The sequence below is a fragment of the Echeneis naucrates genome, chromosome 16, assembly GCF_900963305.1.
Source record: "Echeneis naucrates chromosome 16, fEcheNa1.1, whole genome shotgun sequence".
Lineage (NCBI taxonomy): Eukaryota > Metazoa > Chordata > Actinopteri > Carangiformes > Echeneidae > Echeneis > Echeneis naucrates.
Genome location: NC_042526.1, coordinates 20,950,865 through 21,056,351, shown reverse-complemented (window position 1 = coordinate 21,056,351; position 105,487 = coordinate 20,950,865). Strand labels below are relative to the sequence as shown.

The following is a 105,487-nucleotide window of genomic DNA, read 5'->3' as shown; positions in this document are numbered from 1 at the left end:
CCTGGTAATGCATCCTGCACAGTTCATTTTATGTAAATAATTTTGCCAAGACTTTTTTGGACAGTGCTGAATATTCCACGAGGTAAGAGAATAATTTCAAATAATCTTTGTCTGACATGAAAAAAATAAACAAACTATTGGAATTAACGACTGGGCAAGATAGCAGATATTTATTTAAAAATGTAACTTATTTTTTATTATAAGTTTTTTTACTGCACCAGTGCAGCCTGTTGATGAGCATCAATTACTTCAATACAGTGTGGGCTATTGCAATTGTATTAGTAAGAGGATTTCCACTGTTAATTTTTTGCACCATAATGGATTAATAAAATAGAAATTTTGACACCTGTGATACAGATCAACAGTTCACTCTCTGCTTATTTTAGGCACACTTTCTCATTCAAATGAATGAGAACGCGTGTCTGAACTTTTGTTTGCTAGTGTATATCAAAGAACTTATCATGTGTTTTATAAAAACAAAGAAACAGCAGAAAAATATAGATAGGGTTAGAATTCAGAAACAAACTTTTCATCACTTAATAATTTCTCAGTGCAATATGGTGATAGTACAAGAATATAATTAGTGACTGTGTAACTTTTGCTGTTAGTGAGATTTTAATTCATTTTGAGCATGATTATTAATTTTGTTCCCTGAATATAAAGACAAAAAAATTGTTGCAGTTTTTGCTGCTATGCCAAAGCATTTAACACATTTTAAACAATACTTTGACTCAGTAAAAGTAGAATATCTCTGAATAAAAGACTAAAATAAAAGAATAAAATCCAGAGTGTTCACTCTTGGAGTGTGCTATATTATACTTATGATTTATTTCCTGTTCTTTGATTATATTTAGCACTAATGAATTTCGTGTGTAAGAAGTACAGATGTAATTCATTGAGAGGAATTGTTTTTTTAATATTTTATGTTGCACATATTGCATAACTTCAGCTGCAACTATGTATTATATGTAACATGATGATTGTAATTGTCAATAATAAGGTGCGAAGCAGCTGATGGTATAGTCAAGGGAAGTACAAGTAGCCTTTTTGAAGATTAGGCATTTCTGGATTAAATGTATTTTCCATCACTGGAAAACTTCTGTTCTTACACTCACTGCCGCCATCCTTGTCAGTTCCAGGATGGATAACAAATCTTATTTGGTTCAGATGAATGGGAATGGAGTCCACAGCAAAACCCCACTCAATGCCAAAACCCTGAGTGGGACTGGAGTCAATGGGAAGGGAGTAAATGGGAATGGCATCCACCATGTAAGTGTGAACGGCAGTTTGTATCCAGCCAAAGCCAAGAGCCGCAGGCAGAGGTGGGAGGTGAAGCCCTCAGAGCTAGCCAAGAACACACTGAATCCCATCAGGGCCATTGTGGATGGCATGAAGCTTACCCCAAATCCGAATAAACCCATGATCGCACTTTCCATAGGTGAGAGGGTTTCTCTAGAACGTGAAGATTTCACTTACACGCAATGCACATGTTTGATAAGACAATGAGCAGATGAATGCTCTTGAGATAAACACAATACTTTTTAGAATGTATTAAATAATTGTTTATTGTTTTACAGTGCCCTACTACTAATATTTTTATCTTATTTTTTTTTTATCTTATAGACACATACAGTTCCTTACCATTTTTATAGCTTTTGTTCTTCTCCTGTTTTTTTTTTTTTTTTAATTACTTATTGTCATTTCGGATTTCTTACTAACACAGGGGATCCCACCGTGTTTGGAAACTTGCCTACAGATGATGCAGTGCTTCAGGCCATGAAGGATGCTATAGACTCACAAAAATACAATGGCTATGCTCCTTCTGTTGGTGAGTCACACCAACTTAGTAACACACAATGCAAAAGGTTATTTCATGTTAGTCCTAAGTGTTGAAGTACAGATTTGTAAAGGTGAGATATGAGTTAATTAATAATAGTAGTTTGTTGAAGTACAAGTTGCTGCTTTTTTGGGGTAACAACCTCAACAGTTAATGATATTCTGCTCCTTAGTAAATAATAAATATTGTGGTAAATATTTCCTGTAGTTTTTCACTCTCTGTGCATCCCATTATTGTAGTCCTAATTCCTCAACTGTAAAAATTTCTCTGTGTTGTCTGGCAGGTTACCTGAAAAGTCGACAGACAGTGGCAAACTTTTACAGCTGCCCAGAGGCTCCACTAGAGGCAGAGGTACTCACTCTTTGTAAATATCATATCTTTGCTGGTACACTTTTTTCCCCATGTTCTCTTCTTCCAACTGCTCTGCGGTCCTACCTCAAAATCTGATCCACAGCATCTATTTTAAATACACTGCAGCCATATCATGAGTGGAGAAACAACTTGACCTGACTGACCTGACCTGAAAACAATACCATTGCTCAATGCCCATGTCTTGAGAGTTAATTAACTGTTCAGGGGACTTTATTCAAGGCAGAGACTCAAGTTGGGAACTGTATGATGCTATCATTAGCACAAATGAAATATGTTTGGATGGTTAGATGATTTTGCTCTGAAAATTAAATACCCTTTCCAGGATGTGATCTTGACCAGTGGCTGCAGCCAAGCCATTGACCTGGCTATCAGTGTTCTATGTAACCCGGGGGACAACATCCTTGTCCCATGCCCAGGCTTCTCCTTATACAAGACTTTGGCTGTCCCCATGGGTATTAAGGTGAAACTCTACAACCTGCTGGTGAGTAAATTGGGTACGAGCCCTGCTCCCGCTCCAGCCTTATGATTCAATTTAACTTGGTCAAAACAGTTACTGACATGTTAACATGTTTCACTTTAATAAACATCCTGGAACAGTGTGTAACACACAGCAAAAACTTTACAGACACTGTTGGTGGCTTTCTCTTGTCAAGTGTATTGCCCACACTACATAAAGCCTATTTCCTTGGCCACAGACTTTATTTGAAGAGCCCTCCTTGGCCCTGGGAAGATTTAGAAATTAATGTAAGAAACATGATTTAATTTTTTTTTTTTTTTTCATTATTTGATTCCGGAAAATATAATCTACCACACAATATGCCCTGGGTATTGTTTATTTATTTTTTGTTGTAAATGCAATTGGCCACTGAAAAAAACTGTGAATTTACTAGTTAATATTTAGCTATGATGCTTTAAATGAAGACATTTGATTCAAAATTTGCTCGATCAGTGGTGAATGGGCTGTTTTACAGTTAACAGCAGTATTTTATTTTACCATCACTCCAACAGGTTTTTGTCCCATTTTGCAACTGTTGCTATCTCTGAACATCATCAGGGTGTAATACCATACAGAACAAAATGTCTGTAACAATCCTGATGTAAAGCTTTGATTTGCAGCCAGAGAAGTCATGGGAGATTGACCTGCAGCATGTGGAGAGCCTGATTGATGAGAGGACATCCTGTCTGATTATTACCAATCCATCTAACCCCTGTGGCTCTGTTTTCAGCAAGGAACACCTACAGAAGATCCTCAAAGGTTAGCAGTCGATTTAATTGCTGACTATGGTAGTCATTGCTTGAGTTGAATGCAGATCTTTTAGATGTACAAGACATTTCACTCTCCTTCAGAGGCTTCTGCAATTCATTTTTCAGTTCATTTTAATAGCTATCATACTCAAAGTCATAACTGAACACTGAAGCAAACACATGCCCCATTTTAGCAAAGCACTCAAATCTGTTGGTACTTGTTTTCTCAGTGGCTTCCAGACACTGTGTTCCAATTCTGGCTGATGAAATCTACAGTGATATGGTGAGTCCAGCTACCCACCACCACAAGTCACTATTCAGTACAGGTTCTCAGCAAGAGGTTGTTATTTGCCCTGACTGTGGATGGCAAAAGGGACAACCTGACATGAACAGTGGGGAGATAAGCAGCTTTGTGCTGTGAACGTGGCCTAGGGGGGGCAATAAATAAAGATATCTAGTTCTAATATAATGATGATTCAATTATAAGTGAAATGATTACGCAAGTCAATTTCAAATGCAAATTCAAAGGTGCTGCTTTGCCCACAGTATTTTTATTGTAAATTCTTATTATAGGGCTTCACATCCCCACATTTTGAGATATTTCTATGATATTTCATGAAATGATACGTTTGCATTAAATATAGTTTCTTGGTCGTCGTTCAATGCAGCAAATTATATATTTTAATTTTAGAGAAAGAAATTGTGAGGTACCACAATCTCAGTCACTTTATCCTTCCCTACTTGACTCCTTCCCTACCTGCTCTTACTAAAAAACCTTGACCCTTAACCCTTTTTCTTTTATGTGCATTTGCCAAATGGATTTTGTTCTCCAATATTGCAATTGCCATTTTTTAAAATGATTATTTTATCCTCTTATCAGAGTGCTGCTTTGAACACATTTAATAAAATAACTTTCATCTTATCTAAGCCTGACCAAAGTAAAGATGGCAAAATAGTCCAAAGTTATGGATCGATGTCAGCCTTGAAATGTTTGTGCTGGTCAAACTTTACTTTAAGGTTGTGCAAACATACACAGATATACATCACTGTTGTATACAGAGACAGACAGGATAAATGTTTACCTGCCTATTAAAAAAGAGGAAATAAGAGGTGTCTTGTCCATTAGTTTTCTACTAATTAGGCTCTGCTCTGAGATGGTGCTTCATGGTGGTGTAGCATCTATGTTGCAGTATCAGTGTATCAGTTTAAGTGCCTTAAACATTCTTTCTAATAATAATCAGGTCCACTAGTTGTAAAAAGAACTCAGACTGCATTGAAGTCTATATTGTATGGTCTCCATCTCAGGTTGGATGTTCAATTTTTCAGTTTTGAGGAAAGTAGTCTACAAAGCAAGGGATGGATTAGGGCTAACCAACTATGTGATACTGTGTGTGCGACTGACTGTGTAATTGACAGTCTGTATCTAACATGGCGATCTACTTGACAGTCATGATAGAGGACAAAGCAGGTCACATCCACCTTCTCTCCTGCTCAACTCTGCCTTCTCCTCAAAATGATGGCTTCAAAACTGTAATTCACAAATCAAGTGCAAAAACTGTTATATGTACATTGTAAGCAATTGAAGTAGCAACATCTCACTGTCTTAGTGTCCAAGTGTCCAAGGTGCCATGACTTGGGAGCCACCAAGAGTAATTAATTGCTGAGTGAGAGGGAGAATCAAGTACAGTCACACATTTGTCTCCAAGGCACAAAAAGCAGCTTTCCATTAGTTACACAAAAGCAAATTAAACTTGAATATTTGCTACTACTGTTCAGACACTAACAGCTGCTGCTGCAACCAGATACTCACAGCGTAACCATGTTGACCACCTCCCACTGAAACCTTGCATACCAGAATGACTCTGCACTTTTTGACTGCATGTGTTTACAATCAAAGCAGATGTGAGGTTTTGGAACGGCAGCAAGAAACGAAGAGGGATGGAATGAGGGCCCACTGTAGGCTGGAGAGCTGGGGTAGTGGGGACCTTTCTTTTAAGAAAATCAAATCAAAAATTAAATAAAATCAGATTTATTTGTACAGCGCCAAATCATGATAAAGTTACATCAAGGCACTTTATGTATAGAGCAAGTCTAGACTAAACTCTTAATAAAATGATCTAAAGAAACCCAATTGATCCCCCCATGAGCAAGCACTTGGCGACAGTGGCAAGGAAAAACTTCCTTTAAGAGGCAGAAACCTCGGGCAGAACCAGGCTCTGGGAGCGGGGACTGGGAGAGACAGAGAGACAGCCAAAACATCTGGATCATGATTTTTTTTTTTTTTTTTTTTAATTGGGGTTTGATGACTGTGATCTTAAGAGTCTGAGCTACATAACCCAAAGATAATGTCAAATTAATCAGATCTAGAATGAAGAATGAATTAATCTATAAAAATGTCTATGAAATGTCATCACTGCTGAGAGGTGAGGGGATCACTGGTTCAACTGAGCTATGACTTTCTGTCAGCCTGGCTACAGTGCCGAAGAGAAACCTGGGGTTGTTCTTGTTTTCGTCTTTTAGTGCTGAGTAATATGAGCTTCTAGCACTGCAGAGAGCTCTTTTATACGTTTTTAAGCTTTCTTTCCAGACTCAGTGAGACTCTTCCTAGTTGCTGGAACACCAGTTTCTTTCTAATTTCTTTTACGTCTGCTTTAAAGCATGAATGTGAGAATTATACCAGGGAGCCGGCGGCATCATCAAGATTTGAATGAAGTGTGACCATAATGCTAATCACAAGGTCATCAACCTGTGTATGGGAGAAATTCTCATTTGAATTTAGATATGGCATTGCTGCAAATGATGGCTGAATGTTCTGAATTTAGCCACAGCATCTTCAGACAAAAATCTTCTATAGCCAAATTTATTCCTCGATGCTGTGCAGTCAATTAAAGCTAACTCAAATGTAATGAGGTAATGGTCAGTCAAAACAGAAACAGAACTGGTGTTTCACCTTTCCAGTTTGAGTGGGAAAGACTAAAAGTGAGGCTTTCGAAAGACCTGCAGGCAGATTTTGGTCTGGGGTTGATTAGTAAGTTTGACTGAAATATAGCAGCCACCCCCACCCTTGACCTACTCAGCTCATATTTGATTTCAGAGAAGGGGGGATGACGGACTGTATGTTGGATGAGCTCACGCAGTCAGTTCTTTTAAATTTAAGAACTATTTCAAAAATTCTGTTACGGTCACTTGCGGTAGCCTTAACAATTGGATGTGAAGCAGCTCCCTGCTCACTGTGAATAATATTGTATAGCCAGCATACTGCTGGCGGAGTATAGATAACTGTAGTTACTGCCCCATCAAAATATCCACACTCATTCTCTTATCTCTCTTTCTATGTGCTCTGAAAAATTAGTTTTATTTGTTGTGTTCTCAGTATAACCAGAACCAGCCAATTTGTGTGCCTAACTTTCCATCTTGAAAATATGCCTCACTGGTAGATGAGTTTTTAAATCCCCATATCACTCAAAATGATGGTGACCTATAGCCATGAGTTTACCATTTGACTGTATTTTCCTTTGTTCCTGCTTGTGTATTCAGGTTTTCCCAGGTTGCAGTAGTCCTTCCATGGCATCTCTCAGCAAAAACGTTCCCATCCTTTCCTGTGGTGGCTTGGCGAAACGCTGGCTGGTCCCTGGTTGGAGAATGGGATGGATCCTCATTCATGATAGGAATGACATATTTGGATCTGAGGTACATGTTTTTGGGTTTCTGCAAAAATACAGCTGTGCAATACTCTCATATTTAGCAAACTGACACACTTAGAATGTCTTGGTCTGGTCTGCAGATTCGGCAGGGGCTGGTGAAACTGAGCCAACGCATTCTTGGAGCATGCACCATTGTCCAGGGAGCACTGGAGGGCATCCTCAACAACACAAATCAAAGCTTTTATAAAAGCACCATTAGCTTCCTAAAGGTGAATGAGGCAAGAATTAGATTGAGCCATAACTTTCTTAATACTATGCTTGCAATCTCTAAGTTTCTCTGGAACTGTGATCTAATTACAAAGGCTGCCTTCGAGACAAGAGTCAGGAAACTGGCTTTCTCCTGTGTAGTGTTATTTGTGTTCAACAGCATCTACACCATTCTGCTGTGAATGCTTAAATGCTTATTTAAATTTAAATACATTTGAAGCTACAAATGCTTGAAGTCTGCTTGAACAAAGGGACCAATGATTATTTTTTCACAATTTCTGACAAAAAATGGCATACCTCAAAGATTCCAACAGCAGCGACAACAAAGACATTACTTTCTCAGTTCTCTTTAGACCCTGCTCAACCCAGTAATGTGTATTATGTTTATTTTTTTCTTTCTCAGTCCAACTCAGAGATATGTTTCAATGAGCTGTCAACCATCCCTGGCCTGCGTCCCATCATGCCCTCAGGAGCCATGTACCTCATGGTCAGTGTTTAAAGTAAATTACATTATGTAGGACACAAAACAATGAAAACCCCAAAAAACTGGGTAAGAAAACCAACCCACTGCATTGGCTTATAGTTGACCCCTTAGCAAAACAATGATTTATAAGATTAGGTAAAAAATGAGTGTGTAGGAGAAATATTCACTAATTATAGTAAAAATCATACCTATTATTAAATTCTTTTACAGTCCTTACTGCACACAGCACATGACATAGATCTGGAAAGATGTGGATGTAAATTGAAACTTGACTGATTGATGGTGGCAAACAGCCAAATTGAATTTAGGTGTTGCAATATAAATCTATGAGAGCATAGCAACTTGTAAATATTCTTTTACAAACTTTTGATATGAATAAATTCCGTCTGTGTGCATATTTTTTCCAGGTGGGGATTGACATGGATCACTTTCCAGATTTTAAGAATGATGTGGACTTCACTGAACATTTGGTAACTGAGCAGTCAGTCTTCTGTCTGCCTGCATCCGTAAGATACCATCCCTTTTTTGTTATCATGCATCCTTTTGTCCCTTTTCTACACTTTGAAAATGTAAGCCATCACGTTTACTGCTAAAAGAAAATTGTTTTCTTCCAGGCATTTGAGTATCCTAACTATTTCCGTATTGTGGTGACGGTGCCAGAGGAGATGATGATGGAGGCTTGTGTTCGGATCAGGGAGTTTTGCCAGTTCCACTATCAACCTTGCAGCCATGATGGCAACGATCTGGACCAGTGATGGTTGGATGTACTCATATAAAGTCACCAATAAGCCAAAACGTAATGAGCACCTCTGTTGAATACACTTTTGGTCCTTCATATGCAATTAAACCAGCTCTGCCCTGCCAAAGCATGGACTCTGCAAGAGGTGTCATCCAATCCTGATGTTAGTGTATATTGTAACCATGAACTTCCACAGACCTGACTATGAAGCCCAATCCTGCCTAAATGATGTAATATTTTGTTGCAACTAAAGTCAAACAAGGTCCAAGTACCCTTACATTGTTGGAGGACATATGGTCATCTCCTCATCAATGTGTGGTCATACTGTTTTGGCTTGTTGGTGTATAATGAGCTGGACTATGTTTTCAAATTTGATTCTGCCATTTCATGGAGTCATAGATACACAATCTTTATTAATATGGTCATCACTGTGGCAACAAAAAACATGTGAGCATCATCTGATGATCCATCCATGATGTAATTTTTGATACAAACCATATGAAATAAATCAATATTTATATTTTATACAGAAAATTCCATTAACCTCTTCTTGTTTTTGTATATTTATATAATTAGTATAAGACTGTACGCCAATGTAGTGTTTCCTCTTTGAGATCTACTTCGGGATCACTCATTCACTCACGTATACCTGTTCACTCAGCTGTACACACTAGATTGTTTGTGTTATAACTTTCACTTTACTTTCTTATTAATACGAGGCTGTATCTCTCTCTCTCTCTCTCTCTCTCTCTCTCTCTATATATATATATATATATATATATATATAGTATTGTATGTATTGACAAAATTCTGTGTATTTTCTATATGATTAAAAAATATTCTCAGAGCAAAATGTTAGACTGCATGGGCAGTCTAATATTTTATCAGCTATGCATTTATGATATATTTCTATGTTCATTGTCTTATTATGTCACATTGAACTGAAAGACATATGTATGTCACATTTTATTCAGTGGTTTTATTGATAGCTCCCTAATAAAAACAATATGTTGATTGACTTTTGTTGATTGATAAGGTGCACCACCACATATATTTGGATCTTGCACAAATCCACAGGAATTCTTTAACTGTAAAATGTTAAAGAAACAAAACATATACAGCCATATATATATCAGTTGGCTGTGGTCTAGAATGAAACCTATTGCTTTGAAATTAGTCATTAGTCATTAATAGATAATGAATCCTTATGGCTTCTAAAAACTTAATACTTAAAATATTTGAAGAAAACAGTGCCTTGAAAAATATCAGTAATGTGTCAAGAAAATTTGAGTGAATTTAACATAAATGCTTGAAGGCTAGAATTGCTGAAATTCCAGGATTACCAGGTCTGATTGCACTTTGACTGAATTATTTGTAATAATAATAATAAGAATAATAATAATAAAAATAAATGCTTTGCCCAATTACTGTACTTAATATCTTAAGTTAAAGTAAGCAATTTTTTCTTTTTTCTTTATTAAATAAAGTTTAAATTAAGACAAAACCAGAAATAAAAATATATTCTTTGAGTCATGTAAGTTTCTCAGAATATTTATTCACATCTGTCAGCAGTCAATACCAACCATATTTGTGGTTTCCTTCAACCGTCCAAAGACATGTATGTTTGGGTTAATTGGTGACTCTAAATTGTCCGTTGGTCTGGTCCCATGGAAGAGCCTACCTACCTCCTGCAAGTGAAACACCTCTAGTGTGAGATCCTCCAGATATTCCTGTTCCACTTTCACGTTTGAAGCGTGAACAAGATTCACCTGTTTGCTTTACCTACTCTGACTTTAAACTTTGGGTCCTATCACACCCCTTGATAGTTCGATTATATTCTCATGGAAGATTACAAATGTGTTGCATATTTTTCGTCTGTAAAATATAACCAGCAAAAAACAGAATTTTTCCAAAGCCTTTCAATTTCTATTTAAAGTGGTCTGTAAAATCAATATGAATACAACAAGAAATTCAGTACTTCAAACCTAGATTCCAAATAAAATGTCTAAAAAGCACCACCAACTAATGAATTCTGAAACATAAAATTGAGCAGCTGATTTATATACACTTACACAATTCAACAATTTGTTAGATTTATGTTTTTATTATGCTGTCTTTCTTTCACCTGCAAATCTTTTACTCTGGCTGCCTTGTACAGTGATGTAATAACACCATCTAATGTTGAAGTTGGGAGTATTACAGGTTTCTTTCTTACAATGTGACCCTGCCTGAATATGTGTCACTGGTTCTGCACTGTTACTGCTATGCAATGAGAAGTGACCTTTGCAACACACACATATATATCATGTTTGTGAGGTACTGTCTAGTTTGTACAATTATTAACAACAGGACTGATAAAAATGGAAGAGAGTCGTATTGAGTGGTGAAGGAAAAAAAGAAAAAAACATGGAGAGAGAGAGAGAGAGAGAGAGAGAGAGAGGCTAATCAGCAAAGAAGAAAGGACATTGACTCAACAGCTACAGTTTGAGAAGAACACGGGAAGGGGAAGCTTTGACAGTGCATTACCTGGTGCTGAGGTTCTCGTTTTGTTGTATTTCTGATTGTTGTTAAATGTACTCCATGGAAGACATGCATGTGGCCAGGACTATAGAAATGAATGACGGCAGGCAAATTCCAGTTTTGGGCCTGGGGACATGGAAGGTAGCATCAACTCTCATTCCTTCATATTCTAAAGAATCCATGAAATTGTCATCAGTTTGTTTTAGTATGTTTATGTTATGTTAGTTATGTTTACAGTGATACTTTTTTCGCAAATATGCATTATCTTTGAGGTATTCTTTTTATAAAATCTGAACAAAGACAAAATTTTGAATATTGGATTCTTATTGGCACATTATCTGTTTTTATTCATTTCATCATTAATATTTTAAGATTTTGGGAATAGACTCACTAAGGCTAATGACCAGAAGCTTAATGCAGCAGCCAGCACGACTCTGAATGTTTACAAGTATGTTGTTTTTTGTTTCAAGGCCATTGTCTGTGATGTAACCAACTGTACAACGTTACAGCCACTGGCCTGACTGACAAACCCATACAACCCCCCTCTCCACACAAACACACTTATGACAATAAGGATCATAACACTTCTGTCAGTGCGTTACTATATTACTCTCTTGATTGGTGTGCTGTGAATCTCGGGATAGGTTGGTAGATTGGTAGCTAGTATATCTGACACCAATAAACCATTTAATATAACACTTAATTCAGTAACTTAGAAAAGCCAAAAACAAAAACTACACTAAGTCATACATTTAAATTAACATGCTTTTTTATAGACAAAAGTTATCATGCACTTATCACATGCAATTACATATCTAACATAACCAGAAAAGAAAACAGGCCAGTGTTACAGTGAATTTGGTTAAACAGCAGAATCTGTGACCCCAAGTAAGCAAAGGTATCAGCGCCACATGTAAAAATACTTCATGACAAATGAAATCCTACCTACACGGCCTGATTTTCTGCAAAGCTAGTACTAGTGCGTGTGTGGTTAGCTAGCTAGCAATTGTCACTGACAGCAATAGCGAATGTTAATTCAATAAAAATTTACTAACCACAACATAACAAAACCACAAAAGGTATAGTAACATCAACAATCATGTAGGACTCTTGTTTGTGTGCGTTTACATGTTTCCAGTGGCGCCCATAGACTACTGCGGGGCCAGAGTTGGATCTCTGTACAACTTCTGGGGCACTGAGTGAGCGCTTCAGCTATGGAGCTGTGTCTCAAAAACTCATTGGCCAATGGTGAGGCACCCCTTAAAGAACCCGCCACCCGGGGTTTGTGTCATAAACCAGAGGGAAAGAATTTTGTATGGAAGGAAATCAATGCTGAATGGCAGCAATGCTGGGATCAGGAAACAAAGGGAAGACATCTTCATACAATGCAAAATAGAGTGGGTATTGAGAGATACAGAGGAGGAAATAGAAGTGTAATGGTAGCAATGAGTCGAATCAGAACAGGACACAGTAATTTACACTTTATATAATTGGAAAACATCCAAGTGGTTAGTGTGACACCTGTAAACAAGCCGAAACAATAGAACATGCAATTATTAAGTATAGAAATTATGCCCAAGAAAAACTGAGTATGATTACAAGGATGATAAGAGTTGGACTGATAGGGAAGGATCTAAGTATTCTTGAGTATGGTGAAAGCGAACAAGGCCGGAAATATTTGAATTTCTTCTAAGAACTGGATTGATAAGGAGATTTTAAACAGTAAACTAGAAAATTCCAGGGAAATTTTGAAGTGCAGGAGCAAGGCAGGTACGTAGTCCAAAACAGAAGGGCTGAGGTCTTTACCAGGGCAGCGACAAGGCAGGTTGGTCAGGAGCAGGCAGGGTCAGAACCGGAAGATCAGGCAGTGGAAAACTGCTGGAAAGTCTTGCGTAGCACAAAGAACAATCTGGCAGTGAGTGTGGAGGAGAGTGGAGCTTTTAACTTGGCTTGATTGCTGAGGAGCAGCAGCTGAGTGAACCAGTGAATGGAGTGACTGATGAGGTGGGTGTGACTGGCAGATTGGATGAGCAGGGGAGTGGTGAGTGGAAAACTACTGGAGGCAGGTATGTATGGAGGACAAATCATGACAGGAGGAGTAACCCTAACCCTAACCCAACCCACGTCCTGTGTTCAAAAGTCAACCTGATTATCAGGACTCAGAACAGAGGAACCCAAAAACACGAACACAGAGACAGTAGTAAGTCCGACAGGCTTTAATCAGAATCAAACAGGCAGGGGTCAGTAACCAAGCAGACAGAATCGTGAGGGCTAGGCAGAGACTTCAGCAGGAGAGACAGACAGGAGTCAAGAAACCAGGCAGGCAGGCAGGCAGGCAGGCAGGCAAACCAGGCGGAATAATCCAAGGGGGACAGGCAGGGTTCACAGATCAGGTAGGTAGGTGAAGGATGCTGGAAAGCTAGACAGGAAAAAAAAAACAACTAAGAAAAACAGATTGCGTTCAATTGTTTGCTAGATATGGCTATGACCTGGATGAATGAGAATATGCACAGAATTTGGATGAACAAATGAGTCTGCTGAACTTACTAGTATGTTAGTAGGGCCCTCCTTGCCCATATATTTGGGACAGACGTGTAACGATCAGTGTTACCTCGGTAAGGAAAATCAATCAATCATTGAATTTGCATAATGTTATTCTTTTGTTATTTTTTCATGCATCTCTCACTCAAGTTAACAAGCAGCTCCAATCTGGCTTTGACAAAGAAGTGATTTAGGCTACTCCTTTGAACACTAGTAGTTTGAGAATGTGTTTCTTTATGTATGTGTGTTCTTATGAATAGGGCTGTATAGGGGTGTATTCCTGTATATTTGTGTGTGTGCGCTACTGTCTTTGTGTGTGTGTCAATGTGCGTATGTATGCGTGTCTCTGTATATGTTTGTGTGTGTGGATGTCTGTATATGTGTTTCTGTATGTATGCATGTGGTCATGTACAGGGATGTCTGTCTGTGACTGATGGCCATAGTCATAGTTTTCGTCAGTTGTGTGTTTGTGTTTGTTTTTTGTTTTTTTTGTTTTTTTTGGTGTGTGGGTCTGTATGTGTTTATGTGAGCGTATGCATTTGTGTGTCTGTATGTATGTGCTTATGTATTGAGCTGTCTGTCTGTATATTTGTGTATCTTTGTATGTGTCTAGCTGTGTTTTTGTGTACCTGTCAATATGTGTGTGTATGTATATGTCTGTCTGTATGAGCGTGCATCTGTATATCAGTCTGTGTGTGTCCTGCAGTCTAACACAAATGTCAGTAGTAACAGCTGATCAGCAGTCTGATGACATCATTGACTGCAGCTGTCTGTGTGTCTGAGCTTGGATTGCATCATTCTTCTCAGAAAGCCCATTAGAAAACAGGTTCATTTCTGTCGGCGAGCCTCTCACTCTGGGGCAATTTGTGACAAAATGGTAACTCCTATCAGAAAAAGTAGCACATGCTGAGTGCCACAACAAGTGTTTGAAGCTATGTGTGTATTTTGGTGTTTCTAGGATGTAAAATGTGGACACAGGAGCGATTTAAATACATATGAAAATGTGAACTCCTCTCCTTCCCACCAGAGAAAAATACATGGGGAGACATGGCAGAGACGAGGGGTGAGCATGTCCTTTAGAGGGACACAGTTCAAATTTGGTTTTGGTTTGACAGTTAAAGTAAAGACATTTTTCAAGAGAGGGCAAGAATCTCTACTACTTTGGAGAAAATGATGGGTGTACCTCAAACTATGTGCCTGTGAGGGCGATTTACAAATATTTTTTTCGATAATCATCAGCTCACCGATGCACTCTAACTGAAGATTCCTCCAACATTCCAAGCAATACACACACGGGAAACTTTTCAGCAGAAATTAGGTTAGACAAGCATGAGACTTGAACTGTGATTGTGCAATAAGCGTCGTAGCTATCATAAAGCCTGTTGTCACCAACAGAATTCAAAGTCTTGTGACCTGTTTAAACTTTGAACAGTGTTCCTGTGACAAAGTATGACGAAGCAGTGTGGCTCCAAAGAGGGTTGGGTTTGATCCATTTCCAACAGCTTCACACAGAGCTGAGCTAAGGGACCTGCGGTCGCCACGTGATTTTAGAATTTGCTCTGTTCAGTGGTCAAACTCTCTCCCAAAGTCTCCTGAAAGTGACTTCTCACCAGGTCCCACTCTACTGCAAATTGTGACCGTAGCTCCTGTCTGAAAACCGAAAACAACTTTAGAGACAGAAGAGCCTGCAAATTCTGACACTTTATTTGAATCAAAAACTCCTTATAATGAATGTGTATGTACAGTGTGAAGATAGTGAGATTTATATTTTTTTTTTTTTTTTTTTTTGAAAGAAACCGTGGATTATATTATGTTCAATTGGGACAGAAACAGGGTCTGCTGACGTTCTGGCCCCCCCTCGTTTAAATTTTGTGAGGAGCTCGCCTCTCAAAATCACATTTTATGAATCCCAACACCTACGTCTACATTTTGCCAAAAAATTATTTGTCTCCTTTATAGGGTTAGGCTGTGAGCTTGAGTTTAAAATGAAAATGATGGATATTTTTTCATGCTTCTGTCACTCTAGTTAATGAGCAGCTCCACTCTAACTTTGAGGAAAAAGTGATTTGGACTACTCCTCTAAGCACTTGTAGATTAAAAAGTTTACTTTTTATGAGAAAACGGTTTGGTTTTCTGGAAAAAAGCACAGGTTTTCCTTGGTTTTACAGTTTGAATGACATTTCTATGTGCAGGTTTGAGAGAGCTAGGTGACTGAGGGGAAAAAAAGGTGAATTTTTGTGGGGATTTTTTTAGTTCCAATTCATTTCCTATGGAAAATTTTTGCAGATTTTTTTTTTTTTTTTTTTGGGGGGGGGGATAACTTTGGGAAAAATGGGAATCGCGACACAAAAAGACTTGGCGCACTATTCCCAATCGATCCGCATGTTTTGATATATACATTGTTGGGCTTTTCTCAACGCTGCGGGCCGAAAAAGTGACGGAATAATAATAAGCTTGGCAAAGATTAAATTGTACCTCTGTGCTGAAGCCTGTGGGACTAAACTAGCCCTAGAAGGAGGCCATAATGACTGGAAACAGTCCTAGCGCTGTTGTACTCTGTCAGCACTCATGGAATGTCTCTTGTCCAAATAAATTACTGGTTTGGAACTAACTTTTGTGTAAACTAATTTAAACGGGACCCTGTATATCATTGGAAAACATCCAATGATATGTATGATATCTGTCAACAAGTTGAAATAATAGAGCATACTATTAGGAGATATGTCCAGGAAAGATGGAACATGATGACAGGAAAAGTTGGACTGATAGGGACAGGTCTTAAAAGTATTCTGGAGTGTGGTGGGAGAGGGCAAGCCCGGAGATATTTATTTGAATTTCTCTTAAGAAGAGGCTTGTTAAGGAGAAATTGAGTAATAGATATAATTACTTCCACTGGGTGGCAGTAATGCAGCTAACAGGATGCCAGCTGCCTTAAAAGCTCGAAGAAGAATTTGGGCCATTTCCCATCCGGTTTGTTTGGGGACTTGTAAAATTGTGTCGGCGTTTGAAAAGTGTTTTGCGTTTTGTTAATTTGTTTTCCAAAATGTAAATTTGTCTCAAGCTTTGTAAAAGTGTTTCAGATTTTGTAATGTTGACTTGCACCTCTTAGCCACCGTATAAGCCACTCTCTACGACATAGCATTCAATAACCCCTCTACCTGGGGCTTGTATCACAAAACTGGATTAATGTTTAATTAATCAGCTTTCTAACCCAGGGTTTTCCCATCTAGATTAGTGCACGTTCACATAAAAGGGGCTGGGTGTGCTGCGTACAACCAGTCGGACAATGGAAGAGCAAACTATCATATCAAGAAAATACAGATTATTAGGGGTATAGCGATCAATCGATTTATTTTTCTTGCGATTCAACTGCATCGATCTGTGCTAGGCAAATTGGCATTCTGGACGACATATATCGATTAAAATCGTTTGAAATCGTAAAGAATCAATTTTCATCGATATTTGGAAACTGCACATTGGATTTAAGCACAAAAAGTGTAAGGATGTATGTTTGCTTGTTTTTAGCACCATAGCCACATGATATGTTACTCGATTCAGTCTGCCTTTCTGTGATGGCATCGACACGCACTGAGAGCAGTGCGAAATTTAGGACAACAAAGCGCAGTATGGCGGAGGAGACGGCGAGAAAGATTTGGGCTTTTGCAAAGACATGGGTGTTCTAAAAATGTCGGTCGCTGTTTGTAGAAAATGTAGAAGCCAAATAAAAAACAGCGGAAACACGACAAATTTTTCCAACCATCTACTAAAGGGCCATGGGATTAAACAAAACACCGACAGTCTAGGCACCGCTCCTGAAGAAATGTTGGTTGCACTTTATTGTGTACTGTTTATATTGAAAATGAGAACAGAGGGTAAACCTTCCGGTTGCACCTCATTCAAATAAAAGGCTAATGAATTTGCCCTTAATTGTTGTTTGCTTGTTTATAATATCCATAATTAATTGAAACCTTATTTCCCTACAAGATACAACAGGGATCTCTGAAACTTCACCTGCACTGTCCAGTATCCAGGTATTTAATTCAGAGTCACACTGGTTGAATTTTTGGCTAAAAAGTTAGTGAATTTATTTCAAGTCACCGTGTGAACTGAATATCAAATTGTTCTAAATGAAGCAAGAAGCATGAATTATGATTAAAATCGAATCATTGATTAAAGTGAATCGTTATACCCCTAGAGACTATAAATCAATAACTTAAGCAAAGAGGAACATGGTTACAGCTGCCAGAAGCCATCAAGAATGCTGTGAAAAACTCTACTGTCAATGCGTAAATTATCAGTATTATAACAGTTAATCCCTGGCACACTGACGAGATTTACTGTTTCTGAATTTTATTTCTTTTTTTTAATCGCTTGTTTATGGAGGCGTAGTGCTGCCACGTCAATAAAAGAGAAAAATGTCATCACGTTATAACATGAAAAGTTTATTGTTAGAACAGTAACTCTGTCACAAACCTTTTCTCTCAGCTCTCATTATTCTTGCACCCACATCAATGGGCTTGTCTGGGAATGAGCAGGCCATCTTCCTCTTCTTCAGTCCAAGCCTTCATCAGTTGCTCCCACAGAAACCTGGTACTGTGCCCTTGCCTCTCTTCTGGGGGGCTGATTGCTGTTTGACCGCTGCCAACAAGCATTGCAAGCCCCCCGTTTACTAAATGGTCCATTTCCCATCATTAAGACCCCTTTAACCCAGAGTCTGTGGGAATGAAACTTCCTGCTCTGTGTGCATCCATCCCACCTTCCATATGTCAAGGGCCAAGCCATCAACTATTCTTTACCCTCCCAACCTTTACTTTGCCCCTCCTTCTACTGCTGGCTGGGTCAAAACTGTGTTTTGAGTTGTGTTTATCCTGCTTTGTTGGTTATTCTGCATGAATTGTACTTCAGTAAAGCATGTAAAGAGGCTTATTTTGGTTTCACAGTTCACTGCTTTTGGATCCTCACATGCATCCATTACAAGCTAAGGTAACTAATGTGGGGCTATTGTTCTATGATATGTAATGTACACTTTGATATTCTTATGTGAGCTGCCAGTTTACTTAGCACTGATGTCGACACATTTCCTCTTGCACATTTAGATTTGACTAATTATGTTATCTCATTAGCTTGATCTGTACAGAAACAAATATAGATTGATGATCTCTGGTGTTAAGGGTTGTTTTGTTATAAGTTGACAGTATTGAATGAGGCCCTGGAAGCCATAATTTTCAGATACAGCCAAACCCCTTGTTTGTTCCATGTTTCCAACTCTATGGTAACATGGCTCCGCAGCTGCAGGCTCTGTAGCTGTAGTTAAATATGAGTGATTTTGAGCTCACTGATCATAAGTAAATAACTAATGTTTCATACTTCCTTGTACATGGGAAAAATTGTATAGAGTAAAGGTATTAAGAGTGTGTTTCTCTTGTTGCAGTCTTCTTTTCTGCCCTGCACCACAGTCCAGGGTGCGGTGGAAACTGCCATTGCTGCTGGCTACCGCCATATAGACACGGCCTACAGTTACAAAAATGAAGTGGATATTAGTAAGGCTCTGCGCTCCAAGATACAGCAGGGAATTATCAGACGCCAGGACATGTTCATTGTTAGTAAGGTGGGTGCTGAAGAACACAGGAGCTGGGGGCAAAAAAATTGTGACATCTTTACACAATTTTTCCATTTCTGAAGTGAAAATAGTCAATTTTATGAGCAATATACAGCTTCATACATTGTATATATACTTCTGTATATATATAATCTTCTGTATATATTTTCTTTTGCTGTTTACCCTCCTTTTTCTTTAAAGCTCTGGTGTACCCATCATGCCTCAGAGGACATTCCTGTATGCCTGGAAAAGTCCCTCAATGATCTCCAATTGGACTACCTGGATCTGTACCTTGTGCATTTCCCTGTTGGCCTGAAGGTTAAGCATAACATCCCAAGAAGCATGAATGAATTGAAATTTTATCAATCCTTGTCCTACTTTGTCCAAGGCATCCTATGCGAAAACCAGGAAAGAATCTCTGAGTGATGCTGGTGGCTTTTTAAGATAAATAGTAAAGCTGTACAAAATGATTTTTGACCAGGCATGAGACAGGGATTCATCCAGAGGTTAAATTGGGCTGGAACCAGCTTGAGCTCCGCTCTGCCTTCTCTAGTCCACAACACAGCCTGCAGGAGCTCAGCTCTGTCTCTTTCTGTATCAAATAATCATACCCCTTTTATCATTTTTCACCTCCTGATAAATATAATGGTATATATGACTATAAAAACTTCAAGGACTTATACAAACACCAATCAGTGTTAAATGGAAATATGATTGTCACAATGCCTGAATCACAGTAAGTTTATTAACTTGTGAGATTTAGTATGTGTACTTAATACACTGTCCCTACAAATAGGCTTAGCTATGAGCAGCATTAGCAAATAGTGGGGCAGGAGCACTCTAGTGATCAGCTACTCCTTACAAAACCCAGTTTCATCACTGGGCTCATCAAATTATAATGGTAAACATGATAATTGCTGACAAAGATAGTAGCATCCTATTGGAGATTAGTTTTAAACTAAACTGTATTTTGATCTTCCATTTTCTATATTCATATTATTGGTATGCATTTACATTGAATAATATCTTGCCTTGAGCTGCTAGTTTTAGAATATAAAGTGTATTAATCAGAACAGCAAATGTTAAGTGGAAATGTAGGACTGGTTAATTTCAGGTGACCTGAATATGCAATAGTACTGTTACACATCTGTTTATAACATGGTCCACTTAAGGAAAGTCAGTATAGCACCATTACACATCTGAGCCATATGATGTGTCCTTTAATTAATTCACTTTCAGAAACGTGACTTTAACAGTAATTTAACTGTTAAACAGTTAAATTAGGTTAACAGTAATTTCTGGCACTATATATATATTTTTTTTAACAAGTATCTTAAAAAAGGGAAAGGGTTCTAAACTTTTAGAAGAACATATGTTGTATTGTTCCCACAAGCACTTATTTATGCCTTTACTTTTCATCACAGAAAGTGGATGATGAGCTTTTTCCAAAAATGGATGGAAAGATGCTGACCTCTGACATAGACTATATAGACGTATGGAGGGTAAGAACATGTTCTGTCATCTGTCAGCCCCCCCGCTTGAGCTCTAACTTCAAAAATGTTCACATAAAATTGTGTAAATTTAGTTCTGAGTATTGATGCACAATATCTTATACTTGCACTGGTTCTCATCAGTTAAATATCACAGTTGCAGAAAAGAAACTGTCAAAGTTTCAATTTTGTTAGGTGACATTCCCTTGAGTTTGTCTAACTGTTCACTGCCATTGTTTGTTGCTGTGCTTGCAGGTGATGGAAGCCCTACAAGCCTCAGGAAAAGTGCAGAGTATTGGTGTGTCGAACTTTAGCATCCTACAGTTGGAGAGACTTCTTGCTCTGTGCAGAGTTCCCCCAGCTGTCAATCAGGTCCTTCATTTTTGCTCCTTTGTTGAAAGTGGAAAATTATTTTTTTCGTTCCTCAGAATTATCAAAGCCATTTTTAATGCTTTCATTTACTGCTATAGTAAAAAGAAATATGATTTGGTGTTGTGTCCTTGTTAACTAATGGCCTGCTCTGTGAAACCATCTAACACTTTTACAGCAGTGTGCCCTGCTTATTCATTAACAAATGCCAATGTCAAAAGGACAAAGGACAGACTGGTTGGAGTTGACAGAAAGCTTGAGATCATTCAGACACATTTTTGTGGCCCTATGTTCTGGCAATGCCAGACAAGGAATGTTGTCTGGCATTGCCTTCCCTGTAAACAAGAAAATGGCTGCTCAGGTACAGTAAGAGGTTGAAGTACTTAAAGTAGTAGATTCAAATCATTCATTTGATCATTCAAATCAAAGTTGGGTAGAGAAGGGAGAGAATGAGAGCAGGAGGGGGAGGTATTCAATATAGGTGCAGCAGGAACACAGGATGCTGCATGAGTTCATAGAAATATGGGAGCAGCAGGTGTTGCAGGAACATGGCGTAGCGATGAGGATGAGGACAGGGAGAGAGGAGAGGAACTGGGAGAGACAGAGACTTTGGATTAGATATATTATTACCATATTAGTTGGAGAGGGTTGCTTTAATTGTTCTGATTCCTCTTTATTCTCGTTATAGCAAATGAGGTTATTTGATTGGTCTAGTGTAACATTTTCTTTCTGTTTGTCTCATTTCAGATTCAATAGCCCAGATTTTCATTTACATTCTTTTTTATATACAATTAACAAAATAAAGCAACAACAAATTGAATCACCATAATTATGGTTATGTGATCATGTAACTGTTTTACATCATAATGCTTTACAAATAATAATGGCTGAGGTAAAACTTTTATGTCCATTGGCGTTTGGGGAGAACTTTCTGGTATTCAGCGCAGATGCTCACTTTCTATATCATCCATAGGTGGAACTGCATCCGTACTTTGTGCAACCAGAAATGATAGAATTCTGCAAGTCCAAGAATATTACCCTAATTGCCTACAGCCCATTTGGTTCACCTGAACGGCCCCCACATCAGTAAGACAAACAGCATCACTGGTACAATCATTCATGCACCTGGTTCATCCTGCAAGACACACTTTTTATTTTAATTCATTTATCTGCAATGAGATTAATCGTCATCATGCAGTATGGAAGATCTGAACTAAAAAGCTTACAGTCTTGTATTCAATGCTGCACCTGTATTGAATATCCCTTCCTCCTGCTCTCATTCTCTCCCTACTATTTCTCCCTATTTCTACAGCAAGTTTTATTCATGCCAGTAAAGCTACTACAACAGTGAGGAGAACAGTGTGTCCTTAACTTTTACTCAGTCCATGCATGAAAAAGGAAACAATTATAACCACAGCTATAAAATGAAATATAGTTTGCTTTGTATCTCTGGTTGATTTGTCTTCATATTTGCATGAAGTCACCCATAAAAGAGTAGCATAAAGATTAGTGCACCCAAGCAAAATTTTCCTTCTCACTGTTTAGAGAAACACCTTTGGTCTTTAGGTAAGCTTCAGAAATTACCAAACAGGACTCTAAGGAAGACACTAAAATCAGCAGTGTCTGATTTTAAAGTCTTACCTAACACTTAAATCTGACACAGTCTTACCTGATCTACCCTAATGAGTTTGAGCTCACTAATAAAATATATAAGCACATGACTCTAGACAAGCTACAAGCATTAATAGTAGCTAAATTGAAATAAAAATGTAGCTACCCAGCTACATTTCAGTGAGCTTACTGATCCTAGTCTTTTCTTGCTTGTTTTAGGATGAGAGGAGACAAGGATCCACACAAGCTCCTGGAGGACCCGGTTGTAACAGATATAGCCAAAAAGCATGGACGCAGCTCTGCACAGGTCAGTTTAGGCCAGTTTAGTCTGTATTCTGCATGTGTAATTCTGTACTCCATTATCAGTAACAGTTCTATTTTCCCAGGTATTGCTGAGATACCATGTGCAGCAGGGTATTGCAGTCATTCCCAAGAGTGACAAGCCTCATCACATTCTTGAAAACACAAAGGTAATTCCTGTGGAAACGCTATTTGGTTTCACTGCTTTTGCCCGTCATCTGCCTCTTTCTTTACTTGCAGCTGTTAGATCATGGACTGTCCTCTAATCACATTGGCTTGCGTGTGTGTAGTCGATACTGTATCTTAATTCTGAATTCTTTTTGAAAATTGGGAAAGAGCATAAGCATTTAAGGGGAGCTCTGAAAACTTGTGGCTATCCGAGTTGGGCCTTCAACAAAACAAGAATACGCTCCAAAAAGAATACAAACACAGAGGGTGTTGAGGATGGGAACAACAAATGCAGAAACATAGTGATTCTGTATGTGTCTGGTGTGTCTGAGAAACTCAGGAGGATTTTCAACAAACATCAAATCCCTGTATGTTTCAAACCAGGCAACACAAACACTGGTACACCCCAAAGACAGGGTACCACACACTCACAAAAACAACCTGATATATGCAGTCCAGTGCAGTGAGGAATGCAAGGACCTATACATTGGTGAAACTGAACAGCCCTTAAACAAGCACATGGCCCAACACAGAAGGGCCACCTCCTCAGGTCCAGTTTCAGCTGTCTATTTACACTTTAAAGAAAAGGCACCTTTGAGGACAGAGACGTTAAAATCCTGGACAGGGAGAACAATTGTTTCGAAAGAGGAGTAAAAGAAGCCTTCTATGTAAAAGTGGAGAAACTTTCTCTAAACAGGAGGGGGTCTGTGACACAACCTGTCTGCCATCTACAATGCTGCCACGTCAACCTTACACAGGAGAATTAACAATTCAGCCTCCAACAATGACTGCCCAAAACTGACCTCATGTGACTCCAATGACGACTGTCGTTCACCAGTGGGCTCATAAGACTCCTAAAGGCCATTCACTGGAGCCCTCACATGACCAACAATGGTCAGTGAAACTCCACTAACGGGCTATTGTCACAAGGAGCTGTGAGAACATTCCCATAGGGGTTAAATACCTGGGTCCAACTCCAATGTTTGTCAGACTCATGTGTTACAAACTGATGAAGCCCCTTGAATAAGAGGAGAAACGTCTTTGACAAACCTAAATTGTAAGTCCAGTTGTGGTATGACTGTGACCTGGATGAATGAGAATATACATAGACATAGAATGAAAGTGAGATATTGCACTAACAAATTGCATCTTGCTCAAAGAACTCCATTATTGCGGGCTCCTGGTCCCATCGTACCATCATACAGCATACTGCATTCTGAGCACTATCATATCTGTATGTATATGAACAGCTATCAATTTATCCATCCATCTTCCACTGCTTTTCCATTTCCGGGTCATGTTCCAGGCGAGGGCAGGGTACACCCTGGACTGGTTGTCAGTCCATCACAGCAGGGCCAACACACAAACAAACGAACAACCACTCACGCTTCCATTCAGACCTACGAACAATTTAGAGTCACCAGTTAACCTAGATGTGCATGTCTTTGGATGTTGGGAGGAAGCCGGATCTAGCCAGCATCTACCTGTAGCCTGAGTCTAGATGCCTTTAGGGTGGAAGCTGTGTGAAAAGATCATAACCAAAAGATCAATTATCAGGACTGAACAAATTTAGTCACATAATAATAATATAATATAGTGTTAGCAGGGGAAACCAATGAGACATGGATAATTTGGCATGTGATTTCACCTTTTCTGTTAAGTTAAACAAAATGGCAAATCATCTGTGGTACTGTGCAGATCTTTGACTTCTATCTGCCTGAAGAAGACATGAGGGCACTCAGAGGACTCGACCGAGGGTGGAAGGCCTGTGTGCTTGACGAGTAAGTACGTGCAACCACATGACCTTCTCACAGGTGCAGCTGTTCTCACTTTGCCTGCTTTTTGTTTTTACAGAATCAAGTCTCATCCATACTACCCTTTTGTATGAGAAAACAGATGGCAACCTGGATGAAAAACTAATCGAGACACTGGCTACATGCAGCCTGCTTACTGTATCACACTGCAATTAATCAGTGATTTGTTTACCTAGTAATGATGAAATGTGAAAAACAAATCAACGCATTGATACAATTGTTTACTTTTAATGTTTTGTAGTTAAAAATAAACTGGTTTATGGTTCTGGGTATGCAACCTTTATGTTAATTTTATTGAAAGCCAAGCTACAATATTTAATACTGGCTAATTGTAATTTAATTGCATAGATATTGTAATTACATAGGCCACTTTAGTTTTTAAATTAATCTATCTGCACTCAGTTTCACAGAATAACTACATGAAAAGGAAATCATATTTACATTAATCTTGAAGTTTGGCTCAAGCTCCTCCATCTCATTGGGTCATCTGAGACGTTTCTACATATGGACTACAGTTCATCTGTGTTAAAGGAAAAGTGATTGGACCTGATACAGACAGACACGCCTTCAATATCAGCTCTCACAGTAGTAGATCAGTAGTAGATCAGAGCAGAGACCATTGGGAAGGCGCTATTGTAGAGCTCAGGGGACTGTGTTAAGATTCAGATCTGGAAAAGTTCACAAAAAAACAAAACAAATAACTGTGGTTACAGTTTGATTGGGTAACTAAACTAGAATGGCTAGTTACTGAAGCAGCTAATTAAAGCATGATGGAGACTTCCGTGGGGAGAGAGAGACTTGTACACAGTGTATCCTGACCTTGCCAAATGTCAGATGGGCCACAGTGAAACTGATGGATAACAGGTACAGAATGAAAGGGTCAGTTCTTGAATGCTTTTCAGTAACAATGTAAATGGATACCCTGTCTTTGTTTGACAAGTCACACAGGGCTTACCTTGACAGATTACTGTGACTGAATACTCAACAGAAGGATGGCAACTGAAGTGAACATCAGAGCGACCAGATACCGGATGAGCCATATGTCTATCAGGAAGATCCTTGAAATGGATCCACAGGACCCCCAAACTAGAAGACTGGCTCAATCAGTTTTAGTAATACAGGCATATAAAGAAAGTAATCAAAATCAAATATAAATGTGTCTGCTGGTAAATATCTGCACTGCTAAACTTTTAAGTTTACATTACATTTCACAATGAAGATACTGTATTAAAGTTTATAAGCATTAAATAAAGGGTGGTGTTCTGGTTTTAAGTCCACTCTTCTGGTGGTTGTTGTGCATAATGCAGATTTGTTCACAGTGCAGACTAAAGAGAGTACAACACACACCAAAAGTAAATAAACCCACTATCCAGTCTTTGAGTTCATCAAAGCTTTGCTTCTGGACTTTAAAAAGAAAGTTACATCTGATATACACATATTGTCCAACATGTGGCATTTAGCAGGCTGCTATTAATTTATTAGGTTACAAGGCTTGAGTGATTCTGTGATTGAGTGATTCTTGTGATTCTGACACTAGCGCAGTGTTCAACATATTTATCTCCTATTAGAAATGTCTGAGACTCATTCACCCAAAGTCCAGCTTCATATCCTGAAGGAAGGTCCTACATCGCTGTTACATGTGGTGTGGTCTTCCTTTCTCTCTTTGTCCTGCCTTGTGGTCCGGTGATGGCAGTGAGGGCTTTACAGTGCACACACATGCTGAGGCCCCTGCAATACGTTTTGGCAACTCTGGCCCTCTGAACCACATACCTTTGTTAGGGTCGTACACTTGAGTGTCTCTGGAGAATGCCATGTTCTCCCAGCTATAGCCCCCAAGCACGTAGATCTTCCCTGCCCAGACAGCAAGTCCAGCCTCGCTGTTCGGCATCAGCAGTGCTGTGACCTGCGTCCATTGGTTGCTGGACGGGTCATAGGACTCGACGTGTAGGATGTCAAAGCGTTCAGTGGTGTCCTCATGGTCGTCACTGCCCCCGATGGCATAGATGAGGTGGTTGAGGGATGCCATGTTGTGCCAACCTCGGGCCCGAGACATGGCCTGGTGTTCCACCCACATGTCACTGTCTCGTGAAGGATCATAACTCAGGACATCTCGGCGATATGGGCCAATCTGATAGTCGTGGCCACCCGATATGTAGACCACACCATGATGGACTGTCCCTGCATGGCCATAGGTAAACCTTGAAAAGAAAGAATTCGGGAGAAAATATGTTCTGTAAAACACAGACAAAAACTGGCAACACAAATTAATTATTGATCAAAATAAGAATATAACTTGAATGTGTATACAGCATGCCAACATTTGTATAAGCTATGCTTTATCAGGTTGAGGTCAAATCAAAAACTTAAATATCTAATTTCAAAATTATAAATTAGAACAATCTACTTTAAGGGAAAGACATGTTGATTTGTTCTTGTTACTTTATTTAATATTTAGTATTATAGACTGGAAAAAAATTGTGAGGCTTTGAGACTTTGAAGTTCTATGAGTAGCATAAAAAGGTTACTGCAGACTAACATGAAAAGATTATCAAGATGAAGTAAGGTGCAAGGAGTTTCATGACTTGAGGCTTTGCCTCTAGGCCTTAAGAAGTCCATATCACCAACGACCCAAGTTCAAGAATGATCTAAACTTCCTACTGGACATTGTCTATGTCTGATCTGCTGCTACTGGATGGATATGGGTTGGAAGGTATTGCTGTCAAATGATATTCAACAAGTTACTAAAACCAGGGGTTCACTTCCTATGTCTACCTGGACTGTGAATGTTTAAGTGTGTGTTCAGTAAAAACATTAAAAGTTTTGAGTTGTAAGCTTGTTTTATTAGCTTAAACACATTGTGCTACACTTAGACTCACCTAGACGAAGACCAGATCAACACAAGAAAAAGAGAACAATTAAGGAGACACAAGACAAAAGCATGTAAGGATATGGTCTTTCCAAATGCATTTTTAGCATTTTAGTTGTGTGGGCTTTCTGAACCTGGTGTACATGTTTATGCATGTGCGGGTGTGTGTGTGTGTGTGTGTGTGTGTGTGTGCGCGTGTTCTACACTGTATTTATTTTTTTAAATTAGAAATAAATAAATAAATCCATGCACAAAGTTTAATGGCATGCATCAGATACATTTCCTTTGCAAGAGGAGAAATATTAGTCCTACCTAGGAAGTCCTACCACATAAGACCAGCAGTCCTGAGCAGGGTAATAAACCTCCACTGAGGACAAAGCTCCAGTGTTGTTCCTGCCACCCACTGCCATCAGGGACTCTCCCACTGTCCCCAGGTAAAAATCAACCCGGCGTTCGTTCATTTGAGCACCCTGCAAAAACATAATACATCTGCTGAATCTGACAGTTTTATTGGAAATTGAGCTCTTCTGCTGTATACAATATACTATGTTAAATTACATATTCATATATTTATATTATATATTCATTTTTAATATTAAGTGGGGAGTGGAATTGGCTGTTTCATACAGTACCCTGGTCCATTGATTGTGACGTGGGTCATATCTGTACAGCAGGTTACAGGCAGCATCTCCAATGTTGTCCCTGGATGAACTGCCACCTGCAGTGTAGATGAAGCCCCCCAGTACTGCCAGGCAGTGGTGGCTCCGCTGGGCTGGCAGATCTGTCTCCACCTTCCAGTTTCCTGTTTCACCATCCAGCCGACAAACGCTGGCACTCAGATCTTCTCCATATTCCAATACCTTACGAGTTAAAGAAAGGAAGGTGCAGAAACTGAACAAGTTTCTTTTCATGCTGATAAGAAAGAAGTTACTTTTAACGTTCCCTTTTTACAGGAGGTTGCTACCATCCAAATCAAGTCTGAAGTGGCTCAAAGTCCAATTTGAGCTTGAATTGAGTAAAATACAGTTACAAAGTATTTTATAATGAACAACAATATAAATAACCAAAATAATCCAGCAATTGAATAAACAAAACTAATATCTGGCTGACAGCCATCAGCTGTTTCAGCCCTTTGTGTTTGCTTCTCTCCTCCTCACTCTGCTCACATTGCAATATGGTAGAGCTAAATAAAGCTAGCCTCATGTATATGCTACTTGCTTCCCCTGTCATGTTTGTAAGAGTGACTGAAATGTTGCCCATTCAGATGCAGCCATCAGTTCCAGCCTGCTGCTACAATCCTTACTTTATAAACAGGCAAATTTACTCAGCACATACAATACATGTTGAGAAGTCTTAGGCCCTATCTCAAACATTTGAAAGAGAAAGTGGTGTCAGACACATGAAATAGCTATACATGCAACTTGCTCATGTATTCAAACAAAGCATTTTTCAGAGAAATGGGTAGAAATCTTCAAAGTTTGCCAATATAACTAATTCATAGAGAGCCATACTTCTCCTCCAATCAGCAGAAGTTGCTCTACTCCTCCTCTCAAGGTTGTGCGTCCTGTTTGCAGAAGCGGTTGTGCACTGGCATTGGCATTGTACTCAAGGGCTTCCTTTACCAGAGCCTCACAGCTGGCGACCTCTGGCAGCAGTGCCTGCACCGCTGGCAGCACCTTCTCCAAGAGATCCACCACTGGCATCAGAGGAAAGTGAATATGGGACAGGAGCTGTGTGGCATGGGCCAACCGCTGAGGTGTCTGGCTCAGCCACTGCATGGTGGCCTGGAAAAGCTCATGTTCGCCATCATGCTGAACCTGTTTACAAAGAAGGAAGGCCATAAGCTTCTCTGATCTTTGATGTAAACTCCATACAGTGTCATGGTCAGGTTGTGAAACAGGTTTTCCTAAGCCCAAGAATATGTATTCAGTCTTAATACATAAAATACTTTGAGTACTTACCTGGCCACTGGAGAGGTACAAGGCGAGCTTTTCTAAAGGAATGTTGCGAATGAACTCAGGAGTGAAAGACAGTTTGGCAAAATGTGTGAGAATAAATTGGTCGATGAAGGTGTCTAGTCGCTCAAGGCTGTAGAGAAGAGCCAGTTCTTGCAGGTACAGGTAGTTGTCCACACTAACCTCCTGCTCAAGGTACTGGCAGCAGAAATCCACCACTTGCCACACCTACAGACGACAGCATATTTCTATATTTAACTTTTGAGAGGATTTATAGTCCTGTGTGAGATGTTAGGTATGCTGTGCTCACTTCTGTTTCTCGCAATGTGCCTTGTCCCTATCCCTTTTGTCTCTCCCTCCTGTGTCTTTGTCTTGTGTGTGTGTGTTTACCTCTCAACAGGGGTAGGGTGTAACACAGGTGACCTGGCACACTGTGCCTCATCAGGTTCATTAACCAGTGTATAGAAAGTGATTCTTTATCCATTTCTTTCAGATTGTCTGCTAACACTCCACTGGTCACGCTCTCAATGCTGAGCACTATTTGAGTGTGAGAAATTCTCTCTGTTAATATGAACCCTGTTGCGATCGAAAAATTTTATCTATGTGTCTTAGGTGTGGCGCAAGCTCTGCCATACCTCACCCATTTTTTTATTATTTGTCTCAGTAAAGACTCCTTTTCCTAATTCCAGTCTGAAGCATGAAGCATTCACAAGTGGTGTATTGACGGTGAGCCTTGGTATCATTTAGCAGTTGCAATAAAATAAAATTATATGTGTGGGTTGTTTTACAGTTTATAAACAAATGTTTCTACAATTATTCTTAATTACAAATAATTTGATAAGCTAACACTAATTTACACCTACAAGTATGTCTTTGTATGCATAATCAAATCAAATCAAATCAGATTTATTTGTATAGCGCCAAATCATAACAAAGTTACATCAAGGCACTTTACATATAGAGCAGGTCAAGACCAAACTCTTTATAAATTTATTTAAAGAGACCCAACAGATCCCCCGACGAGCAAGCACTTGGCAACAGTGGCAAGGAAAAACTTCCTTTAAGAGGCATAAACCTCGAGCAGAACCAGGCTCAGGGGGGGCGGCCATCTGCCTCGACCGGTTGGGTTGAGATACCACAATTATCTTATTTAGATAAAACACTGGAGAAGTTACAATATGTCTTTCTTTTGGAAAAAAACTTGGTTTCAAAGCCTTTGGTCTATATTTAAAATTTTGTTAGACTGAAAGTGTCCATTTTCTTACCTGCATAAGGTGTGCGGCCTCCAATACATAGGCAATGTTTCCTCCATCCAATGGCAACTCTCCACTGTACAAGAATTCCACAACAGCCTTCAGACCCATGAAGGACATCCCAACCATTTCTACCTACAGAAGGAAACAGTCATGGGATTATATCTGTTCTGTCCGTCTGAGTCATCATTCAGTATTAAGAATCTATGTATAAATTGAGAGATGAAGCAAGAGTTGCAATTATTAGAAAAATGACATGAGAATGAATGAGGAAGGCAGCACAGCGGCATAGTGATTAGCGCTGTTTTCCCACAATAAGAAGGTCCCGGCTTCAGTTCCTGGCCTGGGACCTTTCTGTGCTTGTGTGGGCCTCCCCGGGTACTCTGGTTTCCTCCCACATTCCAAACACATGCATGTTTGGGTTGACTGATAACTCTAAATTGTCCATAGGTCTGAGTGTAAGCATGAGTGGTTGTTTGTGTCTGTCTCTCTCTGTGTGCTGGCCCTGAAAATGGACAGGCGACCTGTCCAGGGTGGGCCCAGTGTGAGCTGGGATTGACTCTAGTACCCCTGCAACCCGGAAAAGGATAAGTGGCTGAAGATGAATGAATGAATGGAGACAAAAACAGACGGAAAGTCAGCAAATGATACTGATACCCTGATGTTTCCTGTCTAGTTTTTTTTTTTTTTTTTTTTTGCAGCATCCTATGCACCTCTTGTTGGTGCTCCTCCCTCATGCCCAAGGTGAACATAGCATGAAAGTATGGGCTGGAGATGGCTAGCAGGGCTCGGTGAGCATGGACCCGCAGTTCATTGGCAACCAGCACCACATCACAGAACTGGCTGTGTTGACGCTGCTTGTTGAGGCCCTGCAAGATCTCCACAGGTTGGTTCACCCACTGGAACACCTGCCAACCAAAAAACCACAACATGCTGACAAGAGGGTTTCAGAAGGGCATGGGATGCTAATTTTTAGTCCCAAGTGCAAGGGTCCCACTGAGGATAAAATCAAATCAAATTGATTTATATATAGCACCAAATCAAAACACAACTAAATCAAGGTATTCTACATACAGAGCACATCTAGATTAAACTCGGAGCTGTTAAAGAGACCCAACAAATCTTTCCATGAGCAAGCATGGGGTGAAGATTGTAGGGTTAGTCATAGGACAGAAACAGTACTGGTAAAAGTTACCAACAACATTCTAATGGCTTAAGAAATTGGCCTCCATACTTGTTAGATCCTGTTAGATCTTAGTGCTGCTTTTGACACCATTGAACACAATATTCAATTAAAAAGGCTGAAATTGTGATTACAAATGCTGCAATAAGCTGGTTCACATCAGACCTATCAGAGCAATATCACTTTGTTCATGTTAACAATGAGTCTTCCTCATGCACCTTAGTTAATCTTGGAGTTAGAATTAGGAATTAGAAAAAGAGGTCACATTTCTCCTATTCTAGCTTCTCTTCATTTATAAAAGTAAAATGTGGGGGGAACATGAGTATCTCTAAAATATATGTGCCACCTCCTGTGTGTGTGTGTGTGTGTGTAAAACCTTAGACGATTCACTGATCCGCTGGGGACGACACACCTGGTTTGATTTACTATTATCCATCACGACCTGCCAGGCAGGCATCATCTGCACATGCACACGCACGCACGCACGCACACACACACACACACACACACACACACACACACACACACACACAAACAAACAGGGGTTAGTATTGCAGAACTTATTCAGAAATTAATCCACCATAGGGGTGGGAACTAGGCAACATGAAGGATTTTTGTCCTGAGCTTCATGGAGACCTGCTGTCCTCGTCCATTTGCACTTGTCATCTGTAGCCATAAAACCAACAAAACACACACTAGCAGCACAATCAAAGGGACGATGACATCAGACCGTGATAAATCCTGTCACTGTCTGATCTGAGGCTTCTCCTATTGTCATAAAGTGTCTGTGCTTACATTTGGACGCTTGGTGGATCGGAAGGTATCCGGCTACACGGTGATGGACTCATCTTGTTACCGCAGTTGGCATGAGAACTAGCATAAGATTTTTTTTCCAAAGAGACAACTAATGAGCCACGTTTTAACGAAGACACAATGGTTTCCTGAAATGTCCTTTCCAGTCTCGTCTTACACACACAAATTACGGTACAGTTTCCCAAATGATAGACTTCGCAACGTTGGCTTTCATTGTGTGCATTAATAAAAACTTCCGGCAAAGATTTTCAAAATAAATGCGTTTGCCACCGAACTACTGAAAAGTTGCGGTTGTAGCGTAGACCACCATACTTGGTAAAATATATTAATCTATACAAAATCTAATCTGGAGCAATGGGACATTTTGTAAATTATTTATTTATTTGTTTATTTTTATGAGCTGCTGATACACCAGCTATTACCGGTTTTTTTGTGACTGGAATGAGAGGACACTGCTGCCAAGGGGAAACGCCTTTTGCCATTTTAATTTGAAGCCAAAAGGTTTGAAACGGATTTTGTGACAGGCATCAGCTAGCAATCATGACTAGCGCTTTAAGATCACATTCAAGACTTCTAATGCTAAAAATATATTTAACTGTTCCATGTTGGTAAATATGTCATAAATCACAGAATTTCTAAAATGTTACACACACACACAGCTCTTCTTGCAAAGTATGGAGGTATTACGTCCAAACGCAAGACAAAAAAAAGTTAAAACCCCATATAAACTATCGTTTCATCATCATAACATTTGGCATCTGAGCTGCCAGATATGCTAATATTTCTATATATATATATATATATATATATATATTGATGTTCTCTGTAAGTGTTTAATTTGATTTAATTTTATTATTATTATTATATTTTATGCATGTATTTTTTGGTCTAATACGCTTATGAAAAATGGATGCGAGGATGCAATGCCAATAAATGAAAATTAAACACCTCGTTATCTTTAAATGGCTTATACAGACAATGCCAGTGAAAAGTCTGTAGACGCTTTCTCTTTCAAATGAAAAGGAAACAGTGTCCAAACTTTTACAAGGTCCTGTATATTATGTAAAAAATGCAGTGTGAACTGGCGAGTGTGCTGGGCTTCTTGAACCAACAGGTGGCAGGATGGTGCAGTAACAAACAACCCGACGCCACAGAGCTCAAGCGCTGGGAGATGGCAAGCAGTCTGTAGGGTTCGCCTGCTGCCTGACAAAGTCTGTGACTACAGAGCTGGTGGAGTCAAAGATATCTAACCTGTCTCACCACCTAGCCGAATACTAAGCAAGCTAACAAACAAATATACAAAAACTTTGTGGAAACAGTTAAATTATATTTCCATAACCATTTTGCTGCAGTGGCGTATCGGCAGTGAACTTTTTCCGAAAATAAAATGGGTCCACTTGACAGATGGACTCCATCCTACAGAGAAGACGCAATACAGTGCATCTTATGCCACATGCACTTTTCGGTTAGGCACAGTCACTAAATTACTCGATATTTGCAAGTAGCTCGATTTGCTTAACACGATTCCCCGCTACAAATGCATAGTCGTGGTTAGCTCGTGACAGAGACAATTGTAAATTGTTACATGCTTATTTGAAAACCGTATTCCGCTTTTTATAAAACAATTGGGTCTCGATGCGACTGACTTCGTGAGTCTTTCAAATGTCACAAATAAGTAAAAAAAAAAAAAAAAAAAAAGCAACAACAAAAAACTGAAAGGAATTTAGCTATTTTCCCATTAATCTAAAATGCTCAGTTGTACCATGCTGAGGAGTAACCGAATCATCTACAAATTCTGGAATGAAAAAGCAAATATTATCAATTTCAATCCCACGAATGCCACCAAGGAGCAAAATGATAATCCAATCATGTTGTCAAAATTCACTAAAATTGTTTGACGTTATTTCTGTAGGCTAATGTTGTGAGGATTAAATTAAATCATTTTCACGTAAAAACACAAACAAGGTTTATGGGTTTTGAGAACAAAAGTTACAATTTAAAGATGAAGCTTAAAGTAGACAGCACAAATCGAATAAAAAAATGTACAGTAGCCTAAATGTTTTTAATATTATGTAATACTTCAATTGCAATTAAAAATACTACTTGAATGACCCACTTTGTGACTCAACACAACATCACAGATATATTTTGGCAACATATTATTCAAAACCATATTGTTTTTGTGCTGCAGCTTCTCTTCTCTACTGTTTACTTTATTCTGAAAGTACGTACCGGAAAAACAACTTGTATATCATGGCATGCTTGACTGAAGTGCTCAGATCTGTGAACGCTCACAGGAGGGGAGGTGAATCTCGCGTCTGTCTTTCAGCTGGCGACCTGATTGACTAACATCACCAACGCCCATAAAGTGGCAATATACAGGAAATGAACATAGCTGCTAGAAAAAGAACCGTCTCTTTCTCTTAAGACCGACCGGCTCATTTGTTCCAGTGCGGTGGTCGTGATTTTGGAATGAATCTTGTTGTATAACGATCAGTTTTGTTGGATGTGTAGCATCAACTGCACGTTAGCGGCCGTATTACTGTGTAACTAGGTCCCCACTGGCTTGAATTGATACGAGGTAGATATAAATTGTTTCACTCCTCTCCACGCGAAAATGGCAACCCAAATCGATAAAGAGGCTTGCAGAGAAGCTTACAACCAAGTCAGAGATGACAACACGGATACCAACTGGTGAGTCTGCTGACATGGTTATAAATCCAACCTGTGTTAACGAATGTGACTTGCGTAAAATTGCAGAAAGGGATGATTCAAAAATGTAGGATCTCGTCCGTATATTCATTAGTTATTCCTTTTTTTTCGGCAACAGTACAATTCATCATTGTGACTGTCCTCCAGTCTCATCAGTTAAACTGTATTCACATATCCGCCTTGCTGCGCTGTCGTGTCGCAGGAGAAAGCTGCGAAAATAAAATGAGGACTTTCCAGAAAAGTTTACTTTTCATTTAAATACGCTCCATTTGGCGGATTGGAAACATGCCGTTTGACAGATGGATGCCTTCCGATATAAAAGATGTAATGAGTTCCATTTTATGCCACGTTTACTTTTCGGTAAGGCACAGCCACCTTAAATTACTCGATATTTGAAAGTAGTTCGATCTGCTTTCCATGATTACCCGCTACAAATGCACACTGTTGGCCTGTGAAATCATTGTTTCATCCTTATTATTTGAAACCCATATTCCAACGATGGCTAAAACACATGACGCTTTCATGATCTGTCTGTCTGAGCTAGCTGATTGGTATTCTGGCCATTTAGCGGTCACACAGTGCACAGTTGTGAGGCCCAGCGGGGCAGAAGTAATTTCCTTTGTCCTGCATTCAGCGAGCATAGTATATAGTAGTGACACTCACACATGGCTGCCGCAGAGCTGCCGCATTGCTTTGGCGTCTTTGCCATTTTGTGCATTGCTTCGGTTTGCCAGGATGTTTTATGTGTATAAAACAGCGTCGTTGTGAATCAACAGTTCCTAATATAGTATTATGTATATCGTAGCCTGATAATGCACTTGTGTTTGCATCTTCTAGGACTGTGTTTAAATATGAGGGCTCCATGATCGTTCCTGCAGGACAAGGGACTGACTATGAGGACTTCAAGAGGATGTGCACAGGTAAAGAATACATTTTATTTTATATAGAGCTTTGGGTTGCCACAAGTGTATGGATGAGTTATCTACCTGCTACTGATTAGTCTGGATTTTGTAGTGTGTGGCCTGTGTGTGCTCTGTCTCTGCACAGGTTAAACAGCCTATATCCCCGACAGCTTGACTTGGCAGGACACTAATCTTGTAAGACTGTGTTCACCCATTGGCCTTTCAGTCTTATGACTATGGTGTCAAAGCACTTAACACTGCATGCGATATATTGCACAATCTGTTTCCCAATATCCTGCATGTGTTTTATACAAAGGGAAACATTGAAGGTCACCTTTCTTATATCTGTCCCACTTTTCCCTGAATTGAAGTACAACTGGAAAATGAACATGCATTGAATTTTTATTCAGTTGTAATTCTGACTGCTGAGCTGAATGAAAGAGCATAATAAACTACTATGTTTTCATAGCTAAGCACAGTAATCAGAATAATCGTTGCCTGCAGAATGTGCTTTTTTTTTGTTTGTTTGTTTTCAAAAAGAAAGTGTAGCAGCAATCTACCAATAATGGGTATAGGCAGAATCTGTAGAGAAAAATGATCACACCGAGGTCTAAAGTCCCGTTTTCTCTGTATTACTGGGAAGAGCATCTGCTCAGATGTTGGGTGTGGCTGTTTCTGATGGTTGTTCTTGTTATCTTTAAGGCATGCAGCCCAGGGCTATGTTCCCGTTTTCACCATTGTAGCTCACATTTCTATGTTGAAACAACTCATTTGTTGCTGTGCTTTACAACAGTTTAGCAAGTGGGTTTGCCATTGGGTTCCTGTTCAGAGATGACACAGATACACGTTGTGAGACACCTCTCTGTGTGTGGCATTGTTTCCCATATTCACTGAAATCATGCCAGACTGTAGGAGCGGCTGTACAGACCAGTCGTCTACTAAAAGTAGATCAATTGCACAACTTGGAGGAATGCAAGAAGATAATGTACCCAGTGCGTTTCTTCTCCACAGTTCTAAAATCCAATTTTTACTTCTCTTCAAACTGACACTAATCGCCACTTTTGCCAGGAAAAGTATTGTCTGTATTGTTGGAACAATAAATCCAAACCAATCCCCTCATCTGTGATAGAAGTCTATAATGAGTTTATGTACCTGTTCCACTTTTTTTTTCCTTTTTTCTTTTGGGACTTGCTCCTCAAGCCAATCCTCCATATTGGGGCCTCTTTGGCGGGCTAAGTTGACAACTAGAGTCTCGAACTTTTTCTCTTAGATTCCTAATTTTGTTAAATAATCAATATTTAGCCCTTTTGTTTTTTCTTTCTATGTTACCATGTTACCATGTGACTTCCTCAGCTTCCTCAGTTTTATAGCTCACAATCTGCTACATTGGTAAAATCTCTAGTTCAAAATGGAGGACTAATTTTTAAGAGTTCCACAGTTGATCCTTAGCTATGTGCTTTATAACCAAATACCTGACGATACCTGAAGGACCCATCAACCGCAGCTGCACTTGCCTTGGTAATCATTATATCTGCTAAGCATCCCTATATAATCCACAGCAATTAAAACTGAGAGCTAGTATAGTGGTCTCTTTGTCCCAAAGACAGGGTTGCTCAGTAAAACTGGTCAATCTCTTTGGGAGCTCACTAATGGCTATCTGCCTGTTAAAATTTTTTGCGTTTAATGTCACAGGCACAGTGATATACTGGCAAGCTGTCCAGGGTGTAAAAAAAACAAACAAACATTGGGATTTCCCCATTGGAGATCAGTACCAAATTAAATGGCCTATAGGTGACTGCATGCTGAGGCATCGCATAGTATGATTGAGAAGAAGGCCGGATTCTGACTCAATTAACATGATGGTAACACCACTCTTCATCAACCCACTGACACCATCCACAGGAAACAGTTTATTTTTCCTTGTCTGTGTTGCAAAGGAAATTGGCATGCGCTGGAGCTGAAAGTTTTGGTTTCATCTGCCAACCCTTGGCCTGATAAAACTCCCTCAAAGTATTTTCTGCCATCTCATCTGTCTTAGTAGGTTTCCCTGCCTTGGGGGGGCGTGCTGAAAGCAGAGGACAAAGTGAGTGTGTGTGTGTGTTTGCGCATGCACATACTGTGGAGCCTGTGTTCATTGTTACAGGCAAAGTGAATAAAATTATTTCCTTTGTGGCTGTGCTGATAAGAGTCTTTACAATGGCCACTCCTCTTAATGTTCTGTGAGAACAGTCCTTCTGAACTTCTGTTAGGAAAGACCACTGGATACTCAGCAGCATTATCGGAAATGTAGGATATAATGTTTCTGGCAAATATCTTTGCCAGCCTATGCTGCTTCAGTCTGTCTTTCTGGAATTTTGGAAGAACAATGCTTAGGGTTTGACAGACCAACACTCTAAAACCCATCTGACATAAAACAGGAAAGCTCCTCAACTTTGATTAAAATGGTGTTACATAAAAATGTTCTCTGGGTTCAAAATTGACAGTCAGTCTCTTTGGATGAGTCAGTCAGTGGTACTCTGATGTTGATCATGCAGGAAAACTGACGTAATTCATTACATGTTTCCACCAACCAATTGTTGTTAATGTGTATGTTGTTAACTTAGGATGGGTCTCTCTGCCAGCAGTCTTATTTTAGGAGGTTGGTAAATTATAACAATGCTGTACCCTCAAAGTATTATGCCTTAACTGCCTGAAAACAGCAGTCAAGACAACCTGAGGTCCATCTGAGGTGGTTGGCTGATTGCAGTCAGATGAAGTCACCATCACAGTTGCACTGTCTAAAATAAACTTCTGTTTACTTCTGTGACTTCATGTGTTGCCTTAGCTCCATGTACTGCATCTTTTCCAAATCTTCAACAATTGTAAGCAAATGTAGTGTCCTTGACATAGCCACTACAGCTAAACCAAATTCAGTTTTTCAAACAATGTCTACAGGTCATTTTTAAAAAATATGAAAGTCGTTCCGAGTGAGATCGCTGCCCAGCTGTGTTAGCTTTGAGTGCAGGCTGTTAATAGAGGTCTATATTGCATCTTAGACAAACACCGCAATTTTAAACTCAGCCAAAATAATTGAAATGGTGAATCTGTTGGTATTAACAAAGGAAATTACATCTTTTCATTCAAATTTCTTGACAATAAACGTCTAAAGCAATCTGAGTAGGACATTCATTGTACTTATAATCACTTTAATAAACATTTTGTTTTTCTTAGTCTAGGACAGAAAGTTGAAGCTACCACCAATTCACAGACCCAAGCATGTCCCATCCTGTCTGTTGTGAAGCATAAGTCACATCTTTGTCCACTTTGATTGGCCAGATATAATTTTGTCTTTCATCACATTAGAAATGTACTAAACAAAGCTGTAGTTTTACTGTATGTATATATATATATATATATATATATATATATATATATATAATTTTATTTATTTATTTATTTTTTTGCTGCCTCACACCCTATGACAGGAGGTCAGTCAGTCCCCAAACGAGCCAAAAAAACTAAATAATGTACACCTGTTTTGGGTCTCAACCTTTGCTCACTTCAGAATTTTGTGTGTGTGTGTGTGCATATGTAAAAAAAAAATAGCTCCTCTGACACCTTCAAACTGTAAATTTATCTTGGTTTTCTCCATCTACTTCGTCAGATGATGCCCGTCTGTTTGGCTTTGTACGGATCACGACTGGAGATGCTATGAGCAAGCGAGCCAAGTTCACCCTCATCACCTGGATTGGTGAGAACATCAGTGGCTTGCAGCGGGCCAAGATCAGCACTGACAAGACACTGGTCAAAGAGATTGTGCAGGTCAGAGAATATGCATATGTAATTAAAGGAATGGTTGTCATCATGAGAGAAGGACAGAGTGAAGCTTCAATGGTCCCTTTGGGCAAACTGGTTGGATACTGAGGACATGTAGCTACAGAATGATCCATCCATCTATCTTCATCTGCTTATCTGGGATTGGGTCGTTGAGCAACAGAATGATGTATGAACAAACAGTTGACAGTATTTTTCTTTGTTGTTTTCACTTTTTCTGACAAGCGCCAATTTTAGAAAATACTCACTCTAGTAAGGATGCAGCGATTAACTGATTTTACTATTAAACACGCTTTAAAACATCACACTTAATTTGATCCCAAAGGCTCAAAGTTTTTTTCTTCTCATGCCCAAAAAACTGAAATTACGCTGGTACAATATCTTCGATGGAGCGAAAGCAAAGTTAAACCAGAGGTGTAGCTGCTTACGATGCCGTGCGTATCAAGGGGCATGGAGGCTACGTTACATTAGTTAAACAATGGCAGAAGAACCAAGCAGTGAAGCTTTGTTTCCACCTAAGAAAAAAGTGAAGTCAGCAGTGTGGGAGTATTTCAGATACAGCAAGAATGACCAGGGAGTCATTCAAGGTGACGCGTCACCTGTCTGCAAAACCTGCCGAAAAAAGTTGCGGGTAAAGGTTCAAACACACCAAACTTGATGCAGCGTTTGCGGGATCACCACCCAGCCTATTTTCAATGTTAGAGTGTTATTTATGTTTAAGAAAAGAAGCTATACAGTTTAAGTCAAAAGCCAACTAGATATTTTTTCCCCCATGTTTGCAAGTTTTCTACTCAGGTGTAAAAGGATTATAGAATACACAAACTGAAAATAGAAGATAATTTTGCGCTATTTTTAATCAAAAGAGCGATGCAGACAGACAGAGGTCACTTTTCTTTAATTCCAAAGGGAGATATAGAGTCTGTTTATTATTTTGTACTGTATTATTTTATTACTGTTATTTCTGACATCAATAAATAATAATAATAAATAAATAAAAATCTCTAAAGAATGCTCGTGCCATTTTATGTATTAGTTCATTAGCAGTGTTGTGAAATTAACTAATGCGTAATAATCGTGATAATTGTGAAACCGTGATTATTCCTCAGACTGCAATCATAGTTTAGTTGACACAACAGCACTTTGTGGTGTGACTGGATCTTGAGAAAGGGCAGCTATGTCATGTCATATTTATTTATGTAACGCCAAACCATTGTTACATCAAGGCACTTTACACGTACAGCAGGTCTTGACCGAACTCTTTATGAAGTTGTTAAAGAGACCCAACAGACCCCCCCCCAAGAGGAAGCGCTTAACGACAGCGATAAGGAAAAATTTCCTGTATGTGTGTCTGAAGTGTGAAGCATCAAAAACCAGACCTTTTAAGACTTTTTTTTTTTTTTTACTTTGTGAAGGATTTTATTGAAAAATCTTTTGTCAATGTTAATTAATGAGGTAGTATTTTGCTTTCTAAACCAAAACTCAAGGTTGGATTGGCAAAGATATTGAAACATTACTGGGCACAGACTATCAGCTTGGTTTATTCCCATTATGCAACAAAGGAAAAGTGATTTTAGTTTTGTTGATGTAAACTGCCGTTGGGGTTTTGGTGCTAGACATTTTTGTGCTGTGGTCATGCAGGTCTTCATTTCATTGCCTCTTTTGTTTCTGCAGAACTTTGCCAAGGAGTTCATGATCAGTGACCTGAGGGAACTGGAAGAGGACTACATCCGCACAGAGCTGAAGAAGGCAGGTGGAGCCAACTATGACGCTCAGGCCGAATAGAAATGCCACTGTCCACTGGAAGGGCTGGGGGTTGGGGATACGGGGGTTAGGGGGGGTTTGAATACATGTGGGTGGGGAGGGTTGAGGAAGGACTGCTACCTCTAATTGAGAGGGGGGCGAGGCAGGAAAGGGCAACTGACAGTGATAGAACCCGCTAACCACAAACATTTTACATTCAAAATAAGATCGGCCATGGTGAACAAATTGTTTAATTCCAATAACTGAAACTGAAGAAGTGGTGCACCAGAAGCAGTTTAGCATTTCAAATATTACATTTATATATAAAGTTATTTATGCTATCCAATAATTACAAACCATTGTTAATTTTCAAACGGCTTAATCACATACTGTTAACAATAGCAGCTCAGATCAGAAATTGTTGAGATATTTGTTGGCTCTGATCCTGGACTTAGAACTCTAAAGAGAAAACATCTTCACCTGGCCATTCATATATTCCATTTTAAAGTGTATGTATGAGCTGCAACATTTACATAGTTTGTGCAGCTTGAAGATTAAAAAGGCTCAGGCTCATAGTAGGACCAAATTGTCCATGACCAACACGGATTATCTTCCTTTAACTTGGTGATAATCAAGGACATCACTGAATTGTGATAGAAATGGTTAAATATTTTCTACAAACTTGCTGTTTGTATCCATTGAGATCTAAACAAAAATTGCAGCTCAACTCAGTAGTTAGTTGGTTAGTTTAGTAGACAGAATTGGTCCCCGTCTGTCTGTAAGTAAGAGAACAAGTAAAAGAATTCACCTTCTAGCACCTCTAAAGCTCATGGTCATCTTATACCCTGTTTTCTTCAAAAAAAAATCTGACTGTAGAAATGACACAGCAGCTGTCACATGACAACTAGCAGAGTCACTCAGAAGTCCCTGATTGTGGCCTACAAATGGTCCCACCCACCATAAGATGATGACTTATCAGTGTCAAATTTTGGCTTTTGTACTGATAAAAGAAATGGAAAGAAATGTGCTAATTAATGATGTTAAATGTGCAACTAGTTTATATGCTATTCCTGTTCAGAGTCAGACTGGCTGTTGAACTGCATTTTAATTTTTACACAAAACAAAGCTAACTGGCTGCTGTAAGAGTGATATTTTGTTTTCTCATCTACCTTTATTCATAATGAAGCAAAAAGTCTTATTTCAGACTGTTCTAACCCTGACAGTGAACACAAAATTGCTGTTACTGTGTTGGTTATCTGCTACAGTGAGGTGCCATATCTGAATATAGAAACATCTGGGTTGACAGAATGCAAGATATGCTTCATTTACACATAAATACATAGTTACAAGCAAGAGTATCAACACTCATAATAGTTACAAACTACTGCCTTCTCTCCTGTCCTGCCCTCTGCTCTTTCCCCAGTCAGCTCATGGTTGGTTAGCTACTATGTTTTGCATCATCTCACACCCATCCTCATCTCAAGTGGGATTTAGCTGGGCATTACAATGTTACATCAAGGCTAAAACATGTGTACAGGGAATTTAAGATAATGAGGATGTGAAAGACTGAACAGCTTCATGTCAAATTACTGAAATGTGATCATGATCACATGCCAGACTAGTTAGAAAATGGCTTCATTGATGAAGACAGATAAATTATTTTGAAAATATATCCTCCAGTTAAAGAGCATGCTCTCAATCATGACACACTATCATGATCAGCAGGAAAAGATCTCCATTCGCTAACAAGATCCTCATCATATACAATATAGCTACGTTTGTGTCAAAGCTGCGTCAAAGTATTTCATTCACCTGTCTTCATCACTGTGCTGTGTGCTGTGGGTCTTTTCTATCATTTGTGGTCCAAGCCTGCTGTTTAGGTTACTGCGAACGTTCAAGGACCTTGTTCTCTTTCTCTTTTCCAGTTCCTGTTGTACATAATCCGCATTGAGCAAATTCAATCGCTGGGTCAGAGTTCATGGCAAACAATAAGACTCTTGTTCTTACAGTCCATAGAAATACAGAGAAACAAACTTATGGATGTATCCCTTGGTAGTACATAAATTATTGAATGTTGCCTAAAATATTGTGGTTTTGAGAATGGAGCTCCTTTCTTTTGGTAGTCATCTAATGGTGTACCACTTAAAAGAACCCATGCATACTGTAACCTACTGTGTTTGACTGCCTTAGTCTCCCATGGAGAGAGGGGCATCATGTGAGTGTGTGGAAACTACACTGTGGTTGGTTACCCTCCTTACATATGACTGGGAATTTGACAAACTCTAGGATCATCGTGGCCTGGCCCACGGTTGTCATCCCAGTCCAGGAGGAGCCATTTCTCGGTCGTAGCATCTTGTTTTGTTTGGTTTAAACCCTTCCTCTCCCCTGCAAATAATAGGATTTTTTTCTTGTACTTTTTTATGGTTTGAAATGAATTAGACTTTGTCTTAAAAGTTTAACCTTTTGGTTTTATTTTGTAAGGATGTTGGACATTGGTGGAAAGAATTTTGAAAAAATAATGCAAAAAAGAAAAATTAATGGGCACAATATCAGTCATTTCAAAATAAAAATGATGTTTTTTTTTCCAAAACTTGCTTCTTCAATTGTTTGTTTGTTGTTTGTTTGTTTGTTTTTTTTTTATATATTTATTTATAATGCAATAGTTTAACTTCGACTTAACTGAAAGCACCCTTTGCTTTAAATTTTCTACTTTTTGATATGCCCCTGAGACTGACAGTTATGTGATCAACGCAGCAATGTAAATAACACAAGCAAGGCAAGTTAGCGGGTCAATTTCTTTTCAATTCTTTGTATTTTTTTCTACTTCTAATTTTTAATGATGCCACAGTCATCCTGAACTTTGACCATCCATTCCTCCTTGGATCAGGCTTAATGTTTAGAACAAATTTAAGAAAACGTTTGATATTGCGTTCAGAAGCTTGAATATACAGTAACTTATTTGTCATCAAGACATAAAAATTCAAAAGGAAAAGCATGAACACTTTGATTTGTTGTCTGCTGAAATATGAGCTATGAAAGTTGAACCTTAATTCCATGAAACAGTAGCACCGGCCTTCTGTCTTAGGTTTTTCTAGTCACACCGATTTAAGATGATACAGCTGACACACATTATCCTCCAGTGTTGTGCATCTCAACTTGTTGAATGAACCACCAGAGTGTAACTGGCAAAAAAGGTTATCATGTAACCTAACAGCAGTAAGGGCACGAGCAATATATCAGATTCCTTTTGCACCTGAAAGCACCACCATTTACTTCAGAGGGTCCACGTTAACCAGAAGATGCATGTCAGTTAAACATGTTTTTTCCTTTTGAATAATACCACTTGCAATATTGTACAAGCATTTTTTTCTTTGCTCAATTAAAAAGTTGAGAGAACCTGTGGAGGGACATGGAATGAATAAAATAATTTTACATCCTTTTTTAATCTCATCTGTGTACAAGTATGGGAATGACAACAAAGGGCTTTATTTTGACTTTCCTGTTTCCTTTATTGAACTTTCACAGTGGTAGCTCAACAATTGCTCTTTTTGATTATGAGAAGAAATTCTTTACTTTATCAGAGCATTTCTTGTGTCTGGATGTTTTATTGTGGCTCTACACAAATTCCTTGTGTTTATCATGAGGCATTTGAATGTTGGGACCCTGGGGCACAGAAATGTGTTAATGTTTCACTGGAGCCATTGAGCTCTCCTTGAAATCACCGTGTTGTACTACTATATTGCAATTTTTAATGAAAGAAAGAATGACTGTTTTGTGATTTCATTTTTATTTCTGCCCAAGAGCCTGCTGACCCCCATTTTCACCCAGTTCTTCAACTGATCCATGGAGCTGTGCGAAGTGCTCCTACTTCAAATGCTCCAACCATCACCCTGGTCCTGCAGAAATAATTAATTTCAGGCCTGAAAGACTACAGGCCTATCGGCTTAATGTCTGTGGTCATTAAATCCTTCAGTAGACTGGTGTTGAGCCCCATGAAAGGCATTACAGGACACTTGGTGGACCCCTAGTGGGCAAACAGGTCAGTGGATGGTCCAGTCAGCATGGGACTGCACTACATCCTGCATTGCCTTGCCATAAACAAGGCACATAAACAAGGATTTCAGCTCAGCATTCAACATGATTGTCCTGGTAATCCTCCAGAGAACCATACCCAGCTCACAGTGCCAACCTCCAACTGTCAGTGGATCACCAGTTTCTTGACTGACAAGAAGCAGTAGGTGAGCTGTTCTCCCTTTACACCAATGACAGCACCTCAGTTGACAGTTCTGTGAAAGTCTGAATTTTGCAGGTAACACCAACATAATTAGTCTCATCCATGGCAGCGACCAGTTTCCATAAAGATGGGAGATGGAACAGTTGGTCCTCTGGTGATGGCAAACCAAATCCTGAACCGCAGAGGCCATTGTGTACTGCACAATCCTCAGAGACCTGTTAACATTGCTGCAGACTTGTCACACCCTAGACACAACTGCCTCTTTATAGTAGACGTCAGAGAGCTCCATACTCCAAAACAACCAATCACTGGGACAGTTTGCCCACACAGGGTATTACTCTGAGGTTTGGTTGAATCAGTCTACCTGCCTCAGTTATTGGACTCGTGATCAAAGACATGGTATGCAACCATCGCAATGTCGTCATGGGATAATCTTTGCTCCTGCTACTGCACCCCTTTTGAGTGATATTTTTTAGTTTGTGTGTGCTGGTGTGTGTCAGAGAGTGAGAGAAAGGGAGAAATGTTTGGATATGGACCTGTCACAGTCTCAGATCAGTTCCTGCAGAGCATCACTACTTAGATCCTTCCTGCATTCCTCAGACCTCCTCAACGTGGCATATTTTAAAGCCCACAGCGAGTCATGTGCTTTGTCAGAGCATGTGTGTGTGTGTGTATGTGTGAGGCAGAGAATGAAAGAAAGGCAATAATTGTCCTTAGGCCCCCATGGCACCTCCATATGTTTGCATGATTACATTCTTGTATTTAGTTTGAATGATGACAGATTTTGGAATGCCTTTCAGGTTTAGGAGTGAGGTTAATTATGAATTTGGTAAAAGGTGTAAATGATCTCATGATGTCTTTTTTTTTTTTTTGTGTGTGTACCACCGAAAAACTGTCAGGCATAGCGGTTGATGCTGTTGCCTCACAGCAAGAAGGTCATGGGTTCAATTCCTGTGGCTAGCGCTTTTAATTACTATGATTTCTTCCCACAGTCCAAAAACATGCACGTCTTGGTTGATTGGTGGCTCTAAATCGTTTGCGGGTTCCAGTGTAAGTGTGAGTGGTTGTTTGTCTCTGTATGACTCTGTGTTGGCCCTCTAATGGATGGCAACTTGTTCATGTTGTACCCTGTATCGCCCCGGATCAATGGCTGGGATTGGCCCCAGCACCACCATGACCTGGAAGTCAATAAGCTGTAGAAAGTGAATGAGTGAGTGAGATAAACTGTCAGTCAGGGCATTAATAAGAGCCTCACAAACATTTAGCTTTAGGTTTGCAGTAAAAGCCATTCAAACTGGAGTCCTTTCCATTCTACTGACCGATTCAGTTTCAGTGATAGAAACAGAAAGAAAGAAATTAGGCAAACTACAGGTAATACAGAGTCACCTATTAACCCCTTAACAACAGCTGTTGCAAACCAGAAAAGGAAACAGCCAAGATAGGGTTCGTATTTCCTCAATGCTGGTGTGTGCACATATCTGTTTTGTTTCCTGTCATGATTCATTCATTTTAAGTTCTAAATGAAAAGTTTGAGCTCTGTTTGAAATGTCATCTCATTTCAACTCATCTTCAACTGCTTATCCGGGGCTGGGTTGCGGAGGTAGCAGCTCAAGCAGACGACCACAAACTTCCCTTTCCCCGGCCACATTGGCCAGCTCTGACTGGGGGATCCGAAGGTGCTCCCAGGCCAGAGTGGAGATATAATCTCCCCAACTGACCCTCCCAGCTGGACATGCCAGGAACACTTGCTTTGGTAGGCGTCCCACATCCTTAACAGATGCCCGAACCACCTCAACTGGCTCCTTTCCACGCGAAGGAGCAGTGGCTCTACTCCGAGTCCCTCCCGAATGGCCAAACTTCTCACCTTATCCCTAAGGGAGACTCCAGCCACCCTCCTGAGGAAAACCATTTCAGCCGCTTGTAACCACGATCTTGTTCTTTCTGTCATGACCCATTGCTCATGACAGGGTCTCCAAGAAGGCCGAATACTCCGAAATGCTGTTTGGTGCATATGCACACACCCACCCACACCCGCCCGGCGCCTCATCCCATGAGCAACTCCAGAGAAGAATACAGTCCAACCCCTCTCCACCTCCCGCATAAGCTCTGGCTCCTTCCCCCCCAGTGAGGTGACATTCCATGTCCCCAGAGTCAGCCTCTGTCGCTAGGTCTGGGTTGTCGAGGCCGCCCGCCTTCACTGCCACCCAACTGGCAACGCACCCGACCCCATTGGTCATCCCCGCAGTTGGGGGACCATGAGGTGTCTGGTCATAATAGCTGGTGTTATATAGTCAGGACACTGAAAATTATTTTGTGACATCAATAAAACGATCTCCATCTTCTGAAAAGGGAAAAGCCTGTGATATTTCATTTTCATTACTATTGACCACTTTGGCCTGTTGACGCAAATTGACATCATACCCAAATTTTGTATCTAGTATTTTGTATCTTTTCATGTGTGACAGTCAAAAACTGTCTCCATTTAATTAAGCATCTCCTTGAAAGCAAAACCACAAATAATATACTTTTTTATATACTTGTATATAAAGTCAGGTGTTAAGGGGTTAAATTAGAATGTAGAAGAACCAGAGGTCCTAGGAATTTACCTCAAAAGTGCTAACCATTAAGTTGCTGTGCCTCACAAATTCCATGTTCACACAAATCATAACAAGTCATGACAGTTAGTTCAAGGCATTTTATATCTAGAGCGGATCTAGACTAAACTTTTTGTGGATTTGTTATTTAAAAAGACCCAAAAAATCCCTTCACAAGCAGGCACTTGGTAACTGTGGAGGGTAAACTTTAAACCTCAGACAGAACCAGACACAGGGTATGAGAAGCCAACTGCTTCGACCGGTTGGTTGGGGGGTGGGGAGGGGTTAAAAACTGGGAAAACGTTGAAAGCAAATGAGGGTGAGACACGTAGTTCATCTCTTTTCAGATCATTCCAGGCCCTGTGAATGGGGAAGAAAGAGTGACAAAGAGGGAATATGAGTGTGAATGGGTCAGTTCTGCAAGCCAGTGCTGTATAGTGTTGGCACAGAGATGCCATTTACGAAGACTAATGAGCTGAGTGCTACTTCATTCTCCCACTGCAAATGAGCATCTGTTTACTGAGTTTACTGAGTACATTTGCATTCTAAATAAAAGGTGACAATGGAACGTTTGTTTGCTGTGGTGTCACTCTGTAATTGGTTTTCCATCACTACTGATGTTGAGTCTCGCTGAGTTCAGCTTTTCTTGAATATGAAGGCTAATAAAGTTTGAGTTATGCAATTTTAATCTTATTTGTTATAAGTTATGATGATAGGTTACTTATTTGTGATAAGATTGTACACTAAGGTTGTACACTTATTTCAGCTTCTGTGTATTTCAGGTGACTACTGCATACATTCATTCATCATCATCTGTTTCTGGGTTGTGGGGAGGTGCAGGAGCCAATCCCATCTCACATTGGGCGAGGGCAGGATAGAACTTGGACAGGTCACCAGTCCATATATATATATGTATACAGTACAAGCCAAAGGTTTGGACACACTTTTCTATTAATTTAATTGAGAACGTGTCCAAACTTTTGCCCTGTACACACACACACAAACAATTTAGAGTCACCAATCATCCCAAACATGCATGTCTTTGGACTGTGGGAGGAAGTTTGGGCGAGAGTTTACAATTTTAAACTGTATATATTCTTGCATTGTATTGAAGATTTTTATGTTTTCCATATAAAGTAATTTCATGTGTGTGCAAATCAGTAAATTCCTTTTGATATCACTGTAAAGAACACATTGTATCGCCATATTTATTAGATTATTGACATTGAAAAGTCCAGGTACTTTTTTAAATTAAATTAAATGATTAAATGACACACACACATGCGCACACATACTCCACTCCACTAACACCAAATGACCCTGCCCTTCTGGAACATTCTACCGTCCATGCCCAGACAGTTACAAGAAGAAGGTCAACTGCCTTGATGCTCACAACTTTATTATAAGGACAGTGACTATGCATATTAATGGATCTCTAAATAACTCCTACTACTTGTATAATATCACTGTAAATCAAGCTGGAGAGTGAGCTGGGGATGAGGCACTGATCTGTAAACTATTACTGTCCTATTCAAAATATAAAGCCTGTTGCTTTGTTAATGGAACATAAACCAGATGCACATGAATAATACCTGATATTGAAATATGGAAAAATGTCATCCAACTGCACAATCAAATGTTTCTTGGAGCAGACTTTAAAGCTTTGAACTTAGGAGCATTCACTTTCACGTATAGAGCTTTTAGCAAAAATAGCTCATTCTCATCATGGTGGCTGTTGCTGATAGCTAATTCTAATGTAATACAAGAATATGTCTGCATTTATCACTTCAGGTAGAAGTGCAGATTAATTATTATAAACAAATATCTATAATAGAATCAGATGGATCACTCTGTCAGTGCTACCATTATATATATGAAACTATTGTTTGTTTGTTTTTTTTACCAGATGCCTTTATTTGTAAGCAATGTTGAACTTGTGTTTAAGTACAGTTTATCAGGATTGCGTTTTGTTTGACTGTCAATTTTGAAAATCTTGTTCTTGTTCTTTTTCCCTCGTGTTGATTGCCTTCCCTGCCCTAAAGTGGTTCACTTGTGTCCTGTCTAGTTACTGTATTTAAGTCCTGTTTTCTGTTAAGTCCATGTCAGATCCTTGTCTTTCTTGTTCTCATGTTAATGTTGTCTCATTTAGTCTGCCTGCCTGGTTTCCTGACTCCTGCCTGTCTCTCCGCCTTTCTCTCCGTGTCTCTTGAGAGTATGTTGTCTCATTTTGGTCTGCCTGGTCTCCTGACTCCTGCCTGTCTCTGCTTGTTGTCTCTGTTTGTGTCTTTGCATGTCTCTCTGCCTGTCTCTCTGCCTGTGTCTACCTGTCGTCCCTTATCTCAGTTATTTTGTAGCTTTTGTTCATCACAGTGTCTGTTATTTTGTAGTTTTTGGTTTTATTCGTCACAGTGTCTGTTATTTTGTAGTTTTTGTTTTGTTTTGTGTTCTTCATTAAAAGTATTTATTTTCGCCTGATCCTGCTTTTGGGTCCTCATTCACGCATTACCCCCACCCAACTGTGACACAGTTAGTTTTAGAGGAACTGATTCTGTTGCTTCATATTTACTGTAGAGATGTGTGAAGACTGCATAAAAAATATTTAAAAAAGAGGCCTGTATTTAGGCTTTGTCTTTTTTTTTTTTTTAAGTTCAATTTCACAGTCAATCCAGAGAGCAGCCACCCATGTACAAATCTGATGACATCTTAGATTCTCTCAGCAGTTACATCAGCTGCCATCTCTGTGGTCAGAATAAGGATGATTTGTGTGTGCATACTTGCTACCATGAAAGTATTTTCTTGGCCTTGTGCAATTTGGAAATGATTTGGAAGAATTTTTCAATGGCAGGTTAAATGTTAGCAACCAATAGTATACCAGAGTGCTAATCAAAAGACAACACAATACATTTCTACACAGAATGAAAATATGTGAGTTTTCTTCCAACTAACCACATGAGAAAAAAATAATCTCAGAATTATAAAGATTAAGCTCAGCTGTAGCATGATATGGTTCATTAAAGAGCATACATGTATTCTGATTAAGTCCAGAGGTTTATCTAAGAAACCTATTATCATCTTGGACCCAGAAAGGTGTGTGCCTTATTCAAACTTTCAGAAGACACAGTCAAAGCTCTCAAACACAGAAAAAAAATCTGTGTAGGAACAGTGTAGGAACAAACATGTTTTGTTCTCTGTGTGACAGCCTTCAAGTCTGGGGGCATTTTTGAGTATTGAGTATAAGTATATTTAGGATAACAATTTCTTCTGTATGTCCCTCTTTAAAAAAAAGAAGTAATAATTAAATGGGATCACTTGTTGGTGATGTCTGGTTCTGGACTGAAAATAAATACAGAGACTATGAGTGACTACAATTATATGCAGCAAGCAAGAGCAGAATACTCTGAAGTTGTGAGGCAGTTTCAGTTTGTCATCATTTTTGTGTGGTGTGTGGCTACTTTCTTTTTTTGGTATTCAAATGGTTGATTTCCGGTGCAGTCACTCAGTAGTGAGACTTTTACCATATAAGGAGGCAACTGAGAGGAGGGGCACTGGCAAAAGAGAAGAGAAAAGCAGAACTCACCACACTCACATCTCAAGTCTCAACTTGTTGAAAGCTGTTTCTCTATAATAGAGTGAATGCAGTGACTGTGAGCAATACAAATAAATCCAACTACCTCTGTTTTGAGTGAAATGCATATACACTGTCATCAGTGAACCATGTGCGTTGTGTGTCTGTACCTGCCTTAAACACACCAAACCACAATGAACAAAGGGAGAGAGAAGAACAAAGAGCAGAAGCTGTATAGAGATTGGTCTGAACAGTAAAACTGATTTTACAGCTATACTTTGTAAACATGGAATCATGGAAATTAACTTTTCTTTATTTAAGAGTGACACTACTGTATGTTATAAGGTGAACAAAGCTTATGCTAGCAACCTTTGTATGACTTTTTTTTTTATATTTAGCTATGTTCAGTTCTCTACTTGCGTGGCTCTTACAAAGACATTTACCATTATCCTGTTCCTACGGTCTTCGGCTGTAATCATTTTAATGGTTTGTCTTTGGCAGCAAAGCAGTGTAACATCATCTAACAGATTGTCACATTGCCCAGCCATTTAAACAAGGAAGATTCTTCTCTTACGTCCATCTTTTTCAATTGGAACATTTCTGTTATTTGTCCAGTTGTCATAATCTCTATTCACTTCATCTAACTGCTGTGGAGTGTTGGATGTTTAATAGAATGTTTTTGAAATGCTTATTCACTATTCAAGAAAAGCTACAATGTCTCTGTGAACTGTAAACTTGAGTTCACAGCAGCTAAACTGTGACTTTAGTTAAGTTCTTTAATTCACATCACTTGTTATATTTTAACAAGGTAAGAGCTATGTGTTGGTTGTTATATCATGCTCAATAATTATTTTTAAGCAAAAGATTAAATACAATTTTGCTCACTTCTCTAGAACTGTATTAATATGGGTGCATACAGTTGGAGGAAGAAATTCACTTCTGTATAGGCAAGCAGCTACTTTAATAAGTTAAAAAAAAAAAAAAAAAAAAAAAAAAAAAAAATATATATATATATATATATATATATATATATATATATATATAGCTTCTATACCAAGCTTCTATACTTGGTAGACATTAATTTCATTATAATCCAGCTATCAACTTTGGAACTCACACTTTTTAAAGATACAGCACTCCAGAAGTGCATGGTACAAAGCAGATTTTTACCTTTGTAGTTCATCTTATATACCAATAATGATTCATGACTGGTATCCTGTTTACACAAGTGAGCGGATGGCTACACAGCCTACACCTTCAGCTCTGCTGGTGCATCTACTGTCTTGTTAGGCTCTACACTGCAATGCAACCAGCCAGTACAGCCACATAGCAAATCTTATGCCCTTAAAAGGAACTTTTTCCACCACCTGCTGCTGTTGCAAATGTCTCTTTGATTGCTCCTGTGCACACTCCACTGGTCAAATATGGGACAGGACTCCTCCACTGTAACAAATTTTTATGCAAATACAATTACAGATAGTGTCTGTGTATGTGTATTTTTATTTAGAAAAAAACAAACAAACAAACAAAAAAAAAAAAAAAAAAAAAACAATGACGGCTCAAATAAGGAGAGGAATCGTCAGTGAACATTGAACAGTGCACTTGTAAGTATATTGGTGAAACAAGACAATGATGAAACCATTTTTATAGACCAAACTATTCTTAGCCATGTACATATGTATTTGATGGCCAGGGGAAATATATTGATTGATACATCAATATAGCCTCTCGCCCTAGCTTATATATGGAAACGATCGGCAGCTTCTTTTGCATGAGATTGAACAGCAATGTCAGGCTCAAAACAACACACACCTCTCTCTATATATATATAGAGACTGAAGACTGAAGACTAGCCTCCCCCCGCAGACCTCCTTGCAGCACCACTAAATTAAAGATTGAACACAATGAAACCAGTTGACCCAGGAGATCAATATTTATGATCGACAAACTAAAACTAGTATATGGAGGTTTGACCCATTTCTTCAGGTGGCTCACTAGGGGGCCAAGTAGAAAAATAAACCAATTTACCTTTCAGTAATGATCGATTGACATGTTTTACCTGGTGAGAGTTGTCCTCAGGGGAAATTGTGTACACTGATCCTCCTGCTGCTGGGCTCTAGGGAATTGTGTACACGTCAAACTCCAGCTGTCTTGGCTTTTGTGTCAACCTCCAACTCCTATGTCTCTGAGATAGACCAACTGACCCTCTTGCAGGGGAACATCCCACACATGTTGGTCATACTGCTTCTTATTATAATTAGCCACAGCTTCCTCAAAAGCATGGTGTAGCTGGGTCAGATGTTCCACAATGCAGTCATGGGTGCTGTCTGGTTCAGAAGCAAGTAAGTGACCCATGTATGCATGAGCAGAAAGTTGAATGTCTTTAGCTACCTGACAGTGTTCACTGCTGGCACTACTGCTTGATGTCATGGTGGATCCCAGGCCAGTAGCACTGCTGAAGTACCAACTCAGTAGTTTTATACCTTGGTGCCCATGTTCATGATGCAGCTGATTCAGGACCTGGTTCTTCAGGGAAACTGGCAGCACCAGCTGGAGGACCTCTTCCCACTGGGGCTGGCAGGCAACAGTAGGGCACACCCTCTTGCTCTACTATCCAGTCCAACTGCCAGACCAACACCAGGACTTCTTTGGAAGCCTGGCGTTGTTCTGCTGCATGCAGGCCCTTCTTCTTTGTGCAAAACTTAAAGAAGTCCTTGATGGTCAGGTCTTCTTCCTGTGAAACACATAGGTCAGATTGAATGTGACAAGGGAAAGCTGAGATGGTGCCTTGAGTCATCTGAGTGGCCTTACTTGCACTAATAGCCTGCTGCAGTTATTTGGGAAGTAGAAGGCCAGTGGCTCCATAGATGTGGGAATTTGAACTGGGTGAGTGCTGCTGGGAAAGGGCATCTGACCTACTTGATGGTTAAAAATCAAATACAGCCAATTGTGCAGCCCAGCATTGGTCGGTAGCACCCAGTTTAGGTGTGAACAGATGACAGAGGACTATTGTCTGTGTACACTACACACTTCTGTCCAAGCAGATAATCTCTGAATTTTTCCACTCATGGCCCTTTTAAGGGCCAGAAACTCCAACTTCATAGAGCTCTAGTTGCTCATGTTGTGCTCTGTAGGCTTGAAGCCACAACTAGCATAAGCAATTGGCCTGACCTTACCATCCTGTTCTTGTGATAGGAATGTTCCCAGTCCACTGTAGCTTGTGCCAATGTCTAGGATGAAAGGCAAGGAGAAGTTGACATCAGCCAACACAGGAGCAGACACTAACCTACTTTTAAGGCCCTCAAAGCTCTGTTCACATTCCTCTGTCCATGCAGCTGGTAGACTCCTCCCTGATCGCTTGAAGGACTTTGTGCCCGTCAGTTCAGCAACCAAGCAATGCAAATGTGCAGCCAGTTTGGCGAACCCCTCAATGAAGTGCCAGTAGTAGCTTTCGAATCCTAAGAAACGCAACTCGGACACCTGCTTAGGTTGTTGCCACTTTGCGACTACTTCAATTTTACCTGAGGTCAGTGGGCACACCATCCATAGACATGATGTGGCACAAGCCTACCTCTGGTCTGAAAAAAAAGGAGTGCTTTTGCAGCTTGGCTTTGAGACCTTTCTACAGACAGCCCAGCACAGCATCCAAATGCTCTGCTCCAGTTGAAGCAAACATCATCCAAATAGAGCAAGCGTGAGAGACCATGCTGATCCCAAAGATTCGCTCCAGCAGTCTCTGGAAAGTTCTTCCAGAAACCCAGCAGGCACCATACAGAGTGTCTAGGGACTCTTTAATTCAGGGCAAGGGAAATGCATCCTTGCAGGTCTTGCTATTCAAGAGCTGGTAGACCACACACACAGACGAAGGCTGTCATCTTTCTTCCTCACCAGCACAATAGGTGAGGCAAAGGGGCTACTACTTTCCCTGATAATCTGTGCCTCCATGAGCTGGTGAATGTGGCTTTACTGCCTCGCATTCTGATGGGGGGATACATCTGTACCTCTAATGTACAGATGCCTTGTCTACGAGAGGAATATCAGTTAGTGCACCCTATATCTCCCTCATGAGCAAAAAAGACACCACTGTACTTTTGCAGTAAGGACCTGACCTAAAGCTGATCCTGCTCCTTAAGTGTTGTCAAGTCAACTGCAGCTATCCAGTCCTGTACTGAATCTGTTGCTGTCTGGGAAGAAACTGTGGCTGAGACTGCACTCTCCTCGAGACCCAGAGGTGAACTCACTAAGTGGGCCGGACTCAGGGTACCTAGCACAGTGCAAGGGTGCAGCATGACATCCTGGATCCCCACATTGAAAATGGGGATGCACACTTTACCTTTAACACGGACCAGTGCTGGGGATGCCAGCAGGCCTGCAGGGAGACCCATAAGGGGCTGAAATAAGGCATCAGTCAGGTACTGTTGGGAGGAGGTTGCTGCAACCATTTTAAGGGAACCTCCTGGAACTCTGCAGACCCTTCTTCCCTTCAATTTTACCTGACTGGAGCGATCAGGAGAGGAGTTAGCCTGCACCTGGTGACACTGTGCAAGTGCCTGCTGGACAGAGGTGGGTGCCTACAAGCCAGAGGGAAAGTCAAAAAGGGTAGGGCCATGCTCTACATACAGCTCATAGGAGCATTTTTTGATAATGTTCATTCCTAACACACCAGGAAGTGACATTACATCCTGGGGGAGGATCGCTGACACACCCTGGTTAGTGCTTTTCTTCCCACAGAGCTGCACATCTAGCCTCAGCCAATTGCAAGAGCGAAATTTTTCATTACCCCAAGGTTCAAAATGTTGGATGAAGAAACTCATTATAGTGGACACCATACAACCCACGTCAACTAGGCATGGAAGGCTAACTCCACTCATTAACATTGGGATGTTGGGGTACGTTGACACTAGACTTTCACATCCACTACAGACTCAGAGCCAGCGAGACCCCCACCTGAACTTTGGCTCAACAGTTCAGGTGGTGAAACTTTCCCTGATTTGGAGGGCAGTGCCTATCAGAAGTGCCAGAGTGTACTGGTGCAGAGGCTGGCTGGGGACTCTGATACCCAGTATTACACTCCTTAGCATAATGACCTGGCTGTTTACACCTCCTGCAGATGACATTCTTGTTGTGATGGCTCAACTGGGCTCTAGGAGCACTATGAAAGCTGCCATACTTTGAGTGAGCTGATCTAGCTGCTCCTGCTGACGCCAGAGGATTTCCTTTTGCTCCCCTAGCTCTGAGCTAACAGCGCTTACCTGCCTTGCTATAGCTTGGAGGGCCTCCCTGCACAGAGTTCTGAAAAACAAATGTAGAGGGGACAGAGGGGGTTCTACCCCTCCCACCTCCTGGCATTCCCTCCTGTTCTTACCTAATGACCTCACTACAGAATTCAATCAAGTTGGTAGTTGGGTGGCACCAGACAAATTGTTTAAGTTCTCTACCTAAAGAACAGTCCAACACCTGTTCAACAAATTGGTCCCTGAGCAGGACATCTTTGTTTAGTAGGCCAATTGGAGACTTTTTCACAACTTTGTCCAATCAACGAATGAGAAAATTCTTGTAGTGTTTCCTTCTCTTGCTGTTTCCTTAAAAAGAAGTCTTCTTGCAGCAGACCTACACTCATACAAATCCTGTAGTACAACAAGAATCTTATGTGGATTGTCCCTTTCTTCCTGAGGTTGGTACTTTATTTCTTCCCTTGCCTCTAAGTGGTCATAGATGACAAGTGCTTGTTTGACTAATGACAGAGGTCGAGAATGTAACCCCCCCCCCAAAAAAAAAAAAAATAAATAAACACTACATGTCTCTGCCTTCAACTGATCCTGCCAACAATGCAAGAATGTGGCAGGCCTAGAGGGTATGAGAAAGAACCACCTGGAAACCCCAGAAAATGTAAGGGTTAATGCTAATTACAAACTGAACTCAAAACCAAGGCAGGCAGATACACTTACGGAGGGACAGAGATGTGTTCCTAACTGAAGAATTTTATTTGTCAATATTGAAGAGGAGAGCAAGCTGAAAGACAAGAACAAAAAAAGTGATTAGAGGACAATAGTTAAAAATATCAAAACACATTTTATTACAACAAGTTAAAAGTAGAATCAAAATCTTTTAACAGTAACAAAGCCAAAAGGAAACCAAAAGAACATAAGTGGGCTAGAGCCAGCTGGTGGAGTGGCAGACTACTCAGGTGTGTCTAGGGGTGCCACAGCAACCTAAACACACTCCTTCCCCAACAAGCAGTTGACCCCAGAGACCAATATTTACAATCTGCAAGCTAAAACTCGTATCTGAAGTGGGTAACAATCAATAAATAAATAAATAACTAAATAAATAAATCAAACAAACAGCAGCTGGTGGCAACCTGTAACAAAACATCAAATTAGTTTTGCCACCTGTACCACCAAAACAGCATTCAGGACTCGGGCACAGGAGGGGGGAAGCATCTACAACAAGGCTCTATCCAAGCCACATGGCAGGAAAGGACGGGACGAAAGGAGGCAGGTGCCTTAAATTAGGCCTTGATTAGGGGATGTCTGAAGGGATGTGCCAAGTCTGGAGCTGCGTTCAGGAGCTGTGGGGAAAATAGGCTTTACCACACATGCAAGAAATATGAAGAGGAACGAAGGCCAGTTGCTACAGGACAACATTACGGGAGGAAGCCCGGATTAAACCTGTGATAAAAAGAGGACAGTGATGTCAATGAGGCAAACTGCCTTGAAATTGAGAGAGTGAAAAGAAGAGCCTTGTGGTCCAACAGGCTATCATTCGGCTCATTTTATTCGCTGGTATCCATCACGTGACTTACACCCGGAAGTTTACCCTCTACTGTCACTTGAAGCAGGCCGGGAAGCGTAGCTGATTTGGAACAAACAGGTTAGCGACACACAGACACTCTTGTGGTAATATTGAAGTTGGCTGGGTTTGAAACCACCATGTCATATTATGTTTTATGCACAGCCTTTACCGCGAGGGATAGAAAGGTGAAGGGGTGCATTGTAGTCAAGTGCGCCATCGTTCGCAAAGCACCAAATGGGAAACAAACCATAACTGAAGGTAGGGAAAGCTGTCTCAATAACATGCTCACTGACACAGTGTCATTTAAAACACCGCGATGATAAATTTCTCGTTATTTATCCCGATACTATCGTTCAGAATGATAATGACCCCCCCCCATCACCATCACCACAGACACAGTATATATATATATATATATATACATATGTATGTCTGGAGCCTCTGGAGCCTTTGCTCGAATTCATCAAACACAATCACATTTTGTGTAGTTTAGTGCCCACATTTACACTAATCAGTCTAATGATCTTTCATCTGTTTCAGTGTCAGTTTTTGTTCTTTTTGTTTGTTCTTTTATTAATGGAGGTTTGAATCAGGAAATGTAAGATCACGTAATGAGTTTTCAAGGGACTTTAAGAATAATTTACAGAAAAAACTGTAAAATCAAATGAAATTTTGCATACTTAGAGTCAGAGTCAGTCTAAACAACAATTTCTTGAAAATATCTTGTTTCATAGGGGTTAGAATATAATGAAATTAACCCTGTGCAGGGATACACTGTGCAGAAATAATTAAAAAAATATCAAGGAATGCAAACCATGATTGCCCTAAACAATCATATTAAGGTCATTCCATAAATTTGTCAGCGTTTCACTTGGCATGTATGGCCTCATATGGCCTCATAGCCCTTTCCTGACTTGTGAGCAGCCCCAATGTGCAGCCACAGGTCCACAGTTAGCTCCTTTGTCTTAGCCATGACTGTCCACAACCCAACTGTAGAGAGCTCCTTTCTTCACCCGTTGAATTGATGAAAACGATTGTTCCCAATTAATCAGGTTAATTAGGATGCTTAAGAACAGCTTTGACTATTAGTCTATCCTATAGACTGTGAAAGTTTGCAAAGGGTATGAATAATTGTGGACATGCCACTTTTTGTTATTTTGTTATTATGTTGTATGAAAAACAGATTTACAATGTCATCACTTGAAGTTAGAAGATATTTATGCAAATGATAAGTGAATACACAAGTAAATGTAGCATCATAAACATTCAGTTTTGAGTCATGGACCGTCTTCTGCCATATGTTGTGTTGTATTGTAGAGCACAATGGGTAACGCTGAGAGTGCAGTAGTGCAGAAGCGGCTGGACCGCTTCTGTCCTGAAGACCGGCTTGAGGTTGAGGGGATCTTCTTAAGACTCCAGAGTGCTGCAAAGGGCCCTTCAGGAGCCAAAGAGGAAACGCCAACAAGTAAAACTGTAACCCTTGAAATGTTGCAGGTATGACTTTGAAAGTAGTCTGTGTGACCTGTGCGTACTGGTGTAATTCCAACAGATAATATCTCTAGTATATAAAAATGTTGGACTGTTTGACATATACAAATGTGACAGTATACAGGTAAAGCTTACTACATTACCATGTGAACACCACCATGTGGTATAAATGAAATATGTTTATTTGAGATTTGTTTATTTGAGACTGGCTTTTCAGTCTTGTTCATGTCTGATTTTTGGATGGAAAATTTTAATTCCACCATGAAAATATAATAGATGCAGTCATATATCCCTTTAGACTCATCTGCAATTTACTGGCACTACTAAGAAAATGTAATTACAATCAAAAATATTGTATCACTACATCTGAAAGGTAAGGTTAGTTTCTGTCAGTGCATTCTCTGTGGATAATTGATCAATGAATAATCTCTACCTTTCTCTCTGCTAGTCGTCAATGGGCTGCCTGGTATCAGACACCATGATAAAGAAAGTCTACCAGTGCATGTGTAGCATTGACTCTGGTCTGGCAGCACATACAGGCTCTGGGAAAGCAAGCACCTCTGCTGTTTCAGGAGTATATAGGGAGCAGTTGATTATCTTCCTAGCAGATATGCTGCGAGGCACTGCAGAAGAACATGCTCCTCTGATCATGGCCATGTCCCAGTGTGGTGCAGAGACAATAAAACTTGTCTCATGTGAGCAGGTAACAGAAGTAAGTAAATTTGAATTAAAATTAAAGTGTGTCATGCATGACAATCCTCAATCGCTATGCTGCCTCCATCCTTGTATTTCCTTTCTCATTAGTTCTTACAGGACCTAATCTCGGCTGTAGTTCAGATTCTAGTCAAGAGAGGACATCTAGATGGCTGGAAGCCAGAGAAAATGGGTGATTGCTCCCTGGGTGTCAAACTCCTGGCAGAGCAGATATGCTCTGAACTCAAACCATTGGGTAAGCAAATTATTTGAAAGTTTATAAATGTCTTAACTGTCAAATGGAACTTCTGATGATGGTTCATTTCTCAGATCAGGGAGGTTGTGATGTTTCCTGTCTGGAGCACTGGCTCTGCAAGGTTTCCCAGGTGTCATTGTATCTGGAGATGCTTGTAGCTGAAAGCCTAAATGTGTACCTGAGTGCCCGGCCAGTCCCCACCCTGCTGCCCCCCTGCAGGGAAACACCCTGGGAAGAGTTCAAGTGTCTCCTGGACCTTCCCACTGTCATGTTTCTGGCACCACAGGTCAGAATATAAAGATATGCTGTATTTGGATTTTTTAAGGGAATTTGTTTATGCACCACCATAAGGGAGGCAAAACCATGAACTGCATCTGTAGCTCCTCCACCTTAAGGCTCTGCATGTTATGCACTCTGAGATACATATATAAAATACACTGCTCAAAAAAATAAAGGGAACACCTAAACAACACAATATAGCTCGACGTGTGTTACATTGTGAAATCAATTATCCAGTTTGGAAGCAACACAGATTGTGAATCAATTTCACCTGCTGTTGTGCAAATAGAACAGACAACAGGTGGAAATGAGAGGCAATTAGCAAGACAACTCTTATGAAGTAGTGGTTCTGCAGGTGGTGACATTTCTCTGTTCTCAACCTTTCTGGCTGATGTTTTGAAGGGCCACACAGTCCTCCATGTGCTAGCCAGAGGTACCCTGACTGCCATTAGGTAGCGGGATGAGATCCTCAGACCCATTATGAGGCCATATGCTGGTGCAGTGGGCCCAGGGTTCTTTCTGATGAATCTAGTCGAGCACATCTAGGACATCATGTCTTGTTCCATCCACCAACACCACGTAGCACCACAGACTGTCAGGAGAACATGCCCAGGTGTTGTGTGGAGGCCACACACACTACTGGGACTCATTTTGACTTGTCTTGAGGAATTTCCACTGTAGTTGGATCAGCCTGTAATTATATTTTCCACTTTTATTCTGAGTATGATTCCAAATCCAGACCTACATGGGATAATACTTTTGATTTATGTTGATCATTTTTGTTATTTTGTTCTCAACACATTCCACTTTGTAATGAATAAAGATTTTCAACTGGAATATGTCATTCATTGAGATCTAGGATGTGTTATTTTAGTGTTCCCTTTATTTCTTTTAACAGTGTATATTGAGAATGAAAGTGCAATATGACTTTGCTACAAAAAAAATGTTAATGATTTACGTTATTGGACATTGACTCATCCTACTGACCTTGAATGTTGCTGACAATGATGTCACTCTTGTTTCAAAAGCAGTCATGTAATTTTGATCTATGCATAGATAAACAATATGCTTTACAACAATTTATTCATTCCTCTAGAATGATGGCTGTTTAAAGTAAATTTTAAACAATCACATCTCATTCACAGGTCACACTTTTTTTGGGGTTTGATGACTACACAGCTGCTGAATTTCAACCTTTGTATCATGATACACTGATGCTTGAAATGTCTTTATTCTCAAAGTTTATATTTGCAACACTACTATCTAATTACATCCCTCCCCAACTCTCCTTTGCTTCAGTTGCCAGATATCTACAGCGCCCCCTGGAGACTTGTTTATTGTACACAGCTACATGGGGAGAGCTTTGCGCGGATGGTTTCCAGTCTGATAAAGTGTGGTCCCACTATACTTCTGATCAAAGACTCAAAGGGATATGTCTTTGGAGGCTTTGCTTCTCATACTTGGGAGATCAGACCTCAGTTCCAGGGTGAGAATAGGGACCAGTTCTGTTCGATCAACAGACCTAATTTGCTATTTGATGAATTCCATCCAAGTCTTGTTTCAGCTTCCTTCCACAGTTCCACTAAGAGTACAGTAGCATTTTAGTGTTCAAGGGTTTGATTCTCATGTTTATACATCTATTTAGGATCCCCTATATTTAATTAATGAGGGGGTATTCCTTCTGTACCATAGTTTCCTGTATGCCTTTCTGTCTGCCTTTTTTTCTGCTGGTATGTATAAAAAATTCTCAACAGCTGCTTGGATGAGCAATTATCAAGACTCAATAGTAAACTTCCACATAAACACTGTTTTGTGAGGTTGTCAATAGAACCCATTGCTGACAGGCACATTTTGAAAGAGCCCTATGATCTATCCATCTATTTGATTATTACTAATTATTACTAATTAAATACTAATTATTGAATGAAGGTCATACAAAGTTAAAGGTAAAACTTTAATTCAAAGTTACATCCAAATGCTGCTAAAATAGAGAAGTGAGAATAGAGAAATAAACTCTTGTCTCTGATAGACAATGGTGAATTTAGGCTTGTCATGCCTAAATGTTGGTGTGGAATCAAAGACTACCATCAATTAAATGATTCAGGAAGCAATATTACTTGTTTGAATAATGTGGGCTGTCGCTTGACAGTTCTCTCAGAACTTCATAATTTGTATATTTTTGCAGGTGACTCCAGATGCTTCCTGTTCACTGTGTTCCCCAAACTGACAGTTTATACAGCAACAGGATACAACCAACACTTCATGTATCTCAACCATAATCAGCAGACCATGCCCAATGGACTGGTGAGAACATATTCATTAAGCAATGCCTAATGCCATTGTGGTTGACTGTTATGCTCTGCAATTCTCCTCAGCCCTCTGAAATATTTTAGTCACGTTTAGAATGTTATCTTTACATCGATGAGATCCATCTGCAACTTTGCACTAAGTAATGTTTGCTACATCAGCAAGATGCCCTAACCCACTCTACACTCCCATATGTGGTCTGATTTAAATTCAAGTTAAATTAGTTAATATTTGGTATTAGAAATTGTGAAAAATCTGAAATACAAAACAAAAAAATTAAAAGATGAATTGTTCAATTGTAAAATTTCTTCATCAGGGCATGGGTGGCCAGCATGGTTATTTTGGCCTGTGGTTGGACAGTGACTTTGGCCACGGTCATAGCCGCGCAAGGCCCAAGTGCACCACCTATGCCAGCCCTCAGCTCTCTGGAGAGGAAGACTTCATCCTCGACTCAGTGGAAGTGTGGGCAGTTGGAAAACCCCAGCAATCAGATGAGGTCAGAGTAACCCTTCAGTTCTTCCTTTTTAATTAGGAGACACTGTAGCTCCAGAGTGAAAACAGGGAAATTGGCCATTAAACAAAGGTCCATAGTAGCACTGAACCAGAGTGACAGTGGCCATGCCATTCAAGGGCAAGTGAATGCTACTGTTCAAGAGCTGAAAGCTGCAGCTTTCCACCCACATAATTGCATATTCAGTAGAATTACAGCAACCATGTACCGCAAATAGAGAAGCTCATTTACATTTCAGCTTTTTAAAATCATACAGCTGTTTTTTTAAGGTTATGACAAACTAAAACCCATACTATTTCTGTCTGTCTCTTTGCTTTGTGGATCAGAGTGAGGAAGGGGTGGGCAAGAAGAGTATCCTAGATGTAAATCTAGAGACCCAGACCATGATGGAAATTGCAGGGAAGACGCTGCACAGTCGGGGCTTCAGGGCACCAGAGGAAGACCAGGAGCACTGAGCGTTAAGAGGAAGATAGACCAAAACACTACTGGCACATGTGTCTTTAAGATGCTGCAGTGTACAAAGTGATATCAGATCAGATCCCTACCTAGACCATTCCATTCTCCTTGGGTTATTCAACATACAATCTGCTGTTTTTTAAGACACATTACACTTATGTCTACCTCATGTGTACCACTATTTAATAGGGTACTGGCTCTGGAAGAAATTGTCATAACACAAGCTGCTGTCTCATCTGTCGCCTTCATACACAATTCAAGTGTAGACTTGAATCAAACATTTGGATTAATGTTTGAGAAATATAGAAAAATCCATCAGAGAAGTGGTGGCAACCTCAGTCACTCAGCATGCAATGTCGCCACATCATTTGAGGAAAGCAACAAAACATTGGATTACACAATAATTATATTTGTATATATGTAGATTATATAATTATTCCATCTATGGAAGAATAGCTGTAAGGGTTAGGGTTAGGGTCGGAGTTGTCATTTAAGTGATCAAAAATGCTCCCTCAGCGCGAGACAATTAAAAAAACAGATGAGATGGCTTCGCCAGTCTGGAAGTTTTTCCATGTGTTGGACAATGACAATAAATTTTGAGTTAGCAACATCTGTTCAAAGGATTTCCCTCGTGGTTGAGAGAAAGTATTAAGTTTTAACGCTAGCACGAGACACTTCAGGGTTAGCCACACGAATGTAACGAGTATACTACGTTAGCTTGTTAGAAGGAAAACTGGGACCGAGTGCGAGCAGCTTGCCTGACCAAGTCGGCTTCCTCAGCTATAAGTCAGAGACACTTTGCAGCGTGTGGGGCCCTGTTTGAAAGACAGCAAGAAACAAAGGTAATAAAAAAAAACTCAAACTAAAGTTACAGACAGATGGAAGCTATTTTTGTCTCTGTGCAGATGTACCACATGGCAGTAGCCACCACCTTTTGAATTAGATTGAATTGAATTTTATTATATATGATGTTTATTTATTGGATTTTTCTACAGGAAGGTACATGACTATATTGTGTCTCTGAACAGTATCTACAGACAGTGTAGTGAATGTGGTGGTCCCCTTAGAGCTTTTTATTTTATTAAAGTTTATTTATTTTAGATAATTGTTAAAGCTGAGCCTGTGGAATGTTGTTTTCCTACAAATTAGAGAGTTTAGTATTCATGATACTCTCTAATCTCTTTATTTAATGATGCTTAATATGCAGTGGTAAAGAATGACTTAAATAGATGAAAAATTAATGCTACACTATTAAAAGCATGCTTCAAGTTAAAATTGACACTGTGATTGGTATCGGATCGGCTGATATTGAGTTCAGTGATCTGTGATCGGCCCCAAAAAACCCTGATAGGAGCACCCCTATTCCTCACCTTGTCATTGCTAATTTTGTTAGTACAATCACCTGTTCAGACACTGAAAGGTAACTGTCTTCACCCTCTTCCTCTTATGTTCTGCTATCATGCAAATAAATGAGGTGAGTTACACATGCAAATCTCTTATATAATCTTAGAGCATTCCACACAGTGGCATGATGGAGACATGCCACTGTGACATCCATAAAGTATGTTTTATACTCATCTTTTTATTTGTGTATGGAAATTATTTTATTATTTCATTCCCATAGTTGAGCTCATGATCCAAACCTCAGGATCGCCACTTTGTATAATTCCTCACCAAACAAAAAAAACAAAGAAATACTGTAATTAAATACATTCTGGTATTTCCATTAGTTACCTATTTGTTGTCATGCTCCCTATGTTCCCAAGGTAAATATTGCATGTGATGACTCAAAAAGTGGCTAGATCCAGAGACAGAAAAATCTCAAGTAGAATCAAGAGCATGAGGTTATACAATGTAACTGGTAGTGCATGAGAGAGCTGTAGGCTATATAAAGGTGAGACTGATGAGGATGATGAGGGTCTGCTGTATTGGATGGCAGAGGGATCTGCAGTGACAGGAGAGTGACAGGACGAACAGGGAGAAAAAACAAAAACAGTTCTTAAGCAGATGAATCCATGACATTGCAGTTTTTAATTCACAATTATGTGACAGCTGTCTCATCATAGCAGATGACAATTTTAACAGATAAATTATTATTATTATTATTTTTTTTTTTAAGATCATAGATTAAATTATGCAACAGTGGAGCTGTGCATTAGACATACATTCATCTTCTAAGGGTTATCTCTTTCCAGAGTGCTGGAGCCAATCGCAGCTCACATTGGGCTCAGACGGGCTACACCCTGGACAGGTCGCCAGTCCATCCCAGGGCCAACACAAAGAGACAAACAACCACTCACACTCGCACTCAGACCTACGGACAATTTAGAGTCCTAATTAACCCAAAAATTATGTCTTTGGATGGTGGGAACTGAGTACCTGGAGGAAACCCGCACAGACACGGGGAGAACATGCAAACTCCACACAGAAACCAAACCTGAGCAAACATGCAACCTTCTTATTGTGGTGCAACAACTTTTAATCTCTGGCTATACTTTTGCTCTGTTGTGCCTGAATTGTTCTTTCACCCCAGATGTAAAACTTATTTCTCTTTTTTCTTTTGCCTCTTTGACTTCTAATAGTCAGGTTGAACCGACTTAGAGAGGCACCTCTTCAACTGTAGCTGATGCATTCTGTCTGAACAGACTGAATATTGATCTTCATATAGTCAAAACACTCTTTAAAAAGGCCTCATGAATGTTTTTCCTGACAAGTCACGTAGAAGCTCACAGCTCTTCCGTCCAATGCCGCTCATAGTGTAATTTGCATAGATACTGTCTTTGCTTCCGGCCTATTTTTTTTTCCAACTTGAGGCCTATCATGCAAGTTAACTTTTACTTCCTTGTACACACAGATAGAGGAACTGACCGTTTTGCGGCTGGTCTTTTTGTCAACACTCTATATCCTCTGCGACTTAATTTCATAACTTCCAACCATGAAATCATGATAGAAAAGCAGCGATAATTTAGGGGTAACGTACAAGAATTCGACTCACTCATAAGGTAAGGTCCTTTCCTTTATTCAAATGTTTTAGTCCGTGTGAGTATCTGAGTCGGATCAGGTTGAAGTGAGAAACGGGGGAAATCCGCCCTTCACTGGCAAGGTCCCTCCGGGCTGCAGATGCTGGATGTCTGAGCGGACTGATGCAGCTTACAGCTGGAGTCAGACAGACCGGCCGCACCGACTGAGCCCTCACTTCGGGCCCCAGGGGCTTTTCACTCTCCGCCTGCTCACACTCTGGCTCACAGTCATAGCAGCTCTCTGGACATTGTTGTTAAAAGAAGGAGGAAAAAGGTTTATGATGACAGTGATGTTTTAGCACCCGTGGAAACACTTTTCGAACAATGTGTGTCAATATGCAACTTAATGACGAAAGCACGGTCTGTTTTTCTTAATTTTTAAACGCAAAATAAACAAATGAATAGGAGTCTGGCCCACGGACTTCCACATTTGGACTGATTCCGGCTGTTGTCCTCCGTATTGCCTAGCAGCCGGAAGCGCTCTATGTGTGCACCACATAGTCCAGATGTGGAAGTAGCAGCTGACGATCAGTATGTATTCGGACCCTTTTTCGGCCCGAATGACCAGTCAAAGGGGCTTGAGTAATACGTTTATCATTTGCCTGTAGTGAGAATTGGGAATTAGTGAATATTCATTGATCAGTTTAGGTCTTTTGACTGATCGATTACAAGGGTGAATGATGCTTCTCGTCTCATAGCTTTGTAAGCTATATCAGAGGATGCTTGAGTCATAGCTCTGTCCGTCTGATAAGTTTCATAAGCCTTGAACATTATACATGATTATCATAGTCAATGGCAATGTTTATATTATAATGATGATCAGAAAAACGTTATTGTCTAATTGCTAAAAGCAGTGGAAATTAGTCTTTGACATGACTCATACGGTTACATACAATAACTATAAAAACACAGTATTATATTCACTGTTTAACCCCATATATTTTTTCCTGCCTCTCACATTTCTTATTTCATCAAATGCAGTCTGTGCACATGATAGTAATTTAGCTCAACCAGAGGGTTTTTAAATGTATCTGTGTTTGTACATATATTGTCTATTCCTCTGAAGTATATGGTTCAGTGTTGTCAGAATTTGTACTGGTCAAACCAACAGAGCAAATGATGAAGTTACATTGTGGTTTAATATACAGTAAACTCTAGTTTTGTATGCATGACAAAAACATATTCTGTGCTGCCACAGTATTTGCATCTTGTATTGCAGGTGGCGGAAATTTGTCTACATAAAGTTGCAGTAATCCCAATAGGGATATTCCCCTGACAGGGTTAAAGATTTCCACAGGGAGGGATAGTTCTGTATTACATCAGTCAAACATTAACCTTCAAGGCACTGAAGCATGCTCTATTGTTTTCATATTTTCTGATTCCCGGACAATGGATATTTTTTCACTGAACATTTATTCACATTTCTTATTCATCCAAAAGAAAATATATACAGTAAATGTATACTATACAGAAAAAATGTGCAATATTAAATTCTTGTGGAATTCCGGTTGAGGCCACTGAGTTCTTGGAAACCTGAATTCCAACAAATAGTTTTTGAACCTTAACAAGGCTAAGTGTCTGAATGCCGCAGAAGCTCCATCTTCCTCATGGTCTCTGCTCTCATTGGCACGCTCAGCTGTGAAACCTGATATAGAAGTTATGTCTGTCTAGCCAATACTGATGAGCCTCAAACTTTTTATGTAATGACTATCGGGACAACTCAGCTGGTTGTTTGCGTTGCAATGAAGAATTTGTGAATATGGTCCTGCATCTCACTTAATCTATTATCTCAGTGAGCATTTTTCTCACAAGTTTATGGCCTCAACTGCTGTTTTCAAGACTTCATTCATTCATTCATCTTTTAAGACTTCTCCATTTCTGGGATGTGGGAGGGTTCTGGAACCAATCTCAGCTCACACTGGCGCAAGGGTGGGGTACATCATGGATAGGTCATACAGAGACAAACAACCATGCACACACACCTATGGGCAATTTAGAGTCAACAATTAACCTAGACATGCATGTCTTTGGACAGTAAGAGGAATCCAGAGTACCTGGAAGAAATCCACACAGGCACGGGGGGAACAAGCAAACTCCACACAGAAAGGCCCCGGGCTCAGAAATTGAACTTACACCATTCTTGCTGTGATGCAACAGTGATATATGCTATCCTGCTGTTCTATTCTTTTGGAAAAACCAATGTTTTATTTTTTAATAGAACACCAATTAGTGTTAAGTTTAGTCATGACTGACTAAATCTCCCATAATAACCAGAAGTAACTATCGCTAGAGCCATCTTGTCTTTTAACAATCTTATGAGCAGCTTGTAACACAGTTATTGTAGTATGTTATGCTAGAGCTAACATAGCCTTTTGACATCATTGAGGTCACACAGAAGACATGAAACAGCTGTTTCCTCAGGATCAGAAGGAGTAAAGACTGCTTCACTTATGTCCCTGTGTACAGTCAGTGGATAGCTTTGTAAAGCTGTGAAAACTACATATCACTAAAACACAGATATGAGTTACATGGAGTTGATTTGAACATTTTTATAGCCAAGGATCCTTTATAGTGTAAGTGTTTTACATTGGAAACAGCAACTAGTGGTCGGTAGATGAAGGTTTCTGTGTCCCTCTGTCCTTTACAGCTGCAGAGATGGCTTGTTTGGGTCAGCAAGGTGAGATGACGGAGTACAAGAAGATTCTAATCAAACGTGACTTGGAGATGGGTGTGGTCATGACAGTGTTTCGTCAGAAAGCAGAGCGGCTCACTGTACAAGTCATCATGGAGACCCGCCAGGTGGCATGGACACGGACTGCAGACAAGACTGATGGTGTTTGTAAGTAATACCTGGGGTACACCCTTGACAGGTCACCAGTCCATCACAGGGCCAACATACAGAGACAGAGACCAACAATCACTCACACTCACACTCAGACCTATAGAGAATTTAGAGTCAACCAATTATCTAAACATGCATGGACAGCATGAACCCATGCAAATATGGGGAGAACATGAAAACTCCACACAGAAGGCCTCAGGCTTGGGAATCAAACCCACAATCTTCTTGCTATGCCACTGCGCCGCCCCAGTGTTAATCACATTTATTCTTTGAAATGTAATAATCTGTGCAGCCATCAGATACTCAAAAGAGTGCATGGAAAGTGAAATTGTTATCCTAGTGCTATGGACAGTTTTATTTATGAATTAGGCTGAAAAATAAAATAAGCGATCTGCCAGCGATTTTAAAGGTAAGGGATTTGTTAAAGAGTTGGATTCTTTCTCAAGAGTAAAGTGTGTGCATGAAAACTAGAAAAGGACAAATGAGCTCATAGACCCAGGAGCAATTGTGGAGGATGAGCAGAAAATCACTTGCATAGCAAATACTTCTATTGCAGAATTTCTTTCCTTACATTAATCAAGTATCCCAGATACTGATTTTTGATTCTGATTCAAAACATACAGCAAAAGCCACCAAAGAGCTTTTCAGGAAGAATGGCTGGAAAATCCTTGACTGGCTCAGTCAGTCACTTGTACTCTGTCTGATCATTACTGAAGATCAACAAACATATGACATAAATTGTACAAACATCTGATGGTTGGTCATTTACTACAAATGGATTTTCTTGAAAATATTTTATGAAATGCTTTTGTTTTACTTCATGACTCTGTCCAACCGTTCAATTTATTTATCTAACGTTGGCTGTAGGGGTTAAAAAGGCTGTATTTCATGTCCCTTTCCTGCAGTTTTTTCCCAAAAATAATAAATATAGATTAAAAAACCATTATGTTCTGATTTACAGACAGCAAATCAGAACATAATAAAAAAAAAATAGTAAACATAATGAACATGTGTGCTGTTTTCAGTGGACCTGTTTGAGATCAGAGAGATTCGTCCTGGAAGGAATTCTAAGGATTTTGAGCGTTTCAAAGATGGCAAGGACAAACACGATGAGAATACCTGCTTCACCATCTTCTATGGCTCACAATTTGTTCTCAACACCCTCAGTCTGGGAGGTGAGGTCTTGTAGAGTGTGTTTGTGTGTGTGTTTGTAGAGTTGTATATAAATTCAATTGGAGATTTTGGATCTGATTGAAGGGATCTGTTGGGTCTCTTTAATAACTCCAAAGGTTTGCTCTAGACGTGCTCTATGTAAAGTGTTTGGTGTAACTCTGTTATGATTTGGTGCTGTATAAATAAATTTGATTGATTTCAAAGGCCAACAATTTTGAATGACAATCTGCAATTGGCTGATTTTTGTCAGATTAACCATTTTCTTTTAAAAGAAATATTCAGCAGGAAAATGATTTGATGCTGTCTCAACATACTAGTAGTTTTTCCTTTTTGCACATTTGTGGTGTTTTCAATATAATTATAAATACATGAAATTATCATTATCTTTTAATAATTTATAGAGTGAAACTATGTTTACCTTTTTCTGAAAATGACCCAAACATAAAACTCACTAGTGGAATCTCACTAAGAATATTATTGAGATTGGGTGTGTCACTCATTGTCACCGCCAACCAAACCTTGGCTGAGTGACATATTTACAGTCATCATGGAGTAGAGTAAACCTGTGGTTAACTGAATTGATTATAAAGGAAGTCTCTGTAAATGACCAATCATATAACTGCTAGAATACATAGATCAAGACAAATGTATAAAGACATTTCTAAAGCTTTGAGTTTTCAAAGGAATACAGGGGTCTCAATTATTGTGAAATGGAAGGAGAAGTTGGGGACAAGCAGCTCTGGTCTAGAGTTGCCTGTCCATTACAACTAAGTAACAATGCAAGAGACGCCCGTCTAACAGAAGTCCTTATAGAAGTCCTCTGCACGGATAGGAGAAGCTGGCACCCATCTCATCAGTACCCCATCAATCATAATTTTGCACTTCAGTGGTTAAACAGTCTTGTAACTTCCTCCTACAAAAATGACAACTTCTTGCTTTCACATTTATTTTCATGTAAAAGCCAAATGAACAATATATTGTGTGTTCATCTATCAACTGGTTACCATATATTTACTCTCTGAACTGGTCAAGCGTAGGTCAGCTTCCAGTATTCATGTAAAGCTAGGCTAAACAACATTGATTTTTGGTTCAGATCAGAGGCAGAGCAGATGTATAACAGAACATATGACTGTATGGACTGGATTACAAACTTCACCAAAAGTTGTGGGGATTAATGAAGCTGTTTGTCATATTAGAGCTGATAGAGATCACATTGTTTGAGCTACATGCATGTCTTTTAATCCAACAGTTTAATATAAGATAGTGATAAACACCTTTTAGTGATGATATTTTCTGTTTTGCTGATTTGCCAGCTGATACTATGGAGGAAGCTCAGAAATGGCTGACTGGTCTAGAGCTGCTGAGACAAGAGACAGTGGCAGCTCCCACGCCAGTACTTATAGAGAGGTACGCACATGTCAGTTCAGGCCTGATTGCACTGCTTTTCTCTGATGATTTGATTCCAAGTGGATAGCTCTAAGTAGATCTGATCACTCAGCCCACATTTGGAAGTAGTCTAGACCAGTGGTTCTCAATTGTGGGTACTTGAGGGCACTCGAGGGGGTACATGAGATTTTTTAAAAATATATGTTAAAAATAGCGATCAATTCAAAAGCCCTTAAGATGGGGCAGGGTTTTGTTTGTTTTGTTTTTTTTTTTAGCAAAGCACCCTCTAACCCCTAACAGTTAGGGGTATTCAGCTGAAAAAATTATTTACAGGGGGTACTTCACTGAAAAAAGATTGAGGACCACTGGTCTACACCGAAAGCTTCCTGACAACAACATCCTCTGATAGTCTGATTCATCCCAACAAACTTTCATCATGAACATTCAACATTATAATGTTTCAAATGGTTAAAACTTCATTTTAGATCTTGACTTGAAGCAACAGCTAACACTTGTTTGCATATAGAGTGAGGAAGTGAGATCTGATCACAAGTTGTCACTGGAGACACATTTTAAAGTGGATGTGAACAGATGTACTTAGACCTGAGAGCTTGTGCTCAGATCACTAAAGACACATGATAATGCAGATTGAAATGCACACACGCAGACACACATATGCACACAGACTCACACACACGCACACACAGACAAGTTTTCATTTATTCTGACCTGTCCAATCATTCATATGTTTTATACAGCTGGCTGAGGAAGCAGATGTATTCGGTCAATCAGACCAAAACAAACAGGTAATGTACAAATAAATCATATGGTAACTTTGACAGAAGATAGTCAGTTTTATGTGTTATGCCAGATAAATGTCTTGATTATATGTAAATCACTGCAGAAAAAAATAGTATTTTCGAAACTGATCAAGTTACGTATCAGAGAAAACTTTTCCTCATGTCCTTATATGTATCGCATTTATATAAACTAAATATCATGGTATTGTCAGAATGATGTCTGTAGCTATGTGACTACGTGATTAGTGCCCTTTTGCTTCCCCCCTAGCATCTCCATTAAGGAACTGAAGACTCTCCTTCCTTTGGTCAACTACAAGGCTCCTAGCTCTCGAGCTCTTAAAGATAAATTCCTGGTACTCTTCTTGCCATGTCTTAACAACCACTATGTGATAAACCTCATCAATTAATTCAAAATGTTAAATATCTTAGAAACTATTTATTGATTCCATTAAGCATCCTGCATAATTTCTCTCATATCTGAAGTGAATTGATGTGAACTTGACAAAACCATAAATTGTAGTCTCAATCAGGACTTCTGTGTTGTTTTCATAGGAAGTGGGAGCAAAGAAAGATCGCCTGGACTTTGAGCAATTTCATAAATTGTACAACCTTATAATGTTTGAACAGAATGAGGTTAGTCTGAATTAAACACAGCAAATACATGTGCAATTCTGTGAATATACCCATCCAGCATTTTATTCATGCAATTTTTTTAACCATAGATTCTGGACGAGTTCAAAAAGGAGTCGTGTGCATTTATTCTGGGGTGAGCCTCGGTTTACCTTACCTTATCTTAAGGAAACACTGTTCTAAACAAACCTTGGTGTGAAAGGGTGGCGTATCGTATGCCAATGTAGTTCAACTGTGTTTTTTTCTTTTCCATTTTACAGTAACACAGATAAACCAGATGCCTCAGCAGTTCTGCTCCATGACTTCCAAAGATTCCTAATTTTCCAGCAAAAGGTGACGCAAGCTTCAGTGTTTGATTAGTACAACAGACAACAAAGGTGTTGTTTTTACTTGACATGTATGCCTGACTGTTTTATTTGTTCCTGCGAGCTGCGAGCAACTATTTATTCATTCACTTTACCAGTAATAGAATGTGTCTTTTCTTTGACATAAAATGGGATGACATCTGCCAAATGCCATATTTTCTTGCTCATATTCAACCACCACCAAACATGTCCTTTTCATACTGTTGTAAAATTTAACTGACTGTACATTGAAAACTGTAACTAAACTTGTTTATTTCAGATGTTTAGATGTTTCTGACTCATTATGCAAGAAACACATTTCATACAAATTATAACTAACTTGATTATGAAATATCAAGTAAACAGAGCCCTCAGGTACTTGAACTGTGGGGTTGAAGATGATGTCAGAAATGATAACTTGAATGAAAACTTCTGTCGAATACAACTTCAGACGTTAAAACTAATGTCTGAAAGAGGAAAATATAGGCTGTCATAACTTGATAGTAACATAACATGCATTTTTTTAATCTCCTTTCCTACTGAATAGTTTACGTGACAACAAATTTCATTCTATTCCTAACTTACTTGCCCCTATAAATCATTTATTACTGTCTTAACTTTGCCCCAATTTAAGATGCAATGTTCCAAAAGTAGAGAACTGCATAGTCAGATTGAATAAAAAGAAAACCGTTTCTCTGATCACTGTTGTGATTTTGAAAGAGAGAAATTATGTATTTTATTGCCTAAATTTCTCTTTGAAGGAAACATGGATATTGTCTTTTCACTACTGACATCTGTAATTCAGAATAGAATAAAATAATGCAAGATTATTCAAGTGCTTTGGTTGTTGGTTGCCATCCACTGTTCATTTACTCACACATTTGCTTTGTACTTCTTTTTGATGTCCCTTGTCCCCTAGGAATCCTGGGCCAATGATTTGAACCTGGTCAGAGAATTGATGACCACCTTCATTGATGACACCATGAGAAAAACCAATGACCCTGAGTTCACCGTCAGCGAAGTACTCTCTTCCCTGTCTGTAGGAGACTGTAATAGAGGCCCCTGCATGAAAGTCTTTTCTTTTAGAAAGTCTTTTCATTAGCTGGTTATGATTTGGCATCAGTTCAGCCAGTGGAGAATATCATTGAATTGATGTTTGGGACCATCTTCAACCCCCCACTCTGCTTTGTGTAGGATCTGGTGGGATCTAGCAGGCAATTAGTTATTTGTAGGAGTTGAGTTCCGTTTGCTGTATGACACACACAATGAGGGACTGTGTTAATTCTCAATCCTCTCTTCTCCTCTAGTTCCTGAGCTTCTTGTTCTCCAAGGAGAACTCTGTGTGGGATGACAAGTTTTCAGAGATCAGCAACTTGGACATGAACAACCCTCTGTCTCATTACTGGATCAGCTCCTCGCACAACACGTCAGTAGAACTAGTAATGACAGAACTATACAACTATTATAGAAATTTGTAAATCATACTTTAGGTGGATGACACTTGTAACTGTTTCATTTAAATGATGACCTAATTTAAATTTTTAATTGGTGTAGAAAATGCACACCAAGCCTACACAAGCAAACATGAAATAGGTCAGCTTTGGGTCGTTATGCTGGAATTGTTTTGCTTGTGTTTCAAATTTGTGATGTGTAAAAGTTTATGGTGCAAGATTTGTTGGAACTCCAGAATACTAACTCTAGATGACCTTGCCATGATTATTAAAGTAAAGCCAAAAGTTCTTCATTCTCTAAATTATATCCTGCATGCTTTCTGTTGTGTGTGATCTTTCACAGTTACTTGACAGGTGATCAACTTCGCAGTGAGTCGTCCACTGAGGCATATGTGCGATGTCTGCGCCTGGGATGTCGCTGTGTCGAATGTCAGTATAAAAACTTTGGCTTTGAGCGTGGATGCTTTTATTTGGTTTTGTGATACTTTGGGGTCTCTAACACTTGGTTTAATTACTAACCAAATCACTGACCTTGTTTTTCAGTGACTGGCCACATACATGTAGTGGTTGTAATCTATAGCTAATTTGTACAAGTAGTTCATCTGAACTTTTTCTAGTGGACTGCTGGGAGGGGCCTGGGGAGCCCATCATCTACCATGGCTGGACCAGAACCACCAAGATCAAGTTTGAAGATGTTGTCAAATCCATAAATGAGCATGCCTTCGTCACCTCAGAGTAAGTGTTAGGAAAATGCTCACTCCCTGAGCAGCGCACTCACTCAATTGCATTTTCAGTAGATGAGAACGTTTTCAAGTTTTTTAGGATTGCAGTTTAAATATCAAAATAGCATATCAAATGAAATGTATTTACATAGTGCATCAAAGCACTGTACATATAGAACAGGTCTATACCAAACTCTTTATTGTGTTGTTAAAGAGACCCAAAACATCCATAGACACATCTAGAGTCTATCCATCCATTCATCTTCAACTACTTAACCGGAGTTGGGTCATGGGAGTAACAGCTTTAGCAAGGAGCCACAACCTCCCCAGCGACCTCGCCAACTCTGGCTGGGAGATCCAGAGGCACTCCCAGGCCAGTGAGGAGATATAATCTCTCCACCTGGTCCTGGGTCTGCACCAAGATCGCCTCCCAATTGGACATGTCAGGAGAACCTCCCAAGGGAGGCACCCTGGTGGGATCCTGGAGGGAACACACAGCCCTCGCTTTGGGATAGGGACTGGATGGCCCTAAAAATTGACCACACCCACAAACTTGCAACCATCCATCCATCTTCAACCACTTTTTACATTTACGGGTCATGGAGGGTGCTGGACCCAATCCCAGCTCACTCTGGGTGAGGGCAGGGTCACCCTGGACAGGTCACCAGTCCATCACAGGGCCAACATACAGAGACACACAGAGACCAATAACCACTCACACTTAGAACTACGAGCAAGTTCACTTTGAAAAAGTTGGAACATGGTGTTTCAATATTGATACACCAATATTTCTGAGATTTTTTTTTTTGTGGATGAAAGAAGAGCTCATTATAAACCCCCATGTACTTCTTCTGAAAGACATCTTGAGTCCCTCTGTTTCTTGCAGATTCCCAGTGATTCTGTCCATAGAGGAGCATTGCCCTATAGAGCAGCAGCGACAGATGGCACGCATCTTCAAGGAAGTGTTTGGAAATAAACTGCTGACTGAACCAGTGGAACAGATGGCTGAGCAGCTACCATCACCTACACAGCTGAAGGGCAAGATCATACTCAAGGTACTTTCTATCTCTCTATGGTGGAATCTGTAAATCACTGACAAAATGTAGCCATTTGTAATGAGAACACACACACATCACTACAGCTTTGCTCTTCTTGTCCTTGTGCAGCACAAGAAGCTCAGTGTGGAGGGAGGAGGGATCACTAAAGACTTGAGGAAGGGGCAGAAACAGGGAGACCTGGAAATTTGGGACCCTGTGGACAAGGTACTGTCAAAGGGATCAAATGGGTAAAACAAGGTATGCAAAACTCCTTTCACACCAGGAACGCCTAAAGGAAGACCAACTGATTCAGGGTTCAGATCAGTCTGGTTATCCACTAACTTGACGAGAGTGTTTCAACTCAAATTAAAATAAAATGTATTTATAGAAAGCCTAATCATCAATAAAGTTACTTTAAGTCACTTTACACATAGAGCAGGTCTAGACCAAACTCTTTATAGAGTTATTTAAAGAGACCCAAAAACTCCCTCCATGAGCAAACTCTTGATGACAGTGGGAAAAACTTAATTTCTCATTCCCCAGCAGTCTAGGTCTAGAGCATGAAAAAAGAGCAATTAAACGTTGACTTTTAGTTATAGGCTTTGTCAAAAAGGAAGGTTTTCAGCCTTATCTCAAGAATAGAGTGAGAGTCTGTCCCGCCAAACTGATAGTTGGTTCCATAGAGGAGGAGCCTGACAGCTGAAAGATCTGCCTCTCAATTTACTCTTGGTGACTGTATGAACCACAGGTAAACCTACATCCAGAGAGCAAAGTGACCCACTGGGACAGTAAGGAACTATGAGCTCTCTAGGAGGTGATTGAGGTTGGTGATTAAAAGTTTTGTATGTTTGTAGGATTTTAAATTCTATTTTGAATTTGACTGGGAGCCAATAAAGAGAAGGTAGCACAGAAGAAATATTTTTCTAGTCACTGTTAATACTCATGCAGTAGTATTTTGAATCAACTGTCTACTCTAGAGGTAACAAATGCATGGACAAGATTTTCTTCTTCACTTGAGATGGGATGTATCTGTATTTTTACAATATTGAACAAATTAAAGAAGCCTGTTCCAGAGACTTGTTTCATGTTTCATATAACACTGCGGTTATCAAAGTGTGGGGCATGCCCCACTGCGAGGGAGTAGAGACCCTGGAACCAAAAGGGGAAAATCATTAATGTCAGCATGTTAACTGCAGCAGAACAATAAAAAAACTTTGACCCAGAGGGGCAGCAATGTGGGCTATAACATCACAAAATTTATACATTGCTAACACAGACCAAAAAGTTGGAGAAATGTAGAACATCATGCTACTTCTTACTGAGCTAATTTATGCTACAAATGCAACAAGGCTCAGTTTGATTTTATAGGAGGTTGATCCTGGCTGTTGTTACACTCTACACACTATTTATGGTGAAGTCTTATGAGGCAAGAATGTCTCAGCTGTGTCAACTCTCAGATGGGGTTGTGTTTCATCTCAATCTGATTTGTATTTCTGGGGCACAGCAGCATTGTTTATGAATCAAGTGAAAAATTCCACAATTGAAATTGCTGCATTTTTTACATCTTACAACATCTCTGTCTCAGTGCTGGAACAAGCACTACTGTGTGATCCGTGACGACAAGCTGTACTACGCAGAGGAGGATGAGGACCAGGAGGAAGATATCAAGAAGGTAAAAGATTTTTAAAAGCTACCATAGAATTGGATATAACTTATGGATTAAATCAATTTGTAAGTGGTTCCTCGTGAAAAATCTGATGTCCACAGCTCATGTAATTAAGAAAAGACCAATATATATATATATGAATAATAATGTAATAAAGATAAGATTTAGGGATTTTGATGAATGACCACTGATAATGATAAGAAATTATAAGGAACCCTTCTGATAAAAAGATGTCCTGAAACAAAAATGCATTTTTCAGTGAGCATTTTTCTTGTCTTTGTCAGAATCAGGACTTACACTGTTCAGAGCCATGGTTTCACAGCTGCACGAAGGAAGGCAGGCTGATGGCTGAGCGATTGATCTATGATTACTGTGCTGACACTGGAGGAAGAGATGGTACCTTTTTGGTCCGTGAAAGTGCCACTTATGTGACAGACTACACCCTTTCTTTCTGGTACAAAATTTAATTTTCTAATCTAATGGTCAAATCTATAAACCTGAATTGTTTTCATATTTCTCTGCCATATTATGAGGTCAACCATGCTAATGCATGGAAACATTTCTGTGGACATTAAATAAATTAAAAATACATTTTATGTTTGTCACCTTATGCATATATTTCAGGCGCAGTGGGAGGGTCCAGCACTGTCGTATTCGCTCTGGTTCAGAAGAGGGGCACACATACTATTACTTGACGCCAAACCTGCACTTCCCCACTGTGTACTCCCTGATCCAGCACTACAGAGAAAACTCACTGCGATGCCAGGATTTTGAGCTGCGCCTCACTGATGCCATGCCACAACCCAACCCACATCTACAAAAAGGGTTTGTCATATATGGATATTATAATATATAATTAATGCAATAAAGCTTAATTTTGATTTTAATGGTCTGGTGCAGTCTAAGACAGACAATAACTTCTGATACACAAATGTTTGATACTGCCACCCTTTCTTAGGCATTATCATCTTCAAATCAGTAATAAAAAACTTTTTTGATTCTTGAATCCTAAATAAATTCACCAGAAATGAGAAGGTAATGTAACAGTGCGCATGCAATAATTTAAATTAATGTCTACCTGTTCTACAGAAGTCTTTTCTCATGGAAAGTTAGTAATGGAATAGAAAGTAGAAATGTTCTCATGTTCATTTACTCTACCATTGCAGTCTATTTTAGTCTTGCATGTTCGTAGCTATTTCTTAAGGTATATAACAGCTTTAGAAAATCAGGAGTTGAGTATTTATTGCCATTTTTTCATATCATAGAGTTCCATATAAGAATTTTGTGAATTCTAACTATTAAAAAAGGCTAACAGGTAAAGGAAGAGAACAGGAGGTGCTTTCTGGTTTAACACACTTGTCCATGCATTTTCTTGTCCAAATCAATTAACTGTCTAATAAGACTGGCTTTCCAGGGATATTCTGTGGAAGTTGCTGCAGGAGTATGGTGTGAGGGGGTCACTTTTGAGGGCCATTAGATCCCTAAATGCTCAAAGCCAGAGCTGTGTGCAGATACTTGGCAGTAGGTTAGACTTGTTTCTGGTAGGTGTTTGCCTAGGTCAGGACTGTGCCTTGTTTCCAATTCTGTTCATAGACAGAATTTCGAGGCGCAGCTGTAGTGAGGTGGGGCTGCAGGTAATGAGGGAATGAGTTCTTGCCCCAAGAGAAGGAGTTCCAGTGTCTTGGTGTCTCATTCACAAGTGAGGGAAAATTGGTTCTTAAGATTGACTAGAAAATCTGAGAAGCTGTTATGAAAAAGGAAGCTGAGGCAGAAGGCAAAGATCTCGAGCTACAGGTCAATTTTTGTTCCTACCCACACCTTCACCTTCTTGATGATGTGATGATGATGTTCGGACTTTTAAAATTTAACCCTCCGAAAAGGCTTGACGGGAAGCACACAGATGTTACAACTCGTGTTTGTCCTTCTTCTTCTTTTATTTTATAACAAATGACCACAGGAGACCACAGGCCATAAACCTGAAAAAATCAAATCACATGCAAAAGGTCACATATAATGATATCAATGAAACTGTAACTTTGAAATAGCTATCTTCATTGTTTTCAATAAACTTAAAGTCCTTTAAGTATATAGGCAAATAAATGTCTTTTTATAAATGAAAGTATTGCCAGGTTACATAAACCACACCAGACCCAAATGACAAAATAATATTGTAATTAGCTATAATCAATGACAGATAATGTTCATGGGAGCTAGTGGAAATGCTAACAAGAGCTGGTGGCGCTAGCCGAATGCTAAACATAAATGCTAAACAACATTCTTATAAGAGGATGACTGCCAAACATCAACTTAACACATGTATTTGCACATTAATCATATTTCCCAGTTAGCTGCAACTACTTACCAATGGGCTGTATGCTTCTGCCTAAGATTTTAATATAAGCTATGGCTGCGATCAAAGCAAAACAGGAAGCTGCACAGACTTGAATATAGCTTTTCAAAATAAAAAAAAGAGGCACAAAACCCTTAAACAAATGATTCAGACCCACAAATAATAATAAAATAATTTGAGCAACAAAAGACTTGACAAATGAACAAGATCATGGATACAAGTGGCAGACATTGGTTTTCTCAGTGAAGTGGCTGTAGTCTCCCTTAGAGATAGGGCGTTCAGTCATGTGGGAGAGACTTGCAGTAGAGGCGCTGCTCCTCTGTGTGGAAATTGGTCAGTTGAGGTAGCTCAGGTATCTGATGCCACCAGGGCGCCTCCTTAAGAAGGTGCTCATGGCATGTCCAACTGGGAGGGACTAGGTGGAGAGATTATGCCCCAATCCCAATGTTCCCCCTACTCACTACCCTAAACCCTCGACCACTACCCCTTCACCCTCAAAAGGAAGCCACATGGGACAGGGCTTTGAAATCTTCTCTAAGAATTGGGACACCACTTGCTACGTTACTGGGTAGTTTACGTTTGGGCATGCAAGCGACTGCATAGTCCCAGCAGCAACATGGAGGCTACAGTTGCAATTGTTTTTTTTAGCGTTCGTCATGCTTCAGTTGATAAATATGCCAAGAGGTACATTAAAAAGAATACATCATCGACATCTTTTGTCTCTTGTGAAATTTTTTGTGGTTTTTCTTCTTCGAGTTCTCCACATTCTCTTGCTCTCTGGGGTTCACCATTGTTGTTTGATTCAGTATGCAAATGATGACAAAGCATTCTGGGAAATCTTTACTGGCCCTTCCTCAGGAAGTCAGCATCTGAAAGCCCTCAATCTGAAGGACTAGCTTCATACCCCTACCCCTCATTATGTCCACTACCCCTACATGAAAAAAGGAATTGGGACACAACTGCCCTCACAGGGATGCGCAAAATTTAGGGATAGGTCTAAAAAGTAGGGGTAGCGGGTGTATTGGGACTGGCCTTACATCTCCGTACTGGCCTGGGAGCACCTCAGGATCCTCCAGTCAGAGTTAGGACATCTGGGGCTCCCTGCTCAAGCTGCTACCACCGTGTCCCGACCTGGAAATAAGCGGTTGAGGATGGATGAATGGCCTTACTTGAAGTGTTTGTCATAGTCATAATGTTTAGAATCAATTCCTTTAGACTATAAAACTTTCATTTGGGAAAGATTCACGTATGCAACCTACACTCACTTTAACCACACATGGCTTCTATATTTTACTTTCAATGACATGCATGCATGCATACCCTATCTTTGTACTGTCTGTCTTTGATTTACTTAGAAGAGCAACCATTGCATGACAGATGCATTGACATATGAATGAATGCTGTATATATTCTGGCTAACCAGCCTCATGTTTTGCAGGTGGTTCTACAGTAATCTGAGCAGAGGTCAGGCTGAGGATTACCTGCTAAGGATTCCAAGAGATGGAGCGTTCCTCATTCGTCAGAGAGAAGGAGAACCAGACTCCTTCGCCATCACGTTCAGGTACAAAGATGCTTTTCTGACTTTATTCTGTTTACCTGATCTTTTTCTTGTAATCAAACCCCCTGTCTTTCAGAGGTGATGGTAAAGTGAAACACTGCCGGATCCAGAAGGAGGGCAGCATGTATCTGTTGGGCACTACTACAGAATTTGAGAGTCTGGTGGAGTTGGTCAACTACTTCAGGAAGAAGCCATTATATCGCAAGATCAAGCTGCGTTATCCAGTCACTCCTGAGCTGGTGGACCGCTTCAGCACAGTGAGTTATTGTAGGAGATGTAGAAGGGAAATACCAAAGAAAATGTCCAATATCGTTAAAAGTAACATGTCCATGTCTTTAATTATAAAGTAGTTCTAGTTTCTATCTGTCTGCTATCTAATAGTTCAACCCATTGACTAAATGCAGCCTACATCCAAAAACTGAGCCTCAAAACAAGCTGTGAGGATTTAGTTAAATTTTTGATGTCACAACAAAATAGTCATTATCTTCAGCTATGCCCCCAGTTTGGTCTAACTGGTCCAACCTTACAGAACTAACATGATAATTATTGTAAATACCATATATAAAGAGCTCTGCTGAAAATTTAGAAAAGAAATTCACAATATCTACCTCTGTGTTTGCTGTCAGTCTCACTCCTGGCTTCAGCCTTATATGGCTTTCCGTAACAGGATGTGAATACACCTCCTGTCCTACATTCCTGTCTCTTCACTTTCTGTAACTGATCCCAGCATATCATCTGGGAATCATGAATGTCTGTACAGCCCTTTCTGCCTGATAGTGATATATTTGCTTCTCTTACATCTGTGCTTCTGTTTTGTTTTTTTTTTAGATCATAAAAACGTGTACTTTTCTGTTTTCATATCTGTTGTATTTATTAAAAATAGCCATCAAAGCATCATACAATTGCTTTATATTTTGAAAATAATTTTAACTACAGCATTTCTTTTGACTTGAACCTAATAGTGCACTGTCCCTCATAGGAGAAAGACTGTGCCTCTCTCTACGAGATGAAGACATATGTGGAACCAAATGAGATTGAGCCTTCACTGGTACACATCACTACATCACTGATCACTGCCTGTTGTTTATCTTGTCATTTGATAAAGACATTCAAGATTGTGGTTATTTGTCTCTTTTAGCCTCAAAGTACAGTCAGAGCTTTATATAGGTTCCAGGCAACAATGCAAGATGAGCTCAGCTTTAGTAAAGGAGCTTTGATACACAATGTAACAAAGGGGAGCAATGGATGGTGAGTCCACACACGCACACACACACACACACACACACACACACACACACACACACACACACACACACACACACATACATATACACACAAACAAACATATATCATGACATAATGTATTTCCTGGCCTTAACCTTAACTGCCGCAACTAACTACGCTAAAACTTAAACCAAGTCTTAAGACCCTTAACAGCTCTTAACAGCCCTAAATCTATGGGGTCCTATATTTTGGTTCTTTCAAAGTTCTGACAATTAAATTTTTCTCCCAGTTTTTGGACCACATGAATATAGACAAACAAAAGAGTCCTTTCAATATTTTATGTCACTGCATGACCCTTCATCGTCTTTACCTGTGTTAACTCGTAAATAAAAATTACTAAAAAACTGATTGTTCTTAACAGTGTTGTACTTACTACAGGTGGAAAGGTGACCATGGTGGAAAGGTGCAGCTGTTTTTTCCATCAAACTATGTAGAGGAATTGTCCAACAGCGCCCAACCTGACAACAAAGGACAGGTGAACATTGGAGCTTAGGACACAGTTCAACAGGACATCAATCAGCATTACAACTGACTAAAGATAATGTTTTCTTCTAATGTATCTTTAAGGACATGGAAGATAATCCACTAGGTGAACTATGCAAGGGTGTTGTTGATATTTCCAAGTGCAACATCCAAAACTGTGAGTACAAGAGAGACTTGTTTTTTTTTTTTTTTTTTTTTTTAATTATGGTCCCATTTAAGAGGAAAATAGGTGATAAAGCAGAATATTAGGGCATGGCTACCATATGACAGAAAGTGCCACCCTAGCAATCTGCGATTTAGTTTCATGAAGGTAGTGGTAACATTATATTTTTGTTTTGAGGATTTGGTTTTAAGCAAAGAAGATTTTGCAAAATTTAATATTTCCAGTTGTTTGACCAACCGGCCGTCGTGGCAGATAACTACAACAAAATAAAATGATAACCCTAACCCTAACCAGCATAAAAACTGTGGCATTCTATAAATAAATAAATAGAATAATAAACATGAATCCTGCGGTGGCCAAGAGGTGCAAACCAACATTACAAAATCTGAAACACTTTTACAAACGGCAATACAAATTTACAAGTCCCGAAACAAACTGGAAATGAAATGTCTCAAATTCTTCTTCTTCCTCAAGGTTTTAAGGCAGCTGGCTTCCTGTTAGTTGCATTAATGTCACCTACTGGAAGTAATTATATCTATTACTTAAATTCTGAACAATCCTGTTTTTAAGAGAAAGTCAAATAAATATCTCCAGCCTTCCCCTTGCTCACCACACTCAAGAATACTTGAGTAGACCAAAGACCTGTCCCTATCAGTCCAATTTTTCCCATCCCGGTCATCATGTTCTGTCTTTCCTGGACATTCTCCTGCAATTAATAATGGCATGCTCTATTGTTTTACCTTCAGACGATAAACAAACAAAAAAAAAAATCATATATCACAACAAACATAAACATTAAAACATTGAATTGCTAGTACAAAAAAATCAGACAGTACAACTATACATAAGATGGATACAGTACAATAAGTGGACAGTGGTTCACCACACTTGACTTGCTACTGTTTGTTCAACAACCCCAACCCCTGGTATGTATGATTTCCCGTACCTGTTCACCCTCCGACGGGGAACCCTGAACCTCCTCCCAGAGGGCAACATCCGATACTTTGCATGTAGTACATGGTGGGGGTCGGATACAGTCTTGTTAGCTTGTCTGAGATTAGCCTGTTCATAAATGGACCGCAGGGATGGGCACTCCCTCAACCATATGATCTTCCATGCAGTGTGCATCAGTTGAATAAGTTTGGACCTGAGCTGAACAGAAAGGTTACCAAACCAAGTATTGATGCCATATCTGATGAGGCTCTCAACGACTGCCCAGAACACTATCATAAACTTCTGGTCAACTCCATGACCTCTGAGCCGGCGCAGGAAATGCAGCCACTGTTGGAGCCTGCTACATATGTTGTCTACATGGGTGCTCCAGGTTAGTGCACTGTCAATTCAAACCCCCAGATATTTATATGACATGACCTGTGTCAAGGGGTCAAACACCATCTCCTATGTCTTTTTAGTGTTCACCACTAGGTGGCTCTTGTCACACAATGTGAGAAACCTGTCTGCTTCACAAAAGTAGTCAGCTATATCGCTGTTCTTTCTCAGTAGGGCTAAGATGGCTGTGTCGTCTGAGAATTTGATGATGCGATAGTTAGGACTGGAGCTTCTGCACTTGTTGGTGTATGGAGTGAAGAGCACAGGTGAGCTAATGCACACCTGGGGTGCTCTTGTGCTCACCGTTCTGGGTTCTGAAAGGGTACCATTTACATTTACACTCAGAATATTTAGTGTACCCTTGGGTAAATGCAGCATTGAGTGAGTTCTCTCATGAGAGTGACGACAGTACTTACGCTAAAAGAACAAAGTGGACGGCCCCAAGATAAAAAGCAAGATAAGTTAAAACATCAGTAGACAAAAAGGGCCTGAAAAAAATGTCAAACTAGCCAAATGATAAAGATGTGCCATTCATAAAACAAGATGAAAGAAACAGTACAAGGAATAAATACATTAGTTAAGTTGCAATTTTCTGTCATTTGTTTATAAGTATGGATGGCCACTGGTACAAAGCTGTTTTTGTAACGTCTGGTTTTACAAGCAGGTACTATGACCCTCCGACCTGATGGGAGCAGGTGAAACTCACCATTAAGAGGGTGGGAGTCATCTCTTACAAGTTAGCTATCCTCTGTAGCTGTTTAGTGTAAAGGGATTCTAGATGAAGCTGACTCTCCAATCATCTTGCTCGACCAATTCACGATTTGGTTTAAACTGTTTTTGTTTTTTAAGGACACGTTTACAAACCATGAAAAAAAAAACAGAAAGATAAAACTGATTCCATAAAGCATGATAAAACAAGGTCAACATGGTGCTGTCAATGTTAAAAGTGGAGTTTTCTCAAACAAAACAGGCGCTGGCGCCTTTTTTTGTAAACAGCTTTGTGGTTTGCCTCAAAGTTCAGTTTGTTGTCGATAAGACTTACAAGATATTTGTATGTGTTGACACACTCCACTATCTGGCCTCTTAAAACTGTGGCATCTTGAATGGAAACCGTGTTTTTACGAAAACTCAATTACCATGTCTTTCATTTTGGAAATGAAAGATTTACTACACCAGTCCAGAAGATTATTAACAACTGGGCCATGGCTTGTGTCATTGTTGTTCAGCCGGCTGACAATAACTGTGTTGTCTGCATACTTTAAAATGGTTCTATCCTCTCTGCTGCTATGGCATGTTTGTATAGAGGATGAACAGGAGAGGTAACAACACACATCCTTGTGGGGATCGAGTGGAGGATGTAACCTGATCCTGATTACTTTTGTACAGAAGCACTACAAGGGCATTTTATTAGTTAACTGTAATAAACACCAATAGATTATGACTTGTTTGTTTATTTACTCATTTATTTGGCTCCGCCAACACAAATAGTTCCACAACTGGAAGGGAGACACGGCTGTTACCAGGCAACACATAAAACATTTCCTACGCATAAGCTTTCTACTCTGTCTGTGCATATTACTGCTTTGTACCATTTACATTTATCTGAATATTCCCTTTTATTGTGCAGCCACTGAAATATGTTGACAAAGGCTTTGGTGGCACGATGTGTGTTTCTGATGAGTTAACAGCTCGATCAGACAGTATGTTGCTATATCGTTTCCGGCTAGTAACTTTTTAGTGAGCTTTCAGACCTGTGAAACAAGTTTTTGTTTAAATCAAAATTGACATTGTAGTTTGTGTCTGTTTATATAAAGCATCACACCTGTGCCCACGGTTAATTGAATGCCTGTACAGTGGAGTGATAATGTCTGGAAACAATCCCAGTGCTGTTGTACTCTATCAGCACTCATGGAATATCTCTTGTCCAATCAAATTACTTGGTTGGAACTAACTGTTGTGTAGACTAATTTTAATGGGACACTTTATATCATTGGAAAACATCCAACTGCTGTGTGTGATATTTGTCAACAAGCTGAAAAAATAGAGCATGGTATTATTAATTATAGGAGATGTGTCCAGGACACATGAACATGACAGGAATAGGAAAATTTGGACTCATAGGGACAGGTTTGGGGCTCAAGTATTCTTGAGTGTGGTGAGAGAGGGCAAGGCTGGAGATATTTATTTTAATTTCTCTTAAGAACAGGATTGTTAAGAATTTAAGTAAGTAACTTAAGTAGTTGGCATTAATGCAATTAACAGGAAGCCAACTGTCTTAAAACCTTGAAGAAGAAGAAGTTGGGGCATTCCCTTTCCGGTTAATTTCGGGACTTGTAAATTTGCCTCGGCTTTTGTAAAAGTGTTTCGTAATTTGTTAATTTGTTTTCTGAAAGGTTCATTTGTCTCAAGCTTTGTAAAAGTGTTTCAGATTTGGTAATGTTGGTTTGCACTTCTCGGCCACCGTGGAATCCACTGTGTACTCTCATGCAACTTTATTAGCACCATTCTTGTAACATCATGCCAACAACATTAACATGAGTAACATCTTCTCTCCCCCTTAACACTCTATGGTCGCTAGGGATGCAGCGATTAACCGATTTTACTATAGAGCCTTTCATTGTATACAAACATTCCAAGCCCAGCGAGAATGCGCATGGATGTCGACTATCCTCCACCATTATTCGGATTATTTTCCGAATAATTTTGTTGTCCATGAATGACCGTGAGGAATAGCTCAAAAATGTACTTTTAGCCGGCGGCAATAGTCTTCCTGGCTCAGCTTCGTTAAAAGATTGGGTAGATGATGCTATTAAGTTAGCATTTAACTTAAATTTTACTTTCTCTTTCACTGTTCAACATAGCATAGCATCATCTGTTCTTTTAGCCTATTTAGCTTAATCCTCTTTGCTCAAACTCCTTGTCCATGATCATAGTTATATGAAAACATCTGCTGTAAGAATGATGAATGATTGACAATTGCCCAGTCAGAATCCAAGAAAGTCATTTTTTTTAAGAGAAACTTGACAGAAGCCAAAACAGCACAGATCTTTATTATTTATTGTGTGTTAAGTTAAATTAGACAATTAGACCATAGACCAATGGCTCTTAAAAATTTAGCTGTCCTGTTAGAGCTTATGCAAAGTGATGCTCTCCCATAGACTTTGGGAGAGTTCAGTGGTTTACTGGCCCCAAGCTGCGTGTGCATATTTCTGTGATGTTGCACTCGAAGGGGTTGATTAACCACGCTTTAAAACGTCACCGTTAATTTGATGCCAACACAGAGTTTTTCTGTTCTCACTCCCAAAAAAGAAAACCCCAAAAAACTGGCACTATGCCGGTACAATATTTTCGGCGCAACCTGCACGGAACGAAAACAAAATTACACCAGACGTGCAGCTGCTTACAGTGCCGTGCGTATCAATCACGATACACTACATTAGTTAAATAATGGTAGAGGAACCAAACAGCGAAGCTTTGTTTCCACCTAAGAAAAAAGTGAAGTCAGCAGTGTGGGAGTATTTCGGATACAGCAAGAATGACCAGAGAGTCATTCAAGATGACGGATCACCCATCTGCAAAACCTGCCAAAAAAAAGTTGCAGGTTCAAACACATCAAACTTGTTCAGCGTTTCTGGGATCATCATCCAGCCTATTTTCAATCTTAGAGTGTTATTTATGTTTAATAAAAGAAGCTATGCTGTTTAAGTCAAAAGCCCACTAGATATTTTTTTCCACCAAGTTTGCAAGTTCTCTATTGAGGTCTAAAAGAATTTTAGAAAGAATACACAACAGAAACAGAATAACAATAAAAAACAGCAATGAATAATAAATGAATTAAAACCTCTAAAAAATGCTCACGATTTTATGCATTAGTTCATTGGCAGTGTTCTGAAATTAATTATATATAATAATCATGATAATTGTGAAACCGCAATTATTCCTCATGTACATCTGGGCGGGCTGCACCAAACTCTTAAAGATTTCCAAATTAACATTATTTTATGTTGGGCAATGTTAACAATTTATATGTCAGATAGTAGTCGAGAAATAATCCCATAATTTCAGATCCTTGATGCCACCATATTTGAGAGATATGGCTAACTGAGCACTTATCTTTTCACATGTTAAAGCCATTTCTTCAGTAATCTCTAAACATCAAGAACTTGAACCCCAAATTTAGGAAGGGAGTCATTTTGGGTTCACGTATCAAATATGTGAATTGTGTATGCCTCTTCATAATCCCTGTGTTCTTTTCCTACTTTGTTGTTTTTAGTGAAGAATGGAAAAAATGGGAAGCCACATGTTTTGACCCTGCAGGATAAGGAGCAGGACAGTCTACAGTTTGACCTGGCTGCTGGCTCTGTGGAGGAGCTCTTCGAATGGTACCAGGTGGCCTGGGATATAACTCAGAGAGAGATGAGCAAACAGTACAATAGGGAACAAGAGGTTGGTATCTCACTGTAAGTGCTGTATTTTTCGCAGTATAAGGCGCACTTAAAATCCTTAAATTTTCTCAAAAATCCACAGTGTGCCTTATGTATGAATTCTTGTTATGCTTACTGACCTCGAACCAATTTTATGTGGTACACTGCGCTCAAAAATCTGTCAGGTAAGCGACGAAGCTGCTCCACTTGATGGATTGTCGGAGCATTCCTAGCTGACATAGGGATGTTGTATTAACGTTGGTCCTTGGTTGGATAAATAATTATAATAATTATAATAATTATGTAGTGCAAGTTTGACCTACCTGACTGTTTTTTTTCGCTTTATATATCATTTATCTTGCGCCTTATAACCCGGTGCGCCTTATGTATGAAAATAGACCCGTTCATTCATATTGCGTCTTATAATGCGGTGCGCCTTATGGTCCTCAAAATACGGTAATAGTATGTGTAGTGGAGGAAGAGATCTCTTAAATGATTTTAAACACACACATTGCCTAGTAAAGAAGTTTTTTCATTGACAGATTGTATTGTGTTTCTACATAGGCTACAAGCAGTCCATTGTTGTTTGTTGTGTTTAGAGTTCACACAAACTCTAAACACAGCAAATGACAGCATACTCCTAACCACAAAAGGTTGGTTTCTTGATGTTCTGTCAGCATTACTGTGCAAACAGGAAGTGACTTTTTTTTCCCAATGCCAGATGAGACAACAGGTTGAGGTGGAGAAGAAGGCTGAAGTTGCTATGGAGATGTCGGACCTTGTGGTCTACTGTCAGCCACGCAGCAAAGAAAAAGATCGTTTCGGTAAACACATGCATATATACATGTGAAACACTAAGACCTTCACCACACATTCCTGGAAAAAAGAGGCCCAGGGCTTCGTGCAAGGTTTTAGAAGAAGTTAGTTTTAGTCCAACTTTAAACCCATATATAATATGTTCTACTTGCTGTGTATGTATTTTCACTGCCTGACAAATGATCATTTAATGCTAAACCTAGTCTTGTCTTTGAAGCAGTTCATTAGCAAGATATAAACTTTGTCATTGAGCCGATGCAAATCTTGAGTAATGAAAGCAAAGTGAAAACACAGAATATATCTGCTGTTACATGTCACATTTCAATGGCCTGAGTGCAAATACTGTCTGAATTTCTATTAAGCTATAAACTGCACCTTAAAAAGTGTAAATCTTAATGGTAGTACTTGAGAGTATAGTAAATATTGTGGCCCAGTTTACTTCGACATTGGTTAATTTGGGACAGTAAAATACTAAAAATAGGCCATTTTCCTACATCCATCCATCAAATATATCGCTTATCCATCACAGTTAGGGTTGGAGTATACTTTGGACAGCTCACCAGACTATCATATGCTAAATGTGTAGAGAAAAACCATTCACACTCAAAGGTAATGTAGCCTCACCACTTAAACCAACTAAATATGGATGTTTATGGATTGTGGGAGTACCAGGAGAGAGCCAACGTAGGCATAGGGGCAACATACAAACTCCACAGCTACTTATTTTAACAAAGGTACAACCAAGTACCATTTTTAGTCTCACTTGCTGTACCAACTAATATGGCCTGAAACTTTATTGTTTCCTGACCTTGATTCTTCTTCTCTCTTTGTCTCCAGACAGTTACAGCTACAAAGAGATCCGATCTTTTGTGGAGAACAAGATACCAGGAAAGAGCCGCACCAAAGACTTCTTGCAGTACAACCGCAAGGCACTGAGTCGTATTTACCCAAAAGGGCAGCGTGTGGAGTCTTCCAACTATGACCCTTACCCATTGTGGGCTGTTGGCTGCCAAATGGTGGCTCTCAACTACCAGACTGCAGGTGCATGCTCGAGATCTATTTAATTTACATTTCTTCTGTTGTACTAGTTTGTTAGTTGTAACATCAAATAGGAAAAAAAGCTTTCACAATCAAAGGATTCACCATCAGAGGGTTACAGATCACAGTTTTGTTTTAAGTGTGACAAACATATTTGATCCTTGACAAAGATGTACTCAGTAGGAATAGATTTTAAATTACAGTGGAATGGAAATCTTATTCACTGTTGATTTGTCAGAACAGGAAAAGCACAAGTGTCCCAGTATCCATGTCAGTTAGTTCCCTGATATGCATTATACTAGGGCCCTGGAGGTGATTCACCTACTACGCCAGTAGTGCTGTTTCTACTATGAGAAGTCTGGTGTCTGCAGGAAGACAGTAATAAAAAATGCCTTTTGTCTCCATTTTGCAATTTATCTTAAAATTGATTCGTAGGAAACTGGACTTTTATTTGTCTATGAAAACGTTTGAAGACATTTCGCCTCTTATCCAAGGGGCTTCATCAGTCTACTTGTCCACACTAGTCTGACCAAGACAGTGGAGAAAGATCCAGATATTTAATCTCTGTGGGTGTGTTCAACAAAAGTACCTGTGAAAGTACTGGTTTCACTTGACCATTGTTGTGGTGGTGCTATTGCTTTCTGTCTTTGTCTTTCAGTTTTTATGTTTCTCTATGGTGTGTATGTAATGGCCTGTTGGTCTAAATTGTTTGCTGACTGCTCTCTTTGATCGTTATGAAAGCTGTTAAGGCGTTGCTGTTGCCCTCTTACAACTACAATATCCTTAACCAATCTTACATATGTGTTAAAAGAATAAACATAAATATTGTTATCAAAAACAATTAATTCCTTTCTTACCAGTTATTTGGAAAAATCAGTAAATTACTGTACACTAAATTAAGCTGCCAGCAGCCAGGTAGCTTATTTTAGCTTAAAGACGGAACTACAATTACAATATTTTCTATTTCCTTTCAAATCTGCTGTATATATATCTTTTGTGTGTGTGTATATGCATGCATGTATCTAAGTAACAGGTGTAGGTTAATAGTGAGCAGAGCCAGATGACTGCCAGAAAAACCCAAGAGGGATGGCTCGTTGACAGATAAGGCATTTTGACAATGCTAGGCCAAGAGAAAGTGCAGTTTCTGAGATGTAAAATTGAGAGAGTTGGAGACAGTGCAGTGCTGGTTTTATATCCAGACTGATGTAAATGCCAGCATCCATTCTGCTCAATGTTTGACTTCAGGTTTAGGATATCTCAACAGTGGCAAAATGAATCAGTTTTCAGTTGTGTGATATGACACAGAGATTCATGTGCTATTTAATGTGTCCATCTAGATAAATACACCCAGTTGAACAGTGCCCTCTTCAGTCTTAATGGATGTACGGGCTATGTGCTGCAACCAGAGCTCATGCGTGATGATACCTATGACCCTCACCAGGAGAAGAGGATCAAGTACAACATTGTAGTTAGGGTATGTCTATTCAAAAACCCAGACACTGCATGATAAATGGCTAACTAAGACTCTAACGCTGACTCATGACATTTGACATTTTAATGTGCAGTAGACTTAATTTCAAGTGGATAAAAATTATATTTTGCCTGTCAATTTATTTCATTCAAAAACTGAAATGTCCACTTTACAAAAGTATTCAGATTTTTAAATACCTTCATCTCAATCACCTGACTACGATTTGGATGGACATATCAGGAAGTCTGTATACTTTTGTAAAGAAGAGATTTTAGTTTTTAACTTTTAACACACATATTCTATCTCGAAAAACTGATGATTGTGTTGCACTTACTAGTATTATTATCATGAGATGGTTTAAGGCCATACACAAGTGCAGACCAAGTGATAACCCTAGCCCTATAAAATAAGTAAACACCCAATGAATGTCAGCACACTCATATTTTAATGGACTAAAAAGCAACTGTATTTCACCTCTGCAGGTGATTGCCGCCAGACATCTTCCTAAACCTGGCCGCAGCATTGCCAGTCCTTTTGTTGAGGTTGAGTTATGTGGGCACACAGAGGAGAAGTTCAAGACCACTGTCTATCGTAAGGAAAAGGGGGGTGGGGCATTAGACCTACATCATGGAGAGAAATGAGACCAAAGCAAGAGAGTCACATAATCAAATGCTTTGAAGGATGTCAAATATCTCAAGTTGAAAAAGGGCTACTTTTTTATGCCAACAGGTGATAATGGCCTAAACCCTGTATGGAAAGCCCCTGCAGAGCCTGTGGTATTCACTGTATACGAGCCTGAGCTAACCTTCCTGCGCTTTGTAGTTAACGAAGAGGACATGTTCTCAGACCCCAACTTCCTGGCTCAGGCCACATTTCCTGTCAAAGGCATCCGCTCAGGTAGGAAGTTACACATAAGCATAGAGACCCTTTAGTTAGTGAATAGCTGTTCACACTAAGTTGTTGCAGCAGGCAATAAGAACAAAATATTTACTATAGCCTTAGAACACTCTCTACCTACTCTCTGCACTCTACCTACCACCATTTAGAGTTTGTGCATGATCAGTAAGGTGAAATATTGCTTTGTCTGACATATGATTTGAAGACTTCCACTTAAGTGACATGAACTACTCACATAATGTCACCTACAGCTACATTAGTGTTTTGAATTAGATTTTTTTTTTGATCTACTAGAGTGTGAAAATCCCAAACCGGATTGTTGTAAGACAAAGTCAGAAAACCAATCTGGTTAAGTGCCAAATTGGTGGACACTGAGAAGATAAACCAACATAGTTTTTACAAAAACATTAGGTGTGGAGATCAGTGGCATCAGTAGTGAACAAAAAGTGTGGCTGAGTGTTAAGTGTGTGCATTTGCTGAAGGTGGCAAACATGTAAAACCAAAAAGAAGTAGGAAGTGTGGTGCCTTGTAGAAAGGGAGAGTGAGACAATGAGACTAGGCTGGTTAAACTCGGTGGAGACATTCACAGATGCCACCAAATTACTCTCACAATCCACCCTCACTGTCAGCTCCTGCAGGGCACAGTAAAGAAAAGGGAGGGGCTATAAAAGAAGCACTTAAATTTACCAGTTTGGTATGATTGTTTATAGATTTAGCAGAGTATCTTGAACATGTGACTCTTCAACAGGTTTTCGATCTGTACCTCTAAAGAATGGCTACAATGAAAACTTAGAGTTAGCCTCTCTACTGGTCTACATCTATGTGCAGCAAGCTGGGGTAAGGATGTGCACTTTCTCTCTCTCTCTCTCTCTCTCTTACACACACACACACAATTCAAATGAAGGTGTGGATATAAATACTGTATAACTTTATACAGTACTTGACTGTTGTCATTCAGAAAGCAGAGGAGGAACTATACTCATCATCAAGCCAGCTGAGGAAAAAGCAGGCTGAGGTCAACAGTGAGCCTTTCTTATATGACACTCACACCAACTTTCAGCGCTCCGCCGTCCCTCGACAACACAGCAACCTCTCAAGAGAATTCAGCACCAGTGAGAAACACAGGCATGCCTCAGTCTCAGAGGGCAGGTGGGGAAAACTAGGTGGTTACATGGAATGGAATCAAAGTTGCTTATTATATCCTATCTTTTTTGTGTCCCAGGTCAAAGGAAAAGAAGATAAACACCAGTAAGTTCTACTCCTGAGGATGCAGCAAACTCTCATCTGTCTACATCCTTCCTTTTTCAGTAGCCTATGGATCTCTGATCTGAATTCTCCAGCTGTGATGCAATTTTTAAACTCTCATACCAAAAAATTACAAGCATCTAATGTTCCATCAATAACATGATATTTATTTAAGGTGGAAATGTGATGTCAAAATGGAATTATTGAAGGATGTTAATATTATCCATGGGGTTCTTTGTCTTAATGCCTTTTGTGAAACGAGGGAAATTAATTATTACTGCTTAAATTGTTAATTTCCCCACAGAAAGCCAATGTGTTGCTTAACAATTGTGCCTACAGTCTGTAATCAAACTACAATTTGATTGCAGTGAAGCAACACTGATGCTTTAATGGTATTTATTTTGACTGAAGGATGAGTGTTTGCTGACTGTGATAACAGTTTATTAATCTGTCAGGAGCTTGAGCTGCAGTCATGTTTTTTGAGATTAATTTCAGATGTTAATGAATGTGAAAATTAATTAAAAAGTAATTTTGCTGTGCTAAGTAGTTTCAACAGTGACATTATCTTATCTGCTCTGAACTGTGTCCTCTAAAATGAAATCAGATTAACTAAAATAGAATCCAACAGGTTTGGGGTTAGAGAGAACATTTCAATTTTAAGGCAATTTGAAGAAGTAGCTTTCTCCTATGATAAGTCAATAAAGAATGCTTTTTTTGGAATTATAACCTACATCGCTATGCCATCAGTCTTTCAGAAGTCAGTTTTTTACTGAACCTTTTGGATAAACACAAAACCCCAGTGAAATAAATGTAAGGAAGTGGGGGGAAAAATGGCAGGGAAAAAAATGGTTGAGAAAGCTTAATAACCACTGAAGACAATGCAATCTGAAATTATTTCACCAGATGACCTCAATATGTGAAGATCCTTTGCGACTCTTCACTCTTCCCATGGTAGTGATGCAAAGTCCTGCCCAAGATTTCTAAGAGTAGGCAAGCAAAACACCAGCAGACTTGATGCAACGTCTCCCTGCTGTTTCCTGCAACCAATGAGCCTCAGTTTTAGCATCAACTGCTATATTAACTGCAATGCCAGCAACGCAACCCCTTCAGACCCTGCGTCCACTGGACATGACATGCTTTCCTCTGTAAACCAATATAAATATATGCTTTCACAATTTGAACAATATCAGGTCACTGGTGGGTCCCTAACCAGCCAATTACAATGAAATAAATGGTTATGACCTAATCTGAGCGATCTGCAAGAATCACACAGCACAGCCATGGCTGATCGCCTAGACAAGAGGAGTAAATACGTTTCAACTTTTAAATACTATTTTATGTTCTTGATAGCTTCATCAATTTGCACTAGTTATCTTAACAACATCTAAAGTAAGTTTCTAATTAACTCAAAGTTGTAGAGCTCAGGATTCTTTTAAAGTTTGATGTCCATCTCAATGGAGCTCAGGTGATGAGACATCAAAAGGTGTGATGATTTTCTGACTTATTTGATGGCTGAAATATGTTTCTAAAATATCTTTGTCATCTATTTAAAATTCATGATCTAATGAATATATGTTTTTGAGTACACAGTGTCTGACATCTTTGAGGTCTTGATAAATTGTGAAATCTCAGAAAATTATCTCTTGGATTCTGGAGATGAGGCAGATGAGAGAAGGTGTGAGATTGTTGGTAATATAATAAACCAACTGTAATAAAAAGATATAATGCACAATTCAAATACACATGGTAAAAATCAATATTAAACTATGACTTAACTCGCCCAGCTAGCGAGACCCCCCTGGGGTTCTGGGCTCTGGCACCATCTGACTCCCCAGGAAAAAGCACCAGGTCGGTCAAGGAGTGGGAGGCACTGGACTTAAGGCTGGCAGGCAGGGGACTGCGTGTACTCTCTTAGAAAGTCCCTGGCCCTGACAAACTTCATCACCAGCAGCTCTAGAAGCTGCAAGTGCCACCCCCCACACCAGAGTGCGCCTGCTCATAAAAGTCAACAGCCCTCACCAGCAACAAGACCCAACTGGCCGCTCTGTCTCCTGCTCCATCCCCAGCTGCAGACAATCAGTCAACACATCCATCCCTGTGCCACAACAGCCGGACAGCTCACGACCGCTCCACACCTGGATGCCTCTTCACAGCTTCTGTTGCTGCTGGTGGCGGGACCTCTCCAGTAGACTCCAGCATAGGTATGGGCCATTGTCTCCCAGTATAACCTGCCAATTACCCCGTCTGCTGATGGGGGACCCCACTATCATCCCCAGGGTAACTCATTGGAGCCTCTGGGTGGGGAATTCCTGTCGGGCCTGGTTGAAGTTTCTGTGGTCTCTGAAAGGGAACCAGGAACCAGGAACCATGGTTAAGCATGGGGAATGTCTCAGTCCACTTCAAAAAGTAGTCACTGATCACAAGGACATACATATTTTTCCTTTGGATTTCTGGCAAGGGGCCTAGAACATCAAGTGCAATACGTTTTTGGGGCCAGGAGGGAAATGACTGGACCAGCGGAGTGCAAGGAGGCCACCCCTGCTCTTTACGGGACGCACAGTCCACACACTCCCTGCACTACTCCCTCACATCCCTAAACCAGCCTGGCCAATAAAAGTGATCCTTTACTTTAGCCTGTAATTTCTGACTCCCCAAGTGACCGGCACATGGCCAGCACAACGGGCACCATGCCCCTAGGCAATACAACTTGGACTCTAGATGCTGCATCAGAATAGGAGGGTGGGATAAGGACTAAACGGTGGTTCTGTATCTTGAGTTGGTCCCAAACAGGGATGTATTTCTTCAAATTTGGCTTACCCTGCAAATCTGCCTGCATCCCCACAGCACCCCCACTGAGTTGGAGAAGTTGGCTAATCTCTTTATTATCCTGCTGTGCTTCGGCCAATTCATCCTCCAGATCTATCTTGGTAGGACCCTGCCCCCAGGCCTTCACTCCGTACACTGAAGCATTGGGTCCAGACGCCGCACAACAGCTAGGGCCTGAATACTAATCCCCTCGCCAAATGCTGGTAACCAAGACAAGGCATCCACATTGCCATGCTGTTTTACAGGGCGATGTATTATTTCATAGTTAAAGGTATTCAACTGTTCCACCCATTGAGTCAACTCAAGAGTCCAAGCCAATAAAACTTTTAACTTCTGTTTGTTTTTTTGGTACCAGCCACTCAAACACACTCTCAACCTTGGCAGGATCTGCCCAAATTGTTGAGATAATATGGCCCAGATATTTCACTTGAGTAGAGAAAAGGTCACATTTAGATGGCTTGACTTTTAAATTAGCTGTACACAACTTGGACAGCACTTCATTCAGGTGAATGAGATGCTCTGGTAATGTATGACCAAAGACAATGATGTCATCCAAATAAACCAGACAGGTAATCCACTGGAGAGCTACCAACACCAAGTCCATGAGCCTTTGAAATGTGCTTGGCGCCCCTGTCGGGTGGCAAAAGCAGTTTTATGTCTGTCTTTGGGGTCAACCTCAAACTGCCAGTAACCACTGGCAAGATTGAGGGTGGAAAACAAGGTTGCATTGGGTAAGCTATCAAGCGCATCATCGATCTTGGGAAGGGTTTATGCATCTTTTGCCATGACATCATTAAGCTTCCACAATAAATTTAGAAGGAGGCAGACTATGTTATCAGATATCTTTGTGCTATAAATTAAGCTATGCAGTAAATGTATAATGTTAAATATAAAAACTGAGAATAGTTCAGAGGTGAGAAAGGTGTATTTATTTGAGTTTGGTTAAGAGAGAGACAGAGTCAGTGCAGAAATACTTGAGGTTTTGAATAGGGATTCAACAATATTCAGTATTTTATTGAACTATTGAATACGTCCTGTTCGGTTCAATACACAGAGGCTAACAACAGCATTTCTGTACATTTCAGCCCGTCACAAAAATTCAGCAAAACTTGGTGCAGCGCATTCTCTGTGATTAGATACACTTAGACATACAATAGACACACAATAGAGAGAGCTGCACTGCACTGTTCAGGCCCAGAGCCATTTCCCAGGAGCCAATCAGCACTCGACATACAAATACTGGAAAAGAGAGTGGAGAGTAAACCTTGAGCATACATGGTGAGCGAATGGGACTCAGAAAAAGGAACATTTGGAGATTTATAAAAGATATATTAAGATATTGAAACCATACTGTTATCGTAGTCCAGAAACTGTGATGCATACCGAACCGTGGGAAAGCAATACCACTGCATCCCTAAGGCAGATGAGACCAATTGGAGACTGAGGAGAGACAGGAGTGTGAGGAACCAACAGATACCAAGGAGGAGATTAAATGACGTTGTTGCCATTTACCACCATCACTGACACATCTTTTGATGTGAAAAAGAGAAAAACTGCTTCAAGGCAGCTCATAAGAAACAAAAATTAAAAAGATATTCACTAAAACACAATGCCAAATGTGCAGACACAGAGTATGCCGAACACATACATGTGCACGCATGAATACATATACAAATAAATGTTTTAGAAATCCTGTCTTTTTTACATTGTTACGTTGTTCTCTATGCTGCTGCGAGCCACACAGAGAAACAGAGGAACCATGTCAGGATGCTTTTTGTGGACTTCAGTTCAGCATTTAATACCATCTTGCCAAACATCCTCATCAAGAAGCTGAATGACCTGGACTTACCATTTATCACCTCTGCCTGGATTAACAGCTTCCTGACGGACCGCCCACAGCAAGTGATGGTGGGGCCCTGTGCATCCTCCACCCGAACACTCAACACAGGCTCCCCCCAGGGCTGCGTACTTAGTCCCTTCCTTTTCATGCTGTACACACATGACTGTGCTCCCCTCCACCACTCAAACATCATCATCACTACGGTGGTGGGTCTCATCTCTGGTGGTGACGAGACAGCATACAGGGAGGAGGTTCAGAGGCTGGTCACATGGTGTTCAGCGAACAATCTCTTGCTGAACACCAGCAAAACCAAGGAGATGGTGATGGAATGGAGGAAGAAGAAGAGAGCAGACCATGCCCCACTGCAGATAAACAGTGGCTGATGACCTAACATGGCACACCAACACAGCAGCAGTGGCCAGCAAAGCCCAGCAGAGAGTGCATTTCTTGAGAATATTCAGGAAGTGTCACCTGCAGGCTAACCTGATGCAAGGTTTCTGTTGTTCCACAGTGGAGAGTGTGCTCGCATAGGGAATTACAGTGTGGTATGCCTGCCTCACTGTACAGGACAGGACAGCTCACCAGGGGGTCATAAAATCGGCACAAAAGATCATTGGCCTGCCCTCCCCAGGAGACGTTGCAGACTCTCAGGGGCTAAAAAGGGCAGAGAAGATCCTCCACGATCCATTCCACCCCATTCACAGCCTCTTTGACCTGTTCTGAGGCAACGGACAAATAGACTAAGAAACACTTTTTACCCATTGGCCACCAGGTTGTTGAACAATAACCTGTGCAATATTCGATGATGCCTGGGTGAGAGTGTTGTTTTTCTTTCCACTGTTTTTACTATGTGCTTTTATATTTATTGCATTTATTTATTTGTTTTATCGCTTGCACTTTGGTTCAAGCATCATAAAAAATCTTGTTGTAACCTGGAGTACAATGACAATAAAGGCTATTATATTCTATTCTAGGGTTTCTCAACGGGGGAGGTACCGCCCCCCCAGGGGGTGTTCTGAACCCTTGGAGGGGCGCTTGGAGCGTCAGGGCTGAGAATCGGGCACTCAGGCTCAAATGGGGGGGCGCCACAATTTGGCTTTTACAAAGTTAATTTCAACTCTACATTTTAAACTTCCATGGTTTCCCAGGTTTTTTTTTTTTTTTTTTGTGCAAATCGACTTTATGTGTGTTTCAATTAATTTTATTGACATAGTAGGCATGTGAGTAGGAAAGCTGCTCTCTGAGACCAAAAGCCCGTGTCTGCTGCTTCCATGACCAGGTAAAATCTCCTCTTCTCTCTGCACCCGTCACAATTGGACAAGCTGAGCGGCCGCCATAGTAAGTTCCTGTAAACAAATCACAGCTGCAGAGAAACCCCTTGGAAACCCCGTTGGAAACCCCTTTCCAACAACTTTTGCGGGTTAATTCAATAGCCAATGAAAATGTACACAATCAAGACTACATAATCATGTTTAATCACAAACATTTACAGTACGATCAAAAATGGTGGAAAACAAGAAAAAATTTAGGCAGTACAATGCTAATTACACAAATTACGGATTTATTCCATCACCGAGCAATGTATAACTGCTGATGTGCCTGCTATGTGCAGCATAGCATTTATACTGCATTTACTAACCATGTTCTGCTAAAGTCTCTGTCTCTCCCAGTTCCTCTCCTCTCTCTCCCTGTCCTCATCCTGCAGGTGGTGACTCATCTCCATCCCATGTTCCTGCAACACCTGCTGGTCCCATATAGCATGAATTCTGTATTACAGCTCAACTCCATGAACTTCATGCAACAACATGTTCCTGCCTACGCCCCCCCCCCCCTCCAATGCCTGCCTGCCTGTCTCTCTCTCTCTCTCTCTCTCAACCCAACCGGTCGAGGCAGATGGCCCCCCCCCGAGCCTGGTTCTGCTCGAGGTTTCTGCCTGTTAAAGGAAGTTTTTCCTTGCCACTGTTGCCAAGTGCTTGCTCATCGGGGGATCTGTTGGGTCTCTTTAAATAAATTTATAAAGAGTTTGGTCTAGACCTGCTCTATATGTAAAGTGCCTTGATGCAACTTTGTTATGATTTGGCGCTATACAAATAAATCTGATTTGATTTGATTTGATTTATGTGAGCAGGTTTTCTCCAATGAAGCAATGAAGCCGTCGCCATTACAGGAACATTTTTCAAGAGAACATCCGGACAAGGCATCAATAGGACGCGGCTTACTTCTAGTCACTGAGGGATCGGCATCCCCCTACGATCATGTCCGCTCAGAGCGTCAACCAAACAAAGAGCGGGTTGGTGGCATCTTATAATATAGCTCTTCTAATAGCTAAGGCCAGTTTACCGTTCACTGTGAGGGAGTCCCTAGTTATTCCCGCAATAAAGGAGGCGATCTTCACCGTCATGCAGTGGTTTGAGTGGTTCGTCGGTTAGTTCACTATTGCTCATGTGAAGTGTGCGTGATGTTGTTGGGATCTACAAATACCTATGAAACAAATTTTCAACAAATTCTGCTGTGGTGGTGTTTTTCTTACCAAGTTCCACCTACACCTGGAGTTATTTTAAAATGCCGTGATACTGTGAAGTGATATACAGTAAACGTTAAATTATAAAATCCTCAAAGGCTGTGTGGTCTTTCTCTCAGTGGAAACACCAATTTGAATTAAATTCCATCTCAGTTATCACTCACTCATCTTCATCAGCTTTTTCCTATCCAGGTCGCGGGGCTGCTGGAGCCAATCCCAGCGAGGGGCAGGGTACACCCTGGACAGGACGTCAGTCCATCACAGGGCCAACACAAAAGGACAAACAGAGACAAACATCCACTCACGCTCGCATTCACACCTATGGTCAATTTAGAGTCTCCAGTTAACCTATACATGCATGCCTTTGGACGGTGGGAGGAAATTGGAGTACCTGGAGAAAACCCACGCAGACACAGGGAGAAGATGCAAACTCCGCACAGGAAGGACCCAGGCCGGGAACAAAACCTGCAACCTTCTTATTGTGGGGTGAAAGCACTAACCACTACGCCGCTGTGCTGCCCCATCTCACAGCTCTTTCCAGAAAATCAACTGAAGAGCTCAGGGTCCCATTACAACTAAATTAACATTTCCATGTTGTTTAACATTGGATCTCTGACCCTATGTTATTTACATACTTTTGTAGGGTTGATAATCATGTTGTTTTAACCTAATGAATCACATATTGTTTTAATATCTGATATTATACCTCTCACATGGTTTTATATGAAATATCTATATACAGTATATTATAATCAT

General features: G+C 39.9%; 6 protein-coding genes across 12 annotated transcripts; 5 read left to right on the top strand and 1 right to left on the bottom strand.

The window, feature by feature from the left end:
- The first annotated feature begins 1,134 nt into the window (after positions 1–1,134).
- Positions 1,135–9,325, top strand: tat (tyrosine aminotransferase). Its single transcript, XM_029521982.1, has 11 exons — positions 1,135–1,438; positions 1,724–1,828; positions 2,121–2,188; positions 2,532–2,690; positions 3,326–3,464; positions 3,685–3,737; positions 6,992–7,144; positions 7,239–7,367; positions 7,769–7,852; positions 8,257–8,355; positions 8,464–9,325. Exons 1-11 carry the CDS (start codon positions 1,141–1,143, stop codon positions 8,602–8,604), a joined length of 1,428 nt encoding a protein of 475 aa, XP_029377842.1. The 5' UTR covers positions 1,135–1,140; the 3' UTR covers positions 8,605–9,325.
- A 1,834-nt stretch (positions 9,326–11,159) lies between these two features.
- On the top strand, positions 11,160–25,190 carry LOC115055907 (aldo-keto reductase family 1 member B1). Its single transcript, XM_029521981.1, has 10 exons — positions 11,160–11,249; positions 19,081–19,257; positions 19,450–19,566; positions 20,673–20,750; positions 20,994–21,110; positions 22,081–22,193; positions 22,938–23,025; positions 23,105–23,188; positions 24,885–24,967; positions 25,041–25,190. Exons 1-10 carry the CDS (start codon positions 11,160–11,162, stop codon positions 25,072–25,074), a joined length of 981 nt encoding a protein of 326 aa, XP_029377841.1. The 3' UTR covers positions 25,075–25,190.
- Positions 24,541–33,278, bottom strand: klhl36 (kelch-like family member 36). Its single transcript, XM_029521979.1, has 9 exons — positions 33,053–33,278; positions 32,634–32,717; positions 31,788–31,982; positions 31,087–31,209; positions 29,828–30,049; positions 29,378–29,683; positions 28,499–28,726; positions 28,179–28,336; positions 24,541–27,198 (listed from the first exon to the last, which is right to left on the bottom strand). Exons 2-9 carry the CDS (start codon positions 32,715–32,717, stop codon positions 26,634–26,636), a joined length of 1,881 nt encoding a protein of 626 aa, XP_029377839.1. The 5' UTR covers positions 33,053–33,278; the 3' UTR covers positions 24,541–26,633.
- Positions 33,279–35,367: 2,089 nt separating this feature from the next.
- On the top strand, positions 35,368–42,310 carry cotl1 (coactosin-like F-actin binding protein 1). The gene is made up of 4 exons (XM_029521986.1): positions 35,368–35,764; positions 36,620–36,702; positions 40,328–40,485; positions 42,169–42,310. Exons 1-4 carry the CDS (start codon positions 35,688–35,690, stop codon positions 42,277–42,279), a joined length of 429 nt encoding a protein of 142 aa, XP_029377846.1. The 5' UTR covers positions 35,368–35,687; the 3' UTR covers positions 42,280–42,310.
- Positions 42,311–59,436: 17,126 nt separating this feature from the next.
- On the top strand, positions 59,437–66,907 carry meak7 (MTOR associated protein, eak-7 homolog). 2 transcript variants are annotated; one of them, XM_029522022.1, is made up of 10 exons: positions 59,444–59,503; positions 59,588–59,683; positions 60,743–60,919; positions 61,362–61,625; positions 61,718–61,862; positions 61,937–62,148; positions 63,441–63,627; positions 64,327–64,445; positions 64,765–64,944; positions 65,286–66,907. In XM_029522022.1, exons 3-10 carry the CDS (start codon positions 60,749–60,751, stop codon positions 65,412–65,414), a joined length of 1,407 nt encoding a protein of 468 aa, XP_029377882.1. In that variant the 5' UTR covers positions 59,444–59,503; positions 59,588–59,683; positions 60,743–60,748; the 3' UTR covers positions 65,415–66,907. The 2 variants fall into 2 exon arrangements, with proteins under 2 accessions (XP_029377883.1, XP_029377882.1); XM_029522023.1 differs by lacking the exon at positions 59,588–59,683 and having other exon boundaries at positions 59,437–59,503.
- A 1,300-nt stretch (positions 66,908–68,207) lies between these two features.
- Positions 68,208–98,087, top strand: plcg2 (phospholipase C, gamma 2). 6 transcript variants are annotated; one of them, XM_029522019.1, is made up of 33 exons: positions 68,208–68,417; positions 71,083–71,274; positions 72,303–72,452; positions 73,764–73,857; positions 74,595–74,642; positions 74,905–74,989; positions 75,189–75,269; positions 75,359–75,402; positions 75,527–75,599; positions 76,530–76,649; positions 76,918–77,036; positions 77,405–77,490; positions 77,679–77,796; positions 78,670–78,838; positions 78,950–79,045; positions 80,406–80,492; positions 80,771–80,940; positions 81,111–81,311; positions 84,275–84,397; positions 84,471–84,651; positions 85,374–85,442; positions 85,533–85,642; positions 86,057–86,153; positions 86,246–86,318; positions 91,927–92,099; positions 92,799–92,901; positions 93,731–93,934; positions 95,269–95,405; positions 95,885–95,993; positions 96,132–96,299; positions 97,048–97,136; positions 97,258–97,411; positions 97,522–98,087. In XM_029522019.1, exons 2-33 carry the CDS (start codon positions 71,091–71,093, stop codon positions 97,539–97,541), a joined length of 3,735 nt encoding a protein of 1,244 aa, XP_029377879.1. In that variant the 5' UTR covers positions 68,208–68,417; positions 71,083–71,090; the 3' UTR covers positions 97,542–98,087. The 6 variants fall into 6 exon arrangements, with proteins under 6 accessions (XP_029377879.1, XP_029377877.1, XP_029377875.1 ...); XM_029522017.1 differs by having other exon boundaries at positions 97,258–97,424; XM_029522015.1 differs by having other exon boundaries at positions 97,258–97,448.
- The last annotated feature ends 7,400 nt before the right edge of the window (positions 98,088–105,487 follow it).

Coding starts and splice junctions, on each gene's coding strand:
- tat (XM_029521982.1), top strand. CDS start 1,141: ATGGATAACAAATCTTATTTGGTTCAGATGAATGGGAATGGAGTCCAC. Junction 1,829..2,120: donor TGGCTATGCTCCTTCTGTTG/GTGAGTCACACC, acceptor GTTGTCTGGCAG/GTTACCTGAAAAGTCGACAG. Junction 7,853..8,256: donor CAGGAGCCATGTACCTCATG/GTCAGTGTTTAA, acceptor TATTTTTTCCAG/GTGGGGATTGACATGGATCA.
- LOC115055907 (XM_029521981.1), top strand. CDS start 11,160: ATGTACTCCATGGAAGACATGCATGTGGCCAGGACTATAGAAATGAAT. Junction 22,194..22,937: donor CCTGAACGGCCCCCACATCA/GTAAGACAAACA, acceptor TGCTTGTTTTAG/GATGAGAGGAGACAAGGATC. Junction 24,968..25,040: donor AAGGCCTGTGTGCTTGACGA/GTAAGTACGTGC, acceptor TTGTTTTTACAG/AATCAAGTCTCATCCATACT.
- klhl36 (XM_029521979.1), bottom strand. CDS start 32,717: ATGATGCCTGCCTGGCAGGTCGTGATGGATAATAGTAAATCAAACCAG. Junction 30,050..31,086: donor AGGCCGCACACCTTATGCAG/GTAAGAAAATGG, acceptor TGTCGTCTGTAG/GTGTGGCAAGTGGTGGATTT. Junction 28,337..28,498: donor GTCACAATCAATGGACCAGG/GTACTGTATGAA, acceptor ATGTTTTTGCAG/GGTGCTCAAATGAACGAACG.
- cotl1 (XM_029521986.1), top strand. CDS start 35,688: ATGGCAACCCAAATCGATAAAGAGGCTTGCAGAGAAGCTTACAACCAA. Junction 36,703..40,327: donor CTTCAAGAGGATGTGCACAG/GTAAAGAATACA, acceptor CTACTTCGTCAG/ATGATGCCCGTCTGTTTGGC. Junction 40,486..42,168: donor TGGTCAAAGAGATTGTGCAG/GTCAGAGAATAT, acceptor TTGTTTCTGCAG/AACTTTGCCAAGGAGTTCAT.
- meak7 (XM_029522023.1), top strand. CDS start 60,749: ATGGGTAACGCTGAGAGTGCAGTAGTGCAGAAGCGGCTGGACCGCTTC. Junction 61,626..61,717: donor CATGTGAGCAGGTAACAGAA/GTAAGTAAATTT, acceptor CTTTCTCATTAG/TTCTTACAGGACCTAATCTC. Junction 64,446..64,764: donor AGACCATGCCCAATGGACTG/GTGAGAACATAT, acceptor TTTCTTCATCAG/GGCATGGGTGGCCAGCATGG.
- plcg2 (XM_029522015.1), top strand. CDS start 71,091: ATGGCTTGTTTGGGTCAGCAAGGTGAGATGACGGAGTACAAGAAGATT. Junction 79,046..80,405: donor TTTGGGACCCTGTGGACAAG/GTACTGTCAAAG, acceptor TCTCTGTCTCAG/TGCTGGAACAAGCACTACTG. Junction 85,443..85,532: donor ATGAGATTGAGCCTTCACTG/GTACACATCACT, acceptor TGTCTCTTTTAG/CCTCAAAGTACAGTCAGAGC.